Below are 132,920 nucleotides of genomic sequence, written 5' to 3' on the forward strand. Positions count from 1 at the left end.
TTGGGGTGAACTAGTTGCCAGAACAAATATATCAATGCTTTCACCACTATAGTCCGTTCTTGTATGGCGGTCATTGCCTCATATACTGAACCGGCCTCGGTGGCGTCGTGGTTAGGCCATCGGTCTACAGGCTGGTTGGCACTGGGTTCGGATCCCAGTGGAGGCATCGGATTTTTAATCCAGATACCGACTCGAAACTCTGAGTGAGTGCTCCGCAAGGCTCAATGGGTAGATGCAAAACCACTTGCAGCGACCAGTAATCCATAACTGGTTCAACAAAGGCAATGGTTTGTGCTATCCTAGCTGTGGGAAGCGCAAATAAAAGATATTTTGCTGCCTGTCGTAAAAGAGTAGCCTATGTGGCGACAGTGGGTTTCCTCTAAAAAACAGTATCAGAATGATCATATGTTTTCAGAAAGGGTTTTGATATTTATAGTGGAGGAGACCCTCTGTGATTGGTCACTATCCATTATGTACCAAAAACTTTGTTTATTCGACTTCTTATGACTCGTCATTCGGCAAAAATCAATTTTGGAAAATTCGGCCCCAAAATTTATTTTTTCTCTTATTCAACAAATATTTGGGCCAAGGATTAAAATAAACTTGCCTACAATTCGCCCACGCAATGTGTACATACGATACATACATTTGCCTTTATATTTACACATTTTATTTGAAGGTGTGGGGTGAACTAGATGTCAACACACATATATCAAAGCTTTCACCACTATAGTGCGTTCTTGTATGGCGGCCATTGCCTCATATACTGACTTCCAGAAAGGGTTCTAATATTGATATAGTGGAGGAGACCCTGTGTGACTGGTCACTGTCCATTATGTACCAAAAACTTTGTTTATTCGACTACCTATGACTCACCATTCGGCAAAAATCAATTTTGGAAAATTCGGCCCCAAAATGTATTTTTTCTCTTATTCAACAAATATTTGGGCCAAGGACTAAAATAAATGTGCCTATAATTCGCCCACGCAGTGCGTACATACGATACATACATTTGCCTTTATATGTACACATTTTATTTGAAGGTGTGGGGTGAACTAGATGTCAGAACATATATATCAATGCTTTCACCACTATTCCCCTGGGAATCTGTTCATAAAACGTGTCATTACTAATGATGCTTGATATAATATTATCATCTACGATTGCTTTATACAAAATTGGCCACACTGGTCCTGGTTGCGTTATATCATACATTCATAGAAATCAACTGGAGAAAAAAAATTAATAATAATTTAAAAAAAAATTAAAAATCTATCGACGAATCTACCGGAGTACAATGTTGGCTTAAAGTGTACGTATAGCTAAACTGGCGACAAAATGGTTTGAGGGCAACAAAATGTGTGACCATTTTGTCGCCGGCCTGCGTGGATCATGGGCGTATACTGCCACAAAAGCTGTACGAATGTATGACATGAATCGCGTGCCTGAATCACAAACATAACAAAGAATAGTACAGAATATACATATATATTTTCATGAAAACGAATGCTTCCCTGTTGAGAGCAGAACTCCGGTGACGTCAGAGGTTGTGTCCATGATAGGCGTGCTTGAATATTTTTTTTGTTTTTATGGAAGTACACAAAAGTGACCCATACACATACTCTAGATGATTATGATAGCATTAAACTTATACTTTTCGATATTCTTATGTACAACTTACTGAATAAACAGACCAAGCGCCGTACAAATTAATTATGAAAGTATTCGCCAGTTTATTGTTTGTTACCAGTATGATAGGTTACTTAGTGCAGAAGTCTTATTTGTGGAGTAAAAACGTACTGAAAACGACCATCAGTAGTCGGAATCCGTAATAGCGAGTATTCTTAAGACTAGTATTTTATGACAACATATCCATATGGTCTTAGTATATATGTGGTCGGTGTGTGTGTTTTTGTGTGTGTATAAAAGGTTTCGCACGCTATATATTACCTTTTTCAAAAAGTGAATTTGCATGCTTTAATTTGAAAATAGTTTACCGGCCTCGGTGGCGTCGTGGTTAAGCCATCGGTGTACAGGCTGGTAGGTACTGGGTTCGGATCCCAGTCGAAGCATGGGATTTTTAATCCAGATACCGACTCCAAACCCTGAGCGAGTGCTCCGCAAGGCTCGATGACCAGTGATCCATAACTGGTTCAACAAAGGCCATGGTTTGTGTTATCCTGCCCGTGGGAAGCGCAAATAAAAGATCCCTTGCTGCTAATCGGAAAGAGTAGCCCATGTAGTGGCGACAGCAGGTTTCCTCTCAAAATCTGTGTGGTCCTTAACCATATGTCTGACGCCATATAACCGTAAATAAAAAATGTGTTGAGTGCGTCGTTAAATAAAACATTTCTTTATTATTCTTTTTTTAAATAGTTTTTTCATTAAGAGGGTCGCCCTGGTGGGTTTTTTTTTTAATTGTCCCAAATCAATGTGACAATGTCAAGGATGGGCTGCCTTGAATCGTTGACTTACAAAGTCTTTGTAACATACATATCCATATCCATACATTATACATAATGTATACATATATATATATATATATATATATATATATATATATATATAAACATATTTTCACTGATATACACATATATTTTAGTGATTTAAATGTACCAAATTATTTTGTTACTCGTGCCTGAGTAAGTTTTGATCAGAGGAGAAAAGAAAGAAAGAAAGAAAGAAATAAGAATAAATAAATGAATAAATGAAAAAGTGGAATTTGTTGTTTTCTTTGGTTTTATGTTTTTGTTTTGTTTGTTTTGTACAGTTAGCAAACTGACATTTTACTGAATTTGTGTTTTCTTGTTTTCCTTTTTTTTTCAAATAAAAAGGTCAAGCCACTTACCCCAGCAGTCATTAAATTGTTCATACTCGCAATTTTTAAAATAAATGTATTTCTCTATTTCAAATTTCCTTTTTAAAATAACTTTTATAGCATTAACATATAAATTTCTTTTAAGCATTTTCATTGTGTAAATATAATATTTAATATTAATTGTTAACCAGTTTACAATTTTAACCAAATCGGTATTTATCATCCCAAAAAATTTCTGCAGCTATCCAAAGCTGTCGTACATTGACACAATCATAAAACAAATGTTGCAAAGTTTCAGGCAAGTCATTACAAAATGTACATTTATCTGAATCTACATAGTTTATCAAATGTAAAAAAAAGTATTTGTACCAATAATTATATGAAACAGTCTATACTGAAACCATATCAAAGTTGTGTCTTTTAAACATTTAAAAGGTAAAACATAATATTTTTCCCATGTAAAGCGGTCAAATGTTAGACCTTTATTTGCATATTTTATGTGTGCCTTTGGAAGTGTAATTTTATTATTCAAAATGGTATATAACCTTACTTACCGTGTTTGTATTTACCAAGAGTTTTAACTTAAACGGCAGAACTGGTCTTTTAACAGCAGTAAATGAATTATTTATAATATTTAATGTTTTAAAAAAAGATTTTACAGCATTCATTAGCGATGCATAATATAAAAAAAATTAGTTTTTATGTTATATTTTTGGGTGAAAGTTTCAAATTCAAAAAGGTTTCCTTGTTCATCAAGTAAGTCGTTAATGAAAATAATTTCTTTATTAGTAAAACTCCTATATAAAAATGTGTTGTTGTTTTTTAATATCTTCGTATTATATCAAATATTCAGTCCCTGGATATCTTCTGTGTTTTGTAACGTTTGGTTTTGTTGAACTAGTACCCAGCTGTATAAGGCATCTCTCCAAAACTCATTTGATATATATTATTTTTTCATTGCAATAAAATAATCTCCATATATAGTGAGATATTTAGTGTTTAAACCAGTAGTGGATTCAAATAGTGTAATTCATTTTGTGGCTTGCCAAAAAAGTCTTTGTATCCATGTAGATTTTAGAGATGAAACAAGGTGTTGTACATCTGGAACTTTTAGGCCACAATATTTATAATCTTGTGTTAATATTTCTCGCTGGACTTTTTCGGGTTTATTTTGCCAAATAAATTTGAAAAACATTTTTAAGTGTTTCTATCATATGTTTTGGTGGATTTGGTAGTGTTAATAGTAAATGGATCATTTTGGTTTTATTAAGGTTTTAAGGACAGTAACCCTTCCAAGGACAGACAGTTTTCTAATTGAACAAGTTTTAATTAAATGCTGCATTTCTATAATCTTTGAGTTATAATTATATTCTATTATACAATCTAAATTGACTGTAAAGTTTATACAAAGTATATTAAAACTTTCCCCTCCCACCCTAGTTTCCATCGTGTGTGGTGATAGACTTCTTTGGAATGCATTTTGCTACCTATCCAAATGGCTTTCGACTTAGTGTAATTAATTCTTAAACCAGAAATAGCTGAGTAATAGTCAAGTAAAACCATAGTATTATTCAGAGACCGGCATGATCAGTTTAAAATAAACATAGTATCATCAGCGTATTGTGATATCAGGTATTCTTCACCATCAATAGTAATGCCCTTTATATCTTTGTTGTTTCTAACCAAAATAGCAAAGATTTCGGCGCAAATTATAAAAATATACGGAGAAAGTGGATCTCCTTGCCTGCATCCTCTTTCGAGCTTAAATGATTCCGATATATGACCATTTTGAATTATACTAGATCTAGTTATTATAGAACGTTTATACCCATCTTTTTACTGATGATCCAAAGTTAAATATTTCTAATGCTTTTTCTATAAAGGCCCAAGATACAGAATGCCTTTTTCAAAATCTACTAATATCAAAAGATCAGGTATGTAATGAGTTTCGGTATACTGCATAATGTAGTATACTAAGCATATGTTTTCTCCAATATATCGACCCTTAATGAAACCCGTGTTTGATCATTTATTATTCTATCAAGAACCGTTTTAATTCTGTTAGCTATGCAACCTGCAGCTATTTTATATGAGCAATTTAAAAGAGTTATAGGTCTCCAATGTTTTATAAATTACTTAGGCTTATTTGGCTTTGGAATGCATGTTACAATTCCTAACTTTTGAACCACTGACATTTCTCCAACAGCATAACTGTTATTAATTGATCTAATTATGGTGTAGTTAGTAATTAGAGAATGCTAAACGATCTCCCGTGAGAGACCGTTTATATTACGAGTGCATTTTCAATTGTACATCAGCATGATCGCGAGTGATATGTACGACTGAAAACGCACTCGTAATTTTTAAATATTGTCTGTTACAGGAACTAGTTTATATTAGCATTCTATACTGACGTCCAAGAGAAACTATACCAATAACAAATGGTTTAAACCCTTTATAATTTGGATAATGTTAATGCAATGATAGTCAAATATGTTTCTGCTTTTTGTTTTTGGAATGACATTTTATTCACATCATGCCAATACACCGCGCATGAATACTAATATACAGCTTTGGAACATGCACTGGGGTTAAATATATATTCTATTCTATGCTATTGGAACATGCACTGGGGTGTCGTTAAATATATATTATATTCTAGGTTATTGGAACATCAAACATGTTTTGGTTTTTCTTCAGTAGCCTCTCAGTCGGTATGGTTTCTTTCGGTCATCCGTATTTTATTACAACACACATTACTGAAAACAAAATGGACACATACTAACCCATGGACCACCCTTATTGGTTTTTGCAACAAGGACATTTATAAAATGGTAGTACATGGAATTATTTGGACATCGTATTTTGTGGGCATGGACCTCAAGGTATAGCCTTTACGTTTCACATGAAAAATTGAATACATTATATTATATCCAACATGAATCAATCATATCGTCGTGTGATAACATATATCTTGCACTGTTGCCTAAAACGTTTTACACAGGTACGCTTGGTGATTACTGTAAAGAATTCACATTTGTTTAGTGCATTTGACAGTTCTTTTGCCATTCTTCGTGATAATAGTTGGGTCTATAAACCGTCGGACTACTGAACCTTCGGACTATTGAACCATCGGACCAGAGAGCTGCAACCCTTGGATTGATTCAAAAGGCGTTTTACGCACACTGCCCTTAAAAATTACAATGTTCAACATTTCACAGACATCACCCGTAGCAATGGGTGAACTTTGCCTTTATTTTTAAAAAAAATCACCATAATAAGTACCTTCAATTTAATGGAGTAGGTAAAATGTCAAGACATATGCCTCTTCCACATAATTTCACAGTGCGCGCACAGACTTGGGGTGCGTTCCTTTCACCTCTCCTGGACATGTTCCAACTGTTCTGTCCTGGTTGTATCCCCTCTCCAGATATCGTAAGACTTAGCAAAATTATTGGTTTTAAGGGTTTGTAACGTTTTGTATTGAGATACTTACTTGTCTGAACTTTATTGTTACTGAAAATGTTCACGAACTGTGAAGAAAAAGCTCACAAATGAACAACAAGCAAACGATAACAAATCGGATGTTGATTGCGCGAACCGTGCACGAGAAAACAAACCGAACCAAAATGATAACGGTCACGTGGTATACCAACGTCTGTGACATTGAAATGGGAATATCCCCTATAAAAATAGATTAGACCTTGTCTGCTCAACGGTTTTTTCTCAGAGGCCCGTGGCATTTTATGAAATACGAAAAATGCATTTTGTGGTATTACAAACACCAGGATTACCAAAAAACACTTCAGGTGAATGGAAATGTATATTCTAAATAATAAACGGTAAGTAAAGTGCAATTTTATTTGTGAAAAAATGGGTTTAATAGCGAAAAACAACGGAGTAATGGTTAACAACTAGGGCGTGTCCCTTTAAATGCCTTTTGACACAAGTAGTAGTAAAATGGTAAAAAATTTATTGTGCGATGTTTGATACTCTTTAAATCCATTTAAACTACTGTCATATGTCAACATGTGATCACCAAAACAAAAGCAACAAAACTATTATGCATAAAATTATAATTTATTCATACTCTCATCACATTTGATGAATTAACGTAGGCATTAAAACTACATTCACAAACATGACTTGTCACAGTTCAATAAATGTTCTTTTTTTTTCTCTCTCAAAATGTGGTTTGTTCAGTACCAGTACAAATAACAAAAACTCAATGGTAAGGTCTAAACATCTAGATCTTAAATAACCACCAGCTACTATTAAATTGCTTTTTGCACTTTCAACATATAAAGTTTACCCCACAAGTAAATAAGAATATGTTTCTGTAGTTGATATATATTTTTTCATTACTTAAAACAATGATTATTTTAAAACTGCTAAAAAACATTTCTGATTTAAGTTTGTACCATTTGCTAATCCATTAATAATTAATTCATACCAGGACAATAAAACTGTTTTGCAGCCCTCTACATTGCGACCATTGTTTTCATTTGGCGCTAATCCATTAATAATTAATTCATACCAGGACAATAAAACTGTTTTGCAGCCCTCTACATTGCGACCATTGTTTTCATTTGGCGACTAAAACATTTCATACTATGTATATAAAAATAGAAGTAGGCGTCATCTTACTCCCAGATGGAAATGTTAACTAGAGGACTGTATTGTAAAAATAGGAGCGTGTCTCCATAATCTCTGATCTGAAGTAAGTGCCAAACACAGCGACAGAACATTATAAATGATTATTCAGCAATATCACATCAATCCAATTGTATAGTTTCAGTCTAGGTTCAAAGATCAGCAAATCTTGAAAAAAATAAAGGTAGTCACATGTTGACAAAATATGATCAGATGACAAATTACTGAACGAAATATCCCAACTAAATAAATAAAAAAAATTAAAAAGAAGGGAAAAAAAGGAATTAAGACTGGTTTCCTTCACTAGACAATGGATTCCATCAATTTTCAAATCAAGAAAGACTATCAGATGGTAATCAACATATCAAAATATTAACACCCATTCCAACACCAAATGTAGGATTAAACTTTACAAACAGGACACGATGATGGTTTATATGGTTTTAACTGGAAACTTTCCTGCTGAATATACATGTAGAACGATAAAGAGGTCAATGGTTTTGAAATTATAACAAAATGTTGATTTTTATACCATATATTATATAGACTTGATGCTTTGCAGACAATTCTTGGCAATATGAAAAAATATGTTTTCAAATAATGTTTCTATTTTGAATATTTTCAGTCAGTTTAATTTATGTTTAACAAGTATTCTCATAAAAACTATTTGTTTCATGTGCCAAATCCAGTGTTGGTAACAGCAGTCACAAAATGATACTCACACATAAAATTAAATAAAATGTTGAGAATCAAATATAGTTACTCTGAGAAATGATAAAACCAAAGTTTAAACCAAGATATAAAATAATGTATTAAATGGTAGTTATTAAGTTCCAATGACTGTCACATATTTTGCAGAGAAACACACTGCTTAAGAAAAACTGCTATAGACAATGTCGCAAACATCTATAAACTATTCACTGCTTATCTCCCTTTAATAATAATTTTACAACATATGGAAAAATGGTCAGTGCAATATATTCCTGGAAAACTAATGCAGAATTGCAGAAATATTTACCCACCAATCATATATTTAATGATGTTTTTCACATTGTTATATTGAATAATAAACTTGACAAAAATATCCTGTGAAAATGATGTTTTCTAACAGATGGATGTGAAGGCCTGTATCAGCTGCCATGTTATGGATTAAAACTAGTGAAACCTCTCAAAACCGGACCTTCTGTAAACTGGAATTCCCTCAAGACTGGACGTTTTTCACGGTCCCTTTTTAAATATCTGTGCAGAAGGTAACCTCTCTAAACCAGATACCTCTTTATACCAGACTTTTTACTTGGTCCCAAGGGCGTCTGGTTTAGAGTTTCACTGTACTAGGGTTATTCAGTTGTCCAAGCTTATTCAGTTTGGATTTACTGTTCAAATTTAAACACCAAGGATCCGAAATTGTGATTGAGCTCCAAGACAAAAGATAAAAAGACAAATACAAGTGTTGAAAATGTTTAGGTGATACACATACTCAATGAATAAGAAAAAAAATAGAGAGAGAAACATGTGAAAATATTTCAGCTTATATACTTGTGTCACAGGTAGTTATGTAATATTTTATAACAGAATCAAACTAAAACAGAATATAGCTTTTACAGCAGTGATCACAATAGACTAGAGAAATAAAAAACCAGTTGGTTGAACAAAGGTTTATTTCTCCAGTCCAAACAGATGGCACATCTGCCACCAAATCACTTTAAAATGTCGCATGCCACAGATAAAAATAAAATGTAACAACAAAATGACATTAACAATTCTTTCTACTACACAGATCAACTGCAATGTTTAGTTGCACCACATGCTCAAAACATTCTCACCACATGCACACATAATCTGTACAAATGTTGCATATACATGCTAGATTATAACACAAGAATGTCTTTTGTTTCGACTATGTACACAGAGTGTTGCGGCAGAAGTACTGAAAACACCAATAAATAAAGACAAATTACTAACTTCCTTGCAAACGTTTTAAAAGAAAAGCAGTTTACATTCACCTAGTCTTTTTTTCTTTTTTTTATTATAGGAAAAGCTTCGTTTATATTTACATACTTCAGTTAAAAACTGAAGGGGGAAACAAAACAGAACAAATGCAGATGACTACTCATTATTTGTACGTGTTTCATTATAACATAACATCACACCTGCACCAACCAGAAAATAAGATATTATATTTTGCAAAGTATATATATTAGAGTGGCTCACTCGTCTGTATGTCTTCAGGTGTCTGTATGTCTCAATTTGTGTCTGTGTGTCTTGTCTGTGGAGGTTTCTGTATGCAAGTGTACACACATGCACATTTCAAACGGTAGTCGGATGACCCACCTATTAGATATGTTCTACTAATATTATTTTTATTGCAAATTTTGATTTTACAACAGCAGCAGCAGCAGCAATAACTCTAGTCTAGCCTTAACTAGAGTTAACTTCCACTGGAAACTGTGTTACTATGGTTACATTTAAAACTTGATGGTACATAAAATAACAAGTACTGGTAAAAGCATCAGCTTTTCTTCAACGAGCCACTCTTTTATCACAAGGTTTGCATGGTTGGTAGAGTCCAATGGTTTTGCATTCACAATTTTCAACTGCGAATGAACTTTTTTTCCCGTTCAGAATCAAGGTCTCAGAATCAAGGTCAAAGAGCATGGAAGGAGTATACAACAGATCAGAGGCAAGTCTAGCTTAGAATGTTTCTAATTTCTTTGTGTATATGACAAAGAAAATCAACGTATGAGGCACTTCCGTTTAATCCTTTGTCCTCCACCAGGAAGTGGTTAAACCAGGGTTCCAGCTTGTCTCGTTGTCGCACAATGGAGAGCTGAAATACAAATCCAACATTTTCGTAATATTAAAGTAGGGTGGATGTTTAAACCAAATAATAAATAATATTAAAAATGTGTTTTGTCAAGGTTGTTTAAGAAGGCTCCTAATGCCCTTCTAACTTTCCACGACACATACTGACTTGATACATTTCTACATAGGAGTATTAAGAGTTAATTTTAATTAACTAATTAAGAATTGCCATCATTTTTAAGAAAGAAAAAACCCAAGCATTCTTAGAGTACTGCTAAAGCAATATATATTCCCTAATGGGCCATAATTCTGTGAAAAATGGGTAAATCACCATGAATGTCAAACATGATTTGTAACTACATGAGAAAGCTAAACACAAAATTAAAGCTCAATATTGTGAGGCATTGTGAAAAACAAAAAGTGTCTGGAATACAATATGAGGGACAGATGGACAGTGAGATGGACAAATGGACAGAATGATGGAGACGAAACCTACAGACCCCTTCGGTTGGACTGGGTAGGGGACTAATAATAAATACTATTAAAATATATTTAATCAATGTTTTTATGAAGGCTCCCAATGCCTTCTTAACTCCTCTTGACACACTACCTGATAAATGTCTACAAAGGAATATTAGGTTTAACTAGTTAAGTTGGGAGAACAGTCTGCCAAAAGGAATGCAATTAATGAAGAACTGTCATCAATTTTACAAATAAAAAACAAAAAATAATAAATATTAGTTCATATTTTTGGCATCAGGTCTATGTAAAAGTGAAGTACACGCATCTTACCTTGAGGTACCTACTCCTCTTGTCTCTAATCTTTTTAACGATGCCACAAATACGCCGGGAGACTGGATTATCCAGATCAAGCAACTGACACTGAAATCAAACACACATCATCATACATGGCCAACCAATCATAATAAAGCTTTAAAAGACCACAAATATCATAAACTGAAAATGGACTATCAATAATAATAAAAAGCCAAAAAGGTAAGACATTTTTATGCTTTCCATTTTATATCTAAAACTAAATATTTGTAAAGTAAATGAATAAACAAAATGTTCATGCTAACATTATTGATGCCAATTATATAAGCATTATACAACAATAATTACAAAGTTAAGATCATGTCTTAACTGCACTGTTACTTTGACATACATTCTGACTTTCACAATAAAGCCCAATTTAAATTTTTAATGCTGAGAAAATGGTATTATACTAAGGTTGTGAGTACTGTTAAAACATTTTAAAAAGCTTTTGTTTTGTTTAACAACACCACTAGAGCACATTGATTTATTCATCATGGGCTATTGGAGGTCAAACATTTGGTAATTCTGAGATGTAGCCGTAGCGAGGAAACTTACATTTTTTATTAGTAGGAAAGGGTCTTTATATGTACCATCCCAAACAGGACAGCACATACCACAGCCTTTGATATACCAGTCCTGATGTACTTGCCGGAACGAGAAATAGGAGTACTGTTAAATGACAATTTCTTACCTTATCAATGTCAATCTGTGCTGCACTTGGTACTCCAAATACTTTCTGAATCATGTCAGGTGCAACATTCAGTCCTGTCCACAGAAACATGGACAAGCCGTTTTCTGAAGGAGAAAAAAGAAAGAAAAGAGGTTTAATATATTACAAGAACAACTCCTTTTGTTACATTCTTTTCATTACAAAGGAAAATCTGTGAATTCGCACTGATTTCGAGTAATTCCCCCAAAATGGTAAATGAAGAAAGGAGCAAGAGGAAATGTTTTATTTAACACATTCAACACCTGTATTTTAATGAAGGATTTACAAACAACAGTATCTAACAAGACACTTGGACTAGGATAGTTTTGAAAGAAATTACTGGTTCTTCCGGCCTAAGAACTCACCCAATAAATAGATTCCTGTATCTTGGAGTCGGTCAACTGAACATCTCACAGCAGTTGGCTCATCGTGTGAATCAAGGTCAAGATCAAACTGCAATACATTACACATTCATAACATTCTATGGGACATAAAAATGGTATTAGAGAATGAACCCTCTTGATCACAAGTATTTCATAATATACAATAGAAGTACATGAGCCTCAATAATTAAAAGTTTTTAAATAACCCACTCAATTCTGAATTATTGCAGTTTAATCGAATATTTTACTTTCACAAAACGGTAAATTATTGAAATTTAATTTTTATAGATTATTATTACATAAGATCTAACCCCCATTTACAAAACTTTTAACTCTACTCTACTCAACCTTGAAATCTTTACCAGTAGTATGCGTTTAATTTAAACGCATCCCAATCTAAGTCATGAATCTATGACGACAAACCAACTGGGATAAATCATATTTTAAGTAATTTTGAGAATTATTTTTTATCAAGACTCACCAGGGGTAAGAGTTTGGGGTAAAAGAACACGCTGGACGACTGAACGTCCATCGAGTTGATCAAGTGCATCAGATAACTCCTGTCATCTGTAGAAATCTCCGAACCTGAAATACAGTGATGCAAACATAATATAAGTGACTTTAAAAAAAAAAAAAAATTTAACAACACTGTTCAGGGCCTACACACCAAACATTAGATAATTGTGACACTTACTCATGCTTATAAAATGTGTAGTCTATAACTGATTAGCAACTGTTGCTAATCAATGTTCTGAAAACAAACTATTCTCTTACCACAGCCTTTCATATGCCAGTAATGAAGCACTAATGGTCAAATTAAAAACTAAATTGATACTTTGGGGAAATACTTAAAAGGATATGTAATATACTGCCACGGTTCCTATACACAGCTGTGTTACTTTAAGGTTACACACCACCATTAATTACTCCATGTGGTTCAATACAATTTTTATGTCAGAATATATTCTGTGAAAAATACAACACAGTCAGAGGGTCATGTGACTACTAATTTTAGAAAGTGCTCTCAACTGACAAGTACCGTGTAAAAGAATCAACACAGGTCGACCACGAAATGTTTCAATTAATGACCCCTATGCCTGAACACCACCTCGTGTTGCAGTTATACACGTGGCACTATACCACTTGTAGTTGTTATCAGTTAGTACTACATGTAACAAGTTACTTCAAACCAATGGGTTATTTGAATACTACAGTGGTCAACCTACATGTAATCATCAAAGAAAGATTTCAAAAAGCATATCAGAATTTTGTAGTATTTTGTTTTATGAGGAACTATTTCCTAAACTGGACTATATTAAGTTGCTACATCAAATAACAACACGACAAATGGTGGCGTGTTGCCTAAAGTAGCAAAATAAAAAATAAAAAATGTATCTATTAAAGCTGCACACCCTAGTTCCATCCAGCGAAAATAAATTATAACTTAGTTAATCTACAAACCTGTAACACACTTAGTTCACGTTTTTATCAAATGGAGTGAAAAAGCAGGTTTTATATCGATAAATACCATGGGAATCCCCATGTCCCAATTGCTTGAAATAATTTTGAAAGTTAGTATTCTGATGTCACCGGTAGAAGCACAACAATGCCTACGTCACGACAAATTTCACAGACTTGGGGTGCGTTCGTTGCACCTCTCCTGGACATGTTCCAACTGTTCTGTCCTGGTTGTATCCCCTCTCCAGATATCGTAAGACTTAGCAAAATTATTGGTTTTAAGGGTTTGTAACGTTTTGTATTGAGACAATTACTTGTCTGAACTTTATTGTTACTGAAAATGTTCACGAACTGTGAAGAAAAATCTCACAAATGAACAACAACAAATCGGATGTTGATTGCGCGAACCGTGCACGAGAAAACAAACCGAACCAAAATGATAACGGTCACGTGATATACCAACGTCTGTGACATTAAAAATAGATTGGACCTCGCTTGCTTAACGTTTTTTTTCTCGACATGTTTTGTGAAAAAATGCAAAAAATGCATTTCGTGGTTTTACAAACATCAGGATTACCAAAAAGCACTTCAGGTGAATGGAAATGTGTATTCTAAATAATAAAATGTAAGTAAAGTGCAATTTTATTTGTGAAAAATGGGGTTTAATAGCGAAAAACAACGCCATAATGGTTAACAAATAAACGTAACTAGGGTGTGTCCCTTTAACTCCTTTCAGATGAATAATTTTATTTTTAAAGAATGAAATACATATTAACCAGCTCAAAAAATAAAATATGTATTAACCAGCTCAAAGAATAAAATACATACTAACCAGCTCAAAGAATAAAATACATATTAACCAGCTCAAAGAATAAAATATGAATTATTTATCATGTGATTGTTTTAAGAAACCTATTTTTGATACTCCCTTAAATGCTCGTAGGGAAGCTACCTACCTCCTTGAATGCCATCGTTCTTGATGATACAGTTGGCATACAGGGGAAGCAGTTTCATACATTCCGGCAGTATGAGCTGTCCTGCTGACGAAGGGTTGGCACACGTCTTCCTGTAGCATGCCAGGATCTGCGAAACCTCGTTCATTATATATTCACGTACCTGCTTAGGATTCGTGTTCAATGTCTGTCGGATCGCTGTAACCAAAACAGATTATTTTATTCAGTCTGAATTATATAAAACACTGGAGAAGTTCACAACACCATCTATGCAGACCAACATCATTTTAAACTATTTGTTCCTAGTTTTATAGAACTTTCTGTTTTGCACAAAAGGATTTGACTAGACATGATTTATTTTATTTTTTATTTTGTTTAACGACACCACTAGAGCATACTGATTTATTAATCATCAGCTATTGAATGTCAAAGATATGGTCATTTTTGACACAATCAGAGAGGAGACCTGCTATATTGTTCCATTAGTAGCAAAGGATCTTTTATATCCACCATCCCACAGATATGACAGCACATACCACAGACTTTGATATACCAGTCGTGGTGCACTGGCTGGAACGAGAAATAGCCCAATGGGCCCATCGACAGGGAAAGATCCTAGACTGACCGCACATCAGGCGTGCACTACACCACTGAGCTATGTCCTGCTCTCTTGACTGGACAGGAGTGCAAAATGATTCTTTGCCAGGTGCAGCATCGGGCAACTACAAAGATGGCTGTCGGCAGTGCAGATCAAAAGAGAAGCGACCAGAAAGATCCAAAATTGTTAAAAGGCCTTGCATATTATACTACAGATTTATTCAACTCTGCTGTAAGCAGTAACACAAAACAAAAAGTCTACCACCAAAATAAAACCCCATACAAACCTTGTTTTGACAAGAAGTTGACGAGAACATCAAGCTCACAGCTGCGGAAAAGGTCGGCCATCTGAGTACAGCAGTTCAAGGCCAGGTTGTGAACTCTGAGTCGCCTATGTCCAGTGACACTGGTGTACAGCAATGCAACCTGAATACAACAAACACATTTTATTAATCCTCTACTTGTCCAGCTGGAGGGGACTATAGGTTTTTCCTCTCATCTATCCCACATATAGATTTGTTTTCTTTAAATTTCGCAGTGCCTCAAAATATTGAGCTGAAATTTTGTGTATAATTTTATCAGGTAGAATTAGATGATCAAGTTTGACTTTTCACAGGGAGATTTGCCCATTTTTGAATGAGATATGACTTTGAACTTAGAAGACATAAACATTATTGGGCCTGGTAGACAGACTGCTTCTTAATAATTAAATACTGATCATTAAGACTTTACCTAGTCCATGTTTCGGGGACATAATCTGTAATGAATGATCTTATTTTCAGGTTTGTTTGTAATGGTCAAGTTTTGTGATTTATGTTTTTGCCATTTCTTCTTTCAATTAAATGTACTGGAGAAAATTAATCTCTTCAATTCCACTTAGTGGTTGCATAGTACCAAAGAAGAGAGTTCCATGTCCAAGTTCGACGTGCACAGTCAAATATTTACGGAGTAAAAGCAGCTGTGGGTGTGTTTGGTAGTAATATGTGAAATTGATTATTTGTGCAAATACTATTATCCATTGACAATAAATAAATAAATACACTTTTATTTGTTATACAGTTGTTATGCAGTATATACCAGAGGATTGAAACTAATGCGGGGTACCCCAAAATGGAACTGTAATTTTCAGCAAAAATGTCGGTTGCTATTAAAAACATTAATTAAATCTCTTAAATGATACGTGACCCCCCATTTTCTTGCAGGTAGATTAGACATGAGGTGCCACACTTTCTATTGCTATACTTCCTGGGTGTCTTGAAACGCTGCTTATATCAGTTTTATTAGTAAACGTTAACATTATCGGCAATAGGAATTGATTTGGTCTATTAGAACCTAGTCTTGCATTGATTTAATATTGTTTGTTTTAAACCTATCCTCTCATAAAAATGCCCCAAGTCTTATTAATTTTCAATTAAAAAAACAACAACAAAAAAACCCCCATTATTTATCCAACATGGAAAACTTAATTTCTTTGTCAGTCTTATATGGGCTTTCTAGCTTTTGGTTTCTCCTCACTATAAAGCATACATAACAGTTTATTTACCTGTATGTAAGCACCTTCTGATTCAGGTAACTTGTCATCATGTTTGATTTCAACGCATATTGATTGATCACAGTCTATTGCAGCTAGCTCCACGTCTGTCGTGTTGGCCATGTAGAAATTACCATAGAAATCTACAGGCCGTATACCTGAAATACATTAGTGTACGGTATTCAGTCAAGCAAAAAAACCAAATGATATCAAATAATTGTATTACAAACTGAATTTATACAGCAGTTCCAAGAAAACGGCCATCCATAAAGTGCGTACTCTTTGACAGGAGGGGGAGTTCAGTCATTCAGGCAGTACATAGGGGAGGGGGTCGCTGATAATACATACGCCAAGCTCTTAATTGTATCCAATGTACTTTTCAATGTGAAAGAATGATGTATGCTGGTACATGAATGGTCCATGGATGGCATAGGAGGGAGGGTGTGTGTGTGTGTGTGTGTGTGTGCGCGCGCGTGTGTGCAATGATCAAATGTACAAAAAGCGTACATGGGGAGGTTAGGGGTAAAAAAAATCAGGGATTTCATGTGTACATACTTTATGCATGACCTCCCTTTATACTAAAACAAAGGACATGGCAAGATGGTGGTCGCACTATATAAAAAAAACCCACCCAAAAACCCTCCACAATATATTTAAATTATTTAGCAGTCTTGACGAGTGATGGAGCACTACCACGGAGCTAAATTCTACTATAAAACAATAACATTTTTAAAAGCAATTTACATTTCAAGGATTAACGGTGTCTTACATATGAAAACTAATCACTGGTAGACTACGCATAATAGCAATTAGCTAGACGTGACTGCACAGACAAAAAGCAGTGTTGATAATAATGCAAATAAGATTCTAAATTCTGTTTTCTTATACAAAATATTCTCAGACGACGAAGACCGTTACAGCACAAAACTCACCTGTACTTGTTCGCACTCTGAGAATTGCATCAAATGCCACTGGCCTAGAAACATTTCTTTTCAGATCCTCAATGAACCTTTCACCATCCAAATCAGCCTGGGAAAAAACAAAAAATTAAGACCAAACTTTATTATTTTTAATATTCAAACATGGTTCCTCATTTAAATAGAATGGAAGTAAATGAGATGCAAAACGTTAGTGGTAGTGTTTTTTTCTGTATAAGTGTAACCATGACTAAAAAACACACACACACACAAATCACTGTAATAATAATTTAAAAAATCAATATCTTAAATGACATAGGCTTGTTTGTACTATGACAGACAAAAACATGCTTATATCACAAGGATTCAAACATATTCACTGTTGGCACAGCAAGCCAATACTTATGAAAAAACCCCATAGTTGATAAGAATTCTGTTAAATTAAATACTTTACCTACATTAAACTGGTTTGATGTATATATATAAACAAAAGAAAAAATTAAACAAAATTGTGCTGTAAAATTCTGTAATGATGTCTTTTTCTCACTCACCTGAAAGTAGCTGTATTTGTAGATGTTTCCACTGGTGAGGCGGCACACTTCAGACATGGAGGCGACATCACAGTAGGAATTGGGGAAAAGGAAGAGATCCACACTACATCCAGCGGCCACGCACTCTTGTCCCAGCTTTGTGTAGAAAGGGCACTGGGTTGTCAACAGAGTCTGAAAGGAAAAAACATACAGACATTAAACTACACAAATACAGAATTCTGTGACTGTGGTTATTTTACTTACCAAGAAAAGATATTTGTTATCATATAAAGTTTGCACCATCAAGACCCATTTAAAAAAAAAAACCCACCACTAATACAACATGCTTACCATTGAAATACAAACACCTCTAATGTTTTAATAAAATTACTGAATGTCCCATGAAATATGCACAAATACTTTGAAAAGACCATCTGATAACATTCTGAGAGTACTGTTAAAGCAATACCCAACCCCACAAATCTCCAAAGTTCAAAGAAAGAAATGTTGTATTTAACGACACTATTTTATTTACGATTATATGGCGTCAGACACATGGATAAGGACCACACAGATTTTGAGAGGAAACCCGCTGTCGCCACTACATGGGCTACTCTTTCCGATTAGCAGTAAGGGATCTTTTATTTGCGCTTCCCACAGGCAGGATAGCACAAACCATGGCCTTTGTTGAACCAGTTATGGATCACTGGTCGGTGCAAGTGGTTTACACCTACCCATTGAGCCGTGTGAAGCACTCACTCAGGGTTTGGAGTCGGTATCTGGATTAAAAATCCCATGCCTCGACTGGGATCCGAACCCAGTACCTACCAGCTTGTAGACCGATGGCCTAACCACAACGCCACCGAGGCCGGTCCCAAAGTTCAAGGGCCAGAACTCTGCCAAACATAGATATATTCCACTTTTGACAGAGATACGGCCCTTGAATAATTTACCATGAAAAGTCAAAAATGAATCTGGTCATAACGGTCAAACCTAGGTAAATCCCCACGGAAGTCAAACATGATCTGTAACAGCACGTGGTAAACATATACACAAAATTTCAGATCAACATCTTGACACATTGTAAAAAAAAAATGCTATAAAACTTTATATGGGGCACACGAAATAAACAGACAAAAAGATGGAGAAGAAACCTATAGTTCTATAGGGGACTTAAAAAAAAAGGAAGATAATAGCTAAACATGGATATGGTTATGTGAAATAGTATCTAACCATCCTATACACATGGTGATTTAGTAACACAAACCTTTTCCTTCTCTGTGCCCAGTAATTTCCTGTCATCTCTGTTTTTAAGCTTTCCTGGTGCTTCGGCTGTTGGGAGTGAAGTGTGGAAGATTAACAGCTTGCCGCACCTGTCTGCCGACTTGAGGGCATCTAAACCTGCCTGTATCACAGGTCCCAGGACAGTCTCCGTCTCCCGCGACTCGGCAAACAGTTCGGGTATTTGTAACAGCAAACTGTCAAAACAAGGTTATGTGATTAGCCAAATAGGACTGAACAAATGAATGAATACATTATCTGCTGGGTGTCACCCAAAAATATGTACTTACCAAGGGCTCGTTTTAAAAATCAATATTAGCACCACGGTCATCTTAAAGTAGTTAGTTTTGTCTTGAGTTTAAAAGCCAACAGTATGTTATATGATGAAGATGCAGCTTCAACCTGTGTACTGGTGTGTAATTTTACTGCAAGCAAATGTTGATCGGATGAGTCATGCTTTTTAACCATGTCCAATTTAATATTGTTAGTACTGTCAAGGTATCTGGCACTATAGTCTCTCAATCCTTTTTATCAGTTTACAAATTTTGCATGAAATAATCGTCATGGAATCTTTTTCATCGCATTCAAATTGTAACCACTTTGCGCATGTACTTGCCCATTTCTGTATTATAGCTTTTTTCGCCACCACAGCCATGACTGTAAGTAGCGTAATCAGTGGTTTTTGAAAATCTTGACATTCAGAACTTCTTGGCCAATGCCATTGATAAATAAACTTAAGTTCAGCCAGTAGTTTTTTGCTAACGTTCGCTAGACTAGTTTTTACACTACATGTTAAACCGAATGACAACTCCGAGAACCAGTCTAAATAGTTCACGACATCTGCATCACTCACTGTTGTTGAACTTTGATCTGAAATCGGCCGTGTTGTTCATAGATAATTCTACCATTATTGGTGTGTGCACCAATGTAAAAGGGCCACGTCCACAATGTCGGTACAAATCTAGTAATGTTTTAAAAGTTCTTCCATTAAAATGCGGAAAACGTGTAACAAACGTGAATCAAGAATTCTGATATACTGGAAACAATTTTTAGAAATAAGATGGAAAGCAAAAGCCGCTTGTGAAATGGATTATTGAAAGCATTTTGTGCAACAATTTGTTCCTGCCAAATTCTAGCATTGTATAGTTAAATAAGAGATTTACAGTAAACTTATCAGTTAAAATATTTTTCATATATTTCTTTTTGTAGAACTAGATTATCACATCCAAGTTAGATGCGTCAAAATTATATAAAAACTGTAGACTCTGCTAGGATGATTCATCAATTAAGTTTGCAGAAAATAATATCCATTATTCATTTAGAAAATATTGTCTGATCTGTCAATAAAATAGGTGTCTATTAGTGGAAGGTTCTAACAGCCTATGGGACCCATGAGTCTTTTTCTTTAACAAATTAATTGTATTACACTGTGCGATATTTGGTTGTGTGGAATTGCTAAATGTTTCAACTGACCTGTCAATAACAGCTTCCGACTCTGCTAGTGTGACCAGACATCCATCTAACAAAGGAACGAACATGTCTTCAATGTCCGAGACCACCATCATCTGTGGTTGAGCCAGAGATCCCTGCAAATAAATTAGAAGTAAGAGTTTATTTAAAACCTACTGACTTTTAATAAATGTTGTTATAACCAGAACAACCATTAAAAATCAGCAATTTTTTTTAATTTGCAACCAAGAATTTCTTTTCTGGGTCGGGGATGTAGGCCAGTGGTAAAGTGCTTGCCTGATGTCCTATCGGTCTGGGATCGATCCCCATCGAAGGACCCATTGGGCTATTTCTCGTTTCAGCCAGTGCACCATGACAGGTATATCAAAGGCTGTGGTATGTGCTATCCTGTCTGTGGGCTGGTGCATATAAAAGATCCCTTGCTACTAATTGAAAAATGTAGCAATTTCCTCTCTTAGACTTGGTCAAACTTACCAAATGTTTGACATCCCATAGCCGATAATTAATAAATCAATGTGCTCTAGTGCTGTTTTTATTAAACAATTTTTTTTATTTCTTTATTTCAAAATAGCCTAACTTAATTTGTATAGGATTACCTTGACATTGTAGAAATGCAGCTCTTTGCCGTATGTTACAAAACCCACTCTGATAGCAGACTCCTCCATTCCGGATTCCCTAAAATTTTAAACATTTAAGTATGCAGTAAACACTCGAACAAAACAAATGTACACATATTAATTAAAATAGTAATAAACACACATCATAAAAAATAATTTTAAAGTACATGCTCAAAAAAGCAATTCAATGTATTCTCTTTGCATTAAAATATTATGTTTGATGTCAATAAAATCAATTGTTCAGACTAAGATGTATGGATTTTGTTTTTTTTAATGGACATTTTTCATTAATTAAAATTTTATGAATCACTAAGCTTAAAACTGAACTCACTTTGGTAAATTAACAAGAATATCACTTTTGAGGTTTTCACAGATAAGGTTGACCAGTCCACTCTTGACACTATTATAGGAAACATCGATCATAAATATGAATGCAGGCTCCTTTGGAGGAAGGCCATTCTGAAATGACAAGGCACACATAATTAATGGTGTAAAAATTATTAAAATGGGATTATTTTAGAGTCAACAGAACTGGGCCCCATTTCACGAAGCAATTTTAGCACTAAAATCATCTGAAGTGCATAAATAAGTATGTACTTAAGGTGATCTTAGCGCTAAGATCGCTTAGTGGAACAAGGCCCTGTACAATACACTAAGTTTAAAATGATTCTATCTGCAGGAATATAAAGATAAATCTACTCTCACCTGAAATCCGACTTAATGTCAATTCTACACCTCCTGCTGATCATACAAACATGTATCATCAATTTACAATTAGCCAGATCACGTTATATGCATGAGTATGTAAACTCTCTATTCTGACACTGTTGTATTATCAAGCTTGTTAAAACCTGCCTAAAACAGTCATATTTATTGTGAAGACAGTCCTAGCCACTTCGTACAATGAGTATTTCTGCCACCGTTAGAGATAATTTCTCCAAGACAAATATCTTCTAGTTTAAAATATAACGAACATCCTGTACTATACTTACTTTACAGTAATCTGTCGTTGCTGTGAATTCGTAAGAACCTAAGCACAGCTCTGCTCTATTGTAAACATCTACCCGTTTTCCTGTGTGGTCTAGATGTGCAAAATATTCAGGTGGCACTGTAATAGAAAGTAATTTGATCATCATCACATTTTAACTGGAACCGACCAATGCCATCCGACACATACATACATCCTCTTTTTTTTTTAAACTGAGATAAACAGTGATACTGCAGTTATGTTAAGAACATTATTCGTTCTTAAACTGAATAAGATCACTGCCATTATGATCACATATGTTCATAACCGTATTATGACGATATTAAAAGAAGGGTTTTTAAACTGTCATTCATAGTCCAAATGAAGTATAAAATCATACTTGCCGTTCAGATCTTTCAACCATATAGTCAACACAAAGAATATACATTCGCAATTTTTGTTACATCTTTCATGACAAATTCAGGTGACTATTATGGAGTAGTATATTTTCATGCCTTTTTAGTTCCTTTAAATTTAACATGTTGATATGCTGACAGGACATTTAAGTTATGATTATGGATACATTAAAAACAAAATTAGCTTAATGATAAACAGTTATTTTCGTTCAAGTTTAAATTGTTAATGGAACAAAAAAAGTTTGTTTTGTTTAACAACACCATTAGAGCACATTGATTTATTAATCATCGGCTATTGGATGTCAAACATTTGGTAATTTTGACATAGTCATAGAGTAATCCCGCTACATTTTTTCATTAGTAGAAATGGATCTTTTATATGCACCTCCCCACAGACAGGATAACACATACCACGGCCATTGATATACCAGTTGTGCATTGGCTGTAACGATAAATAGCCCATTGGGCCCACCGACAGAACAGTGTATATAGATAAAACAATGTTGCTAACCGTGTATGTACTACTTAGTAACTACATGTATAAATAAAGCTTGTTAAACCTGCTTACCATCAGTAGCACAGCCGCAGAAGACACACTGAAACCTGCGACCTCCGTCTAAAAACTGCATGAAGGGATTCATGTACGCCTTACACCGAGTGCATCTCACTGGTCCCATGTCGCTCAGGTCAACCAACGGAGGGGGTTGCTGTTGTGAATAATGTGAGCATTAGGAATCATAGAATCAACACCTCTATGTTTCAAGTCTGACAACTGTACTCTTACCGAGTGCATAAATTTTATTTGAAGTAAAATAAAACATTTCAGTGATATACGTTTAAAGTGGCATATTATGCCATAACAATATAATTAAAACTAATCTCTTCTGTGATTCAGGTTGCGTACCACATGACCTAATCAACAAGACCAAAAATTCTAGTAGAAGAGAGAGACTATTTTCATTCAACTTGGCAAGATTTGTTAAGTTTTCACACAAGTAAAATAGCGTTTTGGTACAACAATTTCGCTCAACTACTTGGCAAACATTAATTAACAAAAATTTTGTATGTGGACATCATAGCTTACAAGAGACATTTACAATTGCTAATGTAAGAGTAATACTAACTTCCTGCTCATGAAGTTTGGCAAACGGAGTGATTGTGAGGACAAATGGGATATGACTTCCTTTCAGCATGTCTGACGTACATGGCACATTGTACATGGTGGAACGGATGAACCGAGGATTACAGATACCTGAAACAAAATGTCACTCTCCAATTAAAACTAACACAAAAACTTTTACTTAAAAATCCCCAAAACAACACACAGTACTTTAAAATACACACCATAGGAGTACACAAATATATCAATTTAAAATAACCAAAAACAGCATTTTTGTGTTACTATGCATATCTGCAAAATAACAATATGACAGGGAAATCGCACACAAATTTGCTCTTACATTTTATTACAACAGAGTACTCACCATAAAGGAACATCTCACAACATACAAATTAGCTTGTTGCAAAAACATAAAAAAAAATGTTTTTTTATATATCCCAAATAAAAAGTCATCACTAATGTAGATTTAATCTTATATTTTGCAAATTAAAGCTTATTTCAAAATTGACATAAACATCTACAGGTGCAATTATGACCCAAGCTCATTCTACAAGGACTGACAGTTTGTTAGAAATTGACGTAAATGCAAAAATACATTGTACTGCTAATCCATAAACTGCCTTCCAACTATGCTCAGGCAAAATAAAACTGATAAAAAAAAAAGGCTCACCTACCAAATTTGTGAGAAACTTATCTAAACATGAAACTTTAATGTAAAATTTATGCCACTGTCAGAGTCATCAGAATAGTAATACCTACATCTCGCCGTTTTACTTTGTAACGATAAAGCAAAAAACAGTGACATACCCTGGTCTTGAGCTATAAATTCTGTAGTGACGAGTGGCGGCAAGGTTCCTCTGCTGCCAGTCGGAAACAAGCCACTGTGAGACTTGCGATCATCCTCTATTACTTGAATCTGAACAAAACAAATACAATATCTTACATTACAGAATAATAGACTAAAAATCCAATAATAACAAACATTCTGAGAATACTGCTAATAATATAAAGCAATACATGATCCGTACCAGGACCAAACTTTTTCATACGTTCATGGTAAAGCTATACACAAAATTTCAACTCAATATCTTGAGGCAATGAGAAAAAGAAAAGTCTGGAAAAGTATGTGGAACAGACAGATAGATGAAAACAAAACCTATAGTACCCTCAGGTTGGACGGGTACAGAGCTAATAAGATGGAATTAATTTCACTCACATACACTATTTGTGTTTCAATACATTGATAGCAAAAAAAATTAAGACACGCTTAAAGCACTGGATAATGCAACCGTAATGAAGAATCAACATGTTGATAAAGACACTCACTGGACTAGGCATCTGGTCTGGATCCAGTTTCCTTGGCTGTTGAGGCTGAGCCGTGGGCGCGGGGCGCTGACCAGGCTGGCTGCTGTAGTTGTAGGCCTGCGGCTGGCCACCAGGAAATGCACCTACAGCATTCTGTTGCATGCCTGCTGCAGGATACTGACTTGGGAGACTTCCAGTGTACTGATTCGTGGGAGGAAACCCGGTCGTCGGGGAAGGCTGTCCCATAGCCGGCGGTGCCCCAAAACCTGGCTGCGATTGTCCATAGCTGGATGGAGGCATTTGGTTCAACTGCTGTCCCATGGGCGGAGGTCCTGAGCTGGCCGGAGGCATGCCTTGAGGACCGGGTCCTATGCTGGTAGGAGGCATGAGAGGCTGGCCAGCCGGAGGAGCACCAAAACCTGTGTGTGGAGGAGCCATGCTTGTGGGAGGAGCCCCAAACCCTGCCTGCGAATGACCAGTGCCTGCCGGTGGGGCTCCGTAACCTGACTGGGGTGGAACTCCCATGTTAATGGGTGGAGCACCCATGCTAGTGGGTGGAGCTCCCATGTCAGTGGGTGGAGCACCAAAGCTAGGTGGAGGAGGACCACTACCTGTGGGCGGTGCACCATAGCCTGACTGTGGTGGACCCATGCTTGTGGGCGGAGCACCGAAACCTGTGTGTGGAGGACCGGTGCCAGCGGCCGGTGTACCTAAACCAGCATGTGCCGGTCCCATCCCTGGAGGTGCCCCGCTACGAGATTGAGGAGGGATCACTTGTCCTGGCGGCGCTCCGTAACCTTGCTGTGTCATGGGTGATGATGTGGGAGGCACTCCCAGCTAAAAACAAAAAAGGAAAATATAAAGCTTGATGTAACAGATTAAATATCAAACAAAGAACATATGAAGCATTCAGTATATAAATTCTGTTTTGATATGTAACAAAAAAATAATTTAATTCTTAATTCTACCAACTGAATACCTTGATTTATGTATGTATGTCCATATTTTGGGGCGTGGAGAATGGGAGCAGTTAAAAAAAAAACCAGTATAATAAAGATTTAAATATGTATAGTATTGGACATACACAAATAATACACCTTTAACAAGTGAAAAGTCTTTATAATAATAAAATTAAGAAGGCATATAAACACAAAAGCAGCATACCCCTTGATTTTGAATATGTGGATCTGCTATATTCATTGCACCAAACTGCAATGGAGAGAGAAAAGACATAAATATTATTACAGGTTTCATACACTTTATCACTAACCAAATTCCATGACTGTTTCAAGGCATTTTCCATGACCTTTTTTAGAATATTTTTTATAATCTTCGCTTAAATGTATGGGTTTTTTTTAAAAAGAAAATACCAACTGTGTAACATATATTTATATATTTTAGATACTTTGTATACACATATAATATTGTATATTTATTTTAGGTTATGCCAGCAGGAAATTGCTAAAATTAAAAAATAATAAACTCAAGGCTAATAAAGAATTAAACTGAATTAAGCGTAACAGTGATTCAGTCTTGTTCGCTAAGTATGTAAACGATTGTGAAATGTATTTGTCATCAGAAAATTGTCCTTATATTGAAATACAGAAAATTGTCCTTGTATTGAAATACAGAAAATTGTCCTTGTATTGAAATACAGAAAATTGTCCTTGTATTGAAATACAGACTTTAAATCTATTTTTAATAATGTATGCTGATGATGTGGTACTATTAGCTGAAAGCACAGAAGGATACAAAAAAAAGATTAATGCTCTCTTAACGTATACTAACAAATTGGATTTAACTGTAAATACCAATAAGACTAAAATTATTGTTTTTAGAAATGGAGGAAGAATTCGAAATAATGAAACATGGTTTTATGATGATTACGAATTAGAGGTAGTAAATAGAGGATATTATATGAGTGTCCATGACAGACGATGTTTACGACATGAGTGCCTAAATTATCATATTTCCTGAGGAAGAGCGAGGGAAATGCGATAATTTAGGCACTCATGTATGTAAACATCGGTCTGTCGTGGACACGAATGTAATATTCTGTTTATTACCGTAGAACTGTCTTGCTAAATGAACATTCCAGTCATTGTTTACAAAATAACGTTTCCTTAACGGTGGAGTAATGTTTGTTCATTGATGTCTTGAAAACCAAATCACAACCTGTTCTAAAGTTACGTGATATTTATACGCCCATAAGTAAAGAGTACATGTGTATCAACAGCTGTAAATTGTAAAGCATGTGTATACTAAAAAGCAAACAAATACACAGTAATTGAAATAATTAGTTTTGAATTTGAATGACGTCACTTTGCATCTCCTATAAATAACTATAAATTGGGTACATGACGTTTCCGTTTTAAGAATGCTGGAAAAATTCCAGTGCAAAATTGCTATTGAATTTTATTTTTTTTGAACATTATTAACGCACCTGAATGTGTTTGAAGAAAATCTTGTGATTAAAACATTGTACCTTTTACTAAATATAGCTTTCAAGTGAAATTATGGTAAGATATGCTGCATTTATTATGTACGAAGCCAAAACAAGGGTGCAAAAAGTGACTCGTCGACCTTAGTATAGATTTCTAACATATTTATAATTAAGTATTTGAAGTGTCACAACTTGGAAAACTTTTATTAAGAGCAAATAAAATCAGTGATCAACTATTTCAATAATAACACTTGTCGGTTAGTCTGTCTCAATCGGTTCTTATGTAATATCTTAAACGTATAGGTATATTTATTTTGTATATTTCCATAAATTAGTTTAGTTTAGTTTATTTATTAGGATTTTATTATTTAGTTTTTTCAAATTTCACTTTACCTTTCGTTCTTTTTTCTTTTAAAGACTTATGTTGTATGTGCATCTTTATTTTCCTTACACACGTGATAAGTTTATATTTAATATCTTCCATATTACTACCCACAAAATTATTTATCATGCATATAGGTAGGGTTTATTTTGGTAAAACAATAGTAATACCTCACCTCTCTACTTCAAGGCGAGACAAAACATTACCTGTGATGTAGGTGGCTGACCCACGGGAGCCATTCCTGGTGGTGGAGGACCCCTCATAGCAGGCCCTGCTCCGGGAGGACCTGGCATTGGCCCCGATGGTCGAGGACCATGGGTGGCTGCTAGACCAGGAGGACCAGGAAACGAAGTGGGTGGTCTGGACATCGGTCCAGGTGGGCCAGGTGTAGGGCCACTGAAAAAAGAAAAAAATGTTTTTGGCAATGTTGAATGTTTTATGACCTCTTTCAGTACTATTTTCTCTTCAAGTTCATTTATTAAGTTTGAGGTGAGAGAAGGTGAGGAGTAATTTTTAAGGCTTATAGTCCTTCCCACATGGAACGCCCTTTTTTATAGTATGGATATTACAACAAGTTATTTATTTTTGAGCATACTGTTTTCTAAATTGCACACAAAAATTGTATTTTTATATTATTTCCAAACACAGGGATTCTACAATTTTTACAAAATCCACTAGCCATGGAATCAGTGATTAACATTTTTTACTAGCCAAAATTAAAAATTCACTAGCCATAGTACTCTTTAGTTAATACAATTTTACTAAATAATAGTAATAATCAGATATGTCGCCTAAAGAGGGACATAGAGCTTAAAAACTCTTAACATTCGGCAGAGTATTCATATTTACAAAATAGACTTAACTGCAACATTTAACAAAATTCACTAGCCATCGCGCATGGCAATAGTAGTTATTTACTAGCCCAGCATTGAATATCACTAGCCATGGGAGTGGGGCTACCATAATCTAGAAGCCCTGAAACACTTTCACTTTTCTTCTCATGTCAAACAAAACTAAAACTATTCACATACACATTTTTTTTTATTAGGATGGGACGGACTGTAGAGCATAAAAACTATTGTATATGTGCTAGCAAAATGTAAAGACATAAGGCATTTTTCTGATGGACATAATACTACCGGAAATTACAAATAAACATTTTCTCTCTTCAATGGTAATATGTGTGTCTTGAGCAAAGTAAAAGATTAAAATTATTGCGTAAACAAAACCATACAGTTTCAGACGGAAATCTCAGGTTTATGTTCCACTTTAATCTGTGATGAAAAGAAGTAAGTATTTTTCTTAATGGTACTACAGCTTAACTGAAACTTACCGTGGTGCACCAAATCTAGCATCGCCTTGGCCACCAGGAGATGGGCCATTCTGAAGAGGGCTGGACATGTTGGGTGGTTGCATCCCCGACTTCATCTGTGGTGGTGCACCTCCCGTCTGGGCACCTAACAAAGAAAACGAATACATGTTGAAGAATTGAAAATTGATTAGCAACTACTGTTTAAATGTTTTAAAATTGTGTAGCAATCTACGTAGTAAATCGCAACACGATACTTAATCAAATGTTCCTTGAGTGTCAATAGAAAATGTAGACAAAAGGGCTACTCCCCCCTTCCCCAGGTCCAGACTAAGCTACCCTTCTAATTGGGGATTAAACACAGGTACAGATCCGTACAAAGTAAAGTATTTAGATTTCAACCCCAAAAAAAGGGTTACTGTGGAACAAACCATTTTCAGCTACAAACATATAAAGTACAAAATTATGAGTGTTTAATCAATAATAACACCCCCCCCCCCCCCCCGTAAACCAGGCAATGCATTCCGGACTTCAGCATTTTATTTTCTCGTAAGGAATTGCATCGATGTTCGCGCGCACTTGAGCAACTGCAAGCAATGATAGTCGTTCCTTTTTTAAGCAACATCCACTTGATGAATTGACTTTCGCGTTTCGTTTTCTCATACAAAATTGCACTGATGTTCGTGCGCACTTGTGCAATTTCTGCAATCTGCGTTTTCATTTACTTCCGGATTTCGTTTCTTGTACCGATGTTCACACGCACCAATACAATTTCAGAATGTCCGTATTAAAAGTAGTAGTAACAGGAATTAAATTCTAACTTTCATATAGTTGTGGTAACAGGCTATATTTTGTGGCAACCTGTAAACGGGTTACCAGACACAATGCTTATTTCGATGCCTGTAGCACCATACCCAAAAATTTATTTCTGGCAGAAACCCTGCCAATAAAACTAATCAAACATTTAACATATATTGTTTGTGTCTAGCATTATGACTTAGATAAAACAAATATTTAAAAACAGAGAAAGAATTTAGGTATGTACATTCTTGAAAACAAACATCTACCAATAACAATATTTTTATTCAGCTCAAAAACTGACACCCACCTGGAGGTGCATGGCCTTGCTGTCCATATCCGTTATACATGCCCTGCCCTTGTCCTGGAGGGTGTGGTGCTGGTCCACCCATGGGCCCCGGGGGTCCATATCCCGGTGCAGGTTGCTGGTCATAACTCCCAGAAAACTGTGTATTCATACTGTCATCACCTTATCACTTCACTGATGTATGTATATAGTTCAAGCAACACCTAAAATAAATTAAAATTAAAAATCCAAAAATAAAATGGCTAATGTGTCGTTATGCTTAAATGAAAGTAATAATTAGCATTTTCTGATAACACTTGACTGGTCACCACAAACTGCACATTATGCGTAGATGTACAATGAGCTATGATATTAAATAAGTAGGTGTTTTGACGTTTGTTGTGTGATTTTGTTTTTGAAATCAGATTAGGTCCAAAATATTACAGTGACTGACTTCTCACTACTGCTAATAATTCAGCAACGTGAACGAACTTTCGGCAAAGAAAACATTCATTTCGGTGGCTAGATTAGGGCCTAATAGACTGTTCTTTAAATGAAACAAGACTTCTAACTGCAAATATCAAAAGCAGAAGGCATTAAAATTAAAAACGCTTGCTTTTCTACCTTTTGTTATTTCATATTTAACAAATGTTTTTGGACAGTACGAAATGTCAACCCAGTACCATTAATCTGCCATCTGCTAATCTGGTTATTGGGAAAATATATGGAGGATAATAAACGAGTTACCAGTTATTGTCAAATTTATGTCCCAAGTGAAATAATATTCACTTGTTACGAGCTTTATGTCACGAGGGACATAAACTGGATAATAACTGGTACCGAGTTTGTTATTCTATTCATTACCCCAGTTATTTCATTTTTTAAAGCCTTTATTCTCTATAAACATATTCGTACGTATAGGCGTATATAAAAACGATGTAATCCACTTCACACTATGTTCTGTATATTGCTTTAAATTTGTATTTTTATTTTTAATCACGTTCACTGATAATTTTCAAAACCAAACTTTTATATATATTCTGCTAAAAATATGTATAATGAATTGCACTAAACTAACATTTTATTACGAGTTTAACACAAAAACACAGAAAGCAAACTCTTTAAACTATGTGACGTCATTTTGAGCATTTCCCAAATTGAGATGACGCCATATTTAGTACCTACACGGTCAATGGTTTGTAGGCCTCAAATCATCCAATAGTACTGCACGTTATACCAATGTACATAGTATTTCCCACTGAGAAAATATGAAAAATATTTTCCACAAGTGACCGCTGGGGTAATAAATTACATTAAGAATTTGATCAACGTGTATCTAAGGTCGAAGACAATCACTTTTCAGACCCTTGTTTTGGCTTCGTATGTACACAATTAAAAAACCCATATCAAATGGTAATTTTTTTATATGATATATTTGACAAATGGTACTTTTTAGTTCTTTCCTCTTTTAAAACTTAAACGTAATATTTTGTACAGAATTATGAGAAAAAAAAATATTGACCTGTAAAGAGCGTTGTCTGCATGTTATAGAATTTTGACAGGGGTCAAGGTTAGTAACCAGTTTTTATTTTAATGTGGCGAAGCATTGTAATAATACAGCTAATTTTGAGTTGAATGGCATCAGAATTCCAATGTCACTTTGCATCTCCTTACAATAAACAAACCAAGTGGGATGCAATCGATTCGTCCACTGGACAGTTCGTTCATGGACGATTTGTCCACTGAAAATTTGTCCACTGAGGAACTCGGAGACGATTCATCCACTACAAAAAATCAGTTCCGGACGATTCGTCCACTACAAAAAATCAGTTCCTGGTGATTCGTCCACTGGGTTTTTATTTCCCCAGTACATTTGGTCCACAGACTAAATAATGTGTACTACATGTACGTGGGGGCTAAATAAATTATTAGATATATTTTACCCCGTATTTTTTTTGCTGTGTCATAAATTTACAAAGGTGAAAATAAATTATATTACATTAGATTACGCTTGGTAGATGTTTTTGTAACAATGCTCTGCAGACATAATTCTTTGGCGTTTCTATTTATTCGGTTATTGTTTGTTTCTATAATGTACACCTTTCACGCTACATGTCATAGGATGTTTTTAGTACAATATGCCCAGTAAAGATAATCTTTAGCCCTTCCCTTTCAACTTGTTTGATTTCTGTTTGCTTTACCAATTAAGTGTACATGTGTCCTCTATTGTGAAGTAATTAGCTTCAGCTTGTTTCACCAAGTTGGATCCAGTGGCGTCTAAAACAACATTTAATTAAATTGGAATTGAAGACAAGTTTTTATTTTATGGTTATTAGGCATATGGGGATAACATGTGACGAGGGAGGGTACAGTGGATAAAATTTACGGCATTGAAGAATATGACATGGTAATAAGTCTTCCGACGCGGAGGCTTGCATTACCTATTTACCACATCATGACATGTGAGATAATATACGAGCGAGTGGACAAATTGTCCGCATAATAATGAATACAAAGAGTTAATAAAAACTGGATATTAATGGTGAATTCTAACTATTTTACTTTTTTGGTTATAGTATACCACAAAATAATGTTAAAAAACAATTACAATGTCAAAGAAATAACTTTTAATATGTTTGAATAAAATGCAGTCATCGAGTGGACGAATTGTTCAGCTGACGAACTGTCTGGAAAGCAACCAAGTACATGATAAATCTGTTTGCAGAATGTTGGAAAACTTCCAATGCAAAATTGCTAAAACAAATTGTACCTTTTATGAAATATGGATTTCAAGTAAAATTATGGTAAGATATTCTATATTTATTGTTTATGAAGCCAAAACATAGGTGCAAAAAGTGACTGTCATCAACCTTAGATAGTATAATCCCGTATTTTGAAGAAAACCCCCCCAAAAAAACCAGTGGCTATCTTACAAATTACATCGCAAGAAATAGGGTACAATGAGCTGAAATCAATTGTATAGGAACCGTAGACATTTTCAGAATTGTAAACGAATGACATCTATTTTTAGATGTAGTGATTAAACACCTTACAAAGAATAGTAAATTAAAAAAAGAAAATCATTGTCATTTTTCAATAAAAAAGGCATTTTCCACCCATATGCCAAATTATTTTGACTTGACAATCAAACCAGAAATCAAATGGTCAGTAGAAGATAATGTTAAAGCATTATTGCTATATCTAACAAAACCCCTGATAATGTGATACTGACTTTAAATTATCAATCAATTATCAATCATTGCATTGGCAATCAACATTACTATTACATTACATTCGTAACATTGCGTTAACTGGTATCATCTACACTCTTGGATAATTACTTTAAATCCCTTCTGTATACACCTAACAAATAAAATATTGTCTTAGGTATACCATAAATAATATTACAAAGATTGCGATTAGAAAATCAACGACAGTAAAGTCGCAGATGTTTTTCCGGAAATGTGAAATTTTAAGTTGGACTTAGATTCTGAAATGAAAATACACATTTTCTGTGCAATTTAAGTGTACCACAACAGTCCAAAACAACCAACACATACCTTATTGCATTCCTTAACAGCAGCGATTACAATTTAGGTTTGGAAGTTGTGGTTAAACTTATAGAATAGCATGTAAATTCTTACGAAGTTTTTGCCACGTACAGCTAGAGCCGACATACATTTCCGGACTTGCGCATTTATGCCACGTCGGCAGGATGTTTGAGTAAATGCACTATGGGAAACAAAACTATGTATTATTCTTTCTACACAACCAGTAATGATTGTGGGTTTTTTTTACTTGGCGAATTCGACTAGAAACGTTCAATTTTTTTTTTTTTTTTTTTTTTTTTAACCGAACTTTGAAAGTATTAAGGATCCTTTAATTTATATAAGGAGAGCGAGTGATGGCGGACGTTCTCTAAACTGACTCTCTCTCTCTCTCTCTCTCTCTCTCTCTCTCTCTCTCTCTCTCTCTCTCTCTCTCTCTCTCTCTCTCTCTCTCTCTCTCTCTCTCTCTCTCTCTCTCTCTCTCTCTTATATTTTGATTATCTTATGCAGATAGATGACATAGTGTTATTGAGCTTATAATGAACTTATAATTATTTTCATTATTATTTAAGAATTGAATGTTATATTTCTGACGTTCATGCGATGATAAACACCAAAACCGTTTTACACACTGCCGTTCATACATAAATGTGTAAACCGGTTTTGGTGTTTATTATCGCATGAACGTAAAAAATATAACGTTCAATTCTTATAATTCCAAATGCATTAATATTGCCATTATACAAAAATATTAAAAAAAACCCAATCGAACTCTATTCCACAATGATTTACAACTGTATCAATACACAAATAAGGGAATACCCGTAGAAAGTTACATTCGTTTTTGTCAAATGTGACAGAGCTGCGCCCATGTCTCTCTTTATTGAGCATTCTCTGCTATAACTTCTAATAGAAGCTTCTTTTTTCTTTTCTTTTTTTTTTTTTTTTTTGTGGCCTGTCATATACATTATATATTTCAGATCAAAACCAGAGTCGTTTAAAGCCTGAATTGTCACTGTCAGTCCCAGTGCAGACGGTATTAGGATAAAAATACAAACGATGGAATCCTCGGGGATTCCGTCGTTGACGTAATTGATAAAAAGTAGTCTTTTGTTTACCGAAAAAGTGCAGTTTTCGCGTTTATTGAAGAATGAACGTTTTTTTTTTTTTAGATCACGTGATAGCGTTTTAACCAATCCAGACGCCTATTACAAAACAGTAATTATAAAATGGAATTATATGCAGATGGTAGTGTTACTGAGCTTATAATGAACTTATAATGAGCTGTTGTGTGTATATTATTTTTATTATCGTATGCAGATGATATTGTGTTAGTTAGCTTATAATGAGCTGTTGTGAGTGTATATTATTTTTATTATCGTTTTGCAGATGATATAGTGTTATTGGCAGATAATAAAGATATGCTTAGGTTGTTAATATTGAAAAGACAAAGATAATGGTATAAATCAGTTTAAGTTATAGTTACATTATCCTTTTACGAGAAATTCGTCTACTTAGACAACGGCCGCAATAACTGTGGTCTAACTAGACGAATCTCGAGTGATGACTGAATGTGTAACCCCTCCTCGAAAATTTGAAGTGCCCCGTAAAAAATATTTTTTTTAGCAGGTGAATACAATGCATTTATTGGTTTTTAGTGGGGAACGTAATATTTTGCTCAAAATCAAAATCAAAGGGACCAACACCAAAGCTAGGGCCGTAGCTAGGATTTTGTTTGGGGGGGGGGGGGGGGGGGGGGGGAGGCAACTGAGTAGTTAATAGTCTAGAACTCCTTTTCTTTAACTTTCTATAATGCTTTCCGAATTTTTTCTGGGGGGCAACTGCCTAAATTAAAGGGTCATATTTCTAAGAAAATTAGGGAAATAGCCATGAAAGTTAAACTTCATCTGTAACAGTACATGATAAAGCTATATACAAAATATAAACTCAATATATTGAGGCATTGGGGCAAAAAAAAAAAAAGAGTCCAGAAAACAAATGTTTGTATCTCCTAAGTTCAAAGGCCATATCTCTTGTCAAAAATTAGTAAATCGCTATGAACATCAAACTTGATTAACAGTACATGATAAAGATATATACACACTTTCAGATCAATATCTCAAAGCATTGTGTCAACAACAAAAAAACACCCGGAAAACTATTTGTCGGGTAGACGGACAGTCAGTCACTCAGTCAGGACGAAGATGAAACGTCACACAGACAGAAGGACGGAGATGAAACCAATTGTCCCCTCCGGTTGGACCGGTAGGAACTAATAATTAGTGTAAACTATTTTTGGATATTAGCTTTTTAACCGTTGTCTTGCACATTATATTTGGGCCTAACACGTTTTACTCAATTTATCGTCTATTTCTCGTTACAGGCAGTGCACCACAACTGGTATATCAAAGGCAGTGGTATGTACTACTCTGTGGGATGGTGCATATAAAAGATCCCTTGCTGCTTATCGAAAAAGAGTAGCTCATGAAGTGGCGACAGCGGGTTTCCTCTGAATATGTGTGTGGTCCTCAACTATATGTCTGATGCCATATAACCGTAAATGTGTTGAGTGCGTCGTTAAATAAAACATTTCTTTCTTTCAACTTATCGTTTTGGCAAATCCACCGGTGTTGCTTGCCATCCTGGCGTTTGTAGTAGTTAAAAATTAGTTTTATAGGTACATCAAAAGCTTTTCATGTAGGCTTATGTATACAAATGTCATAACAAACAACAGCACAAAAAATTAAAATGTTTTATTTTTCTATGCGATTAATCTGTAAATATAAATTGTAAAAAACATCATATTGTAACAGTTAAATATGTAAAGCGGATAAATACTTTTGATATTATAAGTAATATGTAAGTTGTACAATTTGTTTTGTAAAGAGTTTTGTAGATGCATAATATGACAACTCTATTTAGTAAAATCAGTTTTCATTTCCGGGTGAGATATGCGTGCGAGACGTGGTGTGTGGGGTGGAGATGGGTGTGGGTAGTACCCCATGACTAGGGAATCAAACCATTTTCAAAGTAAGAATCTTACAAAATATAAGTTAACCGTACAAAATATTAGGGCACATTACATTACTACTGTGTAATGCAATAGTAGAGGGGTCAAAGTACATCAAACGGGAAAGATCATGCTCGGAGATAAAGGGACGATACCTCCCTCTCCCTCCCTCTCTCTCTCTCTCTCTCTCTCTCTCTCTCTCTCTCTCTCTCTCTCTCTCTCTCTCTCTCTCTCTCTCTCTCTCTCTCTCTCTCTCTCTCGGGGGCGGAGGGTTTACGCAAAATATACTAGTGGTCTTTTTTTCGTTTTTTTTGTATTCGATTATATCTCAAACACATAAAAACTATAAGTGACATTTAATGTATTAAATAAATTGCGTGCGTGTGTGTGTGTAGTTTCATTATTTGTAATTATTATTTGTTGTTTGGATGTTTAACAAGGATAGCCACGATGGTCAGCTTCGTGATCTGATGTGTTTGTGGTAGTATTTAATGAACTTAGACGAGTCCTCCTCGCCGGACTCCACCATGTTGCGCACCGCGTAGGCGTCGTCCAGGCCGTTCCAGTAATCGTCCACCCATGCCATCTGATTCCATCTGTAAAACAAGAGAAAAACAAGTCTTATAACAGTGTCACGAAGAGATCCAGTAGTCGTACACCCATGCCATCCGATTCCATCTGTAAAACAAATGAAAAACAAGTCTTATAACAGTGTCATGAAGAGATCCAGTAGTCGTCCACCCATGCCATCTGATTTCATCTGTAAAACAAGAGAAAAACAAGTCTTATAACAGTGTCACGAAGAGATCCAGCAGTCGTACACCCATGCCATCTGATTCCATCTAGAACAAGAGTAAAACAAGTCGTATAACAGTGCCACGAAGAGATCCAGTAGTCGTCCACCCATGCCATCTGATTCCATCTGTAAAACAAGAGAGAAACAAGTCTTATAACTGTCATGAAGAGATCCAGTAGTCGTACACCCATGCCATCTGATTCCATCTGTAAAACAAGAGAAAAACAAGTCTTATAACAGTGCCACGAAGAGGTCCAGTAGTCGTCCATCCATGCCATCTGATTCCATCTGTAGAATAAGAGAAACACAAGTCTTATAACAGTGCCATGAAGAGGTCCAGTAGTCGTCCACCCATGCCATCTGATTCCATCTGTAGAATAAGAGAAACACAAGTCTTATAACAGGGTCACGAAGAGATCCAGTAGTCGTCCACCCATACCATCTGATTCCATCTAGAACAAGAGAAAAACAAGTCGTATAACAGTGCCACGAAGAGATCCAGTAGTCATCTGATTCCATCTGTAGAACAAGAGAAAAACAAGTCTTATAACAGTGCCACGAAGAGATCCAGTAGTCATCTGATTCCATCTGTAGAACAAGAGAAAAATAAGTCTTATAACAGTGCCATGAAGAGATCCAGTAGTCGTCCACCCATGCCATCTGATTCCATCAGTAGAACAAGAGAAAAACAAGTCTTATAACAGTGCCACGAAGAGATCCAGTAGTCGTCCACCCATGTCATCTGATTCCATCTGTAGAACAAGAGAAAAACAAGTCTTATAACTGTCATGAAGAGATCCAGTAGTCGTCCACCCATGCCATCTGATTCCATCTGTAAAACAAGAGAAAAACAAGTCTTATAACAGTGCCACGAAGAGGTCCAGTAGTCGTCCATCCATGCCATCTGATTCAATCTGTAGAATAAGAGAAACACAAGTCTTATAACTGTCATGAAGCGGTCCAGTAGTCGTCCATCCATGCCATCTGATTCAATCTGTAGAATAAGAGAAACACAAGTCTTATAACTGTCATGAAGAGGTCCAGTAGTCGTCCATCCATGCCATCTGATTCAATCTGTAGAATAAGAGAAACACAAGTCTTATAACTGTCATGAAGAGGTCCAGTAGTCGTCCATCCATGCCATCTGATTCAATCTGTAGAATAAGAGAAACACAAGTCTTATAACAGTGCCATGAAGAGGTCCAGTAGTCGTCCACCCATGCCATCTGATTCCATCTGTAGAATAAGAGAAACACAAGTCTTATAATAGGGTCACGAAGAGATCCAGTAGTCGTCCACCCATACCATCTGATTCCATCTAGAACAAGAGAAAAACAAGTCGTATAACAGTGCCACGAAGAGATCCAGTAGTCATCTGATTCCATCTGTAGAACAAGAGAAAAACAAGTCTTATAACAGTGCCACGAAGAGATCCAGTAGTCATCTGATTCCATCTGTAGAACGAGAAAAATAAGTCTTATAACAGTGCCACGAAGAGATCCAGTAGTCGTCCACCCATGCCATCTGATTACATCAGTAGAACAAGAGAAAAACAAGTCTTATAACTGTCATGAAGAGATCCAGTAGTCGTCCACCCATGCCATCTGATTCCATCAGTAGAACAAGAGAAAAACAAGTCTTATAACTGTCATGAAGAGATCCAGTAGTCGTCCACCCATGCCATCTGATTCCATCTGTAGAACAAGAGAAAAAAGTCTCATAACAGTGTCATGAAGAGATCTAGAAGTCGTCCATCTATACCATATGATTCCATCTGTAGCTTTAAGAGAAAAACAAATCTTATAACAGTACCAATGGGTCCAGTCGAGGTTTGATCCTACGACCAACTAATTTCATGCGAGCGCTCTACCAACGGAGCTGAATCTTACACCTGTTAATAAAGATTTTTAACTAGCATCGATATTGTTGTTGTTAATAATAGTTTTAAAAATTTATAGTTTTTTGGGTTGTTTTTTTTTGTGTTTTTTTTTTGTGTGACTGTTAAGGACATCAAATACGTTATTTGTTTTAATCCTAAAAGTGTATCTGCTTGGGCATTGCCGCACCAACGGAAAGATAAACGTGAATAACACTATTTTCCATTTATTAATCGATAAAACATATTTGTACAGTGACAGTAGCTTAAACTATTTGCATATTTAAGGCCGTACACGGTAATTGAACGCATATTATCACATTAACCCGTTTAAAGTGCAAAACTGCGCAAACTATCACAGACCGGTCTGGGTTGTGGTTAAGCCAATGTACATAAGCTGGTAGGTAATAGGTTAGAATCCCAGTATCGGCTCCAGGTACCAAGCGACTGTTAACGACTCCACAGGCAAGTGTAAGGCAATTACATCGACTTTACTAAACAGCTACTCACCAATCCACTGTTCTGGGCCCCGTTCCACCTTATGCACTTAAGTTGATCTTAGGGTTAAGATCGCTTTGTGGAACGGGGCCCTGGACATACAGACTAGATAGCGTGTGTGAGCCGTAACTGGATAAAAGTACGAAAATACTTAAAAATCAAATGTACTACCAGATGTCTTTTTAAAAACTTTAACATGCCGCTTGGCTTATTGCGTGACATTTAAACATTTCTAAAGTATAATTTCATTGGGTTCTCAAAGCAAATTTGGTTGTATGTAAACACATGGCAACCTTGTCATCCCATACCATTCATGTTATTGGTTAGCAGTAATGTATTCACATACATTCATTATAAGAAAGGACAACACGTACAATGATATACCATTTACTAGTCATGGAGCGTTGTTAGAATGGGAAAATACTAGGATGCCCACAGAGTATGAATTGACCTACGACTCGCCATATTTTAGTTGACATATCTACAAGCCTACTAGGTAGGCTACATCCAGGGAGGGGATTAGCCAGAGTTAAACCACATTCGCTAGCTTGATTTATTCGCTTCATGATAAACCTATAATTACTACACTAGAAAGAAAAAAAGAAGAAATGTTTTATTTAACGACGCACTCAACACATTTTATTTACGGTTATATGGCGTCAGTACTACACTAGGAACCAACCAAATATTCGCGAACGCTAGCTTCGCACGCTGTCGCTAAACGCAGAGATTTTTTTTCTCCAATATGGATAAATCACATTTATGGCATCTTCGCAAGCGAAGGTACCATTTCGTGTGACCACTGCTTTTACGAAATGCAGTAGGCCGTTATAGAGAATGGTACCTTGGCTTGCGAAAATTCATTTTTGGTGGCATAGAACTGCCATCGATATAATTGTATAACGACATAAGGTAGCTATATACATTAAATACATGTACGTACGAATCATTTTTGAGAATATCAGTTACATCTCCCAAAGACGGGTACGGTTGAGGACAACCTAAGTGGGAGTTGTTGGCCATCCTTGGAGGCACCAAAGGAACTGATGGGTTGTTCGAATGTGCCCGTTCCGCCTCCATCCTTTCGTTGAGCTTCTTACACACGTGACATTCAAATCCTTTGAAATAATCCATCGAGTCTTGCTCGTTGACCTCCCAATTTCTCTGCGACAAGTGGTTCAACAGAAATTCGTTGGTTATGCCTGTCTGTTTGAAAGAAATATACTTTTTATATTCCTCATCATTTTTATCTAAATAGTCAATAAACTCTGCAAGTTGTTTGGGAGTCTCGAAATCATCTACTAATATTATGCTGTGGTTGTTGGGCATCCAGTCTTTGGCATTTGGTGAACCTTTATAGATGGGCACAACTCCAATATGAAGCGGGCGCATAAGCTTTTCTGTCATGTAGTCCTTGCAAATGGCGTTTTCAAACGCTAAATGGAATTTGTAGATAGAGATGAGTTCTAAGAATTCATCTTTTTCGAAGTTTTCCGCAGGTTCTTGTAGGTGCTCGGGCAGATCTTTATTATGCAAACAGACTCCATATGAATCAATTTTGATATACTTCATCAGTTCCTTGATGTAACGGTCTCTGTCTGAAGGTACATCACAGTGCGACTGAACATACAGAATAGGGGCGAGGCCAGTTTTAGTCTTTGCTTCGTTCTTTGTGGCCAATGGGATGGGAAGCTTTTCCGTCAGAAACTCTGCAGTGTAGATGTTCTGTGTTGTAAGTGGGAAGTCGGACTCCCTCCTGAACGTCGCCGTGTGGTTGAACAACGACATAAACGGGCTGTGCGACAACATATACAGGTTGAAGGGAGATTCTTCGTGGAATACTGCCCACTCGTGCTTCTCCGTCCTCCTGAGGGGTAGGTCTGCTACAGAAATGTCCGTTGCGTAAAACAGAATGCCTCGAGTCTGTTCGTGGTGTAGTAATTCCCTTCGTTTTGTGCTGTAGCACACGGCCTCACCACACTGTATCACGATCCACTTCTTATCGACTGCTATGTAAGGATACAGGTTCGGAGTCCACCACAACAGTATAGGGATGTCATCATGATCAAGGTTTGATTCTTCGTACACGACATAATTTGATTTGTCAACAGACTCTATGATGTTCTTAAATGTGGTCTTCGGCGTATAAATGCTACCATCCTTGTTGGTGTAGGAATCCTCGCAGCGGATCGAGTGGAATGTAAGACACAGAACAGTCAAAAGAACCGACTGTTGCCGCGCTATTAAAGTTTGACTCATCGCCTGACAGTAGGGCCTAATTAATGACCGTCACAGAAAACTGAAACGCCTTCGGTCTTAACGGTTTTTAATTAATGTGTCAGACTATAGATGTTCACACCGCTGTTAGCATACTTGGCCAGGTACGGAAAGACTTGACACGAAATACGCACATAGCGTCTGCTCAACCGCCACTCACAAGGAAGTGTGTAGAAAACTTTAATATACTATTTTCTAAATAACTGATTACAATATTCTGAATCGAAGTTAGGTGATTTGGTGGATTAATGACTCTTTAGCAGCTTTATAATGAAACGGAATTAGGTTAGATTGCAACTGTCTTCAAATGGGTAGAAATACCATTGATGCAGCTACAGCTGAGAAGTAACAAATCAACGGCATAAGCGTACCAGACACTGGGCGGGTGGGAGGCAACTGCCCCCTCCCCAGAGCTGGAGTAGGCTAAATCCTCAAATTCGGGAAAAAACGATAGAGATATTCAGACAAAATGGGCTACCGTGAAACAATTTTTACCAAGTAGTTCCATCATTCTAATCACAATATTAGTTGTAATCCATGTAACAATGCGTAATGCTAATATAAATAAATGTTGGTAACTAGATTTGGGCATTATTGTTTATTTTGGAGAAACATCAGCCACCCCCCCCCCCCCCCCACAATAATGGGAGCCCGTGCGCCTAGCTATGATCAACGGTTATATTAGAAATGTATTTATATCTATTCACTGTTCACCATATATTATTTGTTTTCTGGCAATCCAACTGATGCCATCTACACTCGTATCCATCATGAACCCTAGAGGCTGTTCAGAAAATTTAAATATGTTACGATCTGGGAGGGGGGGGGGGGGGGGGTTGTGCTTTACAAAACGTCACTGGGGAGGGGGATGTGGGATTTGTTAAAATTTCTTAAATTTTTCCAAACAAAATATGATTTTTATTATAAACGTATAGCGGTATATGCAGCCAGTAACAGCCAATTTAGGTGTTACAGCTAGAGGTTGCCAGACTCCTTTCAAATTCACCTGTGAAGGACTTTTTGACAGATACAACAAATAACACACACACACACACACACACACACACACACACACCACGACTGGTATATCAAAGGCCGTGGTATGTATTATCCTGTCTGTGGGATGGTGCATATAAAAGATCCCTTGCTGCTAATCGAAAAGAGTAGTCCATGAAGAGGGGATAGCGGGTTTCCTCTCTCGATATATGTGTGGTCCTTAACCATATATCCGACACCATATAACCGTAAATAAAATGTGTTGAGTGCGTCTATTACACAGGATTTATTAATTGTACATGTATAATATAATGATAATGATAAAAGATAATGTTATCTCAGACTACCAACTACCAGTAGAAAAATTCGCCAACTTTATGCTGTCACGACTTCTACGATTGTGGCGAGTTGGGAAAATTACAACGCAACCGTCGAGTTGGCCAACTTTCTGCTGACAGTTGAATTGGTAGTCAATCTAATTAAAATTAGCTCCACTATTATATGTAATAGTGGAGCTAATTTTAATTAGATTGAGCGAACCATACCAATGCGTACGGGGTGGGTTATCAGTCTTCAATTTTACCTTAAAAATTATTTATTTATTTATAAAAAAAACTAAATCAGTCTTCAGTTTTACATTACAAATTATTTATTTTATAAAATAAAACATGTTTTAAGGCATTCGTAATTCACACGAAACATGTCGTATACCCTCAGAATAATTCGGAATGTTTTCAAATTATTTTTAAATCACTGGCAGGATTCTGCAAGTAAGGTTTTGATTGGTGGACATGAGCTCCAACTGGCTGGTGTTAGATCCACATGTAATAGTGGAGCTAATTTTAATTAGATTGATTGGTAGTCTTATCCTAGCATTACGTTATGTGATTTTCGAATAGCCTCTTTAAAAATAATGAAACTATCATTTTACGACTTTTGGTTTTAATTAGATGGAGATATATCTTGGTGTGGTTGTGGGAACCACATTAAGGAATTGCATGCATTGTAGTAGATATATCCGTAATTGTAGTTGTGTTCGTAGTCGTAGTGGTGGTGGTCGTATAATAGTAGTAGTAGCCCAGTTATTGCAGTAATAAGTATTACAGTAACAGATAAATCGATCTCCATTAAGGGAATTCGAACCACGGACACTGTATGAGATTCAAGCGTTCTACCAACTGGCTTAAAAACGGGGAAATCCCACTATACTGGCTACTGTCTGTAGAAGCACTTTATGTTGTAAGTAACTTAGTTGCAAAACTGTAATATATTCTAATACTTTGTAAAACAATAAAATAAAAATAAAAGTTTTACTTTGTTCCTTTTTCTTTCTTTAAAAAAAAAAAAATAGTCTCTTTACAGTTTTTACAATATATTAGTATTACATTGTATTATTACCCCGAGCTCTTGAGAACTCAGTCTTTTGCAGTTTTTTGTAATTACAAAATGTCCGACGGCGCAAAAGAAATCTTTTTTCCACTGGAGCTATAAGTTAAAAGGTTTGTTTTGTTTAACGACACCACTAGAGCACATTGATTAATCTTAAAGAGGAAACCCACTAGATTATTCTATCAGTAGCAAGGGATATTTTATATGAACCATCCCATAGACAGGTTAGCACATACCACAACCTTTGATATATCGGTCGTGGAGAAATAGCCCAATGGGCATACATTGATACATTGATACGTTGATTAATTAATTATCAAATATTTGGTAATTCCGACACGTAGCCTCCAAAGGTAACCCGCTACATTTTGCCATTAGCAACAAGGGATCTTGTATGCACTTTCCAATAGACCAGTCGTGGAGAACAGGTTGGAACGGGAAAAGAATCCAATGGGTCGACCAAAGCTGGGCCGTACCCTCCGGGGGTAGGGGCAGGGGGGAGTTGTCCCCCCTGAGAATCTCTCTCTTTTTTTTTTACTCCAGAAAGTAGCATACACATCTCAGGGTTTAATTTGTAGTGTTTCATTTGTTTATAAAAAGTAATGTCCCCCCCCCCCCCCCCCCCCCCTAGGATTTTGATCAGGGTACGACCCTGCCAAAGAGGTTCGATCCTATGACGCCCCAAGGTTGTAGAGTACTTTATATTATTATTATTGCTTTCAACGCCATATAGTATACAACTGAAACTTTGTAGTGGAAGACAAGACAGACAGACGAAGTGACAGACAGACGAAGTTACAGGTAGACAGACAGACAGAAAGAAAGAAACATAAGATGAACGGCCGAACGGACGGACGGGCGGACATAGATATATAGATATAGATGGATGGATGGATGGATGGATGGATAGATAGATAGAGTTCAACAAAACAAACAAAAGAAGTGTTTTCAGGAACGTACTGAAAGTTAAAGTTTGTTTTGTTTAACGACACCACTAGAGTACATTGATTAATCAATCATCGTCTATTGGATGTCAAGCATTTCGTAATTCTGATACTTAGTCATCAAAGGAAACCCGTCAGAGTACATGAATCCATAGTAGCAAGGGATCTTTTATATGCATTTTTTCATAGATAGGAAAGCACATACCACGACCTATGCAGGGGCGGATCCAGGAATTTTAGCACGGGGGATGGGGGTCCAGTCTTGAGCCTTTGAAGGCCCCATCCCCCCCCCCCCCCTCGATAGGAAATTTTCATATTTGAAGATAGCTTTAGATGGATTTGAAGTATATTCCCGTTGTCAAGATCAACTCTCTGGTCACGAGCAGGGGGGGGGGGGACCCCCCACCCCCGGATCCGCGTCTGCTATGACCAGCTGTGGTGAACTGATTGTAACGAGAAAAATCTCAATAAGTTTAATAGATCAAGCGATGTCGTTCGATCCTGCGACGCAAGGACCTCAGGCGAGCGCTTAAGCGACTGAGCTAAATCCCGTCCCAGGAACGTACTGGAAAAAATGCATGGTTAGTCGGCTTTTTTTTTTTTTTTTTTTTTTTTTTTTCATTTATTCATTCATTCATTATTTATTATTTTTTTTTTTTTTTTTTTTTTTTTTTTTTTAAACTACATTTTTACTATTTTCCCCTACATATTAATAAACAAAATTAATTTGAAAACCCCCCACAAAAAACCCATTTCTTTCAGGTAGGGTCGGGTTCCCGGAAACTATTTAAAAAAATATATTATATATTATAGAGAATAATACATATTACATGAGTGGCCGTTAGATACCATTTATCTCACAACGAGTTGTTTTAAAATGTATCTAATGAGCGAAACTTAGTTTGATACGTTTTTAAACAACGAATTGTGAGATATATAGATTATAGTACCGGGTAGAATCAGACGGATAGACAGACGGGTGGATGAATACATGGATGGATATGCATTTCGGTTTCAGTCTTCTTTGTTGTTGTTTTGGGGGGGTGGGTGGGGGGGTGTTGTTGTTGTTTTCTTTAAACGTTCAAGACCAGGCTTATATTTAACTACAGAATCATACATGTACATTTTGATTGGATTCTGTCCTATTTACCTATTTGCATCTAAGCCAATACTATTTTTTCGTCTGTAGATGGCGCTCTCTCAGTCTCTGTGTGACGTCACGGAAGTGCTTATGGTGTGTATTGACATTCGACATTCGTCGGAAGTCAGTGTGGAAACATGTAACACAAGATAGAACCATGTAGCAGAATACAGGTAAATGATTTTTACTTCAAATCGCCCTAACTTCAGTAAAGCTTCATCTGTCATGTTTGTGGAATTACTTGATATTAGCGAATACTCGCATCCAAGCTGAGGATCGAATCAACGGCTGTCACAGTGACAGTGTGACAATTGCCTGGGGGATCCGCTATCAACATCAGATAGACCTCGCCACGGTCGGTTTATTTCTCTGACTTCCCAGTTTATCGGACGTGTTTTAGAAGAGGAGTTTATTTTTATGGTCTGTTCATAACACAGGTTTTTTTCTTTCTGAAAACGGTTTGATGAAGTATGTATTGTAAAATCAGGGACAGGCATATTGTTACCATTGCATGATTGCTCACTGGGAGACGTGGGAGTCGGGGACACCCCTCTTTTTACCCCTACCAGATGCACCTGAATCAAGGTCAAAACCCATCATTACAACCTCCCTTTCAAAACACTCTTGTCTCCCCCCCCCCCCCCGTACATATTTACATATTTAATTACTGGCTAAGCAGTAACCTATTTTGTTTTACCATCCCCACCCCCTGTTTATTTCTATTAATAGTATTATGTTAATTTACTTTTAAATTAATAAATTTATTTTCAGAAAAATATCCATCTATCACTATCCACTCATAGTATTGATATAAAGAGGGAACCTCACCCTAGCCCTAAATTTAACATAGCTAGGGTTGAAATTGACTAAAATTCCTACCAAACATTTAATCCGGCAAACTATAAAATTTTGGTGGCACCTGAAACACATACTCTAACCCTAAATTTATCTCTGTCTTTTGAATTTAAAGGATATGAAAACTTGTTGTGTCCAGTAGGGGATCAACATGTATATTGCTTTAGAAGATGTACTCTCACAATGCTTGTTAAATATTATAATAAGAAAGAAGTGTTTTATTTAACGACGCACTCAACACATTTTATTTACGGTTATATGGGGTCAGACATAAGGTTCAGGACCACACAGATTTTGAGCCTTGCGGAGCACTCACTCATGTTTTGGAGTCGGTATCTGGATTAAAAATCCCATGCCTCGACTGGGATCCGAACCCATTACCTACCCAGTACCTGTAGACCGATGGCCTGCCACGACGCGACCGAGGACGGTAAATATTATAATAATGCAAGTCTTGTAATTATTTTATGAACGTAAAAGTTATGTTAAAAACTGTCATATCTGACTGAGGATACTTTATTTTGGTACTCTTTTAATATTGAGCATTATTGTTCAATAACAAAAAGAAAAAAAAATCTAAATAAACTATGATCTTGTTTGTATTTTTATCAATTTATAAGAACGTTTCAAACTTAATTATGAGGATTGTCTTGTTTTCTTTTAGGTTCATCTGGGTTTGAACAATTACATGTAAAAGCATAGCAAACTTTTGGATCAATGGCTTCGTTAGTTCAAACAGTTTGTGCATGTTGTTTTTATTCATATCACGATGAGCCTACATTTAAAAAAAAGAGAAAAAAGACAGTCCATAATTATATTGAAAAGCAGAGGAAGAAAAAAGGGTGTTTTTAAAAAACACCCCTAAGAAGTGTCTGGAAGGTTTTTATTGTCTGGCTTAGGTTACTGCAAACAGTAGGGTCTAGATTTCTCAGGACAGACCTCACTGGGTATGAATGCCAAATCTAGGTTTACAAAATGTAGTTACGCCTGGTTATGACATGAAAACCCCTTTGTGACAAACTGTACCGTGACAGATTTCTATGCTATAGATTGCCTAGCATTCTCTAGCATGAGAGATTTGTATGATATACCTGAATGTATTGTATATAGCAATTACCTGCAAATATTTTCAAGTTGGTACATGTATGATCAATTAAAAAATTACCTATTGAATCACGGTTACTCAGGAATCATGGTTTGAGACACTCTTTTGTTGTGGCATGTCTTTTCTCAACGATCTTCTTTCAAAGACACTGACCCTATATTAACTGGATGTTTTGGGGTTACTTTTATATTACGTAATACTTAAAACTGCTTGCGTAAATGATGAGTTTTGTCAAATCCATTGTGTTTTGGATTGTCATAAATGTTTGTAGTGGTTCCAAATGCATTGCATGTGATACAAACAAAAAGGTATATATATACCAGAAAAAGTAGCGAGAGTGTATTTAACTTAATTATCTAGTAATTGTTATTCAATGTTATGGTAACAAGGAATCATATTTAATTAGCTTACATTATTCTGGAAGAAAATCAAAATATATTTTGTAGTTTTAACTCACATTAAAGTGAGTGCATGTGCTCATATAAAAAGAACAATGACCTTTTTCATGACCTGTACTACAAGGCTTATTCCAAAGGTCAGTTAATTGATTGTTGTTGTCATTTAATTTTTAAAGTTTAAGCGATTTGCATGAAAGAAGAACAGATCCGATGATACCAAGACTTACTTGACATAACGTTGAACTATTACTGTAATAAACAATAAGTACGCTTTTTATGCTTTGTAATATTGTGACTAAGTACATCGTATGGTAAAATATGTGTGGTGGTTTTTTTTTTACAGATTTTTATTTTTTGGCATTTATTTTATTATTAGCCTACTACTGTAGCATTTACAATATCCATATTAAATGCACATGTGTGTGTGCTTCGTTTGTAGGAAGACAGAAACTTGCAAGGAAATCCTTTACTGTAGATTTTACCACCACCCCCTTTTGCATTGCCACTAATTTTATTTCAACCCTTTTGCATCACCACAAAGAGGAGTACAACTGCCTGACTAGTTTATATGCTACAGCATGTGCAATTCTACCTCTATTCTCTTTGTATTGCATTATTTTGTTTACATCAGAGACAATGCAAGTCAAACTGCATACTTTGGCTGTTCTAGCATTTTGTATTCACCCCTGTATTAAAAACTAAATTTAGTCTGTAAAATTTAATGGTAATTTGTAAAGAAACAGTTTTATTTATACTGGATTTCTTTTTTCAATTTTTTTTATTTGAGTTTCCTTTTGAAGCAAACGGACTATATACATACAGTGAGCACATGGCTATTATTCAACAAAGAACATTGAAATTTTGATTTTTACTGTGCAGTTAAACTTCAATGTGATAATTGAAGGGCTAGTTGAATTTGAGAAGGGCCATTAAGTTTTTTTTTCAACTTGCACTGCTGGCGACCATGGTTTTCATGTTAATTTTCAATCGTGTACCTACCAGCCTTATGTACGATGGCTGAACCATGACACCACTGAGTCTGGCATTCATTCAAGTTTATTTTCCCTCTCTATTGTGTTCATTTGACAAAATTTCTAATTTCTGGTAGCCCTAGTTTTAGAAAATGCTGAGATGTCTTTAAACAAATGTCTCTTTCCTTTCATGACATTACAGAATATTAGTACTTTCTTGCCTGGTTTTTTTAGCTTAATGTTAAATGAATCAGGGCTTTAGATCTCACTAATTTGGGCACACCAAGGACTTTTGTCTTTTCTGAGTGCAAGAAGGTTGTTTTAGTCCAGTACTGTCATTAACAGCTGCTGGAGAGTTTTCAGTATTCATAAATGCATTTCTAGTTATTTTAATCTAATTAAACTTAACATTTCAGTGCTTTTGAGGTGAAATATTTTGAGGTCAGCATGTTTGTACTTAATTTTGGCGTGATTATGTTGGGCACCATGTTTATTGCCTTGTGAATATGGTTGAAAAGAAACCATTCAAATTGTTTGCGAGTGTCCGTGACAAAACTGAACTGAATCCTTGCTTTGGGGTGGGGGGGGGGGGGGGGGGGGGGGGGGGGGGGGTGGAAGTAGCCCAGTGGTAAAGCATTCACTTAATGCGCGGTCAGTCTAGAATCGACCCATGAACCCATTGGGCTATTTCTCATTCCAGCCAGTATTCCACAACTGGTGTAACAAAGGCCGTGGTATGTACTATCCCGTCTGTGGGATGGTGCATATAAAAGATCCCTTGCTGCTAATCGAAAAGAGTAGCCCATAAAGTTTCCTCTCAATATCTGTGTAGTCCTAAACCATATGCCTCATGCCATATAACCGTAAATAAAATGTGTTGAGTGCATCATTAAATAAAATATTTCCTGCCATTCTTCCTTGCTTAGGCTAAACTCCCCAAAACTACTTTTATACATTTGAGCCCCAGACAATGTGCATTGAATGGTAAAGTTAAAAACGTGTTAGGCATACAGCAATCCTCAGCCATTAGGGTTACACTTCTCTGAGTTAGCCAGACCAAGCCACTTCCACTTAAGTGTTTGAAAAAACTAGCTTCCCATTAAACACGGACATGTCAGTGTGCCTGGGAATTAGATGCAATCTTGTATTTGCTAAAAACCGATCATGGAGATATGCCATATATGTGTAAACTGTGTAAATATTTGAAATTGATCTCGCTGAAAATTTGTTTGACCTTTATGATCATAATACACTAGTATTAAATGCCATTTGTGGTGCTTTGGATTCTGAAGGCATTTTCCATAAGAGATAATGGAACCATACCTAGGCTAAAGAGTGTGACTGAATGAATGTTTAACAACACCCCAGCACAAAAATACACACTGTCTATTGGGTGTGTCTGCCCGTCAGTGGAAAAGTTGGAAAAAAATTAACAGCTACTGCAGTGAAACCCCACAAAACCATCCCCTTTGTAAACTGGAATTTTCTCGAAACAGGACATTTTTCACACTCACTTGTTTAAATATTAGTACTGGACATAACCTCTCTAAACTGGATACCCCTTAAAACCGGATGCTTTACTCGGTGCTGTGGGTGTCCAGTTCAGAGGGGTTTCACTGTATTTAACATCCATTCTCTTTGAAAAACTTAAGAATTAAAATTTTCTTCTGAAGGTCTATATTTTCCACACCCCAACCTCACCCCCAAAATCCTGTATACTTGCTTGTATACAATAATGTGCTAAAAGACACACATACACAGAGACATACATATATATATATATATACACATGCACACACACGTTAAAGCTATTTTTGCTTACTTCATTAGAAGGTTCGATTTCAAGGCATTTCAATAAATGTTGCTCCTGGCCAATCATTTAATGCACAATACATCCTTTGTGCACTGGGTTCAAATAGCATTTTTATGGTTATATGCACAGGATTATATACATACATGCATAGCCAGCCTATTAATTTGCAGTGCTCAATACATTGTAGGACTGGAGCAGTTAGGTTTTGTGTGCATGCAGACTGTGTATTCCTTTACATGTAAATGGTGTCAATGTAGCTCAGAGAAATGGGAAGGAGTTGAATAATCAGGTCCCTGGGGGAAACCACTGCATTATTTCCTGTCCTAACCGGTTCTGTACATTAAGTATATATATATAAAGATTGTTTTGTTTGACGACATCACTAGAACACATTGATTAATTAATCATCGGCTATTGGATGTCAAATTTGGGTAATTCTGATACATAGTCAACAGAGGAAACCTGCTACATTTTCCCTAAATGCAGAAAGGTATCTTGTATATGCACTTTCCCACAGACAGGAAAGCACATACATATACCACAGCCTTTGATCACTTGTGGTGCACTGGTTGGAATGAGAGAAAAACCCATTCAGTTGAATTGATCCACTGAGGTGGTTTGATCCTGCATCGCAAGCACCTCAAACGAGCACCCATTTGACTGAGCTAAATCTCACCTCTCAGTATATACGACTGTTTAATTATGTTATACTGTCTATACATTCAGTATATATAAGATGAGTTATGTTATACTGTCTATACATTCAGTATATATAAGACTGTTTAATTATGTTATACTGTCTATACATTCAGTATATATAAGACTGTTGAGTTATGTTATACTGTCTATACATTCTGTATATTTAAGACTTGAATTATGTTATACTGTCTATACATTCAGTATATATAAGACTGTTGAATTATGTTATACTGTCTATACATTCAGTGTATATAAGATTATTGAGTTATGTTATATTGTATACATTCAGTATATAGTATACATTCAGTATATATAAGACTGTTGAATTATGTTATACTGTCTATACATTCAGTATATATAAGACTGTTGAATTATGTTATACTGTCTATACATTCAGTATATTTAAGACTTGAATTATGTTATACTGTCTATACATTCAGTATATATAAGACTTGAGTTATGTTATACTGTCTATACATTCAGTATATATAAGACTGTTGAACTATGTTATACTGTCTATACATTCAGTATATATAAGACTGTTGAACTATGTTATACTGTCTATACATTCAGTATATATAAGACTGTTGAACTATGTTATACTGTCTATACATTCAGTATATTTAAGACTTGAATTATGTTATACTCTCTGTTGAATTATGTTTGTTATTAGGAGGGTCCAGTTTTGAGAGGTTTCACTGTATTCACAAAGCTTAGACACCTGGGTTTAAGAAAAACGGGCTTGATAAATTGTCCATTGTTTCAGGGCTCAAACTTAAGAAGTTGTCGCTCATGGCAATTTAAAAACAAAATTGCTGTGGGTGAAATGGCCCACCGACGACATTTTAAAGCCTGCCAAATGAAAAAAAGAGACTTTTGCAGCAAATAAATGAGACTGAAATGTTATTTTGCTGTATGTACATATTTTAAAATGTTATATACTGGCAGCTAATGTACACCAGGTGTAAACATTTTGCCGTTATTGAGAAGCGTTTACCAGTGATGCTCCTGACCTACAGCAATTTATATCTCAATGATGGCAGCTAATTAAAATAATCCTTTAAAAATGGTTATCTACCGAAGCTGAAGTTTAGAATTTAAAAAATATTTTAAGCTTCAGATTTTGTGTCCTAGTTCCCCTGATATACTGTTTTTTGATTTTCTTTAGATCTTAATTACAGTCTTGGTCAAATTCAAATGCTGTAAACACGCAAGGGACATTGTGTAGCTGGGCTCTACAAGAGAATGTGACTGCCGAGGTCCAATATATGAGATTACATACAGGTGTACTGCAGAAAAAATGTTGGAAAATATGCTGGTACATGTAATTCAAATGTGGTTTTCCACATCATATTTCCCATTAGTTTTGGAAAATACCTTTCTTATATTTAATAAATATAAAGTGTACAATGATTACAAATAATACAGGTTTTAGCTGTTATGAGTTTAAAATGGTGATGAGACTGAGTTATATAACAGGCAGTTGGCAATATCTTTTGATGGGAAAAAAGACAAGTTTACTAAGACTTTGTTAGTTGACAATATCTTTTGATGGGGAATAGCACATGTTTACTAATATTTGTGAGTTACATTTAGGCAGTTGATGATATCCTTTGATGACAAAAAACACACATTTACAGTGATGTGTGAGTTATATACAGGCAGTTGACTATATTTCTTGATGGTGAAAACACTTGATTACTATGTGTGAGTTATATACAGGCAGTTGACAGTATTTTGTGATGGTGAAAACACTCGTTTACTATGTGTGAGTTATATACAGGCAGTTGACTATATTTCTTGATGGTGAAAACACGTGTTTACTATATGTGAGTTATATACAGGTGGTTGACTATATTTCTTGATGGTGAAAACACTTGTCATGTGTCATGTCATAGGGTTTTACATGCACATTCAGAACAAGCTGTTGTAGCGCACGCCTGTCGTAGGCACAAGAGCCGGCCTTGGCCGGCTCCTCCGTCCATGACAGGAAAGGTGGGGGGAGGGGAGAGGAGGGTGGGGGTGGTGGTGGTGCTATGGAATTTGAATGGAGCAGTTAAATACCAAAGAGAAACGGGTGCGCAATTTTGATTGAGGGAATTTGGCACAATTTTAAACGGTCGGTCGAAAGGTAAATGGCCGAGCTAATATAGGTTTTGATATTAGTGAATACAGAGTAGCTCGTTAATTTTAGACCTTTACAATGCTGTGGTGTCTCCCTAGGTTGCCCATAGGGCCCTTATAAAGGGCCTGACCGCTTCTGGTCGAGGCATCACCAAGTACCAAGTTATTACCAGCAGCAAGTATTGGGGGTTTGGGTGGGGGAGGCCGATATTCTTTTGTTCAGCTTCCCCCGGGTGCATTGCAGTTGTGTACTCGGAACGGTATTCTTTTGTCCGGTTCCTTATTAGAGTACGTGCTGGACCATTAAATTGTATACATATATGCACCGATCTAGGTACTTAGTTTGAAGAATTTTGATTCCCGCCCCCTGAATATAGGATTTTAGTAGGCTTACTTGGTTTGTCTTCAGGCTATCTGGATAGTTGGGTATCGGTTTTCCTGCATGTCTTTGCTTCTAGAACCCTAGTTGACTTACCTTAGTTAGCTAGGATGGAATGCATCAGTAATAAAAAAACAAAAACCCCCGAAAAAACCATGGTGCGGGTGCAGACAAATTTGTGCAGTTTATTTACAGTTAGGTGTAGTGGGGTTCTTGATCCGTGATTGGCTGGATTGGACCAATGAGAGTGCTGCAAAAAAATAGGCGATAATTAGTGGTGTCCTATCTTGGTTGATTATCTAATGATGTTGATTGGCTGGTTAATTAGCCAATTGGGTTACTGCAACTTCGATCCTGTCTTAGTGAGAAAGAAAGAAAGAAAAAATGAAAAAAAAAAAAAATAAATAAAAAAAAAAAAAAAAAAAAATAATAATGCGTCATTAGCGGGTGGTGTATGCCAGTTGTCAATCACGAGCTTCAGAACATGAACATATTTACAGTAGAATAATATGGTTATCGTGGTTAGGTCTGGATGGCATTGGCATATCTAGTGGTTATTAATCACTCGCTACCGTCCCGCCGTTAATCCCCAGGTTGGAGTGCCTGGTCGAGTGCTTAAGGTCGCTCTTCCATCCAAGGGATGTACAGGCGGGTAGTTTTGAGTAATTGTTAATTTATATTGCTAAATTTATGCCAGCTAATTTGGTTGAGTATATGCTTTTACTTTTGTCGTTTCACCGTTCTCCCCCCGGGTTGGAATACATGGTCTGTTCAAGTGCGTAGGGTGGATGTTCCACCAAGGGGGTCACAGATGTCACGATTCAAGCATTGTCATATCTAGTGGTTATTAAATCATTCGCTACCATCCCACCATTGATCCCCGGGTTGGAGTGCTTGTTTGGTCGAGTGCTTAAGGTCGCTCTTCCGTCTGAGAGATGTACAGGTGGGTGGTTTTGAGTAATTGTTAATTTATTGCTGAATTTGTGCCATCTAATTTGGCTAGGTATATGCTTTTACTTTTGTCGTTTCACCGTTCTCTCCCCGGGTTGGAATACGTGGTCTGTTCGAGTGCGTAGGGTGGATGTTCCATCCAGGGAGTCACGGGTGTCACGAGTTAAGCAGCGTATTAATTACTTATCTTAATTATAGATCGCCACCTTCCCTCTGTTGGTCCCCCGGATTGGAGTGCATGTCGATCGAGTGCAGAAGGTCGCTCTTCCCTCTGGGAGACGTACAGGCGGGTGGTTGCGATCATTTTCTAATTTTAGTTTTTAACTTTATGACTGTCAGGAGCCCGATAGGTGTGCTACGGTTTCCCATCCTGCCTGCGATCAGTCGGGTTGGTGGTCCGCGTCGACCGAACGCTGGCAAGGCGGGCAGTACGTGGCACTTACAGTTTTGGTTTGGTGGACTGGACGAATTGATATACTGCTTTGAAGGTTTTATGTTTTAGATATTTATCAGGGTTAAGTAAAAAGTTAGGTGTAATTGGTTTATTGTGGTTGGCTTCAGTTATTGATTCTATCATTAGTTTTCTCTGGCTGTTGTGTAGCGTGCAATCCAGGAGATAGTGTTTCATGTCTTCCCGGGTGCCACACTCACAGTCAGGGTTTTTATTGGTGAAAGAGCAGCTGTTGAGCTGCGAAGATTTACCTATGCGCAATTTAGTAATTATAGAGTTGACTAGTGGTTTGATGTTATAGTGCCATGTATTGGTTGTTAGGTCCCAGTTGGCCTGCCATTGATTAATGTAGTGTCTTCTTGCTTTTGACATTAGTTCTGATATTCCTAAAGGTAGTGCTGTCATTTTGCTAGTGATTGAAAGTGCAGTTTTGGCTCCATAGTCAGCTGTTTCATTGCCAATTATACCTATGTGAGCTGGGACCCATTCGAATACTACTATTAAATTAAGCTGGTTTAGTTCATGAAGTTTATTGTGGATGGTTGCGAGGATATCTGGCCTGGTAGATTTATTAGTTTGAAGTGATTGGATAGAGCTAAGACTATCTGAAAAAATAACGCTTTTAGAGTATTGTTTAGTTTTAATCCAGATTAGGGCTTCATAGATGGCTATCAGTTCTGCTGTATAGACTGATAGATTATCTGACAGCTTGGCGTATTTAACTAATTTAGAGTGTTTAGATATTTTTTCTTCAACTACTGCGAAGAACCATCCGTGTAGATATGGATGTGCTCAGGGTAATTTTCGTTGGCTGCGGCTTCGAACAGGATTTTCTTAAATGGTGAAAATGGAGTTGAATCCGTAGCTTGTTTAATTAGATATGGTGTGTGGCACTCGACTGGCTGATTGATATGGTATAGTGCCACTGGCGTGTTATCTATACCTACTTCTATTTCTATTTTACTAGCTTTAGTGGCAAAAGAATCATTAAGATTTTGATTGGTTTTGAATACTAGTCCTGGTTTAGCTATGATAGGAGTGAGTTCCTGAACTGGGTGATCTAGTTTAAGAGAGTGGATTTTTAGATGATAATTAAGATGTTGAATATTGCGACGATATTTCAGTGGCATAATGTTAAACTCAACTTCTAAGCTCTGTCTGCTGGTATTTGATGGAACTTTAGCTATGATTCTAAGAGCTTGGTTTTGAATAACATCTAATTTATGTAACAGTTTGGGGGCGGCGCAACTATAGGCTTGGGCTCCATAATCGATTCTGGAGAGTATGCATGGTTTACAAAGCATTGCCTCTGTTTGCGCTCCCCAACTGGTACCTGAGATGGCTCTTAACAACTTTAGAATATTTTTTGAGTTCCTGACTATGTCATTGATATGGTCACTAAGGTTAGTTTTGAGTCAAAAGTTATACCTAGAAATTAAAATTTTTTGACTCTTGGAATTATTTTATCACCTGATTTAAGTTGGTGATTATCTGATTTATTGACTTTATTAAAAAGCATATAGACAGTTTTAGTTTCTGATAGTTTAATGCCCCAGTCCAGGGCCCATTTGTTAAGTCTATTCATATCACCTTGCATTAGGTGAAATAAATTAGTGGTTGTATTGCCTGTGCGCCAGATGGCGCAATCATCGGCAAATAGTGCTGTGTTTAATGGCGTGGTCGTTTTTGTTTTTCCTTTAGCATTAAGTGCTTTAGTTATGTCATTAATAAAAATGTTGAATAAGGTTGGTGAGAGGACCGAACCTTGTGGTATGCCATTAATTATTTCGGTTCTATCTGAATAGTGACCGTTCACTCTAACTGAGATTGATCTATTATGGATGAAATTGTTGATAAAATTAAACATATTACCTTTAATACCGTTACTCTGTAGTTTATTTAGTAGACCTTGACGCCATACCATATCAAAAGCTTTTTCAATATCTATGAATATTGTTAAAACCGTATGAGATTTTCGAAATGCATCATTAATACTATTTTGTAATCTATTTGATCTATTGTTGAATGTTTAGTTCTAAATCCGCTCTGTACATTAGTTATTACATGTAGGTTATTTTTGAGTAGGTAATTGTTGAGTCGTTTATTGATAATAGTTTCTAAGGTTTTGCACATGTGGGACGTGAGTGTTATCGGTCTATAACTCCCTGGGAGGGAATGGTCTTTTCCCGCTTTAGGGAGACTAAAGCATTCTGCATGTTTCCACGCAGTGGGCATTTGACCCTCCCTCCAGATTCGGTTAAAGAGCGATAACACTACCTTTAGAGATACATCTGGCATATGCTTGAGTATTGTTTAACTTATTTGATCAGGCCCGGTGGCAGTACTTTTTTTTAGCTTTAAGAGCTGTTTTTACTTCTAACATTGTTATCGGTTTATTAAATTCTAAATTATCAGTAGTTGGGTGATTTGCTGTTTTAGTATCATTAGTTGGTAGAGAGTTACCTGTCTTAAGTTTCTCAAAAAAATTGTTTAGGAAAATGTTCGTTGCTACTGTTTTTACTGAAAGTTTTACTGATACGGTCGGCCTTTTGTTTATTAGTAGTTGCTGTTTTATGTTTTTGAAGGACTGTGGAATTAGCATGTTGTCCTTGAATAACCTTAATTTTTTTCCACATTTCTCTAATAGATGTTCTATTGTTAATTTCACCGCAAAATTTATGCCAGCTGGCTTGTTTAGCATTGATGATAAGCTTACCTACTTCGTTTTTGGCTATTTTATATTTAGTGTGATAGTCTTGTTTCCCTGTTTTTTTATAAAGTTTAAGCATCCTGTTCCTAAAGCCGCATTTGGATTTAATTTCGTCCATCCACCAGTTAACTGGTCTATTTTTATTGAAGGGTTTAGTTTTAGGAATATTCTTTTCAGCTATTTCTATTATTTTATTAGTAAGTTTATTAGTGGTGTCGTCAATGTTTAGGCTATTTTCTAACTTAATTTTGCTACAGTCGCTTGTAAAGCCAGCCCAGTTAGCTTTATTAAATTTAAATTTAGGTATAAATTTTTCTTCTTCTGTATAAGTAGTATTACATTTATAGCTGGTTAGAATGGGGAGGTGGTCGCTATTGAGAGCTTCTAACACCTCCCATTGGGCGTTTGCACCTATATTGTTAGAGGTGATGGTTAGGTCGATGGCGGATGTGCCCAGATAATCGTGGATAAAAGTAGTACTGCCATCGTTGAGACATACTAGACTGTGTGTATTAATGAATTCCTCTAGTATGTCTCCCTGTGCGTCGGAGTGCAGACCTCCCCACAGTGTGCTATGACAATTAAAATCTACAAGAATTAAGTTATTGTTTGAGTTTATGAGTTGATTGTAATCTCTTAACGTTAGTTGATTATGGGCTGTTCCTGGTGGGCTATGAACATTGATGATATCAATAGGCATTTTATCGTTTTGTATAGTAAGTCCTAGGACTGCTAAGTTTTTATTAATAGAATCATATTTAATTTTGGTATGCGGTATGGTATTTTTAATTAGAGTGGCTATTCCACCTCTGGTACTATTTTCTCTATTTTTATAATAACTTGTATATCCTGGAATTTTAAATACTTTATTTATTTATTTTTTATCTTTAGTGCCAATTCCTAGCCAAGTTTCTTGCAGGCAAATTATATCTGGCTTGATGTTGCTAGTGCTAATGAGTTGAATGAGATTGGCACCATGTCCCATTGAATGGAGGCCTTTAGCGCTCCACTGGAGAACGCTAAGGCCCTTATTTCCTATGTTTGAATTATTAGCGGGGGCGTATGGAGACTTGTCTCTCGTGACGCTGGCCCGATGTTTTTTACGTTTTTAGTTATTTTTAGATTTAATTAGGTTAATTTTTGGGGGTAATTAGGCTAGCTTTAAATGTTGATATCTCCTGTACTAGAGTTTGAATGATGGATTTGAGTTCAATAACTTCTGACGGTGAGTTGGTTTTTAGTTTTTCTGCATAGGAGCAGTTTTGATTAACTGTAGGAACTGACTTAACGCTAAAAGTGTTTTGGTTGACTGGTTTATTTGTTTGTTCGCTAGTTCTGTTTAATTTGCGAAGTGCCTTCTGGTAGTGGTGGCATCTGGTGTCGTGAGCCATGTGCCGGCTAAGGCAGTTAGGGCATTGCACAGGTCTGGTACAGGGTGAGTTGCGTGACGATAAACACTTGTTTATTATGTGTTAGTTATATACAGGCAGTTGACAGTATTTTGTGATGGTGAAAACACTCGTTTGCTATGTGTGAGTTATATACAGGTGGTTGACTATATTTCTTGATGGTGAAAACACTTGTTTACTATGTGTGAGTTATATACAGGCAGTTGACTATATTTCTTGATGGTGAAAACACTTGTTTACTATGTGTGAGTTATATACAGGTGGTTGACTATATTTCTTGATGGTGAAAACACTTGTTTACTATGTGTTAGTTATATACAGGCAGTTGACTATATTTCTTGATGGTGAAAACACTCAAGTTTTCTATAAGACTGTAGGTAGTTCTGTTTGTATTTTGCATTAGTGACAAATATTACAGGATTGAAAAAAGAGACTGCATCTTTAAGTGATCCACCTATTTAACAATATGAACAATAGACCGGCTTTAAAAATATATCAAGCCTTGACCATAACATTTTTCAATCGTAGCATGTTGGGTTTTTCAAACCTGGTTTCCCTCAGACAAAAAATGGTACTAGTATTGTTTAGGTGGTTTTTTTAAAGTAGAAAAAAGAAAAGACACACATAGATTGATACACACACAATTCTGTAAAAAATTATGCTACATTTTTTTTCCATCTGTGGTTTGGCGTAGAGAGCAGTTAACATCAGTGAGTCTACTCATATCATGAGGGTGCACACACAAACATCTTTAATCCAAACATAGCAAATTTATCATCTCTTGTGACTGTAGATCGAATTAGTTTATAGGTAAAAAAATCTTATAGTCCACCAGATTGCCAGCTTTGGGAATTTGCTAGTCCAATATAAATTGTGGTAGCCAGAGCCCCCAAGCCTGCTGTTGAGGTTGTGACCTGTAATTTTAATAAGTTGGTCAGTCAGTTAGTCTGTTATTTTTGAAAAAAACAGAGAAAACAAAAAGAAAGAATGAAAGTAAAAAATAAAACAGAAATTGATTATCTCTGATTTCATTAGATGAGTCAGGACAGGTTACAGTAAATTATGGGTCTATTAATTCATCATGTATGCTGTTCATTTATCCAAGTTATGTAAATCTAACTTCCAAGTTTAGGTCTGAGCTCATACTTTTGAAACAGAAAACATTTATGAAGGGACAGGCTGATTGTTCTGAGTGTGTGTGTGTCTCTAAGACATTGAAGCAAACCTTTCAAAAAAGTATCTTGGTGTGTATAGGTGGACGAATGTGACTTTTTTCACTACCAATCGAGAACTTAAGATAACTACAGTAACTATATATAGATCTGTTTCTTTTCAAACTACAAATCAAGAGATTAATTCAGAATATACAGTAACCACATGTAGTTTTAAAGTATGTAATTCTGCTTTGTAAGCTTAACAAAGGATTAAATGGGATTGTGGTGTGTCCTGCTGTGAAATTGTGGCCGTTAATTAATTGAATAGGAAAACCCATCTTTTCATCATTCACAATGTTCACTGTTAAACAACTTGGCAATTGAATGTTTGAAAATCTTTAAAGGGTTTGGTCAATATTCATTGTTCAGGTCTCTTAGAATGATAATTTTCTTTGCTCATCGCTCATGCAAATTTAATTTTGTCTAACCTATTTTTCGTTCACGCATTAAATTTAGGATATCATTTACATGGACATAATGGGTTACACTGAAAGGAACTAGGTTACCTGAATTTATTATTGCATAATTCTCAGAGGCCTGTTATTTGCACAAAATAGCTCAGAGAAAAAATGGAATGTGGTGAAAAAGTATTAAAAAGAAATGGAGTTTATGCTTAAAGGGTAGGTACGTACATTAGCTGATAAAGTAAATATACAATTTTTTTTTTTTTCAGTAAGTTGCAGCAATGAATTTAAACATTAGAACATGTATTTAGAGGTGTATTAAATAACATTCAGGACTTTTGATTCCAAATTTTTTGTTATAACCCAATCCACAATTTTAATAGTGAATTAGTTGATTGGCCAGTGTTATCTAATACATATTTAGTTTTATGTAACCGGGTACATTGAATTAAAAAAAAAAAAGATTAAAAAGAAATCATGGTTGTAATTTGTATTGAAAAAGGTTGGTTTTCTCTCTGCCTCTCTGTCTCTGTCTCTCTCTCTCTGTCTCTCTCTCTCTCTCTCTCTCTCTCTCTCTCTCTCTCTCTCTCTCTCTCTCTCTCTCTCTCTCTCTCTCTCTCTTTTCAAATAGCCATAGTTATTGATTATTAGAATTTGTTTTGGAAAGCTTAGCTTTTTCAATAGACTTTACAAGCTACAGCATATAACATGTGTCATAAGTATGTTACAGCAAATCAATAGTGGTGTGTGTTGTTAAACTGAATATTTTTTGTTTTATAAACGTGTGTGTGTGTGTGTCTCTGTGTGTGTGTGTGTGTCTCTGTGTGTGTGTGTGTGTGTGTGTGTGTGTGTCTCTGTTTGTGTGTGTGCGCACGCTTCACATCTTGAAAAGCTTTCAACCCTATTACACATGTTTGCTACATGTATGCCACAGAGTATGCAGATCATTGACTTGAAACTGAGACCTCTCTTTTGAAATGGAGATTGCATACTTTCACAGGCTTTTCAAGCATTGAAAACCATTGTAGGTTTTTCTTTGTTGTTAGCCTGTTGTAATCAAATATATATACATATACACATCTTGTTTTGAGAACAAATAACGTACTACATTAGTGTTCAGTTTATGATTTATTTATTTTTATGACATTACTGCCATTTCTTTGATCATGCATGGGAAAATATCTGAATTTTATGTAAAAGTGAAAGTTTGTTTTGTTTTAATGATACCCCTGAATATCACATTGATTTATTAATCATCGGCTACTGGATGTCCAATGTGAAATGTATGCAGTACTATTGTGATCACATGTAATTATGTATGCATATGTTTGAATATTTAAATTGAACATGAACACTCGTGTCACAGACCGTACTGACAGGCACAGATGCTGATTGTTCTAGGGAGGGCCACCTGCAGTCCAGGAACTAGAGTGCTCGCCTGAGATACTTTCTTTGTCAGATCAAATCCATCAGTGGATCCATTCTCTGTTTGGGTTTTTCCCCATTCCAACCAGAGCCCCATGACTGGTATATCAAAAGCTGTGGTATATGCTGTCCTGTCAAAGGGAAAGTGTATATAAAAAATCCTTGCTGCTAATAGAAAAATGTGTTTTTTTTCGAAGATAGTAAAAAATTACCAAATGTTTGACATCCAGTAGTGGACGATTAATAAAGCAATGTGCTCAAGTGGTGTCATTAAACAAACACAAACTTTAACTTTTAACTTTATGCTAAAGTAAATTAATATGCAATATATCGGTAATCGTGCCCACTTCCACCATAACCCACCCACCCCATCCCCCCAGCTAACTAAGATATAATATCTCACCCTTTGACTAAAAAGAAATTTATTACATTCATCCATTATAAATATTATGTTAAACACAGGATTTTCAAGAGAGGTGGGTGTTCACAGCTCCCTTCCCCCGCCCCCCACCCAGTCCTCATCGTAGTTCTGCACCTGATCAAGTACACACAGTTTTGCCTTACTGGCATGTAGCTACAGAACATGGAAGAAGATAATTGTATTTTTTTTTACTCAGCTGTCTCCACAATCAGTTGAGCTTTGCAAATGCGTGAATGTAACGTGACAGTGGTATTCCATTATACACACACACAATGAAGATCTTGTACACAGAACAGACAAAGCATTTGTAATTACAGTGATTGTTTGATTTTATAAAATTGTTATTTTCAAAAATGGAATTATCAAGGGTGAGTAATTTCTCTCCTACATGTGTATCTATTTTTTTCTCTCTCTTTGTCCAGGCTATTTGTTCCAGGAGCTAGATGGCATTCTGCAGTAGTTAGAATCTAATGGTTGTACTATACCAAATGAAATTTCATAGGTGACAATGTTAACGTGGTTAAAAACACTATATGCAATATATAAACCAAACTATAACACATAAATTTATTATCCATATGGTTCAACATAACCGAGTTAATAATAATCATACGAAGCACACTTTTAATAACAAGTGTTAAATGACATAATTTTGGGAAGCAATGTCATAACATGATGTTGCTTCTCCAGTCCTACATGCACCTCAGACTGTGCATTTGAAATATGATGTCATTTCGTCGTCTCCTTCTAGTTGTGGCTGAAACATTTTGAGTTGGGTCATGTTATTGAACACTCAATATATGTACACTCCAACCCCACCCCTAAAGTATTAACTGTAGAAAGTGCAAGTCCAAACCTTTCATGCATGGCTCTGACATTTTTGCTATAACCAGCATCCATTTTGTTGTCCCTTTAGGTGTGGATTGATTGCCCTCTGTTTACTCAGAGGTTTTCATCCAAACTACATGACTGGTACATGATTTTCGTTTCATTTCAACTTATTTTTGTGCTTATATCCAATTAAGTTCAAGCACGCTGTCCTGGGCACACACCTCAGCTATCTGGGCTATCTGTCCAGTGTTGTTAGTGAGAGAGAAAAGAAGGTGTAGTTGTCTTACACCTACCCATTGAGTCGTTAAAATTTGCTCTGCATGGGTTGGAGCTGGTACCGGGCTGTGAACCCTGTACCTACCAGCCTTATGTCCGATGGCTTAACCACTGCGCCACCAAGGCTGGTCTGGTGCATGAAAGCCAGACCGTGTGCTTTAAGGGGAGCTTTCCCTCTGGCTCCCCATCACTTGGCTCAGACTATAGTCCTTTCTTTTCCTTGTTTTTAATGTCCCCTTAGCCTGCCAGAGAGTAAAATGGGTATTCAATTCAATTCAATTCCATAGCGCCATACCCAAAAATTTCTTTCTGGCAGAAACACTGGCAAGTGAATTAAAATTTTATTACAAAAGGATTAAATATCAATGCTCGAAAATATAGTTGGGAAATGTAGTAATAATCTAAGTTAGGGAAGCAATTTGTTTTCATGACCAGATCTATAAAGGCCACAGTATGTACTATCCTGTCTATGAGAAAGTGCATACTGTGAAATTCTTTATTTTCATGGGCATACATTTATATCGTTTTTTCTAAAATATAAATTTCATTAGTACCTAAAAAAAATTCATTAAAAAGCTAGTATCATAGATTTGTATTATATGTGTACATGTACATTTGTATTATATTTTCATTCTGTTCTTAAAATTGTTGACTTCACTAGTCCATGAATTACATGAAAATAAAACCACTACAAACAAAAGTGATTATCTCAGTATATAAAAGATCCCTGGCTGTTACATCTGTAGGATCAGTGGCGTATGTAGCAAGTTCGACCAATACTAGGAAATGGTAGATACCAAATCATTAGCTTACATGTGTGTATTATCAGTATATTGAGTCTGCATGGAAACCTAGTTACATCACACAATATCTCCAAGAATATAAGGTACTTCAGAATATTCATTTTAAGTCCAAAACTAACCCTAACCTTAATCCGAAGCCTGATATTCAGACTGAACAAATATATTGAGTGCACTGAAATTATAAATTGTAGCCGAACTATTTTAAGACTGCACCATATCGATCATTCTTTACATATGAATCCCATTTATCTGATGAATATGTCCATATCTGATTTTAATATTATTCATTATTTAACCAACACTGTATTCAATTTGTGACTTGACATTATTGATTAATGTTATAAAACATCGACTGCTCATTGTTTAAGTTTCTATAAGATATTTTGATATATTTCCAGAAATTTAAATTACTTTAGTAACATGGTTTATGCGGATTACATTTACATTAGCATGTTTTCTAACTGGCCCAGATTATAATGGTAATATTATATTCTCTAGCTGGTTGTAATTTTTTGAGTAAAGTTTAGTTGGCCGTTTAGCATGGTGACCATGTACATGTAATTCATGGGTTGAATGGATCCACCAAGGTGTTTGAATCCTGTGCTTGCAAGCACCTCGGGAGAGCTAAATCTTGTCTCCTTCCCATGGGACCGGCCTCGGTGGCGTCGTGGTTAGGCCATCGGTCTACAGGCTGGTAGGTACTGGGTTCGAATCCCAGTCGAGGCATGGGATTTTTAATCCAGATACCGACTCCAAACCCTGAGTGAGTGCTCCGCAAGGCTCAATGGGTAGGTGTAAACCACTTGTACCGACCAGTGATCCATAACTGGTTCAACAAAGGCCATGGTTTGTGCTATCCTGCCTGTGGGAAGCGCAAATAAAAGATCCCTTGCTGCCTGTCATAAAAGAATAGCCTATGTGGCGACAGCGGGTTTCCTCTAAAAACAGTGCCAGAATGACCATATGTTTGACGTCCAATAGCCGATGATAAGATAAAAAATGAATGTGCTCTAGTGGCGTCGTTAAATAAAACAAACTTTACCTTCCCATGGAACCAAGTAAAACGTCTTCATTTAAGGGGTTTCCAGTTTAGAGAGGTTCTGTTTTGTGCTGATATTTAACCAGGGACCGTAAACAAATGCCACATTTTGAGGGAATTCCACTTTACAGAGTACAGAGTCTGGTCTTGAGGGGTTTCACTGTATAAGAATTATTTCAGAAATTTATCAAAATTTGAAATACAATTCTTAAATATATCTCGATACGGATCGATCTCCATATTTATGGTATTTCTTTCTTTTCAGAAAGCCTGCTGTTGTCTATAGTTACAGTAGATCGGCCCATCCTTCGTTTCTCTGAGGTGATGTCCAGGTATTGTGGTTGTTGTGTGCTGGATACACCATATGTGTGAATGAGCTTACCGTCACTTGGCATTGTGGATCACACATACATGTACTAACCAAGACGTCATACACCATACTTTGAGCATATCTACAGACTACTTACCAAATGAAGTCAGTCGGATTCACAACATGCCTATACAGCAGATCACTGTGCGGCCATCTTTAATCATGAAGGATCGAAAAAGTAACTCAAATTGTTGTAAGAACAAAGAAGAAACAACAAAAGTAAGTTCATGTGTTACGTAGAGTTTTAGAGACAGTTATAATAAAAAAAGATTTTGTTATATCTGCTATTGTTTAAAAATTTAGTTCATACCTGACCTGCCTACCTATAGGTCAAAGGTCATGGTATGTGCTTTCCTGTCTGTGGGAAAGTGTGTATAAAAGATCCTTTGCTGCATTAGAACAAATGTAATGGGTTTTCTCTGATGACTATGAGTCAGAATTACCAAATGTTAGACATCCAATAGCTGATGAGTAATTCATCAATGTGCTCTATTGGTGGTGTTAAACAAAATAAACTTTCTACCCAGGTTTTTTTGTACATAGTTTTAAGCCCAAGTATGCCAGCACCAGAAATTAATTTTATAAAAAAAAAAAAACCCCACGAAAATATAAATTGTGATAATTTAAAAGAAAAGAAAAGGGAAATACAAATTGTATAAAAGAAAAAAAAAACCTTTAAAAAGATACCTACAAATGTAGAATGTGATCATAGTCTTTAAGGTTGTCATTGTACTGCAAAACGAATTAATTGTTTTAGTATCAGACTCCAGATTGTATTTTCTGTAATTTCATTTTATGTGTGTAGATTATATTGTCATAGTTTTGTTCCCTGGAATCCCTAAATAGAAACTCTTGGCTAGGCAGGTTTGCCATACTTTCGTTTCATTTCAACTTATTTTCGTGCTTACCGGGTATAACCAATTACGGTTCAAGCACACTGTCCAGGGCACACACTTGAGCTATTTGGGCTGTATGTCCAGGACTGTGGGTTAGTGGTTAGTTGTTAGTGGTTAGTGATAGAGAAGAGGGTGTAGTGGTCTTACACCTACCCATTAAGTCATTAAAACTTGCTTTGGCTGGGAGCTGGTATTGGGCTGTGACCCCAGTACCTACCAGTCTTATGTCCGATTGGTTTAACCACAACACCTCCAAGGCCAGTTGCCATACTTATTGTGGGTCTTAGTGTTCCTGGTATGTGTTTATAACATTTTTAAATGACTACATTGAAAAACCCCATTAATTACATTGTTAAATATGGGTATACATTGATCTTGGGCTTTCCTATTTCAGTAGTGACATTTAACTCTATATTAGTTGCCATAACAATAGTGCCAGATGATAGAAATTGTACAAAACACACTTTGATCAATGCTAATTTTTACTTTATAGTTTCTACAGTTTTCACAATGTCAGGTCTATGGCCAAATGCAATTAGTTGTATGTTCGATTCCATCTATTTTCAGACAGCTTTCACCCATTTTAGGACTTGAAATAGGAAATAAATATGGCATGCTATTATTTTTATAAAAATAGTTGGCCAAAAGGAAAAAATATGGCAAAATGCAAGTAGTTGTATGTAGGATCCACCTATTTTCAGACAGCATGCACCCATTTCAGGACTCGAAATAAGAACTAAAATATGACCATGCTATTATTTTAATAAAAATAACAGGCCAAGAGGAAAAAACCCCAGCTTGTTGGAAATAAGACTGCATGGGGTAAGTAAAGGGTAAAGGGGAGGGTTTGGGATAGTGTATGAAACATCAGGACCTCTGAGATGTATTTTAGAGCATTATGGAATTAAAATATAACAGAATCATGGGCTAAGTAACAGATGAGATAATTATATGTAGTGTATACAATGAAACCTTGCAAAACTGGACACTCTGTAAACTGGAATTCTCTTAAAACCAGATGTGTTTCACGGTCTCCTTTTAAATATCAGTACAATAGAGAACTTCTCTAAACCGGATACCCCTTAAACCAGACTTTTTACTTGGTCCTGAGTGTGCCCAGTTTAGGGGGGTTTCACTGTATATCTTTCTCTTGTAAAATGACATGCAGTCTTTGGTTGTTTTAGCAGGTGAATTTCTATTTCATCAACTAGCTCTAAAAATGGACTGCTTTTCACTTTTTGCAGGCCACTATTTGGAGCCTTGCATTTACATATCATTCTGCTTAAAACTTCAAACTACAGTAGGATATCATGGAGCCATCCCTAGAATGTTTGACATAATTTTGCACAAAATATTCCATGTTGCAGGGATTCTAGAATTTAAAAAAAAAAAACCCATTAGCCATGGGATCAGTGATTAAAATGTTTTACTAGCCACAATTAAAAATTCACTAGCCCTACTTTACTTTAATTAAGTTAATACAATTTTACTAAATAATAGTAATAATCAGCTATGCCACTTAAAGAGGGAGATAGAGCTTAAAAATATTAACACTGGGGGTTGGATAGGGGCAGGATATACATATACTCTTCAAAAAAAGAAACGCAAAAGGGTACAAATGGGTTATAACTCCGATTTTATGTTTCCTACCGGTTCATGCTTTGTGAATATAAGGTCATTGCATGTCCCAAACACATTCCCACGGTTACATTCGATAAAACGCAGCTACTGTACAATAAAGTTCCAAAATGTGAATATTCGCAAAAACGCAGCCACGTGCAAACCATGTCACCACTGCACGTGCGTTGTCTGCACGTGCAACATGAACACCGACAGTATAAAAGTGCAGGGTGTTCGCTTGCCTGGCCTCTGTATCTGGCCGACAGTTGACAATCCAGGACATGCCACGTCTCAGTGAACCGCAGAGAAACAATGCCATCGGCCGACTAGACGCAGGCGAATCCAGAACGGCCGTTGCCAGGGCATTCCATGTGTCCCCAAGCACCATCTCCAGACTGTGGGACCGTTACCAGCAACATGGATCAACACGTGACCTCCCTAGATCCGGTCAACCACGGGTCACTACCCCCGGGCAGGACCGCTACATCCGGGTACGCCACCTTCGGGAACGATTGACTACTGCCACCTCCACAGCCGCAGCAATACTAGGTTTGCGCAGGATATCCGACCAGACCGTACGGAACCGCCTACGTGAGGTAGGAATTCGTGCCAGACGTCCAGTTCGAGGTGTCATCTTAACACCACAACACCGTCGACTCCGACTGCAGTGGTGCCAGATTCATCAACAATGGCATCAACTGCGATGGAGACAGGTGTGGTTCAGTGACGAGTCCCGATTTCTGATCCGACGTCATGATGGGAGATGTCGCGTGTATAGGCGTCGTGGTGAACGTTATGCGGCAAACTGCGTGCAGGAAGTGGACAGATTCGGCGGGGGTAGTGTCATGGTGTGGGCAGCCATCTCACACACTGGCAGAACTGACCTGGTCCACGTGCAGGGCAACCTGAATGCACAGGGCTACATTGACCAGATCCTCCGGCCACATATCGTTCCAGTTATGGCCAACGCCAATGCAGTGTTCCAACATGACAACGCCAGGCCTCACACAGCACGTCTCACAACGGCTTTCCTACAGAACAACAACATTAATGTCCTTCCTTGGCCATCGATATCACCGGATTTGAACCCAATTGAGCATCTATGGGACGAGTTGGACCGACGCCTCCGACAGCGACAACCACAGCCCCAGACCCTGCCCGAGCTGGCAGCAGCCTTGCAGGCCGAGTGGGCCACCATCCCCCGGGACGTCATCCGTACTCTGGTTGCTTCAATGGGCAGGCGGTGACAGGCAGTTGTCAACACACGCGGAGGCCACACCCGGTATTGACTCCAGATGACCTTGACCTTGGTGGTGTGTCCTATCACTTACAATGGACTAGAGTGAATTGTGAACAATCCTGCAACATTTGGTAATTATCGGACTCACCATTCAATAATTAAATCAATTCTCCAAATGTTACGACAATGTGGTTTTGCGTTTCTTCTTTTGAAGAGTATATTTACAAAATAGACTTAACTGCAACATTTGACTCTTTTTCTTCACTAGCCGTCTGGCATGGCAATAGTAGTTATTTACTAGCCCAACATTGAATATCACTAGTCACGGGAGTGGGGCTACCAAAATCTAGAAGCCCTTGGACCAAGGCATCTTATTAGTTGAATTAACACCCACCCTTTTAACTTCCAGTGTTGTTTTCAGCCTGCTGTGTCACTGTTATTAATTATTGTACAGTACAGTTTTAGTTAGTGATGTTAAAAGTTTGATTATGATAGAAAATTTATTGGTTGGACTCTGCCAGTGTGATGGTCGATTATGAAAATCCATAATTGGTTGTTGCAGAACATTTTAACTGTAATTGTTCTTACTGTTCAGATAATGGAAGTGATGTAAATATGCTGGGGTTTGGGTTTGTTTTACACGTGTATATATATATAAGGAAACTAATATTGAATAGGTATTAAAAGTTAAATTAGCAAGATGCCATAGACAGGCTACAAATTGTCACAGACAGGCTACAAATTGCCATAGGCTACAAATTGTCATAGACAGGCTACAAATTGCCACAGACAGGCTACAAATTGCCATAGATAGGCTACAAATTGCCAGACTACAAATTGCCATAGACAGGCTACAAATTGCCACAGACAGGCTACAAATTGCCAGAGACAGGCTACAAATTGCCATAGACAGGCTACAAATTGCCAGAGATAGGCTACAAATTGCCACAGACAGACAGGCAACAAATTGCCATAGACAGGCTACAGATTGCCAAAGACAGGCTACAAATTGCCACAGACAGACAGGCAACAAATTGCCACAGACAAGCTACAGATTGCCATAGACAGGCTACAAATTGCCGTAGATGAGCCTTTTGCTATCGGTAACAAATTCTATACTTCTGTGAGTTCTCCGTTAATGAAAAGTGATCATTTTACAACCAGTGACTCGAGTATGGACAGTTTGAATGGTTAACCATTAGTCCCCTACTGGTCCAACTGGATAGTACTATCAGGGCTCGAAACTCACCCAAAAATATGGTGGCCCAAAAATAATAATGGATGTTGGCAAATTATAGTAAGCGAACCACGAACCACGAGCAAGATTTTAATGTGGAATAAATATATGCAATACAAATATTAATAGTGGATCATATGTTATAGCTCTAAAGAAGATTGACCAAATAATATTATTTGGCCAAATAACACCATTATGGTTTTTTTATATTTAAGTCGCCCAAACAGGACATTGGTCGCCATGGCCACAGGCTGTTTAGAGCCCTGGACTATACATGTAGGTTTGAGTCTAATATCTTGAGCTATTTGGTTTGGGTTCAGGATCTAGCAGCTTCTAGCTCCACATTTATGTGAGTGGACCCACTGGATTTTTTCCTGCCCCAACCAGTACCCCACAACTGGTAAATCAAAGTACATATACTGTAAACCGTATTAATATTGTGACGTGTTTTTTTCGCGAATGTATACCTTAGCGTATGTTCGCGACGTGTAAATTTCGCTAACGACCGTTGACAGCTAAAAAAAAAAAAGTGGATAAAGACAGCTCACTGTAATTGTTATAAAGTTACTGTCTGTAAATCAATATTCTGTTATCCTACATCAAGCAATTGTGCCTGGTACAGAGTCTATAGAGGGGATTAGGCCCTACCCACCTCACCTGTATTAGAATCACAACTCACAGCTTCAGTTGTTAACTGTTAACACCCTTTGGTAGATAAAACAATAAACGATTAGTCACCATCGATTGAAGTTACATAAAACAATTAACGATTAGTCGCCATCAAGGAGAGCTCGTGTATAGGCTGTGCCTGTTGAGTGAATCTTTTTGTGAATTTTATTCTCAATAAAATATTTTTTATAAAAAACAAATTAGTCGCAATGTATGTTAGCTTGTTCAATAAACATGTTATTTTTGCATGATTTTGAGTTTCATTTCTGAAATGAGAGTACTGATATACATGAAGTAAATACAAAATGTTTATGAAATGCGCTTAGAAATTTGTTGTTGCAACATGTATCGCTATCTGCAGAAAACGAACGGTGATCCTAAAATTGAAGGCCACATGCTACCGGATCCGAATAAGGCAGGAACAACAGATGAAGCATCGAGACATAGAAAATCGAGACATCACTTTAAGCACACTTCAAAATGGAAAATAGTGTGTGCGTATTAATTTCGCGACATAAGGTTGGACGCGAACGACACGAAATTTATATGCACGCATTTTTTTCACAGTTTACAGTAAATGATCTCAAGCTGTTAATGGCAAAATGTAGTTGGTTTTCTCTAAAGACTACGTGTTGTCATAATATAACCAATCATTAATTAGTTATTATAATGTACTCTAGTGGTGTCGGGGCGGGATGTAGCCCAATGGTAAAGCGCTCGCTCGATGTGCAGTCGGTCTGGGATTGATCCCTGTCAGTGGGGCCCATTGGGCTATTTCTCGTTCTAGCCAGTGCACCACAAAGACTTAACAAAGGCTGTGGTATGTACTACACTGTGCGAATTTTGAAAGCAGTTGGTGAATTTTATTTTAGTTTGGCGAAACAATTTCATGTACTAACTGACATTTAAAAAAAAAAAAATGACAATTTCAGCAATTTTTTAAGTTTAGTAGACAATTTGGCGAATTGATTTGCTTATCCAGAGGTAGCCCTGGGTGCATATAAAACATCCCTTGCTGCTGATCGGAAAGAATAGCCCATGTGGGTTTCCTCTCTCAATATCTGTGTGGTCCTTAACCATATGTCCGACGCCATATAAAACATCCCTTGCTGCTGATTGGAAAGAGTAGCCCTTGTGGGTTTCCTCTCTCAATATCTGTGTGGTCCTTAACCATATATCCGACGCCATATAACCGTAAATAAAATGTGTTGAGTGTGTCATTAAATAAAACATATCCTTCCTAGTGGTGTCATTAAATAAAACAAACTTTGTTGGTTTGCTTCAGTCAACATCAAAGATACTGAAGGTTGTATCTTAAAGTTAAAGTTAATTTAGTTTAATGATTTATTTATTATCGGCTATTGGATGTCAAACATTTGGTAATTTTGACATATAGTCTTAGAGAGGAAACCCAGTACATTTTTTAATTAATAGCTATGAAATCTTTTTTATATGCATCATCCCACAGCCTTTGATATACCAGTTGTGGTGGCACACTGGCTGCAACGACAAATAACCCAATAGGTCCACCAATGGGGATCGATCCCAGACCGACTGCATATCACTGGGCTGGTTTTGCAGACAAGTTCATGATAAAATAGATTAAAAGAGAAATCTCGAAATAAGATGATCCGATCCAATAATATTTTAACGTGCTCATATACCACGATGGTTTCGAGCATATATGCCCCAGGGTTCGGCCTCTGGAGGCCAGGGGCCCAATCCGGGGCAGAAGATAAGATGAGAATAAATAAATAAATAAGTGTATTTCATCCTTGGAAAATAGGACTATGGGTTGTGGTAAACAAAATGGTGGGTTAGTTGACCATTGCTTTTAGTATGTATACAGCAGATGTTGGCTACATCCTGCCCCTTTTATCTTTCATCAAGTCTGGTTTCAATTATTAGTATTTTTCAAATATATTGAAACAAATGTCAAAAAAAGAAAAAATGTATTTAGTTAAATTGTGTGTATTTATCAGTGTATGTGATTGTTTTGTAGGAGACCCTGCAGCCAGATGCGCTGTCACCTCGGTGTAGTGAGCGGTGCGACTCACAGCTGTCAACCACCTCATCAGGGATGGACATCTGTCGAATCTGTCACTGTGAGTCTGAGGTCAACAACAAACTTATCTCCCCTTGTCTATGTTCTGGGAGTTTGAAATTTGTGCACTTGATATGTCTCCAGAAGTGGATCAAAAGTTCGGAGAAGATCGAATGTGAGCTGTGTAAATTTCAGTACATAATGACATCGAAGACCAAGCCATTCGACCAGGTAAACTGTTGTATTTTATTCTGTCCTTGATGGCTTGTCTGTGAAAAGATTCCTTACAGCTATGCTTTTCATTTCATTTCAACTTATTTCCGTGCTTATATCCGATTAAGGTTCAAGTATGCTGTTCTGGGCATACACCTCAGCTATGCTAATTGACCCCCTTCTCCCTGCATATTTTAAGTGCCCTTTTTAATGACTTTTTTTGTTTTTTAAAATTCATCATCCACAATATACAACATTAAAATGCACTGAAAACATGTCTGAACATGTTTATTTCAAAATGTTCTGAGACACACACACACACACACACACACACACACACACACACACACACACACACACAAAAACAAACAAACAAAAACACACACACACACCCATACCAACCTTGCTCCCATTGGGAGGCTCAGCTGATTTGCCTTTGATACACTCAAATAGACTTTCATAATTTTGTGATCACCCTCCCTTTACAATATTATGGATCCGATCCTGTAGTAGTAGTAGTTTATGGGCATCAGCCTATGATATTCTTATCCGATCCTGTAGTAGTAGTAGTTTATGGGCATCAGCCTGTGATAGTCTTATCCGATCCTGTAGTAGTAGTAGTTTATGGGCATCAGCCTGTGATATTCTTATCCAATCCTGTAGTAGTAGTAGTTTATGGGCATCAGCCTGTGATATTCTTATCCGATCCTGTAGTAGTAGTAGTTTATGGGCATCAGCCTATGATAGTCTTATCCGATCCTGTAGTAGTAGTAGTTTATGGGCATCAGCCTGTGATAGTCTTATCCGATCCTGTAGTAGTAGTAGTTTATGGGCATCAGCCTGTGATATTCTTATCCGATCCTGTAGTAGTAGTAGTTTATGGGCATCAGCCTGTGATATTCTTATCCAATCCTGTAGTAGGAGTAGTTTATGGGCATCAGCCTGTGATAGTCTTATCCGATCCTGTAGTAGTAGTAGTAGTTTATGGGCATCAGCCTATGATATTCTTATCCAATCCTGTAGTAGGAGTAGTTTATGGGCATCAGCATATGATATTCTTATCCAATCCTGTAGTAGTAGTAGTTTATGGGCATCAGCCTATGATATTCTTATCCGATCCTGTAGTAGTAGTAGTTTATGGGCATCAGCCTATGATATTCTTATCCAATCCTGTAGTAGTAGTAGTAGTTTATGGGCATCAGCCTGTGATAGTCTTATCCGATCCTGTAGTAGTAGTAGTTTATGGGCATCAGCCTGTGATATTCTTATCCAATCCTGTAGTAGTAGTAGTTTATGGGCATCAGCCTATGATATTCTTATCCGATCATGTAGTAGTAGTAGTTTATGGGCATCAGCCTGTGATAGTCTTATCCGATCCTGTAGTAGTAGTAGTTTATGGGCATCAGCCTGTGATATTCTTATCCAATCCTGTAGTAGGAGTAGTTTATGGGCATCAGCCTGTGATAGTCTTATCCGATCCTGTAGTAGTAGTAGTAGTTTATGGGCATCAGCCTATGATATTCTTATCCAATCCTGTAGTAGGAGTAGTTTATGGGCATCAGCCTGTGATATTCTTATCCGATCCTGTAGTAGTAGTAGTTTATGGGCATCAGCCTGTGATATTCTTATCCGATCCTGTAGTAGTAGTAGTTTATGGGCATCAGCCTGTGATATTCTTATCCGATCCTGTAGTAGTAGTAGTTTATGGGCATCAGCCTGTGATATTCTTATCCGATCCTGTAGTAGTAGTAGTTTATGGGCATCAGCCTGTGATATTCTTATCCGATCCTGTAGTAGTATTAGTTTATGGGCATCAGCCTGTGATATTCTTATCCAATCCTGTAGTAGTATTAGTTTATGGGCATCAGCCTGTGATATTCTTATCCGATCCTGTAGTAGTATTAGTTTATGGGCATCAGCCTGTGATATTCTTATCCGATCCTGTAGTAGTATTAGTTTATGGGCATCAGCCTGTGATATTCTTATCCGATCCTGTAGTAGTATTAGTTTATGGGCATCAGCCTGTGATATTCTTATCCGATCCTGTAGTAGTATTAGTTTATGGGCATCAGCCTGTGATATTCTTATCCGATCCTGTAGTAGTATTAGTTTATGGGCATCAGCCTGTGATATTCTTATCCGATCCTGTAGTAGTATTAGTTTATGGGCATCAGCCTGTGATATTCTTATCCGATCCTGTAGTAGTATTAGTTTATGGGCATCAGCCTGTGATATTCTTATCCGATCCTGTAGTAGTATTAGTTTATGGGCATCAGCCTGTGATATTCTTATCCGATCCTGTAGTAGTATTAGTTTATGGGCATCAGCCTGTGATATTCTTATCCGATCCTGTAGTAGGAGTAGTTTATGGGCATCAGCCTGTGATATTCTTATCCGATCCTGTAGTAGGAGTAGTTTATGGGCATCAGCCTGTGATATTCTTATCCGATCCTGTAGTAGGAGTAGTTTATGGGCATCAGCCTGTGATATTCTTATCCGATCCTGTAGTAGGAGTAGTTTATGGGCATCAGCCTGTGATATTCTTATCCGATCCTGTAGTAGGAGTAGTTTATGGGCATCAGCCTGTGATATTCTTATCCGATCCTGTAGTAGGAGTAGTTTATGGGCATCAGCCTGTGATATTCTTATCCGATCCTGTAGTAGGAGTAGTTTATGGGCATCAGCCTGTGATATTCTTATCCGATCCTGTAGTAGGAGTAGTTTATGGGCATCAGCCTGTGATATTCTTATCCGATCCTGTAGTAGGAGTAGTTTATGGGCATCAGCCTGTGATATTCTTATCCGATCCTGTAGTAGGAGTAGTTTATGGGCATCAGCCTGTGATATTCTTATCCGATCCTGTAGTAGTAGTAGTTTATGGGCATCAGCCTATGATATTCTTATCCGATCCTGTAGTAGTAGTAGTAGTAGTTTATGGGCATCAGCATATGATATTCTTATCCGATCCTGTAGCATCAGCATATGATATTCTTTATATTTTTCTAGAGTTGCAGTCGCACTGCCATTCTCCCAAAATAAGGTCCACCCTGCTTCAGTAACACTACTCTATCCAGTGTATGGATATTAGTCAGTCACAATGAACATAATCTGAACATACATGTAGTATTATATTGCTGAAGTTGCACCCCCACCCTCCCCAAATACATGTACCGGTAGGTACCACCATATTTCAATAACACTATTACTATACACTGACTGGATATTAGACACATGCATTGGAATAATCACTGAAGCATTGGCAATAGTAGTCAGTCATAATAAACATAACTGGACATTCGTGTACAATTTAGAATTATATTACTGAAGTTACACCCCACCCTCCCCAAAGACATGTGGGTACCACCATATTTCAGTAACACTATACTTTACACTGACTGGATGTTAGACACATTCATGGAATAATCACTGGTGCATTGGAAACAGTAGTCAGTCATAATAAACATAACTGGACATTCGTGTACAATTTAGAATTATAGTACTGAAGTTACACCCCACCCTCCCCATATTGATACCACCCTGCTTCAATAACACTATCTTTATGTAACAGAAAAATATCAACCTCCACTGAGGGGATTCGAACCACAGACTCTCAGTGAGAGTCCAGTGCTCTACCAACTGAGCTAATAGGGAAATTCCCACTAGCTACTGCGAGTAGGAGCACTTTATATCAATACTACTACATATTCCCCCCTCAAGTGAAGCTACGTCCCGGAGCTGTGGGCCATGGGCAGTTGAACTGTTACGGGTCCTGACTGGGTTATAATTGTATTCTTGTGTTAAGAACACACCCAGTCCCTACGTCAGCTCCAAATGTAACAGAAAAATATCAACCTTCACTGAAGGGATTCGAACCACAGACTCTCAGTACGAGAGTCCAGTGCTCTACCAACTGAGCTAATAGGGAAATTCCCACTAGCTACTACCAGTAGGAGCACTTTATATCAATACTACTACATTTACACTGACTGGATGTTAGACACATTCAATGGAATAATCACTGGTGCATTGGAAACAGTAGTCAATCATAATAAACATAACTGGACATCCATGTACAATTTAGAATTATATTACTGAAGTTACACCCAACCCTCCCCATATTGATACCACCCTGCTTCAATAACACTATACTTTACACTGACTGGATGTTAGACACCTTCAGTGGAATAATCACTGGTGCATTGGCAACAGTAGTCAATCATAATAAACATAACTGGACATCCATGTACAATTTAGAATTATATTACTGAAGTTACACCCAACCCTCCCCATATTGATACCATCCTGCTTCAATAACACTATTACTATACACTGACTAGATATTAAACACATTTAGTGGAATAATCACTGGTGCATTGGCAACAGTAGTCAGTCATAATAACCATAGCTGGACTTAGAATTATATTATAATCAAGTCTCCATGGCAATTTGAAAATCATGTCATTTAACCTGGTAGGTTCTTTGTTGACGGTGATACTGATAAGTGTACATAAAAAATAAATAACCTTTCTCTTAACTGAAAAAAGAAGGAACAAATTTGGTTTGTTTAACAACACCACTAGAGCACATTGATTCATTAATCATCAGCTATTGGATGTCAAACATTTGGTGATTTTGACATACAGTCATCAGAGGAAACCAGCTACATTTTTTCTAATGCAGCAAGGGATCTTTTATATGCACTTTCCCACAGACAGGATAACACATACCACCGCCTTTGATATACTTAGTCGTGATGCACTGACTGGAATGAGAAATAGCCCAATGGGCCCACCGGCGGGAATCGATCCCAGACCGACCGCGCATGAAGCAAGCGCTTTACCACTGGGCTACGTCCCGTCCCCTGGATTGAAAGGATAACCTATGTGGAGAGAGGCTGTTTAATCAACCTCTGAGAATGGAACATTTGTGTAAACCGTTTATGAAGACCATTTGTGTATCCATTTTGTGTTTGTGTTACCACTCATAACCATGTCAATAATGTCCCAAATTTAATACGTGAACAAAACATGGGTTTCACAAAATCTAGCTTGTGCGACCGATGATTAAACAAGAGTATTGTTGCCACGATTTTCAGAGGCCTACCATTTTTAGTTGTTTTGTTTTCTTCTCTCTGTTATACATACCAAGGTATGTACATTGAAAGTGGCACATACATGTTGGGACTGGTGATTATACTAACTGTGGTGCTCAGAACCTCATTAAATATTCATGCTTTTTATTCCCATTAACATGCTGATTGAAACCACCATCCTAGCTGTTGTTGTCATTTGGGAACCCAGATTTGTCAAGAAACACTGATTGTAAAAGTGATGATTAAATTACAGGGGTTTTTTTTGGTTTTGGTTTTTTAGAGAAAAAAACCCCACTATGTATTGAATATTCTGTTGAAATAAGATGCCATTGATGTACATGTTTCTGCAGGCTTTTTATAGAGCATTTTGAAGGCTAGGGAAGAGGTAGTAGGCACTAGATAGATACATATAACCAATAATTGATATTGGATGGTTGCTATGATACAGTAAATGAGAAAGCAAAGGCTGTGAATTATATTGTTCCTACCTTTATTATGACTGGTTTTAACTGCCTTTTCAATCATTGAAGAGGAGGTAGTTTAAATTGAGAGATGACATTAGTGAGGGTCTTCTTTATTAGCCCATACCAGTCCAACTGGAAGGAACTATATCTTTCGTCTCTGTCCTTCTGTCTATCTCTCTGTCCATCTGTCCCACATTTAGTTCTCCTGATTAGTTTTAGCAATGCCTGAAGTTATTGAGCTGAAATTTTGTATTTAGCTTTATATCATGTATTGTTACAGATCATGTTTGGCTTTCATGGCGATTTACCTATTTGTCACAGAGTTAATTGCCTTCCATGATTAAATAATAGTAATTTGAAATATCCAAAATATGACACTAGATTAAAACTAAAATACATTAAGAAACAAACTAAAAACCCTTATGTTCTGAATATTTTGGTTCTAAAACATTATTTTTGTGTACCGGTTCTCTTTAACAAACATGTAAAACTGTCTGGCCATTATGTACATTTTTAAAATGAAATAGTAACTTAATTTAAAAGTAATAATCTGTAATGTAATTGTTACATGCCCAAAAATTTCAGGCACTTGTAGCCATAACATCAATGCACTTGTGGACTCTCTTATATAAAATGGAAGTCGTATCCAGGGAATATAAAACATTTTTCCTCAGTTATGGGTTAGAATTTTTATTTTTTTATTATATTTACTTTTTTTGCCAATAGTTGTATTTTTAGTGATATGCCATCTATTTTTAGGAATATGTCTCACATGTGTTTGCCTGTGTCTGTGTTTGAATAAGGAATTTCTGTTATTTTAGGCATACACACATAATGTAGCATCAGTGTTGACAGTGTATTGTCAATTTAACTAGGACAGTGGACAGGAGAGCATTGATGGGGGGATAATCGTGCAAACACCAGTGTGTGTTTTAACAGCATGTCTGTAAAAAGTCAGGTTGTCACAGGTGATTCAAGTCAACAAGCCGCAGCGGTGTCCGGGGAAACTGCGAACTCCCACAGATGAGAATACCATTTGGAAACAGTCGCTCTTTAAATGCGGCCGAGGCCAATGGAATATTTGTCATGGAGACTTTTTATTTGATTGATTAACATTGATATTTATGCACACATGTACATGCCAGCCAAATTCCAGTTTGTTTAAACTTATCTGGATGTCCGTTCGTGATGAGTGTGTGTGTGTGAACAGGAATAAAATAAAAGTATATCCTGAGTTACCTTAGAAGATGTTTTTGCTGAGCCATCATAGATCATTTAGAACTGGTGGAATGGAAAGGAATATTTGGGTACAATAATGGCTCAAAATGTATAATTAGTGGCTGTTTGGTTTCTGGAATTGGTAATTACTGTAAACCGTATTATTGCGGCGTGTTTTTTTTGCGAATGTATACCTTAGCGCAAGTTCGCAACGTAAATTTCGCGAACGACCATTGACAGCTAAAAAACAAAAGTGGATAAAGACAGCTCACTGTAATTGTTATAAAGTTACTGTCTGTAAATCAATATCCTACATCAAGCAAGTGTGCCTGGTACAGAGTCTATAGAGGGGATTAGGCTCTCCCACCTCACCTGTATTAGAATCACAACTCACAGCTTCAGTTGTTAACTGTTAACACCCTTTGGTAGATAAAATAATAAACGATTAGTCGCCATCGATTGAAGTTACATAAAACAATTAACGATTAGTCGCCATCAAGGAGAGCTCGTGTATAGGCTGTGCCTGTTGAGTGAATCTTTTTGTGAATTTATTCTCAATAAAATATTTCAAAACAAAACAAATTACTTTAAGTACACTTCAAACTGAAAAATAGTGCGTGCGTATTAATTTTGCGACATACAGTTGGACGCGAACGACGCAAAATTTATACGCACACATTTTTTTCACGGTTTACAGTACTAATCTGTACAACACCTCGTCTAGAGAATAAGATAAGAAAACTATTCCAGGAGGGGACTGTAGCTTTCATCCCCATCCTTCTGTCTGTCTGTCTGCCTATCCACCTGTCTGTCCCAGTTATATTTTTCCAGATGTTTTTGCATCACGATAGTGAGCTGAAATTTTATGTATAGCTTTATCATATTCTATTACAGTTCATGTTTTACTTTCTTGGCAATTTACCCATTTTACACAGTTAGACCGGCCTCGGTGGCATTGTGGTTAGGCTATCGGTCTACAGGCTGGTAGGTACTGGGTTCGGATCCCAGTCGAGGCATGGGAGTTTTAATCCAGATACCGACTACAAACCCTGAGTGAGTGCTCCGCAAGGCTCAATGGGTAGGTGTAAACCACTTGCACTGACCAGTGATCCATAACTGGTTCAACAAAGGCCATGGTTTGTGCTATCCTGCCTGTGGGAAGCGCAAATAAAAGATCCCTTGCTGCTAATCGGAAAGAGTAGCCCATTGAGTGGCGACAGCGGGTTTCCTCTCCAAATCTGTGTAGTCCTTAACCATATGTCTGATGCCATATAACCGTAAATAAAATGTGTTGAGTACGTCATTAAATAAAACATTTCTTTTTCTTTCTTTTTTTTTACACAGTTATGGCCCTTGAATTTAGGAGATATGAAAAAACTTCCCTTTTTTTGCAATGCCTGAAGATACTGAGATAAAATTTTGTCTATACATTGTAGCTTTATTATGTTCTGTTACAGATCAAATTTTGACTTTCTTGCTAATCTACCAATAATTCACAGAGTTACGACCCTTGAATTTAGGAGATACAAAAATGTGTTGGGCTTGGTTGGGGACAATGTATTGCTTTAGCTGTACTCTCAGATGCTTGTTCTTTTTTGTCATTGGCAATGTAGTCTTTTATGAGATTACAGTGAACATTTTCTGACAAAAAATCAATTATACTTAATACAGAACTTTCCAGATCCATAGAACTTTGTTATGCCTCCCATATGCCTCAAATGCAATACTGTGTTATTAGTTCCCTACTGGCCCAACCGAAGGGGACTATAGGGGTTTCATCTATGTCTTTCTGTCTGTCCGTCTGTCCATCAGGCTGCTGTCCCACATATAGGTTTTAGGATTGTTCTTTCGCAATGCCTTCAGAGTTACTTGAGATATTGAGCTAAAATTTTGTGTATAGCTTTATCATGTGCTGTTACAGATTAAGTTTGACTTTCATGACGATTTACGTCTTATTTTACTGAGTTATGGCCCTTGAAGTTAGGAGATAGGAAATGTTGTGGAACCCAGATGCGGACATGTATTGCTTTAGCAGTACTCTCAGAATGCTTGTCAATGCAATTAAAATATTGAACATTGCCATCATTATTTGTGTTTTTTAGTAGGTTTTTTTTTTTTTTTAACTAATACTTCAGATAAGATTAAGATTGAATGCAAATAAGAACCTTTTGTTCTCTTTGTTCGAGCTGTGTACATGATGCTATATACTCAAGGGAAACAATTCAGTCTACTATATCAACTATGGTTTCAAGAGTTTCTTCCCATTTGTTGTGATTTAAAACATGCATATCATATCACTTGTTTTAGTTTTTTAAACTTGCCTTTACATGCATATTTCTGTATTTTACTTCTATTTTACTTTTTTATTTGTTAAAAAATGATTCAACCATTTTTGTTTCTGGTTACCCAAGATAGCCTGTTTATATAATTTATATAAATATCAACTCTGACAATTTGTTTTTATTTTTCCTATCAAAATAATCCAGTTACCATAATGAAATAATAATTTTTCATATCTACTGGTTGCTTTCTTAAATTTGTTGCTCTAAAACCACTTTTCTAATAATTGTAAATATTGAAATTTTTCTTCTTTATATATTTTTTGACAGTGGGAGAAACTTGACATGTCGTCAGCAGAAAGGCGGAAAATCATCTGTTCCGTGACATTTCACATTATTGCAGTTACCTGTGTAATATGGTCGCTGTACGTCCTCATAGACCGGACCACAGAGGAGGTTGCTACTGGTAACCTGGACTGGCCGTTCTGGACCAAATTGATTGTCGTTGCCATCGGTTTCACGGGAGGACTTGTGTTTATGTATGTTCAGTGTAAGATGTACATTCAGCTGTGTGTTCGCTGGCGTTCGTTCAACAAGACGATACGCATCGAAAACGCACCAGAGGATGAGCATGTCCGTGCGAATGAGGCAGCCAAGATAAAGGTGCGCGATGGACTAACAAATACAATTGCCATGCAGGAGATGGCAGCACTGGGTGCGGTCTCTGACAACACTTTGAATTGTTAACGGATCATAATTAGTATAGTTTTATATATTATCTATATAAATATATATAGTTGCATATTTTTGTGTTGCTGAGAAATGTTTCTTTTGAAATGTTCACGTAGCACCTTCAGTTACACTCACAAGCAAGTTATAATCAAACTGGATTTATTTTTTAATATATATCTACTCAAATGACAAGATGACTTTAATTAGCAACATGTATATCGTACCAGGGATTTTATCCAGACATTCTGTGGTACCGGACATAGGCCCCTTTCCACAAGCAAGTGGCACTGAAAATTCCCAATTTGACATGTAAATATTTTTTAAATTATGTCTACTCTAATAAATCAATTTAACAATGGTGCATTTTCTCATTCAGTGCCCTAAAAATGTCCCAATTATTAATACATTATGCTTCTTTTCCCCAATTCCATCAGAAATAGGATAAATCCCTGCATTCTTTTAGTACAGATGGTTCCATGCTTATAAAATTGTGGTCTAGATTTGTGGCTTTAGTAACACATACAGTTGAAATCTGAACAGGGGCGTAACTAGACTTTTGAAATGTGTATTCAGGAAAATAGAGAAACCACTCTAAATCATGCCATTCAGTCACTAGTAATTCCAATCTGTAAAACTTATTTTCTTACAAACGCTTGTATTGGTCAAATTCGTATGACGTCATTACGACTGTCATATCTTCATGAAACCCAAGCTTTGAATGACGGGGATTCCCCTAAAGTGGAGCGTTAATACGTAACGTTGAGAATTTAGTGCGATTGTTAGAAAAAAAAGTGTACTCAAATAGCTAAATTGCGTATAAGCAGAAACATTTTGTACTCAAATGAGTACATTGCGTACACGTAGTTATGCCCCTGCTGAAGTCTTTATCAAAGTCGGAGCCAGGACGTAGCTCAGTGGTAAAGTGCTCGCTTGATGTGCAGTTGGTCTGGGATCGATCCCCTATCGGTCTGGGATCAATCCCCATCAGCTATTCTTCATTCCAGCCAGTACACCATGACTGGTATATCAAAGACTGTGGTATGTGCTATTCTGTCTGTGGGATAGTGCATAAAAAAAACCCTTGCTACCATGGGCGTATGGGGACTTTTTAATTATGGGGGGGCTGGAGGGGTTGATTTGCCCGAAATTTTACCCAGATAACATTTTCCTGAATTTTTCCCACTGTTTTGCCCGAATTTTGGGGGGGCAATTGCCATTTCCTCTCCCCCCCACCCCCCGGGTCGTACGCCCATGCTTGCTACTAATGGAAAAATGTTGTGGTTTTCCTCTCTGAGACTTTGTCAAAATTACCAAATGCTTGACATGCGACAGCCAATGATTAATAAATGTTCAGAATCAATGCTTTCAATGCTTGGATCTTTCCCCACCAAACTGGCTTATTAGTTTTCATCTCCTTTGTCGCTAAAGATAATGGCAATAAGCTTGATTTTGATTCTAGTGTGTTTATGTATATAATATTATGTGTTTTTGATCACACTGCATAGGAGCAGATGCATTTTGAAGTTACATTCTATTTTTGATAGAACCACATTACTACATGTAAATATGAAATATATGAGCATGTTACTGAATCAGACTGGAATATTTATATTTATGCCATAACCGTAACATGACTTGTTTTAATCGTTGCTACCTGTGAGACTATGCTTCTAATTATTATAAACAGTTGCATTCCTAACATGAATCAAGTTTACAGCAACCAAAAAATATTGAATTTTGTTTTGCTTCATATATTATCATAGATCATGGTTGTTAATTAGGAAAATTTACTTTATGCTGTTGATATAAACTGAAAAAGTTATTGTGGTTTAACACAAAAAAGGAAGTTTCTATTTATGTTCCAAAACATAAATTAGGGTTACAAAACATAAATTTGGGTAAATTGGGGTTTTTTTCCAAGTTAAACAAAATTGGCAATTTTAGTATTCCAACTGAGAAATTGTCATTCCAAAAATATGACTCTTAATAAATGTATAGGTCTACTTTAAGCTGTTGTGGGCCAAAGTGCGTATGGAGTTATTTCTAAATATTTTGAATCGTGCAAATGGTATGTAATAGGTGTAAATGAACATACTGTACTGGACCCTGTTTTACAAAGCGATCTTAGCACTAAGATCAGCTTAAAGGGACATATCCTAGTTTTTAAACACTAAGGTATATTTTTTACTATTAGAGCCGTTTTTGATAACTAAAATCATACTTTACTTAGATTTTATTGTTTAGATTACCAATTTCCTTACATTCAAAGTGTTTTTGGTCATCCTGGTGTTTTTAATATCACAAAATGCATTTCTCATATTTTTAAAAATGCACATGCATCTGAGAAGTAACAGTTATGGAGTCAAGTTTTAGTCTATTTTCAGAGGGTATTTCACCATTTCAAAGTCACAGACTCGTGTTTCACTCAATTGTAATTTGATCCAAATGTGTTACAGGTTTGTGGATTAACTAAACTTAGTGTGCATTTTCATGGACTGAAACTAGGGTGTGTCCCTTTAAGTGCATTGCTACTAACATGCACTTAAGGTGATCTTAGCGCTAAGATCCCTTCGTAAAATGGGGCCGTGGTATCTGCAGTTGTAATTTATATCATCTTATTTAGGGACCAAAACACCAAACAACAGAAAATATTTGATATTTCCAATACTTATACTCAAGTTTTAAATATGGGCAAAAAAGTATTTCAGATGGGATGTCTAAACTAAAGTTATCAGATTATTTAGAATACAAAAGAAAACACCTTGATTTTGATGAGATGGTCAAAATATTTAAATCCTAAAAAGTTAATTTTATTGGAGGTTTTTTTTATATTAAGAAGTAAGCAATCTTTGCCAATCTTTATTACTTCTAGAAATGTTTGTGTAATATATTTTTAATATAATTATTTGCACTAGAATGACTCATATCTTTAAACCAGTTGGCTGTGTTTTGTTTTCATAGTTATTCACGTATTATTATGTTTGGATTGTTATGCCTGGTATATACTATCTAACAAATCTGGTCAACCAGAAATAGAGCAATGTCACATTTGTGAATTCTGATGCCCAGCATACACTAACATTTTGATATGTGTTAGAAGTAGGATTTTTCTTGCTGTAGCAATAGGGACCATACAACTACAATATGAGGCTTATGTTCAACTTATTTGTCCATCTGTCTGTCTGTCCATGTGTCCAGTTGCTTGACAGGTTTTCCATGGGCACAGTTCTAGTTACTTTAAGCTTTGTCAGAAGAATTGTACCTTTTACATTCAGTGTAGACATAAAGGACCAATTTATCATCATGTGTATATCCGACATTAGATCTGTGTATTCCAGGCATTAGATACCATTGCTTTCATTGACATTTAGATGGGTTTTTTGTAAGTTTCACCACAAAGAGACTATTTTTGTGATAAAAATGTTGGTCTATTGGCCACCAATGCCTTGATTGGCATTGCCAATAATGAAAGAATATGTTTGCTCACTTTATTTGTATATATGTATATAAGATGCGAAGACTTTGTGATATTTTGTATATCGTTGTTATTCAGATTGAATATATTGTTACATTTAAACATAGAACTTAGCACCATCATAAAAACATTTAGTTATTTTGTTTTGATTTGTGTGTGTGTATATATATATATATATATATATATATATATATACATACATACATACATATATTTATACAAGGTTTAAGCTGTAATTCACCAAATGGGCAAATGTGAATTAAAGTTCACTTTGGTAAAATTATATTTATTTATTAAAGTGCTTAAAAAAGTTGATTTGAAAATCAAATAAATACATCTTTAAAAGATACTTAGTTTTACTATATTTTGTTTCTCTAAGTGAAACTTATATGTGGTTACATATTTTATGACCAAATTTGCCATATTACTAATAATTAAACTTTGTATATATATATATATATAAATTGTAGCTCATCCCTACATGTAATTTAGTATAGACTAGCAAAAATCTAAAAAGATCTGATTTAAAATCTCTGTTCTGAAAAAATGCCAGCATATACTACACACACACACACACGCACACATGCACGTACGCATGCACACACACACACAGACACAGACACACACACACTCACTCAAACTCAAACTCATATGCACACACATTGAAATTTCTGCTAAAAAAAAGACATGCTTGGTAAATCCCTAAATTACTTTAGGGACAGGTTGGACTATATACATGCCAATCTAATTAAAATTAGCTCCACTGGTTAATTACTATTACCTGTGGATCTAACAGCACCCCGTTGGAGCTCATGTCCAATTGACCTTTCATTCAACCAATCAAAACCTTACTTGCAAAATCATGCTAGTGATTTGAAAAGAATTTGAAAACATTCGAGATTATGCCGAGGGTATATGAAATGATTCGGGTGAATTACAAAGTATGCCAGAAACTAATTTCAATATACAATTTTATATAAAATTTGTTTCAAGACGAAAAAACCCACCTGTGATGGTATAGACATAAAATCTGTTTATACTAGTATACAATCCCGAGTTTATTACTGCACTTTTTCCCCTCTTTTTTAATGTTGAAATAGACCAACAAGTTCGCCTATTGCATACATAGTCTCTCCCAATATTTTTAGAATTTGTATGCTCCTGAATAACGCTATAAAAGGCAAAATGTAATTGGTCAATATTTAAATTGTTATTTATAATTGAAATGTCACCTGGACATGGGAGTCCACACAATGCTGTTAGATCTGCTGGTAGACCAGTAGAGCTAATTTTAATCAGATTGTATACATGCGTGAAGTTTGGTAAAAGAATCAACTGAGAAAAAAATATTTCATTGTAAAACAATCGCACTTGGGCATGACCTTTGGCATATGGAATCTAGTATCTAATCTCAGTAGATTATATTGTTATATATATAAGTTTTTAGAATTACATGTACTCATAGCAAGCACATGAGAAGGAAGTTGTGCAGGAGGGGGTGTCTAGACTGTGGCAGCAAATGTTTTAGGGGTTGTCAGGTCATACTTCTCCAGGAAATTAATTAAAAAAATAAAATTCTTGGAGCAGGTGGGGGTATCAAGTCCTAATCCTCCCTCTCTCCGCACACATGCCTGCCATATGCATTTATAAATTTTTACAAGTCTGTCAATTCATTATGAATATCAGTTGCATATCAAAGTAAACGTCTTTCTAATAATGTAAAGAAATTATGACTTTTGTACTTACAATGTTCACATACATGTGGTTAAACTGTATACTGTGATGGTGTCGTTATATGTAGTTTTTATTCATAAGTCAGATGTGAATCAGTATATATAAAATAGTTTTATACCAGAGTTCTAGACATATGTTGATGACCTTGGTACCTAACATTATATGTCCTGTATGAAAGTGAATGTATTAATACAGGAATTTAGCATGGGTGCCGTTTGGAAAAAAAAGTGCTAACTAAAAACAAATTTATTATGTGTATTATTTAGCTAGATACTTTTGCTATATAACATCAAAATGCTGTGATTACATCAGAAATTTTCCCTATGGGTATCCATCATAGCTTCCTTTATAAGTAAAATATATTAATACACGCATTGTTGTTCAGATAATAGTATATCTTTGATATGACACATTGATTTTGTTTACACATTTTAAACATGCTTATTCTGTAAACAAAATTTCCATTAATTTTTGTGTATATCAACACTGAAATGATTACTATCTAAACAGTATTTGTGTTTTTCCACAATGCTGACATGTTTGTAGAATCAAGAACAAAGAAAAAAAAGGTTGCAAAGGAATGCATTGACAGTCTCTAACTCATACTGAAAATTCCAAACATTAAAATCATGCACATTTGGAGCGACCATTCACTAAGACCATAAGATAGGACCAAACTTTTAGATTTATATTTCTTTCAAGACAAGACAAGACAAGACAAGATGTTTATTCAGTTATTGAGGCCACATGACTAAGATAAGTAAACTTTTAAAACAAAGGAAACGTGTGCTACTTGTATACAAATTACAATACATATTCAATTTAAACTGACAGATTTCTATTTTGAAACAAGGTTATTCCTTTAATACACTTCTCTCAAGCAATTATGGAAACATCTTATAACTGAACCTGTTTTTACCAACAGGTATAAATGTTTGCACCATAATTACCTGTACATGTTCTATAATAATTATCCATGAAAGTGAAGAACCGTATTTACAAAGACTGTTTTGGGTTGACATACGTGTACCTACATGTATTTACAATGCTTAAACACTTGCATTAAAACAAACAAAACAAGGGCTTGGTAAATGCAGCCCATAATGTCTATTTTGTTATTGGCTCATGATAAATATATATTTATATTTTAACTCAAGTGGTAGAGGTGTTATTTATTCTTAACTGTTGAACAGTTTTAGTCATTTACTCATTATAGTTACGGCATATTGATATCAAAGTTTTGTAATTTCCTGATAGATCATTTCATAATGTGATTTGTTTCAAAACATGATGACATCATGCAGGACTAAAGTGTACCATATCAGTCATCAGGATATGTTTTTGTTCAGTTTTACAATGCATCAAAGTAATGTGTTTGTAACAGTTGTGTGATAATTAAATTTATGTAGATTACAGAGAATTTTGTTTCCATAAATGTCATAACACAAACACTGTCAAATTATTAAATTGCAGCTGGTGCAGACTTTTTACCATATGTATGGAATTTTTTTTTTCTTTCTTACTCCATTTTTTGGGGGGGCAAACATTGATTCTCACTGTGACATAGAGAATAACTGGTTATTGCCTTAGATGCTGGCTTTATTCTGTAAAGGTTTGAATGACACTTACAATCAGACTCCACCTTGATAAACACTGTTTATATATTTTAATATTTTATGTTTATTTACCCCAGTTTAGCAATTTCATATCACCAGAGAAGCACCCAGCTTAATGTCATTCTGTTTATTATTACCCATATGGTTCAAAATATCTTGGTACATATCAAAGTGATACGTCCCACTAGAATGCCAAGTGGCACTAACACTTTTGACCTCACACGATGACATCATCAACTGGCGCACTACAACCTTACAGGAACGTCAACGAAACGAGATGAGTGATATAAATTAAGATCGATTATGGGTAATAAATAGAATATTAAACTCGCTACCATTTTGTATCATGTTTATGTCCCTCGTAAAATAATGTTCATCGTCACTTGCTAAAGCTTGTGATAATTGAAAATTATTTCACTCAGGACATAAACATAATATGAAATGAAAGCTTGTTTAATATCCTATAAATATGTTATGTTTTTTGTAGCTGTTATTTTTTTTACTTGGTAAGTGTTCTGTGATTCACATGTTAACTGGGTATTCATCCTGCTTTTGGGTAACTTTTCCCCAGATGTGTCATTGCCGAAAATAAGGTGTATGATACAAAATTATTAGTACATATTTTCATTTCATCTATATTTCAAAATATATAATAGTACTAATATTAATAGTGAAGGTTCTGTTTTCTGGCTTTTATTAACAGTCAACTAATTAAAAGATACATGTACATCTAAATAAATGACGTAAAGGTTATAACAAAACAATAACAAACTTCAGAAATAATGAGTCCTGAAATTTAGTTTTAATACTGACATTGTTCAGCACTAGTATGTTTCCATCATGTTCAAGCAGGAACAAATGTTACATTAATTACTTTACATTGCAATATATACCAGGTAACAATTGCTACCTGTATGATTCTGTGAAAACTGGTTACATAAAAGATACCTAATTTTTTATTATTTAGATTTTTTTCCCCCTTTACCACTGTTGTGATCTCATTTGCATACATAAATATGTATATATTTTCTTTGATTTTTAAAAATCCCTTTCTGTTGGAAAGAGAACATCTCTTATTTATTTTATAAATCTTAGTCTTATTTGGTTTTTATAAATTTTTATTATCAAAATTATACATTTCTTCATTTAAAAATATTATTTAATTGTTTTTTTCATATTAATGTGATTAATCAAAGTACTTGTAGGTTAAAGATCACCTAAAACTAGAGAGAAAAAAAAATATCAAAGATTCCTTAATACCTTGTTGAAAATCTGACTGATTTTTGCAGGTTTTGAATCTGTTAAAGGGCCAACAATTAACTTCTTTTTGGTAATGAAAACCTTCATACCAATATTTTTTGGGTTCAGTTGTTTTGAGTACATTAATGGTATATATGATTTACTTATATATTTTTTAAAACCCCCAGAGTAAAGCCAATTACTGACTCTTGGTAAATAAATATTCATTGTGATTTATTTTATTTTATTTTGCCACCGACTTTATTCAGCAATATAATTAACAGTGTTTTATTCATGTTGATTATTATCTTTTGAACAATTGAACACTGGTGTCAGATCACGGCTGTGGTATTTCTTGATTTGTTTACATAGTATATATTATATCAGAAACTGTTTATATAGAGTTAATTACCAACCTCTGTTAATATTTTATCACTTTTTTTTTCTTCTTTGAATTAACATTTGTTGCACAATTTGTTATTTTGGGAGAAATTCATGACACATGATTTATTCAATAAAATTGAAAGAAACGGATCTGTTGGATTTTGTTATAGTTCTATCATTATGTAGTGAAGTAAATAGACCAAATAAGTATTTAAGTAAGCACAGAGCAAAGGAAAATAATATTTATTTACTGATAAACATGACCATGTTTAATTAAGTGTTTCAATTAAGTTATTAAAATTTAAAATACACCTGCACTGTTAAACAATTGAAAATCTGTCCATTACCTTTCAGTAATGGATAAAAAAAAAAACCCAACCCACTAGTTTATTACCCCTCGAGAACCACTGACGTTAAAATCTGTACTTTTACATATTTGATACATAATCTTTTTATTGGTGTATTTTAAGTAGGGGAATATGGCCTCAGATTACAGTTATCTTCCCATTTGGTTGTCCAAAATCCGGAAGTTTCACCGCGCAAGTAGTCTGCTGTTTGACTGTGATTATTTCATGGCAGACAGCTATGAAGTGGCAACTGTTTGACTGAAGTGACAGGGGATAGCATGTAGTTTGTAAACATGTGTAACTTGTTGACATTGAAGACTTGTTTGTAGTAATTCCGGCCCATGCAAAAGTAGTGCTTTTTGTGTAAAATGGGTGTACTCCGGCCTGGTTTAGAGGGTGTGTCTGTTTAAACCAATATGCTGGGAGAAAGAGCTGGACAACAGGGGTTGTCCTTTTCAGGGTATGTGTCCCCCATGCAGGCAAAGGTACATACAAAACTTCACGGGCCTGCTGATATTAATAAAAATGTTATAGCCACTAAGGCTATATAGAAACATATAGCGAAATTAATTGTGGTCTGAGGCCATATCCTCGTAATTCTCCATGCCTCGTCTCCATTATTTTTCAGGAATGGATAGTTACTCGGACATTCCCCTATACATAACACATGATGGTATAAACAATAAACTAATTATAGTAATAATATTGAGTAAAAACCCCAACAATACTTGACATTTTCGTCATATGTTTATGCCAGAATATAGAGGTATGCTCGAGCTAGATATTGTCAACACAAACACAGTAATTCTAAACATGACTGAGGTTGTACATCGGCCTCGGTGGGGCAGTCGTTAAGCCATCGGACTATAGGCTGGTACATACAGGGTTTGTAGCCTGGTACTGGTTCCAACCCAGAGCGAGTTCTTAAGGGCTCAGTGGGTAGGTGTAAGGCCACTACACCCTCTTCTCTCTCACTAACCAACTAACAACTAACCCACTGTCCTGGACAGAGCCCAGATAGCTTATGTTGGTGCCCAGAACAGCGTGCTTGAACCTTAATTGGATATAAGCACAAAAAATAAGTTGAAATGGAATGGGAGTTGTACTTCAGTTATACTTGCCTGTTAATTAATTGGGACTGACGATTCACACCTGTTTTACCTTGTTTACATGTGCGAGATTTTACTACCACGTGACTTTTACAACCAATCAAAACACGTGTTTTATTAATGCTCTTTTGTGTCCATGAAACTTTAAAGTGAAAAGAAAGTAAAGTTTGTATCGTGTGTATTGTTATAATTGACGATGTAGAAACTTTTTGTTACTGTATTTTATAGAAATCTAGCTACTGTCGGGCTACTGGTTTTGCCGTTAAAAAGCACTAGCCCCGAGCGTCGGGCTAGCGGATTTGTCGAACTCTAGACATTGATACGTAACACAGTTTTCTTGTACAAACCCGTTGGTGAGAACACCATGTGTTATTTTTGATAACACAGTTGTTTACACACGTACGTGTGTTAACAATTTCAAGACATACCATTGGCTGCTTCTAGGTAATGACCGGGTCACCAATGCCATACGTCCAATGAAAAACCGAATGGTGGAAATCGATTACACTGTGATGTATAGTTAACCTGGCAATCATGTGTCTGTGACGCGTAAAGCCCAGGTCACACTGTCAAGGATCGTCTGGCCGGATCCACGACGGATGAAAACCTCACGGATGACCCCGGTTTAACTACGGTTTTCGACGGGTAAACCAAGGATTATTAAGGAATGGGGTTAGTTGACAACGGGGAGCGCTGCGGGTCGCTACGGATCGTTAAGGATCGGTACAGTTTAGTACGGACCACAACGGATTGTCACGAATGATGCCGGATCGTATCTGTGGCTACCCCGGTGTCCTGATCCTTGACAGTGTGACCGGGGCTAGAGGGCGGGGATTACTACGATTAATGGTAAGTACTGTTTATTACAGATTAGAACGGATTATTACGTTCTTCTACGGATCATTAAGTTTGTACTGCGGTTGTTCGATCTGTGATGAATTTTTGGACATGTTCAAAAATTTCACGGACATACAAGTACTACTACGATTGATCAGGGATTTAATACGGACAGCTACAGACCACAACGGATTGTCACGAATAATGCCGGATAGTATCCGTGGCTAACCTGGTGTCCTGATCCTTGACAGTGTGACCGGGGCTTAAGGCAGGGTTGTAAATATCTTTTAGTCGATAAAGATGTTAAAATTAGCTTAAAAACTGGTTTTAGGGGATATATAAGAAATAAAATAATACATTTGTGTCCATTGGATACCATTTATTTCACAACTCGTTGTTTAAAAACGTATCAAACTCGATTTCGCTCGTTAGATACATTTTAAAACAACTTGTTGTGAGATAAATGGTATTTAACGGCAACTCACGTATTATTCTCGATATATCATATGATACTGAATTTTGTCTCTTTTAGATTTGCATCACCTTTTCATATTTGAATTAAGATATTGCCACATATGTCTAAAGCTGTAGATGTGTGTTTGCATAAGAGTCGAATGAGTCGGGCATACGTAGAAAATACTACAGAAGCGGCTGTTGAATATCATTTGTTTCATGAGTTGTTTGAAAACGTATCTTAAGGATGGAGGTGTATTGGATACGTTTTTAAACAGAAAGTTGTAAGGTAAGTAGTTTCTAACGGACATGGCGTGTAGTATTCTATTTTCTTAAATATCCTCAAAAAGTAGGTTTGAAAGAAATTCAAACTAAAACTTAGTCTTAGACATTAAACATTAATAGAAGCAATTTTGATAGTGTTAATTTCATTTGATGATATAGCTGTGACATCCTGGGCAAAAAAAAAAGAGAGTTAAAAATCGTCTAGAAACTGAATATTCTGCTGCAGTTGAGCAGCCACACAAAAGAAAAAAGTTCCACTAACCGGGTATATAATTATTATTACTTTTATATCATACACATACATGATAACATTTTTTGTTTGATCATATTCATGTTTCATGTAACCTGCACTTATAAGAGATTGTGTCTGGGCTCTAAACGTTTTATAAGCACGGGCCCAGGAGCTGAAGCTTCCGCTGGTATAGCTGTCTGGATCATTGAGATATACAGGTTGCATAGTACCAAAGAAGAGAGTGTGCACCATCAAATATTTACGGAGTAAAATCAGCTGTGGGTGTAATTGGTAGTAATATGTGACATTGATTATTTGTACAAATACTATTATCCATTGACAATAAATAAATACACTTTTATTTGTTATACAGTTGTTATGCAATATATACCTGAGGTTGAAACTAATGCGGGGTACCACTAAAAATGACGGTTGCTATTAAATACATTAATTAAATCTCTTAAATGGTATTTGACCCCCCCCCCCCACCCCCCATTTTCTTGCAGGTAGATTAAATGTGAGGTGCCACACTTTTTATTGCTGTACTTCCTGGGTGTGTTGATACGCTGCTTATATCAGTTTTATTAGTAAACGTTAACATTATCGGCAATTGGAATTGATTTGGTCCATTAGAACCTACAACCTATCTCACCACGTATAGGAATGGACCATGAGATAGTGGTTCCATCATATATGCATTCGCAAAATAAACTTAAAGCATTGTTATGATAATTTATCCGCCCCCAAATATCTAATTTGGTGATGTCGTTATCAGGTATTAGGCCTACTATTAAAACTACATTCCCTGGAATATTTTGATTATTTAAGCATATAGAACAGAAAATCCAATTGCGTTTGGTGCATATATGACGCCGCACTCCGCACTGGTTTCACTACGCTGGCTTATCCAGGTCAAAAACAAAGCCATGATTTTGAAAGTGGAACACTTTTGACGGGCTCGTACCGATCTCGGTTTTCATTGGCTTATCACAAGTATAGAATTCCCCAACATGAGATCACGTGAGATTTCGCAATTTTTGAGTGCGAGTGCGAATAATTTTAACATGCTCATATACCACTAGAGTTTCGAGCATGTCCGTCCCGGGGCCTGTCTCTGGATAGCCAGTGACTTGCTCCGGGACAGAACAAAATTAAGGGGACAATTTTGAAATTTACATCCAAAAATTAAATAGTGGGCCTTTAAAATTTTGATGCGCAACTCTAATTAATATAATTAATAAAGGAAATACTACTCTTTAAATTTGGTTGCTAGATTAGACTGGGCGGTCAAAATGAAATTAGATAACACGCCTGATTTGGGATGGGGGGGGGGGGGGGGGGGAATGAAAATGGACAGAATTTTGAAAATAGCAATTAGTAAAAGAAATTAGTAGGATTAAAATTAGAAAGAAAAAAGTTACAAGCCAAAAATAAAAAGAACTGACTGCTCGGTCGAATATTTATATAATTTGGAGCATTTTGGAAGGACAGACCAAAAATAAATAAGAGAAAGAAGAGAGGATCGGACTATTTAATAATATTTAAAAAAAAAAAAAAGAGAAGTAATTTCGACATGTACTTTTGAACGAAGGTCTAAAAGTTTTTTAAGTCCGATCTATACGTCCACGTGAGTGGCCTCGTTAAGGCCGTTAAGTTGTTACGTCGGCGAGGCTGGAGTGTCCCGGAGGTTCGGCAGCAGATGTTGGCGTCGTAACAGGGTACTGACTACCGTACCGTAGTCGGGGCCGCAGACCGCTCGGATCATCTTATGTAGATTCCGGTTGTCCAACTTGTTCGAAAGTATGGCCTGTCTATAGGTCTGCTCCCTCCGGTGCGTCACGACTACGGTGTGGTGAGTATCGAACATCTTGCTGTGAAGTTAGTACTCGCTGCCGTCCTCCAGCGGTCTCCAGTCCGCGTTGAGGTAACTGCCACGGAGCTTGGTCGGGTCTGTCGTGTCCCCCTGCATGTACTAATGAAGGTGTTTCTTCAGTCCGCTCACTGCGACGGTCCACTCGGACTCTTCGGGGGATGAGGGGGGGGGGGGGGGGGGCGACTACCGGCGCTGGTCTCTCGGTCTTGGCTGGCTGGTTGGTTGGTGATGTTGCCTTCCTCTTGCCAACGGCGGCTGATCGGGCCTCGAGAGTACAAGGCGACACGTCTGTTCTCATCGTGAATCAGTTCGGAAGACCGCAATTTTTTAACAAATTTAACTGTCTTGATTGAGGGGTCGTCTCATATCTCCAAAACATATTTATATCCATAGAGGTATGGTACAACGCCAACTTTAGCCTTTCCAAACGAAATAATATTTATTTGAATTTGTCGATTTTAACACGTAAAATTAAGAAGTGAAAACGTTCATTGTCTACTTTAGTTTATTTTATTTTAAAAATATATACATGATTAATGTGTTACTAGTATACAAACTAAACTTTGAAAGTTCTACTAACACTTTATAAAATATCAATTCTGAAATAGGAAGGTACGACTGTCGATAATACGTTGTCAAGATCAAACCGGTTTTAACTAAAGACTCTAGTACCGTATCCTCAACCGAACGTTCTTCGTACAGCGCAAGATTTCTCTTTTAATTTTTTGAGACGAACCCTACAATTTGAAATCGGCAAACTCACGTGTTAACTGAAACTGACAACAGGCTGTCGTTTGTGCTTTGCCGAGCTATGGCGGCACAGGCGACGAATCAAGCGTATACGTTTGACGATATCCGTTCATAGCGAATACACACGACTTTTTTAAAAGTGCATTTGAGCTTGTATTTCACATTTGTACATGATGTTATAATATGGTAACCAGAGAATGTAACTTTAAATAGGTACTCTGCTTACGTCCTTTTCATACAAAATAGGGGTGTCACGTTTCCTGCTCGAGTCACGAGCCTTTTTATTTGGAGAATATCCAGGAAATTTATATGTCCTTAGGCTACCAAACGTTACCTACTCATTAATAGGTATATAATTGTTTCTATTATTTGTTTTCCATTGACATTGGTTAAATTTACGATGAAAATAGTACTTTTGATAGGATCGGTGAAACCGACTGAGGGCAATATTAATATTACTATTCACAGGTCATGCTACTGGTTTCGACCAATAAGAACACATATAATATTATATACTCTTCAAAAAAGTTTGGGGGGGGGGGGGCTCTAATAAGAATAAGAATTTACAATTGCCAATATATAGGTTTTATATATATTATCTTATGTAGGCTAATAATAAACTATTATGGCTCTATGATGAGACCGACATAATGTTTTATGGAGGTGTTGACTTTTGCAGTTTCAGAAAATTTTGCTTTTGTTGCAATAATTTTATTTAATTTTCCAATTTATTTATTTTCATTGCACTTTGAGGTTTTACTACAGTACATGAAGCCTTGGGGTACATACCCAAGACCCAACCCCCCAATCCTCGGATTCGCCACTGAATAAGCACGTAAAAATGTAAAATGTTTTAATTCATTGGTTTGTAAACAGATCCTAATAGCAGTTGTTGACCGTGTATTTTACGACTCTGGTCAAATAGCTTTATAAACCACTTTAGGAAGATAGACGTTTTTAAGACACTCTCCTATTCCATAACAAATCGTACAATAATCTCTTTAGATTGAACAATGGCAAAGCAAGCCCCCGTATAATTACAAGGACTTTCACAAGTATATATTGTACAAGACTATCAATAGTCTTAAAGCAATAAATTCGGCTAATATTATATATAGCACTCGGTGAAAGCCGCCACTTGTCCAGGAGTTCAGTAGAATACAGCCGTTATTATACGTATATGTCCATAGCATTGTATTTGTTTGTGTACATTCGGGTGAATTTTCTACTTCGGGCGGATGATTGTACGGCGACAAACAAACTGGAGTGGAAATAAATAATATATACTACACTTACATACCTCTTGAAAATCTGAATACATGAACTGATTGTTATTTTGATAAATAATTGTGTGGGTTTTTTGTTTTTTTCTAAGCTGGACGCTTTGCAAAAAAAGGTGTGTTTATGGTGTTGTGGTTGAGGTAGTGATGGGTCTATACATAGCATGCCGAAATTAAAGGGTGTTACTCTACATGCAGATTACGGTGTCGACGATAATAATGTTCGACTCGAGTGTTGGCCGTTTGCATGGATAAATTTATTGTGTGTTCGTACCAAAGGCAGTGTTTATGATATATATATATATATATATATATATATATATATATATATATATATATATATATATATATATATATACATATACCAGTCAGTGGTCACGGTTCCACTGTGAATCGATAAATAATGGAACATACTGGATATAATAACATGTGCTTGACACCGGTTCGCCACTTATTACGATATCATGACCGGCTGAACTAGTTAATGGACCTATGTTTGTTTGATATTAATAACGCCTGCGCACGATCCGAGCAGAGGTGTTAAAGTTAAACAGTCGGCCGTCTGTTGGCACTTTGTCGTCTGCGATGGTTTTGGCGGGATACGGCACGGAGTTAATAGTAATGCAGACAAGTATAACAGAAGTTTGATGGTAAGTTTCCAGATGTATATTTGTTTAGATTGTTAAAGAAGCTGTCCTGAGTTTTTAGCCATCGTGAAATGTTTCCGACTAACAGATCCTTTTTGACGAGTAATGTTAAATATATGTTCTTGTTTTGAATACCAATGTCTGTGTATCCAATGTGTTTGTGGTCATATGCTAATGTTTGTAGCAGTACGTCATTTTTAATTTTCTTCGTAATGTTGTTTTTGTTCGTTTGTTTGTTTTTGTACATACAAAATTATTGGTAGGTAAAATCCAGTTTGTGCTACTACATTAGGACATTAGGACAACAAACACCTTGTTTATACAGACATTGGTTTTCTAAACAAGAAAATATATTATTTTTCTGCATCTGATATATTCAATATTATTCAGATTATTCAAATGCAGAAAAATAATATATATATATAAATAACTCATCATAGCATATTAAAGTGATAACACATTTTATGACAAAAATGTTTACACATGTATCTCAACTTACGAATAATTATAAAGAACTTCATATTTGCGTTTGGAAGAGAGGTGAACAATGACAGGAATGGTTTTGTGTTGAATTAAAACTAATTCAGGCACTGTAATAAATTTTAAGTCAGAGATGAAACTATTGTAGAATGCGAGAAATTACATTTCAGGACATCTAGTTTTCCCCGAACCCCCTAGAAACTTTGCTTTGCGCTCTCGATCTCAGTTAGCTCCCCCCCCCCCCCCCATATCTTGCTTCCACCGTGCCTGTTATCCCCGCCCCCCCCCCCCCCCCCTCCTAACTTCAGTGTAGCAGCTAAGACTGGTATATGTAATATTCACATAATTGTAAACTAAATACTGCTGAATGTCATTGCTCATTATGAGCACTATCTCGGTTAACCCAACCTAGAATATAAACACAGTTCAGCGGGTCCATGTAGTTTAGGCACCATTTATTGAGATTACTTTTACCCTCGGGTTTTCGGAACTTTAATCTCTAACTAAAAATTATTCGTAATAAGATTTTTTAAATTCACCATATGGTGGGCTTTTTTTGTGGGGTCTTTTTTGTGGTTTTTATTTGCTTTTTTCTTTCTTTCTTTCATTCTTCAGAATATCAAAATGTTTATAGCCAATAGCTAACATCCTGTAAAGAAGTACATTCGACAGCAGGTTTAAGTTTTTACACACTATTCCAACGGTTCCATCTCTTCCCACTTCCACAGATCTGGCACTGAATGTTTTTGGACGTATATGTACATGTTCCTCATTCAAAGTACACATGTATTTTGACTTTACATTTCATGTAATACCGTTATATATATAATAGGTATTACAGGCGCGTAGGACGGATTTTCAGTGTGTGTGTGTGTGTGGGTGGGGGGGGGGATAATTTTTATGGTTGTATAAAATGTGTTGTGCGAAACCGCGAGCGCCGCAGGCGCGAAGCCCCAATGCCCAATAAGGAAAATTAAATTAAGGAAAATATTAACCCCCTTTATAGCGATTCTGGCATGTTTTCGGCTTATTACCTGAGACATTTAAAGTCCCGAAATAAAAAACTGGTGAAAAAAGTGGGGGGCTGCCCCCCCCCCCCCAGCCCCCACCCGCCCCGGCTCTTACGGGCATGTATTATAACATATAAATATGTCGCATGTGCTTGATTTCGTCCCATTTGTATTCGTTTTGCACATAGGCGTACGGGCTCCCATTTTCCCAATCTGGATAACAACATCTATTCATAGTAATCATTCAAACGAATCACTACGCATTTTTACATGGATTACAACTAATGTTGAGGGTAGAATGATGGAAATACATAGTATAAAGGTATCAAGTTAGCCCATTTTGAACGAATATCTGTATAATTTTTGACCGAATTTGAGGTTTTGCTCCAGCACTGGGGGGGGGGGGGGGGGGGGCACACAAAATTCACCATTAACAGTCATGAATACACACATCTATTCAGCACTGGTCTCCGTTTGTAGATGTCATGTGACCGTTTACCGAGAACTGACATTCCGAATATTTTTAGGGTTATAAATAAATGAAATTGTGGTCGAACGAAAGGTCATCAGAACACACAGTAGGCCTATATTAGCTTTGGTTGTATTTATTGATTGCGACCCAAAGTCGGAGTAGCCTGTTCACAGCGGGAACCAGCAAAATAGTTCGCGAACGTTAGCGATGGCCGCTGTTGCTGAACGCAGAAATGGACAGGAAATGGGGTTAGCTAACGAAGACCTCCAATATGGAATATAAGATTTGAGGCATATTCATGAGGGCGAGTTCTTGCAAACATGTTGACTGGTTTCTATCATATTTTATCCTTAAACAAAACAAAAACAAACAAACGAATGAAAAACAAACAAAACCAAAAAAAACCCAGAAAAAAGAGGAATGAGGAATGAACAAAAAAACCCTCACAAAACCACAACAACCCCACATCAGTTTACAGAAAACAAAACAAAAAATATATTTAAAAATAAAAATTAAATAAAGAATATTTATGGAATGTTTATTTTGTTTAACGATACAACTTGAGCATATTGATTAATTAATCATCGGCTATTGGATGTCAGACGTTATGCAGTTCTGACACATTGGCCTGATCGACCGAGGAAACCCGCTATATTTCCTAATATTTATATATATATATAATATATATATAATATATATATCTTATATATATATATATACTTTCCCACTTACAGGAACGCACATACCACAGCTTTTCACCAGTTGAAGTGGACTGGTTGGAACGAGAAAACCCTCAATGGTTCGATCTTGCGACGCAAGCACCTCAAGCGAGCGCTCAACCGACTGAGATAAATCCCGTCCATAATATCAATGATGCAAAACAAGAGAAAACATTTCCCGCCCATCGTAAAAAAACAACAAAAAACAACATAGCACACACACGCACACACGCACACACGCACACAAGACAATGGTATATAATTATGACGTCCTGTCTATGGGAACTTGCATAATTATAAATTATTTTCCTTGATGCTATTTTGGTAGAAGTTGCGTCTGTGGTGATAATGGGTTTCCTAACTATATGGACCACATGTCGACAAACCCCAGGAACCCTAACAACGCATTTTTATTTATGGTCATATGTCGTCGGATATATAGTTAAGGACCTCACAAGTAATGAGAGAGGAAACCCGCTACTCATTTCAATTAGCAGCAAAAAATAATATTTTATATGCACCACCCTAGAGACAGGATAGTAGATACCACGGTCTTTGTTACACTAGTTGCTGGAAAGAGAAATAGACCAATGGGCCCGCCGAAGGAGATCGATGGCGCATCATGCTATCTATTTACCACTGGACTGCGTCTCGCCCCTAAAACGTTCTAAGATGTTTTAAGCAAGTGGCTCTTTTCCATTTTTCCATATAACCGTAATTAAAATGTGTTGAGTTCGTCGTTAAATAAAACATTTCTTTCTTTCTTTCTTTTCCATTTTCACCGACTGTTTTTAAGGTGGCTAGACCACGTTATCGGATGCACGTACGTACGTACACCTGACTTTGAAAAACAAGTTTATTTACCAAACCGTAGGTTACTGCTTACTCTTGTCACCTACCCCCAAGCGACTGGCAACCCGCGAATGATTTAACTTGTCATCAGTTGACACCTGGGATGCTTGGTTTATGCGTTACTTCCTCGTTTAATCTTGTTTTCATGTAACAGCTGCTTGCCGATGATATAATTAATGCAGTCTAACATTGGTCCAAGTGTAACAAACTGCAGATGATACACAATCTCTCTGCCTCTGTCTCTGCCTCCGTCGGTGGACCCATTGGGATATTTCTCGTTCCAGCCAGTCCACCACGACTGGTATATTAAAGATTGTGGTATGTACTATCCTGTTTGTGGGATGGTGCATATAAACGATCCCTTGCTGAAAACGGAAACATGTGGCGGGTTTCTTCTCTAAGACTATATGTCAAAATTACCAAATGTTTGACAATAGCAGATGAAAGATAAATCGATATGCTCTAGTGGTGTCGTTAAACAAAACGGCATTTAACGTTAACTGTCTCTCTTGCACAACTACACTGTGGCATACTCTGTGAATTAATTAAATCTATACTTATTTGGCAATGACTGCATTGATACACTAACATTTGTGTCATTAAACATTCATATTCATTTCTCTATGTCTCTCTGTCTCTCTCTCTCTCTCTCTCTCTCTCTCTCTCTCTCTCTCTGTGTCTCTCTGTCTGTCTCTCTCTCTGTCTCTCTGTGTGTGTGTCTGTCTGTCTGTCTGTCTGTCTCTCTCTCTCTCTCTCTCTCTCTCTCTCTCTCTCTCTCTCTCTCTCTCTCTCTCTGTGTGTGTCTGTGTGTCTGTCTGTCTGTCTCGCTCGCTCGCTCTCTCTCTCTCTCTCTCTCTCTCTCTCTCTCTCTCTCTCTGTGTGTGTGTTTCTCTCTCTCTCTCTCTCTCTCTCTCTCTCTCTCTCTCTCTCTCTCTCTCTCTCTCTCTCTCTCTCTCTCTCTCTCTCTCTCTCTCTCTCTTTCTCTCTCTCTCTTTCTCTCTCTCTCTCTCTCTGATGTACATGATGTACCATATTGAGTTATTTTAATTCATAACGTATCTTACCATATTATGCAGTAGCGACTGTAACACAAATGACACACAAAAAATAAAAATAGGTGGGTTTTTTGTCAATATTACCAGCCAGTAGACGATGATTCATAACACAATGTGCTCTAGTGGTGTTGTTAAACAAAACAAACCTTATTAACAAAATATTTCATATTTATTAATAGAATGCACGTTTGGGTTTTTTGTTGTTGCTTTTTTATTTTTTTTATTGTCTTTATTTGTTGTTTGTGGGAGGAGGTGGTTCGAAAATTGTGCTTACGAATACCACATTTTGTTTAATTTTCAAAAACTGTTTATCTATCTTAATTTTTTTTATTTTCAGAAGGAAAGTGTTGCGAACTTATTACTTTTGTATGTTTTTTTTAAAGATAAAGCTCTGGGGGGTTATCGGTCGTTATCCTTAGCTGAAAATGACCCCAGAAGCGATTTCTGTATAATGAAGTTACGTGCAGTTAATTCTTATATAACGAGATTTATATGCACTTGAAAAGAAAGTAAACAAGTCACCTGACAGAAAAAAAAAGCGAATTATATCCCATGAAAAATAACTTAATGTTCCTTAACAGTTATATTAGGTTGAATGGGGGTAAAGTCCGTTATGTATAAAAACGTAGTGCCAAGTGGTTAGAATTAGAAAGCTTTTCGCATGAATGAATGCTGATCAGTTATGTGTAACGGAACTCTTAATTTGGTCTTTGATCTGGCATTCTGGTACTCGAGCTCTTAACACTGTCACTGCCTGCGCCGGCAAGCCGCGCCGGCAAGCCGTTTGTAGTTTTGCATGTACAGTTTTTCTGAACACTCGGCTAAATACAGTAAGTAAACATTTAGGACGGAAATACTACGCAGTTCACCAAAAGGTTTTGATTCCACCCTTACAACTGGCACATACATCCATATATACACACATAAATACATATAATTATAAATACACACACAAACACATCAATACATACATACACACACACATACATACATACATACATACATACATACATACACACACACACACACACACACACACACACACACACACACACACACACACACACACATGCATACACATACATGCATACCCGTACGCAGGGTCTGTACGCACCCCTCTCAAATTACCAAAGGTCCACATTTTTTTTCATTCGAATTTAGATAACGTTACGCAACTGGGTTTTTTGTGCCATTGTTGGTCCCATCACGAGACTTCGCACTCCTTCTCTCACCCACCCCCTAAATTAAAAATCCTGCGTACGGACCTGCATACATACACACGCACGCACACGCCCGCACCCTTATACACACAACGCACACATAAAAAATGCATTGCATGCTTGTATGAATGCATCCATCCATCCATCCATGCATGCATACATCAATACTTGCATACATACATCAATACATGCATACATAACATTAATAATGATGATGAGATGACGAAGATGATGGTGATTGTGATGATGATCATGATGGTGATGGTGATGATGATCATGATGGTGATGATGATGACGACAACAATGCTAATGGTGTGATAGTAGTGGGTGTGATGATGATATGATCATGATGGTAGTGATGACTGGTGATGGTGGTGGTGGTGATGATGATAATGATGGTGATGATGATCATGGTGGTGGTGATGATGATGGTGATGATGATCATTATGATGGTGGTGTGATGATCATGATGATGATGATGGTGGTGGTGACGACAACGACATTGATAATGATATGATAGTAGTGGATGTGATGATGATAATATGATGATGATGATGATGTTGATGTTGATGATGATGATGATGATGAAGACTACAATGTATATGATTTCATCAAAGCACGTCCGGATTGGTGGAAATTTCGACTCGGGGCGAGACGTTTCAAGTCCCAGGGTCAAAATGTCCACCATAGAAGGTGTGCCTTTTCTATCCCACATGACCACATATAATGGAGGGGTTTTTTTTAAATTCCGTATGGGCTGACGTCATGGAATGGTTATGTCTTGCGTAGCTATGGATGGGAAAACATAAGCATGGCTAACTGGAGTGACCTCGGACTTGGACTAGAGGACTTTCTTCCTTGTCTGGCGAAGTTAGCTGTTGTGTCCACGACAGACGTGCTAGAACAGTTTTCTGATGGTAGCACGCAAGAAATATCCAATACCTAAACCCAGAGAACTCTCGACTCAAGCTAAGATGGGCATTTCGAAACGCAGGATGCAATGATGCCTCATCAAGGAGCGAGACGTAGCCCAGTGGTACATATCTCGCTTGATGTGCGGTCGGTTTGGGATCGATCCCCATCAGTGGGCCCATTGGGTTATTTCTCGCTCCAGCCAGTGCACCACGACTGGTACATCAAAGGCCATGGTATGTGCTATCCTGTCTATGGGATGGTGCATATAAAAGATCCATTGCTGCTAATCGAAAAGAATAGCCTATGAAGTGGCGACAGCGGGTTTCCTCCTTCAATATATGTATGGTCCTTATTCATATGTCTGACGTCATATAACTGTAAATAAAATGTGTTGAATGTGTCGTTAAATAAAACATTTCCTTCCTTCCTGGTGCCTCATCACTATTTATTTTACATAGCCGAGCAGTAAAGAATAATTCTTGTGACATCATTCTGCAAGAAAAATGTTAACGACGTCGTTGTGTTAACTTTGTATTATCAATTCTGAAAGAAATGAATACATTTAATAGTGACTGCTATATGCATAGAGGATCAGACGAGTATACAAACCCTAACATTAGAGTTCATATTGAGATTTTGTCTTTAAAATTACTAAACATTTTTACTGCTTTAAACGTCATTTCTGTTTGTGGGAAATGGGACAAGAAAGGGGCGGGATGTATCTCAGTCGGTAGAGCGCTTGCCCGAGGTACTTGCGTCGTGGGATCGAACTACCTCAGTGGACTCATCATCTGTTCTTCAGCTTTTTTCCTCATCCCAACTTGTGCTCCACGACTGATATATCAAAGGAAAAATGCAGCAGGTTTCCTCTAAGACTGTAAAACAATTACCAAATGTTTGACATCCAATAACGTGTTCTAGTGGTATCATTAAACAAAACAAACTTTAACTTTTGGGACACCAACGACAAAACTAGAAAAAACATTAATTACTAATAGTTCATTGTCCGTATCATTTGTTATACTGAGGCACATTCACATAACCCAACGTTAAATCACAATGCAGGTCAAGCTGACCTCTGACGAAATTAGTCACGCATTGATGATATTTGAGCGGGACGTAGCCCAGTGGTAAAGCGCACGCTTGATGCGCGGTTGGTCTGGGATCGATCCCCGTCGGTGGGCCTATTGGGTTATTTTTCGTTCTAGCCAATGCACAACGACTGGTATACCATACCAACAGCCGTGGTATGTGCTATCCTGTCTGTGGGATGGTGCATGTAAAAGATTCCTAGCTACTAATGAAAACATGTAGCGGCTTTCCTCTCTAAGACTATATGTCAGATTTACAAAATGTTTGACATCAAATAGTCGATGATTAATAAATCAATGTGCTCCAATGGTATCGTTAAACAAAACAAACTTTGATGATACTTCGTTGATTGACGCATGTTCCGAATAGCCGTTTGATGATCATGATGCATGTCAAAGTGTGTTGTGACTGGCCAATCAGCCTTACCAATTGGTCGGGATTAATTATATATACATTACATGAGAGCATTGATTTATTATTCATCGGCTATTAGATGTCAAACATTTGATAATTTTGACGAATAGTCTTAGTGAGGAAAACCCGCTACATTTTTCAATTAGCAACAATGGGTCCATTATAGGCACTTATCCACGACCTTTGATATGCCAGTAGTGGTGCACTGGTTGAGACGGGAAAGAAACCTAATCTTTTTTTCTCTCTTTTTTTATCTATTTCCAATAGATCTAGACTATAAAAATACACTGTTGTAGTCATATGCATGTCGAAGTACTGAACGCAGGAATCTTCTCTCTACTATTAAAGGGACTATCCCGAGTTTCCGGCACTCCTGTTCTGGACGATGGAGCCGACGTACGTCGACAGCTGCGCCCATGGCAGGCGTGCGCTACAACGGCTTGCTCTGAATGTGCACGTTAAAACCCATGACATGGTCTGACCTGTTTCCGGCAATCGTTAAGATAATGTCGACCAACAGAGACTTTTTAACGACTATAATTACATATTAAATATATTTTTCTACATAAAATATTAGTGCTTGTATATTAAACGTGTTTCTGATTGTCCTAATGTTTACCCTAGGTCAGACTTCATTTTATTTCCTATTATATATGTTGTCGAACGTACGGCATTATTGGGATACCAAATCCAGTTTGAGTTACGACGATCGGAAACACACTGGGTCTAATTTACGAAGCCTGGTTTTTTTTAAACGCAGGTGTTTAAGCATTGTAAATGCATATAGTTACACGCGTTTAAGACATAAACAAGCTTTGTAAATTTGAATATACAGACACTGATATTCTAAACAAGAAAATATATTTAATATGTTTTACTACTCGTTACAAAATTGTATTGGTCAAAAACATCATACAGTGCAACACACTCAGGGTAGTTCCCTTAAATTGTAAAATATACGTATTAAAAATGACGTCGGAAACGTATACATCAAAACAGTTTATTGAAAATAATATCCATTAATTCATTGTTAATATCGTTATAAATCACTCTGAATGAAATCGGACCATCCTTCACGTTGATCCGATATATGCCAGTGTAATCCAATACGTACGCGACTTATTATTATGCCAATCAAAACACCGCTGTCATAACCACGTGACTTATTATTCTGCCAATCCAATCACTGCTGTCAAAAGCAGCTTGAAAGATTCGGAATTATTCTGAGTGCGTTTTGACTTGCAAATCATGCGAGAAATTAATTTCGATGTAAAACTGCAAGCGTTATCTTTATTAAATTTTCATTTATTGGTGATGGTTCGTTCTATTGCGGTATGCCAATTCCGTCCACTCAGTTCGTACATTATTATCGCAGATATAATTTCCATTACAATAAACCTGTTAACTGTCGCTTCATCTCGTGAATTATAGCTTCCAGTTTTCCCTAATCGACATGCGCGTATATGTGACTGGATATCCACAATGCATAGAGTGACTGGATACGCACACGCATACGTACGTAGGGCGCAAAATGGAATCCACTCAACATATTTTCATATAAAGTTATTGATGTGGATTAGCCTACCCATTACGGATTGCATGCGTGTAACTCAGGACTTCTAGAATTGTTACAACATCCACTAGCCATGGGATCAGTGATTTAAAAAATGGAATAGCCACTATTAACAATTCACTTGCCCGACTTTACTTTTAAGTTAATACAATTTTGCTAAATAATAGTAATAAACAGATATGTTCCTAAAGAAGGGGATAAAGCTTAAAAACACTAACAATGGGGGGGGGGGGGGGGGGGGGGGCAGGATATTTATATTTACAAAATACACTTAACTGCAACATTTGACCCAAAAGAAATCACTAGCCTGTGGGCATGGCAATAGTTGTTATTTACTAGCCCAACATTGAATATCACTAGCAATGGGAGTGGGGCTACCACAATCTAGAAGCCTTGGGTATAACGGACAAATAATTAAATTTGCGCCTTACACGTTCAGAGAATTCCATGTTTATTCATCTCAGTACATACTTTTACCCCGTACACCTATTGCTACTTTTTGTGATTTTCTAGCTCATTAATTTCCATCAATGGGGCGGGAGTAGCCTAGCTAGTAACAAAGCGCTCGCGTGATGTCCGGTCGATTTAGGATCGATCCCTGCAGGTGGACCCATTTGGACTATTTCTCGTTCTAGCCAGTGCTCCACAACTGATTAACAAAGGCCGTGGTATGTCTGTGACATGGTATATATAAAAGATCCCTTGCTGCTAATCGAAAAGAGTAGCCTATGGCGTGGCGGTGGGTTTCCTTTCTCATTATCTTGCTACTAATGGAAAAATGTAACGAGTTTCCTTTCTAAGACTATATGTCATAATTACCAAGTGTTTGGCATCCAGTAGCCGATGATTAGTAAATCAATGTGCTCTAGTAGTCGTTAAACAACACAAACTTTAACTCTCTTTATTTGTGTGGTCCTTAACCATAATATAATCGTAATTAAAGTGCGGTTAGTGCGTCGTTAAATAAAACATAAAATGTTCTTCTTTCTTTCTCCATTTCCATCAAGCCTCAAGCCACTTAAATGGATGAAGTATGCTTCTGCAGTATTTTGGTACTGCATAATACACCGGGGATGGGGCCCATCCCTTCGTGACTTATGGTATACTTGTAAATCTCAAGAAAGTATCATATGCGTACGGCCTTCTATTTTTCCATCCCATCTCGTACGTTTATGGAAAGTATTGTAACCGGTATCCAAGTTTTGGCACCGAGTTATTGTTCAAACTGGCAGAAAGGCAATCAGCGTGCATGACGAAGCATGTTTACAAATACTAGTGCATTAAACAAATATATGTACAACGATTTGTCTGACATTTTTATGTTAAATTACAAGTACTTCAAGGGGAAAATCTTAAATCGCTTTATTTTGTTAATATGATTTTTTAAAACCTGGAACCCCCCCCCCCCCCAACAAATAGATCTAGACATATAGGCGTAGCAGAGTGGGGATTTGTGTGTGTGTGTGTGTGTGTGTGTGTGTAACTAGCGGGGTGATGTAGTGGGTGAACTGTCTAGTTGAAAAAGAACCCATTTCACTGTTCCCGATTCCTTTTCCTCTTGGTTTTTTTACACCCCCCCCCCCCCAACCCCCATATATCTGATGCTAGGTACGATCCCGGTGTGTGTGTGTGTGTGTGTGTGTGTGGTGTGGGGGGGGGGTTACAGGGTTACAGAGATCGTTATCCAATCGGTAATTTTACTAGATTTCATAACTTGGCAGACTAGTTCAGCCCATCCGAGTAGTATTTTAGCCAGTGGTGTGTAGAGGGTTACAGAGATTGGTGATTCTACTAGAGTTCATAACAAGGTATTCAGACTATCTTAGCCCAGCCGAGTAGTATTTTAGCTGGTGGTGTGTAGAGGGTTACAGAGATCGGTGATTCTACTAGCGTTCATAGCATGGCATTCAGACTATCTCAGCCCAGCCCAGTAGTATTTTAGCCAGTGGTGTGTAGATGGTAGAGGGTTACAGATATCAGTGATTCTATTAGAGTTCATAACATGGTATTCAGACTATCTCAGCCCAGCCTAGTAGTATTTTAGCCAGTGGTGTGTAGATGGTAGAGGGTTACAGAGATCAGTGATTCTACTAGAGTTCATAACATGGTATTCAGACTATCTCAGCCCAGCCTAGTAGTATTTTAGCCAGTGGTGTGTAGATGGTAGAGGGTTACAGAGATCAGTGATTCTACTAGAGTTCATAACATGGTATTCAGACTATCTCAGCCCAGCCTAGTAGTATTTTAGCCAGTGGTGTGTAGATGGTAGAGGGTTACAGAGATCAGTGATTCTATTAGAGTTCATAACATGGTATTCAGACTATCTCAGCCCAGCCTAGTAGTATTTTAGCCAATGGTGTGTAGATGGTAGAGGGTTACAGAGATCAGTGATTCTACTAGAGTTCATAACATGGTATTCAGACTATCTCAGCCCATCCTAGTAGTATTTTAGCCAGTGGTGTGTAGATGGTAGAGGGTTACAGATATCAGTGATTCTATTAGAGTTCATAACATGGTATTCAGACTATCTCAGCCCAGCCTAGTAGTATTTTAGCCAGTGGTGTGTAGATGGTAGAGGGTTACAGAGATCAGTGATTCTACTAGAGTTCATAACATGGTATTCAGACTATCTCAGCCCAGCCTAGTAGTATTTTAGCCAGTGGTGTGTAGATGATAGAGGGTTACAGAGATCAGTGATTCTACTAGAGTTCATAACATGGTATTCAGACTATCTCAGCCCAGCCTAGTAGTATTTTAGCCAGTGGTGTGTAGATGGTAGAGGGTTACAGAGATCAGTGATTCTACTAGAGTTCATAACATGGTATTCAGACTATCTCAGCCCAGCCTAGTAGTATTTTAGCCAGTGGTGTGTAGATGGTAGAGGGTTACAGAGATCAGTGATTCTACTAGAGTTCATAACATGGTATTCAGACTATTTCAGACCAACCGAGTAGTATTTTAGCCAATGGTGTGTAGAGGGGTTACAGATATCAGTGATTCTACTAGAGTTCATAACAAGGTATTCAGACTATCTCAGCCCAGCCGAGCAGTATTTTAGTCAGTGGTGTGTAGAGGGTTACAGATATCAGTGATTCTATTAGAGTTCATAACATGATATTCAGACTATCTCAGCCCAGCCGAGTAGTATTTTAGCCAGTGGTGTGTAGATGGTAGAGGATTACAGAGATCAGTGATTCTACTAGAGTTCATAACATGATATTCAGACTATCTCAGCCCAGCCGAGTAGTATTTTAGCCAGTGGTGTGTAGATGGTAGAGGATTACAGAGATCAGTGATTCTACTAGAGTTCATAACATGGTATTCAGACTATCTCAGCCCAGCCGAGTAGTATTTTAGCCAGTGGTGTGTAGATGGTAGAGGGTTACAGATATCAGTGATTCTACTAGAGTTCATAACATGGTATTCAGACTATTTCAGACCAACCGAGTAGTATTTTAGCCAATGTTGTGTAGAGGGGTTACAGATATCAGTGATTCTACTAGAGTTCATAACAAGGTATTCAGACTATCTTAGCCCAGCCGAGTAGTATTTTAGCCAGTGGTGTGTAGAGGGTTACAGAGATCAGTGATTCTACTAGAGTTCATAACATGGTATTCAGACTATCTCAGCCCAGCCTAGTAGTATTTTAGCCAGTGGTGTGTGGAGGGTTACAGAGATCAGTGATTCTACTAGAGTTCATAACATGGTATTCAGACTATCTCAGCCCAGCCGAGTAGTATTTTAGCCAGTGGTGTGTAGAGGGTTACAGAGATCAGTGATTCTACTAGAGTTCATAACATGGTATTCAGACTATCTCAGCCCAGCCTAGTAGTATTTTAGCCAGTGGTGTGTAGAGGGTTACAGAGATCAGTGATTCTACTAGAGTTCATAACATGGTATTCAGACTATCCCAGCCCAGCCGAGTAGTATTTTAGTCAGTGGTGTGTAGAGGGTTACAGAGATTGGTGATTCTACTAGAGTTCATAACAAGGTATTCAGACTATCTCAGCCCAGCCCAGTAGTATTTTAGCCAGTGGTGTGTAGAGGGTTTCAGAGATCAGTGATTCTACTAGCGTTCATAGCATGGCATTCAGACTATCTCAGCCCAGCCGAGTAGTATTTTAGCCAGTGGTGTGTAAAGGGTTACAGAGATCAGTGATTCTACTAGAGTTCATAACAAGGTATTCAGACTATCTCAGCCCAGCCGAGCAGTATTTTAGCCCGTGGTGTGTAGATGGTAGAGGGTTACAGAGATCAGTGATTCTACTAGAGTTCATAACATGGTATTCAGACTATCTCAGCCCAGCCTAGTAGTATTTTAGCCAGTGGTGTGTAGATGATAGAGGGTTACAGAGATCAGTGATTCTACTAGAGTTCATAACATGGTATTCAGACTATCCCAGCCCAGCCGAGTAGTATTTTAGCCAGTGGTGTGTAGAGGGTTACAGATATCAGTGATTCTACTAGATTTCATAACATGGTATTCAGACTGTCTCAGCCTAGCAGAGTAGTATTTTAGCCAGTGGTGTGTAGAGGGTTACAGATATCAGTGATTCTACTAGATTTCATAACATGGTATTCAGACTGTCTCAGCCTAGCAGAGTAGTATTTTAGCCAGTGGTGTGTAGAGGGTTACAGATATCAGTGATTCTACTAGATTTCATAACATGGTATTCAGACTGTCTCAGCCTAGCAGAGTAGTATTTTAGCCAGTGGTGTGTAGAGGGTTACAGATATCAGTGATTCTACTAGATTTCATAACATGGTATTTAGACTGTCTCAGCCTAGCAGAGTAGTATTTTAGCCAGTGGTGTGTAGAGGGTTACAGAGATCAGTGATTTTACTAGAGTTCATAACAAGGTATTCAGACTATCCCAGCCCAGCCCAGTCGTATTTTAGCTAGTGGTGTGTTACGATCGACACGCGATATCATGATACTCTTACGATACCGCTGGTCCATTACCTGCTAAAGTTGTTCACACCAAACGCGTGCCAAAATTTCGTAGAAAACGTCATTGACATACAACAATCGATACATTTTACCAGCTTGTAAATGGACAAACAACGCTTATTTCATTAATTGCTTCACTTCATCCGAAACTATAGAGGTTTGTTTTTGGGTTTTTTCTCGGTGAAGCTCTAGCTTAAATGTCACTAGTAGAATCGACGTTCGGGGCGCTTGGATCAACACACACGAGTTATGACATGACGAATGCGTATCATACACAGCTAACGGGAAATATTCTAAAAGGTTACCGTTCGGTTGATACACAAGGTTGGTTTTATAAATTTTGTTTTATTAAAGTTTCAAACTGAGTATCTTGAGTTGTATGAGTTGTATGTATTCTCAGTCTAATACACAGAATAGTTCTAAACGGTTATCGTTCGTTTGATGTACAATGTTGGGTTTTTAAAATTTGTTTTGTAAGTATGTTCACTTTCAAAGTGAGTATTTTGAGTTATATGTATTCTCAGTTTAATACACACAATAATTTAAAACGTTTACCGTTCGTTTGATGCACGATGTTGTTTTTAAAATTTTGTTTTGTTAAAAGTATGTTCACTTTCAAACTGAGTATTTTGATTTATTATGTGGGTTTTTTTTTAATACATTTTTTTTTTTTTTTTTTTTTTTTTTTTTGAAGGTTACATTCTTTTGATACGTAAGATTGTTTTGGGTTTTTTAAATTTGCTTTGTTGAAAGGTGTTCATTTTCACATTGAGTATCGTGAATCAAAAAGATTGTCTGTTTAATACACAACAGTTGTGATTGTTTAAATTTTGTTTTCAAAAGGACAATATTCGAAGAGGTTTCCGTTCGTTTGATACCCAAGACTGGTTTTCAAAAAATAGTTTTGTTGGAGTGTGTTCACTTTCAAATTTAATACACAAGAATTTGGTAATTTCTCTCTCTCTCTCTCTCTCTCTCTCTCTCTCTCTCTCTCTCTCTCTCTCTCTCTCTCTCTCACTCACTCACTCACTCACTCACTCACTCACTCACTCACTCACTCACTCACCCTCCCTCCCTCTCTCTCTCCATCGCGCGCTCTCTCTCTCTCTCTCTCTCTCTCTCTCTCTCTCTCTCTCTCTCTCTCTCTCTGCTGTTGTCTCATCTTCTTTGTTTAGGGGGCGGGACGTAGCTCAGTGGTACAGCTCTCGCCTGATGCGCGATCTATCTAGGATCGATTCCTGTCGATGGGCCCATTGGACTATTTCTCGTTCCAGCCAGTCCTCCATAACTGGTGTAACAAAGGCCGTGGGATGTACTATCCCGTCTGTGAGATGGTGCATATAAAAGAACCCTTGCTGCTAATCGAAACGAGTTGCCCATGAAGTGGCGACAGCGGGTTTCCTCTCTCAATATCTGTGTGGTCCTTAACCATATGTCTGACGCCATATAACCGTAAATAAAATGTGTTGAGTGCGTCGTTAAATAAAACATTTCTTTTTCTTTCCATTTTTGATATCTAGGGTCCAATTTCACAAAACGTAGCCTATAAAGCCTTGTTTTGCACGTAAATCTACAACTAAACCATAATTCTTATTACTATTAACAGCACAACAAAGAAGGAAATGTTTTATTTAACGACGCACTCATTATTTATTTACGGTTATATGGCGTCGGGCACAACAAATAATGTTTGAATTACACACAGTTTTTTCATTTTCTTTTAACTTAAAATCTCCATCTTCCGTAATGATGCAATTTTCTGCGTGAAATAGATGCCAAACACGTGTAATCATTTCAAACGTAAACTTACGATGTTTGTGAACTTGGCTCCAGTTCAGGGACGAGGCGCTCCCACCATGGATGCCAATAGAAATGTTTTCAAGGATTGGTATTGTAAGATATGTCAGGGTTTTTTTACAGTGCTAGTAGAAGGTCTCAAAAGAATATAATAATGTTGATGTTATGCGGAAGGTATGTGTGGGATGGAAGACAAAGGGACTTCTTAGTCTTTATTGTGGGTACGCTTATCTCCTTCCCTCGAACAATTAAAGTTTGTTTTGTTTAACGACACCACTCGAGCACATTGATTAATTAATCATCGGCTATTGGATGTCAAACATTTGGTAATTCTGACTCGCAGTCATTAGAGGAAACCCGCTACATTCTTTCTAATGCAGCAAGGGATCGTTTATATGCACTTTCCCAGACAGGAAAGCACATACCACGGCCTTTGTTAAGTTGTGGTGCACTGGTTGGAACGAGAAAAATACCCAATCAGCTGAATGGATCCGCCGAGGTGGTTCGATCCTGCGACGCAATCACATCAAGCGAGCACTCAACCGACTGAGCTAAATCCCGCCCCTCGAACAATTAATTTCTTGTCTTACACACACGCAGAACATTTTTGTAAATACAGCTTACTCAAATTCTACAAAAGTTAATAGAATATTAAGGTTAAAATTTCGACAGTGCAGAAAAATTAGAATTCTTTCATAGTTAATATAACCTGTGAATTAACACTGATATGAAGGAAAAAAAAGAAGAAATGTTTTATTTAACGACGCACTCAACACATTTTATTTATGGTTATATGGCGACAGACATATGGTTAAGGACCACACAGATTTTGAGAGGAAACCCGCTGTCGCCACTACATGGGCTACTCTTTCCGATTAGCAGCAAGGGATCTTTTATTTGCGCTTCCCACAGGCAGGATAGCACAAACCATAGCCTTTGTTGAACCAGTTATGGATTACTGGTCGGTGCAAGTGGTTTACACCTACCCATTGAGCCTTGCGGAGCACTCACTCAGGGTTTGGAGTCGGTATCTGGATTAAAAATCCCATGCCTCGGCTGGGATCCGAGCCCAGTACCTACCAGCCTGTAGACCGATGGCCTAACCACCGAGGCCGGTGATGATATGAAGGAATGACATCAGTACCGTTATCTCCCACTGTTTAAATATACCCAACAAGTCTCTCACGATCAGGGCAGGACGTAGCCCAGTGGTACAGCGCTCGCTCGATGTGCGGTCGGTGTGAGATCGATCCCTGTCGGTGGGCTCATTGGGCTATTTCTTGTTCCAGCCAGTGCACCACGACTGGCATATCAAAGGCCGTGGTATGAACTACCCTGTCTGTGGGATGATGCATATAAAAGATCCCTTGCTGCTAATCGAAAAGAGTAGCCAATGAAGTGGCGACAGCGGATTTCCTCTCTCAATACATATATGGTTCTTAACCATATGTCTGACGCTATATAACCGTAAATAAAATGTGCTGAGTGCGTCGTTAAATAAAACAGTTCTTTTTCTCTCACGATCAAGTCTACTTCATGGAACGACATGCATTTTCTCATACAGCCGCTGAAAAACACCGTGAGATATTTGTCGTAACACCTGGCATTATCGCACATTAATTTTGTAGGGATTAATTTAAATACATCTGATAGACTGCTTAGTGGTGATGACCCAGATGTCAAAGCCAAAGAGCCCTCTATTCAGTTTAACACTTTCGAAACCGACGCGTGACGTATTATGCTTTTAAATATAAGTTTTAGTTGGAATATAAGTTTAAATTTCTTTTATGACTAAATTATAAACGATTGTACTAACTTAAAGGCATACTGTCACAGATTTAAGGACCTTATTTCTCTAAAAATGAATAATAAATCAAAATTACATTAATTTTTACAGACCAAATCTAGCTATTGCATCACTTTAACTACACCATGATGGAGTAAAATCCATGTCAACCCTCTCAGCGATGTTAGTTTTTGAATTATGGACCATTGCCATAATTCAATTATTTTTACAAAATATCATTAATAAGTGGAGTATGGTGGTTACGTAGATGGTTAAATAAAGTACATTTAGGGACAAATCAAATTAATTTTTTTTAAAGTAATACTTTGTTAGGCCATGTAATAGGATTCGGATTCGGAACTATTTTCTCGTGCCCCTATCCAAAAATGTTCAGGCACGCCTACCATGGATCCATGTTCTGGCATCGCCAGTCCACGGTTCCATGTAATAGGTCAGTGGTCTGTGACAATATGCCTTTAAGTAAACTTTTAATCAAAGCTCAGATTGCGAAACAAAATAGTATACAAATGTATCTACTTTATTTAACAATTTATTATTTATTTTGTATCACTTAATTCTGCATTCACTTTTATAATATACTATTAATTAATTTGATTTATATTGTCATGTATTATAATGTGTTCATGTTTTGAATGCGTTCTAAAATGATAGCAATTTCAATAAACATATTCGTAGAAACAGAAAACTACAATCGTGTCCATTAACATTCTCGTTAACTTTCGCTCATTAAGTACCATTTTGAAATAACTCGCACGATAAATAGTGTCTAACGACCATTCATGTATTATTCTCTATGGACCCAAATCCTTTTTCCCTTAAGTGATAATTTTTTTACAATAGCCCGTGCTCATTTACGCAAGAATACAAATTGAAATGTTACCAGTTGTTGCGAATCAGACATGATCACAAACAAAAGGGCGAATATGCTATTACATGCAGTGAATACTGATTAAATACGGCGCTTCAGTGAGTGAGGCCATCAAATGATCACACGGCATAACATTTACAATAATACATGTATTATTAACTGTTTGTGTGGGGTTTTTTTTTAATGTTGTTCCGATTACTTCCACACTTAGTCGATATTCCATTAAAATAGTTTACAAAAAAAAAAAAAAAAAAAAAAAAAAAAAAAATGATCCACAGGTTTGAGGAAAACAAATGAGGCAACAATCATGTCCATTAACATTATCGTAAAGCGAACAGCCTATTGACCCTTCTCGAACAACCACTTCTATTACATGTCTATATATTCTGAATTATGTGGCTTTTATTTTGCGCTCGATCTATAATGAAGGTGATTAGGGAGTTATGGTGGTTATTATAATTATTGAAACTTAATACATCTCTAATTATTTGCAGATCCCACTGGCAAACTAATACACCTATAATTATTTGCAGATCCCACAAGCGGCTAATACATATCTAGTTATTTGGAGATCCCACCATAAGCGTACCCCTTAGTGGTGGAGCAAAACCTCAAATTCGGCCCAAAATGATACAGATATTCGGAGAAAATGTACTAACCTAAGACCTTTTTACCATGCATTTTCATCATTCTACCCTCAAAGTTAAAATGTAAAAATGCGTAGTGATTCATTTGCAACCCTATATAGCTGTTTGGTTTAAGCTAATACGAGTAAATGTTGTTTTCCAGATTTGGGCATTTTCTTTTAATTCGGGCAAAAGCCATCTTGCCCCACAACCGCCCCCCCCCCCCCCCCCCACCACCACCACTTACGTGCACCTATGGATCCCACCAGCAAATTAATAAATATCTAATTATTTGCAGATCCCACCAGCGGCTATGTCTGTAAAGGCTGACGTCTGCTCGGGATGCAAAATAATCCCAAGCATAACTTGTCCAAGCGGATCCAGGAGTTCGAACTATGGAGAGATGAAAAGGGAGTAATCAAAAACATAGAGTATGCCCAGCGAAGATCTAGTCGTAGGAGCAAGTTCAAGGAGTTAAACAGGGACAGAAGACTCAGGTGTTGGAAACGACTCTACGTGCCATCTCTGTTCGGAATACTGATGGGTTCGGTTGTCCTCTTGTGCAGTTCCGTGTATTCCATGGGCCACAATACGTTGTTCTGGGATCACAAGAACACGTTTTACATAGTGGGTTCAGTGATGCTGTTCGCTGGCGTCATCTTGCTGCTGATAGCAGCCGGCCTCACGTACAAGAGAGAACAAGTGTTACGGTCTCAGCTAGGATTGCCCGAAATGTTTTCTCAGGCGTGGAAGCCTCCCTCCACAGGCTGCGGAAGTTCTTGGTCGTCAACAAGATCGACTGGCATCAGTAGAGATGCAAAGGATAATTCTTCGACCTCTGAAAAGAAGCATGTCCGAAGGGAAACCTCCATGGACTCGGCGGAAATGTCGACTTTTCTGGAATCTAGCACATCCTCTCCGCTCACGGATGTTACATGGTTGGAAATGTCGACCAGTTCGTCCGGACGTTTCCCAGATAACATGGTCAACGGAAAGGTTTTGACCACAGAGGGACCAAACAACGTCCTCTTCGTCATACATTCCAAGGATTATTGTGTTTCGGGAACTTCGTCTGAATATCAAAGTGGCATCAGTGAACATGACCAAAGCATCTTGGATTCTCCCGATATATGCACAGAAATATGTCCCATGCTGCCAGACTCACCAAACCCCATACCTAGTGCTCAAAGTCGGACGACAGTTCGATCGGTGACCTGATATTTTACAAAGACTAGTATATATACACACACCATTATAATCACTTCATCAGTAGAAGACATCACACCTCACTTGTAGAACATGGGCCGAATTTATGAAGCCTGTTTTTCATAAACACAGGTATTAAGCATAGTAAATGTAGTTAAACGCGTTTATGATAAAAAAACCCACACAAAAAACACACAACAACAACAACACAAACACAGGGTTTGTAAATTCGGCTACATATGTTTTAACTAGCATGTATAGTGGTAGGATTTCAGCCTCATCCCTTCATAAAGCATAATCGTGATACCACCAAAAAAGTATTTCACGAAAACTTCATATTCCTGGGATGGTTTTAAATGAAAGATGTTGAAAATATATATCAAAACTATTCTGTTTTAGAAGGCGATACGTGTGAACAACCACTCAGAAAAAAGCAAATGGGTTTAGGTCATCCTAGGTTAATTTTCACGCAACTCTGAATTACTTGTTGCAGTTTGACCAAACTAAGTGTGTGTTTTTTTCATTTTAATTTGCACATCAAATTAAGAAATGAAAATGCATTTTCTAAACATTTCTGAAAATGGACGAATGAAAGGGTGTGGATGTTTCTTCTTGGTCATGTTTCATATCCATTATTGCCTATGAGCCTTTATGGGGCCCATTGTATATGGTCTTCCATCTTTTCTGAAAGGGGAGGGGTGAAGGGGCGCAGAATCATCTTCTGGTTCATGTCATATCCATCACTGCCTATCAGCCTTTAATGGCCCATTGTAGAGGGTCTTCTATCTTTTCTGAAAAGGGAGGGGTGAAGGGGCGTGGGTATGCCTTCTGGGTGATCTTTCATATCCATTACTGCATAACAACCTTTAAAGGGCCCGTTGTAGAAGGTCGTCTCTCTTTTTGGAGATATTAACATTTAGCTACAAAACTCACTGGTGCGTTAAGAATTACTTATTTGAGTGTTTGTATGTGTGTGTTACTGTACTTCATGTTCAAAACACTTTCTTTTTTTTTTTAAACTAATGACTGGAAATTTGGCTCCATTTTTTATTGAAACATACTTGCGTAAACACTTCGCTCGTTGTAAAATGCTGGAAAGTGACTAGGTGCTACAGAGCTAGCCGAAATTCCATTTCTCCTCTGACCTGGAAAGAACCACTATCTGGCTCTATCAGACGTGGTGTTCGTGACAAACGCATGGTAATCTTAGTTAGATATTTGCACGATAAATTACCCAGATTACAAAGATCACTGGAATTATATGTCTGAAGTCGTACACTTAGAATCGGTTAGGCTAAGACAAATTAATTTCATGTTTCTGGTTTACCCGGTACTACTAGTATTTGTTTGCAAAATAACACAATGGACACGCAAGCAGGATTCGAAAGTTTCAATCTCGAATAACCTTGATTAATTACGTAAATTATTTTCACATTTATATTCACGTCAAACAAAGGAGCCGTCACGATTTTGTTACCATTGTTAGAATGTTTTTCAACTAAGAGACGATTTAATGATTAAAATAGCATATTAAATACATTTAAATACATTTTTGTTCTGAAATAATGAAGTATTTGTTGCTGTGTATTAAGTGTGTTTCTGATCGTCCCAGTGTTTCTACTTGTCCAAACCTTTATTTCATATGTTTATCGTGCGAATATTGACACTATTGACAAGCAACTATATTTAGTATATAATTTTTGTCGTTAAAATATTGTATTAGTCGAAAACAGTTTACAATGGCACTGTTCTGCAGGATTCGAATTTTACCACGGTAACAACGCCAATGCCGCGGTTGTCCTCCTTACTTGCCGTTGTGCCCTAAAAATCAAACATTGTCGACAAGAAAAATACTGTGATATTCTGCCTGATTTCCCTCCATACCCTTATCATACAATCTATGTTGTATATGTAAGAAAAAGTAAAAATACCATTTGCAATATGATGAAAGGCATCCGTATCCATCAAACTGCATAAGCTAAATCCCAAGGAACAAGTGTGAAATAATTTTTGTTTGGAAAAACTTCATAGAAAGTAAATTGCATTCGTACCCCTCTTTTAAAAGAAACATTTGCCATGGTACCCTAAATTGTGTTATTAAACCGAAGGCAACACTTGTCGGGCTTTCAAGACAGTCAAGTAGTCGTGAGCACTCATCTCAGCTATTAAGAATGTTTGTCGTGCACAGAGCCCAATGATTAGTGAGAAACATTGCATGTCCGTATGTTTTATGCCATGTGAAAATGTGTTAGGTGTGTTCTCTATATGGGATCATCTTTGATCCCTCTTTATACATGTATATAGGATTACTTAGGGGTCATTTTTGCATTTGGGTGCAATTTGAATCGGGATGGTTCGCACCGAAAGCCTTAAGATGGAGCTGATTTAAATGATTCTGACAGTAATAAATTATTTAGGTGGCACATTCGAACCCTCCCACCCTACGGGCATTGAATGTAGTGGTCTTGCACCTCCCCGTTTTAAGTCGTTAATAACCTAGCATCTACAAATTATGAACTCTGACTGATTAACAAATGACCCATCGCAGCCCAGTATTCATATCTTTGGGCAAATTATGGTCGACCTCTCGTTCTTACCAAATCGATTATGATAACCAACGTCTCTGGAACCCATTACAACATCACCTTCCGGCGAGTTAAACAAGCGATATTCGAGTTATGTAAATGCTATTACTGTCCGCATTTGAACCCTAGACAAATTAGTCTCATATACTTGGCGTATAATTACAGGTTTACCTAAGCAGTCTGGCTTTGAAAGAAACATTGACGGCTGTTAAATATAGCACCTTTAACCCTAATAAATAACTAAATATTTAATTTATAACTAAATGTATAATAAAAGTAGCTAATTACTATAAAAAATAAAATGACGTAAGAAGTATATGAAATGTGGAATGAAAAACCTCGGAACAAAACTTTGAATTTCGTAAATACATGTATATTAGAAATGTCGTATTCTCTACTTGAAAACAGAAACGACTTATACATGCAGCTGCTACTTTCCTTCTCTGTGGCGGATCTAAGAACATGTTTTTTGGGGGAAAGGACTAAGGATGCAAAGGCACATGCACCAACTCGTAAAAACGGCAACCCAATGAAAATGTAGGGGTTTTTTTTAAAGCCAGAAAAAAATATGTACTCTCGGATCCGCCCCCTGCTTCTAGATTAAGGACAAAAAGGTAAACATTTCTGGAAATGTTACAAAAGATTGGGGTAGTTGTGGATGGGGAGACAGATGCGAAGACACGGATGCCCGAGTCGTATCTGCAATACGTGTAACGGTATTTGAGATAAGCGCCAGTAAACGAATCTTTTACCAGACATTTCAAATTGGCTATGAAGATAATGGGTTCCCGCTAAATCAGCTACGTAACTAATTTGGCAAACTTTGATGGCTGAATGAAGTCCAGAATACAAAATACTTTGATGTATTATACCATTTCTGAGGGCAAAAGACACACCCAGTGTTCAAGTTACCAAGTTGGCAACATAACAGACCACATAAAAGCTACATTCAAATTTCATCTTGAGACTTGCATTCTTAAAGTAATAAATGGATACAGGTGCCCTTACAGTTTTCTAATGAAGGTCTACTTCCTTCCCCCAAATGAAACACCACCCCACAAACAGGAAATCCTGCGTTTAAAATGTGAAGAAAATAAAATGTAAATAAAAAATGCAAAATAACGACGAGACTCCCAGTTAGCAGTTAAAAATGCAGATGAACTATAAAAAAACATATTTTAATTCAAAATGCTGCAAAACCTATATACATATCTGGTTTACTATCTGACATTAAAATACGCTAGCCCCCAAAACCTATTAAAAGAGCAGGTTTGCTTATTACTTTGCATCAGTTTGGTATCCCCCCCCCCCCCACAAAAAAAGAAAGAAAGAAAAAAACCATTGAGCATATGGTACATTATTGATTTATTTTAAACTTTTAAAACGTTTTTTTAAGTTTTTTAATTAACCCTTTAATTTGTAAATTTCCGTAATGTATTATGCATCCAGTTAAGAACATGTGGTCCATCATAGTGTAAGGAGAGTTGTGAACAAGGATAGTGTAAGAAAAGTATTTTCCGACAATTCTTCAAATAAAAAAACGAAGAATTAATTTTGAAATGTAAAATATACTTTGTGACAATGAAAAAGTGCATAATCGAAAGTGCTAATTTATGGAATATTGACCCTGCTTTAGCGTGTTTTCTGCGGCATTCGGAGGATTTTTAACATCACGCTTTTTGGTACCGATAATAACAGTTAACAAAATGTCAATTTCTCGAAACCTATTCGGAATACAGGTCCCAAATTTCAAATTTATTTATGTGGATGACCGACAAAGTGCGTGGGTGACTATAAAATATTAAATATTTGAGATGGATTGACCCTTTAGTAACGTGATGGGGTTATGTCTAAATTGTCAAACTAAAATGTATGTGCGCGTTCGTGCGTGTTTCAAATTTGACAAAGTAAAAAAAAACCCCAACAATTTCTCTTCAGGGCAAGGAAGACATTAATTAATTAATTCATATACCGGTACCTGCTCCCACCCAGAGCGAGTTTAGCGACTGAATATGTACGAAGAAAGGAAATATTTTATTCAACGACGCACTCAACACATTTTATTTACGGTTATATGGCGTCGGACATATGGTTAAGGACCACATAGATATGCATGGGCGTACGCCCCGGGGGGAGGGGGGCAATTGCCCCCCCCCCAAATTCGGGCAAAAACAGTGGGGGAAATTCGGGAAGTTTTTATCTGGGTAAAATTTCGGGCAAATCAACCCCTCCAGCCCCCCTAAATCAAAGAGTCCCCATACGCCCATGGATATGAGAAAGGAAACCCGCTGTCGCCACTTCATGGGTTACTCTTTTTCGATTAGCAGCAAAATATCTTTTATATGCACCGTCCCACAGACAGGATAGAACATACCACGGCCTTTGTTATACCAGTTGTGGAGCAATGGCTGGAAAGAGAAATAGCCCAATGGGCCCACCGATGAGAATCGATCCCAGACTGACTGCGCATTGAGCGAGAACTTTACCACTGGGCTATGTCCCGTCCCGCCCCGACAACACTAATCAGGGCCGTAGCTAAGATTTTTTTCTTGTGGGGGGGGGGGGGGGGGGGGAGGGGGCAACTGAGTAGTTAATAGTCTAAAACTCCTTTTCTTTAAGTTTCTATAATGCTTTCCGGCCCTGCTAATGCACATTAACTAATTAATGATTGGTTATATTACGTCAAACATTTGATAATTCCGACAAGTAGTCTTCAGAGAAAAAGAAAGAAAGAAATGTTTTATTTAACGACACACTCAACACATTTTATTTACGGTTATATGGCGTCAGACATATAGGTAAGGACCACACAGATATAGAGAGAGGAAACCCGCTGTCGCCACTTCATGGCCCACCGACGGGAATCGATCCTAGATCGATCGCTGTACCACTGAGCCCCCGAATGGGTAGGTGTCGGGCCACAATACAGACGTTTACGTCATTAAGCATTAACAAACTAACCACTTAGCCAGATAGCCGAGGTGTGTGTCTAACACAGTGTGCTGAAACCGTAAATGGATACAAAGTTTGAGAACTTGGACGTTTCCCGATAACTATAACTGTAAAGCTAAGGATGATTACTTTTGGGTTCAGACTAATTACAGGGAAGCAGTCCAAGTTATCATTATTTGTTTATAGATTGTTGTTGAATGACTACAATAATAATATTTACAAAATAAATGGTTAGACTTTGTAAAATCAATATTGGATAACATTGGTTGTACATATATATGGAGGTCACAATGTAATAGAATTGCAAGTGCTACACTTTTTAAAGAATTTATTTCTTTAAGACTTAAAGATCAATTCCTACAAACATGGTACAGTCATATCGATAATTCCGGAAATGCTTCAAATTACAAACTGTTAAAATATTGTGTTACATTTGAGACATATTTAACATCACTTGAGAAAAAACATTGGTGTCCATTATTACGTTTTAGACTCTCAATCCATAATCTCCTCATTGAAACAGGTAGATGGACACATACCACTACATGATAGAATATGTCCCCTCTGCAACAGTAACGACATCGGAGACGAGTTCCATTATATACTTAAATGCCCATTTTTTAAAGAACCCAGAATTATTTACTTACCACAATACTGTCAATCAAAACCTAATACATATAAATTTTATAATATCTTCAACAGCAAGAAAACCGGTGTCCTTCGTAAATTATAAATTTTCTGTAAATGTATTATGAATACCTTTAAGTCCCCCGGCTAAAATATCTATATGGATATGTATTTTATGTATGTATGTATGTATATATAAATATATGTATTTGTTTATTTATTTATGTGAAATACTTATACGTTTGCCATCTTGTCAAAATATATGTATAATTGTATTATGTACCTCATATGCCGTGTTCTGTTCTGTTCTGTCTAACACAGTGTGCTGAAACCGTAAATGGATATAAAGTTTGTTTTTGTTTAACGACACCACTAGAGCAAATTTATTAATTAATCATCAGCTATTGGAAGTCAAACGTTTGGTAATTCTGACACGTAGTCATCACAGGAAACCAGCCACATTTTTTCTAATGCAGCAAGGGATCTTTTATATGCACTTTCCCACAGACAGGAAAGCACACACCACTGCCTTTAGCCAGTCGTGGTGCACTCGTTGGCACGAGAAAACCCCCAATCAGTTGAATGGATCCACCATGGTGGTTAAACGGTAGTCCGAAGGGTCATAGTAAGTGTGGGTTTTTTCTATCGAGTTAACGTGCCCCGCGCACTAGTTAAATGGATATAAGCACGGATATAAGCACGGATATTTATAGCTATAAATGAAATGAACTTGGACATACTAGATGCCATGATAGAATATTACAATTCTTCGTTTTCACAAAAGACCTAGCTGATGTTTTATATAAATATTCGGCATTATTTTTATCATTGAAGCGGGACTCTCTTTTCCGCGCATGGGGGGGGGGGGGGGGGGGGGGGGTTCGATTTCCCCACCTCGTTTCGAGCCAGTACGATTATAAAATATTTCATTTGCTTGTATAAAAATACGTAAAGGATACCCTAACAAGACTAACTTTACTATTTATAAAAACGACTGCCGTATAAAAAAAAAGAAGAAATATTACATACAATTAAACCAAATAACTAACTACATTAAATAGCCTGTATTATTATATAACATTTAGTGAAGTATCATAAAATATCAGTGAAATAAGTGTCGTCAGTCACTCAGTGACAATAACACATTTCAGAGTGAAATTTTCACTATTTCACTCTAAAATGTGTTATCGTCACTGTAGAAAATGTTATCTTCACTGTAAGAAAGCCGGAACTATTTTGCTGCTGGCATTTAAAAAATAACGGTAAATTGCCCAAAGTTATATAATAAATAGAAAATTTCATGTTTTTGGTCAAATATGATTCATGTCTCAACTCGTGAAGTTTGCCATCATATAACACTCGTCGTACAAGCGCGATTCGTGAGATATGATGGCAAACTTCACTCGATGAAATATAAATCATATTTGACAAAAAACATGAAATATCCTCTGTGTATTGATCTTGTTATCCAGAGGGGCGTTCTTTTCACAGTAACATTTTGTCATAATGATAAAAATACACAAGAATATAATTGAACATTCTACACTGGTGGTATTCGTCATGTTACGTGAACTAATTTACTAGTATAAAAGAAGTGTGATCGCGTTTCTGTATTTTTTCCCCCCTTGACGTTGGGTATTCAAATCGTCCACTTATCCTGCTATTACAATAGTTGTCAAGTAAATTGTATTCATATAACTCGTCTGACGGACCAAGTGTCGGCTGACTATTGTTATTTCACAAATAACTATAAATACAAGACAAAACACGTCTGCTTTATATTTTCTTTATGCACTGAACATAGTGAACACTTTTAGAAACGGGGTGTCATGTGTAGGAGATCAACAGAAACATACTGGAATATTACGCTTCATAACCAACGCTGGTTACAATTGAATAACAGGTGTGGATATATATATATATATATATATATATATATATATATATATATATATATATATATATATGCATTGTACAACATGAAAAATAAAGAAAGAAAAAAAGCATTTATACTAAACAGTGATTGGATAGGTGTACATTATCCCATATCACACCCATATAGACATCATTATTCAACCAATTGATAAACAGTATTGATAAGCTCATATCCAGTTATGGTCTTACAGGACGGAACATCTGGCAATGCTAGAGTTCGGCGCTAATAATAATAATAATAATAATCAAAGTCCGGTCAAACTAAAAACTGTTTTTATATTAAACATTGTAATGAATTAAGTGCAACATTCTTACACGACTTTTTAAGATAGGGGCGAGACGTAGCCCAGTTGTAAAGCGCTCACTGGTATATCAAAGGCCGTCTATGTGCCATCCTGTCTGTGGGATAGTGCATATAAAAGATCCCTTGCTGCATTAGAAAAATGCAGCGGGTTTCCTCTAATGAATATGAGTTGGAATTACCAAATGTTTGACATCCAATAGCCGATGATTACTAAATCAATGAGCTCTAGTGGTGTCGTTAAACAAAATAAACTTCTTTTTTTAAAAGATAATTGGTAGGACCCCCACAGCCACACGCTTAAAGGCTGGTCAAAGACCATAATTATAATTATTTATGCAATGTATCTATTTAGCATTAGTGGCTATAGCACTTCTATTAATATCAGTAGGCATGTGAATTTGTTTTAATACATGGAGCGGGATGTAGCTCAAGCGGTAGCGTGTCCGCCTGTGCAGCAGTCGGTCATCGGATCAATCCTTCTCAACAGAACCATTTGCACTTTGGGCTATTTTCTGTTCCAACCAGTGGTCCACAACTGGTTCATCAAAGTCTGTGGTATGTGCTATCCTGTCTGTGGGGAAAGTGCATATAAAAAGACCCCTTGCTGCTTATCGGAAAGAGTAGCCTATGTGGCGGCAGCAGGTTTCCTCTAAAGAAATATGTCAGAATAACCATATATTTGTCAAATACACTTACTAAACTTTGTCGGAATACACACATTTTACACTAAAAGTACTACATTAATTTGCATGGGCTGGAATTACCACAAAGGTCTTCAATGTTAAAAAGTTAGTCATTTTTGCAAACTGCATGCTCTCCTATGCCAACTTCATTCTAATATTTGCTTCTACAATGATGCCTGCCATAAGATAATCAGTCAATTAGCAGACTACATGTACAGACATTTTTCCAGATTCTGGTCAACCAAATGGGAAACTATCTGTGATCTGTAGCCGGCTAGTGCTGGTCATACCTAACTGGTACTTTTAAAGTACCAATGGTCATACTATTAACAACCATTATGTAAGCATAACACAATGAAAACTTGCTTTGTTTAATGACACCACTAGAGCACATTCATGATTGATTTATTAATCACCGGCTGTTGGATTTTAACCATAATATAATTCTGACATATAGCCTTAGATGAAACCCTTAAAATTTTTCCATTAGTAGCAAGATATTTTTAATATGCTATTATCAGGGGCACTGCAGACAGTACGCCCATGGCCGTATCACTTATTAGAGGCACAGCATGGCTGTACCACTTCTGTTTTTTTGTGGGTTATATTTGTTGTATCTGTGAAAATGTCCTTCACAGGTGAATTTGAAAGGAGAGTCTGGCAACCTCGAGCCGTACTACTTTTTCACACTGTGCCATCCGTGTATATCCCACAGACAGGACAGCATATGCCACATTTGATATACCAGATGTGGGGCACTGGTTGAGACAGGAAACCCCCACCTCACAGAGAATGGGTCCACCATGTTTTAAAATAATACAACCAAAGCACCTCAGGTGAGAACTCAACTGATGAAGTTAGATCCCATCAGCATAATAAAAGTCATAATTTCACACTTCTGCATGTTATTACCACCAATCATATTTTTAGGCAGAATCCTGGTTCTTATTTAGTAAGAATAAAGTGTTTTTAAGCCATAATAGTTTTCCTCTCTAATTAATGTGTGTGTAAGCATAAAAAAGACTTATCATAATCACACTTAGCTTACAAGGAGTTTTATACATGTATGCATAAAAATATAATTTTAACAAAATAATGAATGTAGCATTATTTAATAACAAAATTCCA

General features: G+C 36.8%; 4 protein-coding genes across 7 annotated transcripts; 2 read left to right on the forward strand and 2 right to left on the reverse strand.

Moving 5' to 3' along the window:
- Nucleotides 1-6,884: 6,884 nt before the first annotated feature.
- LOC121380020 (protein transport protein Sec24C-like) lies at nt 6,885-34,266 on the reverse strand. Of its 2 annotated transcripts, none has more exons than XM_041508733.1 (24): nt 34,122-34,266; nt 30,586-30,785; nt 29,502-29,625; nt 28,375-28,564; nt 26,508-26,552; nt 25,365-26,180; nt 24,846-24,954; nt 24,043-24,170; nt 23,487-23,625; nt 22,528-22,643; nt 21,867-21,994; nt 21,515-21,593; nt 20,922-21,034; nt 19,435-19,645; nt 18,189-18,359; nt 17,653-17,749; nt 16,733-16,878; nt 15,477-15,615; nt 14,596-14,790; nt 12,663-12,766; nt 12,164-12,251; nt 11,781-11,884; nt 11,066-11,155; nt 6,885-10,298 (listed from the first exon to the last, which is right to left on the reverse strand). In XM_041508733.1, the coding sequence occupies exons 2-24, from the start codon at nt 30,731-30,733 to the stop codon at nt 10,158-10,160; spliced, it is 3,621 nt and encodes a 1,206-aa protein (XP_041364667.1). In that variant the 5' UTR covers nt 30,734-30,785; nt 34,122-34,266; the 3' UTR covers nt 6,885-10,157. The 2 variants fall into 2 exon arrangements, with proteins under 2 accessions (XP_041364667.1, XP_041364670.1); XM_041508736.1 differs by having other exon boundaries at nt 34,206-34,257.
- A 2,581-nt stretch (nt 34,267-36,847) lies between these two features.
- Nucleotides 36,848-43,003, reverse strand: LOC121379300 (alpha-(1,3)-fucosyltransferase 11-like). 2 transcript variants are annotated; one of them, XM_041507850.1, is made up of 2 exons: nt 41,233-42,995; nt 36,848-37,715 (listed from the first exon to the last, which is right to left on the reverse strand). In XM_041507850.1, the coding sequence occupies exons 1-2, from the start codon at nt 42,546-42,548 to the stop codon at nt 37,574-37,576; spliced, it is 1,458 nt and encodes a 485-aa protein (XP_041363784.1). In that variant the 5' UTR covers nt 42,549-42,995; the 3' UTR covers nt 36,848-37,573. The 2 variants fall into 2 exon arrangements, with proteins under 2 accessions (XP_041363784.1, XP_041363785.1); XM_041507851.1 differs by lacking the exon at nt 36,848-37,715 and adding an exon at nt 37,730-39,609 and having other exon boundaries at nt 41,233-43,003.
- A 4,112-nt stretch (nt 43,004-47,115) lies between these two features.
- LOC121378267 (E3 ubiquitin-protein ligase MARCHF8-like) lies at nt 47,116-85,458 on the forward strand. Its single transcript, XM_041506348.1, has 4 exons — nt 47,116-47,209; nt 67,580-67,903; nt 75,349-75,621; nt 84,987-85,458. The coding sequence occupies exons 2-4, from the start codon at nt 67,808-67,810 to the stop codon at nt 85,401-85,403; spliced, it is 786 nt and encodes a 261-aa protein (XP_041362282.1). The 5' UTR covers nt 47,116-47,209; nt 67,580-67,807; the 3' UTR covers nt 85,404-85,458.
- A 16,097-nt stretch (nt 85,459-101,555) lies between these two features.
- On the forward strand, nt 101,556-127,342 carry LOC121378263. Of its 2 annotated transcripts, none has more exons than XM_041506340.1 (2): nt 101,556-101,652; nt 121,799-127,342. In XM_041506340.1, the coding sequence occupies exon 2, from the start codon at nt 121,843-121,845 to the stop codon at nt 122,716-122,718; it is 876 nt and encodes a 291-aa protein (XP_041362274.1). In that variant the 5' UTR covers nt 101,556-101,652; nt 121,799-121,842; the 3' UTR covers nt 122,719-127,342. The 2 variants fall into 2 exon arrangements, with proteins under 2 accessions (XP_041362274.1, XP_041362275.1); XM_041506341.1 differs by lacking the exon at nt 101,556-101,652 and adding an exon at nt 116,630-116,726.
- The last annotated feature ends 5,578 nt before the right edge of the window (nt 127,343-132,920 follow it).

The sequence above is a fragment of the Gigantopelta aegis genome, chromosome 8, assembly GCF_016097555.1.
Source record: "Gigantopelta aegis isolate Gae_Host chromosome 8, Gae_host_genome, whole genome shotgun sequence".
In the NCBI taxonomy this organism is placed as follows: Eukaryota; Metazoa; Mollusca; class Gastropoda; order Neomphalida; family Peltospiridae; genus Gigantopelta; species Gigantopelta aegis.

Bases quoted from the DNA above. Each gene is read 5' to 3' on its own strand.
- LOC121380020 (XM_041508733.1), bottom strand. From the start codon at position 30,733: ATGAATACACAGTTTTCTGGGAGTTATGACCAGCAACCTGCACCGGGA. The intron at 26,553-28,374 runs GTAATGTTTTGT...TCTCCATTGCAG, and splicing joins GTCAGCCACCTACATCACAG to TTTGGTGCAATGAATATAGC. The intron at 19,646-20,921 runs GTCAGTTGAAAC...TTGTTTTGACAG, and splicing joins TCGGAAGCTGTTATTGACAG to TTTGCTGTTACAAATACCCG.
- LOC121379300 (XM_041507850.1), bottom strand. From the start codon at position 42,548: ATGAGTCAAACTTTAATAGCGCGGCAACAGTCGGTTCTTTTGACTGTT. The intron at 37,716-41,232 runs GTACGTACATGT...CTTGTTTTACAG, and splicing joins GATATTCTCAAAAATGATTC to ATGGAATCAGATGGCATGGG.
- LOC121378267 (XM_041506348.1), top strand. From the start codon at position 67,808: ATGCCTATACAGCAGATCACTGTGCGGCCATCTTTAATCATGAAGGAT. The intron at 67,904-75,348 runs GTAAGTTCATGT...ATTGTTTTGTAG, and splicing joins ACAAAGAAGAAACAACAAAA to GAGACCCTGCAGCCAGATGC. The intron at 75,622-84,986 runs GTAAACTGTTGT...ATTTTTTGACAG, and splicing joins AGACCAAGCCATTCGACCAG to TGGGAGAAACTTGACATGTC.
- LOC121378263 (XM_041506340.1), top strand. From the start codon at position 121,843: ATGCAAAATAATCCCAAGCATAACTTGTCCAAGCGGATCCAGGAGTTC.